Here is a 144,179-nt window from a genome sequence, read left to right as displayed (position 1 = left end):
AGCCCAGATTTGAACATAAATACTTCCCTTATAGTCACTATCTATTACCCCGGCATGGGAACGAGGGAGGATTAGCCCCATAGTGCCCGGGGGCAGGGGTCCAGAAAGTTGGGTAAGAATCGCCACCACCTCCCCGGGGAAAGTGAGCTCCCTATCTTCCTGCAACAACAAATCAATTCCCGCACTTCCTAGGGTGGCCGCCGGGGTATCATAGGCGCTGCCTCCTCCCACCTTTGGGCCGGGGCTGGGGGATCGCCCGTGGCCCAGTTTCCCGGAGGTTGGGCATTGAGCGGGGGATTGCTACGGCATTGATTTGCCCAGTGGTAACCTTTCTTACATCGGGGACAAATAGATCTTGGCTTATTGGACTGCTGTCGCGTCCCGGTATTGGCTCCCCCCCCAGGGGCCCGACACTCCCTCTTAAAATGGCCGGGTTTCCCACAATTAAAACACTTTCCCTGGGGTTTGGATCCCTTCTGCATGGCTGCTGCCAGCAAATTCATCTGATGCACTTGAGTGCCCACATCTGTGCACGCTTTTAGCATTTCTGCCAGAGTGTACTCCGGTTTGGTCACAATGGACTGTAACACCTTGCGGCAGTCCGCATTAGCATTCTCATAAGCGAGTTTCCTCATTAATTCCCACTGGGCTTCAGGATTATCTACCTGCCTCTGAATAGCCTCCTGTAATCTGTTAATAAATTCCACATACGACTCTTGAGGGCCCTGACGGGTGACGGTAAAGGACCGGGAGGGTTTCCCCGTCACCGGTACTTTAAACAGGGATCTTAAAACACAACGCCCCACAACTTGGAGCGTTACGAGAGGGATATTCGCAGCCTGCTCCCGTATGCTGGCAAACGGTCCTGCTCCATACAGCTGCTCGGGAGTATAGGCCCCCCCCGATGCCCGCCCCTGTTGTAATGCTTCCTGTTGAAATTCACTATCCCAAATAACATACTGCGCGGGGCTTAAAAGCATCCTACAAAGATCCTTCCAATCTTGGGGGAGCATGCTATATCCATTTGCAATCCCTTCTAACATGCCTCGGGTAAAGGTGGATTTCAATCCAGACTCAGTAACCGCTCGTCTCGCCTCTCGGAGAACGGAATAGGGGAGGGCTGTAATCTCCACTTCAGCCTCTCCCTCTGCGTTGCCAGGGCGATGTGTCACTGGGAATGCAGCCAATAGCTCCCCCATCTCCTCCCCGCCTAATTCTCCCTTCTCCTTTTCCCTCTGTATCATTGCCTGAAAAGGGGACAGCCGAAAATTCGGCCGTGAAGAGCCATCCGCACCCGGACATGCATCATGGCATTCAGGTACCGCCTCAGGCGGCTTGGGGGGCAAGATCCGAGGGTAAGGAGGGGGGGCCGAAGGCGCGGGGGCGAGAAGGATAGCCCTGGAGGACGCTCCAATCCCGGTTGTCTCCAGAGCCTCCTTACATCGCTGCCAAAGCAGGAGCCACTGCACCGCGGCTCGAGGCTCCGCGTGCAGTGTCGCCCCTATCTTTATCCAATCATCTACCGACAGTGACCCGTGATCCGGGTACCAAGGACATTGGCAACTGATTTCAGCAAGTAGCTGTTCTAACTGACCCAGGGAGACTGGCCTGCCAGCCTGTTGCATGATAGCCTGCAGCTCTTTCGCATGAACTTTCTGCTGAGCTGACAGTTTCCCCCCCATACTCACGGAATGAAGCTTTTCCAGCGAGATTCGGTGCACCGAGGGCTATTCCAGCCGGTGAGCAGGGGGAATCACGTCAGGGTCACCAGATGTTGCAATAAATAAAGCCAAGTCCGTCAGTCTGTTCCAGTGGAGCGCCCCAAGCGGGGGTTTTCCATATCCTTTTATTGTAAATGGTTACATAAATCATCCTATTATGCGCATGTACTAACTCAATCCAATCTCTCGCCCCCTCTCCCGATTGGTGCTTTATGCACTGCGTGTTCCAGTGGTAAACACCTAGTCGGCGCTTAATCAGTGTGTCTCCTGACCGAGTGTGGGGGGGTGGGAACCACTTCAGCCGCTCTAAATCCGGGGGCGGTCTTCCTACCCCCTTAGTGCTTAAGAAGTGTAAAGTTCCTACATGGGGGCAGCATGTGGAGCCCTCTGGCTGCTCCTATGCATAGGAGCCAGAGAGGGGACATGCTGCTGCTTCTGGGAGCCATGCGGAGTGGGGCAAGCCCCAGACCCCACTTCCTGGCGGGAGCTCAAGAGCCGGATTAAAACATCTGGAGGGCTGGATGTGGCCCCCGGGCCATAGTTAATTTGCCCACCAGTCCCCTGAGATCTGCACGCATCTCAGGAAATCTATGAAATTGGAACCCCTGAAATCTTCCATGGCCCCATCCCTAGTGGAAAAAAATCCAGGTAAGTGTGATTTGAAACTCAAGTAGTTCCCATTTCTTGATGTGGAAAGTGTAAGTTACTGCCTTATATGGGTTAGTTTCACATAGCGGAGCACAAAGCTCCTTGTTTGTAATGCCCTTTGAAAAGTTTTTAGATGAAGAGCACTTTATCACTGTCTCAGTAATAATAATTATTATGGATTGTTATATAAACACAATGGTTAGTTCTTGTTATACGGTTTATGCATGGAGTCACTGAGTGTCTGCAGTGACATTTGGGGTTGGCCAACATTGTCCTTGTAAATTTTAATCATTCTCCAAATGGCATTTCAATATATTCGTTCCCATTTGTACTTAAAGTTCTGTGCTCTTTAAAGGACATTTGATTGTGTATCATTGAAATAGTTTTCACTACACACTATGATGCAGCAAAATCACATATGCATGTATTGTGCTTCTCCTGTATATTTGCATTTTTCAGTATTTTTCTTTCCCAATGAAAAAGCTAACTAATGAGGTCATTAAAGTTATCATTTATAAGGGGGAAGATAGTAACTCAGTTAATGTGCTTGTAGGTACTTAGTTTAAATTACCTCTTAACCTTTAGAAGGATATTATCACTTCAGTAATTAATTGCTTTTTGCCATTTAATTTGCAGTTTATTATTTTCAAGGAAAATTATCCATTGAACCTGAGGGCTTTCTTTTCAAAATATCCACTTATGACCTTTAAAATAAGTTAGATATCGGCTAAACCATTTTTGTTTGCTTGTTTGTTTGAAGAGAGAAAACTCCATTGGCATCTTTATATTAAGAAACCATGTCATGAATAATGTATGCATCCCATGTGCATTTCAAATCTGGAGTTTACATAGGCGAATGGGGGTGGGAAGCTGAGCCCCTCTGCTTCTTCTTTTCTCTCTAGCTTGGGTAAGCAGTGTTCTCCGAATCCTTTCACTCCTCTTTGGTTGGTGCTGTGAGAGCTCCCCATTCTGCTTCAGTCCCCTTTAACCACTGCTTCAAATGTAACTTAGACGGGAACATCAAGCTATGAACACTTCTGTGTAACTTTAGTGGGTAAAAAATAAGAGATTGCAGCCTCAGTTCTGTAAAGTGCTCAGCACTCTGGCTCTGATCCAGCAAAACACTAAAGCACACACTTAACTTTAAGCATGTGAGTAGTCCAGTTGAGTTCACATGCTTTACTGGATTGGGACCATACAGCTCAGCATTTTTCAGGACTGAGTTCTATGGACCTATTTCATTGAAGTCAACAACCATTAATTCAATGGATCAGACTCAAGCTCTATAGTCTTATACTGTTGTGCTGATACTCATATATATTGTTGTGAATTGGGTTAAACCTCGTTGGAGCTGTTGGGTTTGATCACCCCCCTCTCTCATTAAGATAGTTGGCTGGAAAGGCAATGAAAGGGAAAGCATTTTAGATAGCTAGCTGGAAAGGTATGTTTGGATCAGTGAGCAAAGGAACTGTCTCCCTGCTGTTTGATTCTTCCTGTTTTCAGGAAGAAACCAAATGTTATATATAATAATTGTAAATAAACAAGATTGCATCACAGAAATACCTGACTCTTTCATCCATTTCTCCTCCTAAGTGAAACAACCCACTCCAAATTTGGCTAACCACTCAGGTCAAAAAGAGAGGTAACATTATTCTTCTCAGTATCTCTAATAAGAATTGTGCCTAAATCCCATCATACAGAAGAAGAATGTATGCAAATATTGTTATTCAGCAGCATGGGTTACCTGACACAAAGTGAGATGTCTCTCTCTGATATGTGGATTTGAATGGGAAGAAGGAGATGGGAAGACTTGGAGGCACAAGTTAAAAAAGGAGATGGTGAAGAAGAAAAAAATGGGAAAGCAGTTGTGAAGTAGGCAGCGCCACTGATTTTTGAATGAAAAACTGGAAAGGTGTTTTGAAGTCAGGTGCACAAGTTCAATTAGCCTTTAGGCAGTTCTAACCTGTATAACTTGCAAGTGTATGACATTATTACCCAAACTGATATGCATTTGGGTGATGGTGTCATGTATCTACTGGCACTGCTGGGGTAATATTTTACCTAGTTATGAATACTTTCCCTTATGTCATTGCAGAAACACAACATCCAGCTTTACTTTTTATGAACAATGCAAGGAAACACCAGAGTGGATTTGAATATGGAAACATCCATAACTGGATTTGAATTCCAATATTTCCTGCCTACAGCTTCCCACAGCAATGAGGCAGGGCAGTGAAGGAGTGGGACAGATGCTCTTTGCTCCATCCTTCACCCACCATATTTTCTAATACGGGTAGAGGAAGTACAGGCTCTTTCCCCCAATACCAAGGGCTGCTGATAATTGAAGCAGCTGCTACCTCGGTTGTTGTGACTGGTTTTGCTCCTTGATGATGTTGCTTACACTTACCTTATTAGAGGACACAGCTTCTTCATGTAAAGGGTCATGGGAAAGGGACAAGCAGGGCACTCTAAACATCTAAAATTAACATTGAAATAGTAAAAAATCAAAGACTGCCAATTTGTTCACCGTGACCTTCACTTTTTCCAAGACACATATTATGTATGCACAACTGAACTTCAAAAATGTCATTGTTTAAGCAAAGCTGACAGTGATGTGTGTTGTATAAACAGAACTATGACATTTTGGGACAATGCAAACTGAACTGAACAATATGGAGTTTGCTGTTTTGCAATACATAGGAAAGTTTCAGATCCATCTTTTGGGGCTAGAAATTCTCATTATTAATTTTGTATCTGGAGATGCTGTGAGAGTTTCTTTAATCACTGAGAACATACAGTTGTTCTCAAATCAGCTGATGTTGCATAATACACCAACGTAAGCAACTAACTAAATTACTACAGATCCTTGCACAGAACTGTCATGCTAGCTGATACCTCACCCCAATGAAATGTGCAACACTAAGGCAGACTCTCACCAAACACAGAATCAGTGACCACAAACTAAAGATGGAAACTGGGAGGCACCAAGTGCAGTCTAAATACAGAGAGGAGCCACTGTGCAGCCCAGTGGGACAGAGGAAAGATTGAGACAAAGGGGCACTTTCTCTCCAGTATCCCAGATGAGAGACAGGACAAGAAACATATTTCCTCAAATTATCAGGAATCATAAAATATCCAAAAAGACCAACAGAAAAACAGTGTCTGAGAGAAATGAGGGAGATGGCATTGCACCCATACATAGCATCCTGCCATCAGATCAAGAATGGACAGTAATGACCAATGGACACAGGGAATCAAATCCCATAACTAGGTAGTCCCATCCTGGGTGGGTTGTATCCACCCCGACAGATGTCTGAGGGGTCTGAGTTTTTCTTGGTCTTCGGCAATATGTGTATGACTTGTTATGCCAACATGGTCTCAATGAATTAAAGTAATCTGAGTTGCATTCATAGCTTTTAGTGTATTTGACATAGTTGGGACCATCTATATGAACAGTTATTTTGAAACAGTTTTCCCATTGTAGGATACCAACATGCTGTTTTACACTAACAGGAGCTGTTGGTTAGTGAATGTCTTCAAAGTTTGTTAAAACATGTACTGTTAACTTATACCCTGAAAAGGAATTTTTCCATTCATATTTCAAATTCAAGCTTAAGTGGTTTGTCAGACCCCACACCAGATCTCAGTATGTTATAAAATATATTTGATTTACTTTTGATCTCTTATTGCCTGACATATATAATCCTATACAGATCAGATGAGAAAAAGAAACTGCATAGCAATTTAAATAGTATTGTTGTTTTTGTTGCTACTAGGAACCCTAAGTGAGATCAGGACCTCATTATGCTAGGCACTGTGCAAACATAGATTAGAATTTCAAGTCTAAGATATATCCATTAATAGTATGTCATATATTATTAGTGTCCTAAATCTATTCTTTCTGCAAAAATTCTTAAATGTTACACTGTCACAATAATAATAAATAGTAATAATAATCTCTTATATAGCATTTTTAGCTATATACCTAGTGAGCTTTACAAAGGCTGAGCATTATAATCTCCATTTACTGATGGAGAAACTGAGGTACAAGGATGTAAAGTGTCATTCCCAAGGTCATACAGGCTGTCAGTGAAAAGGCCAGGAACAGAATCTAGTTATCTTGACTCCAACATCTGGACCCTGTCCACTGAACCAAAATGCATCCTCCTTTTTAAGCTAACAGGGTGAATTCCCATTGACTTTGATGGGGTTGGGATTTCACCAATATAGTGTGCATTACAACATTGGTAGTTAACTCAACTGTCACTGTTTGCTAGAAATCTAATGCCAAATATACTTTAGAGAGAATCCTGTTCACTTTGCTGGCACTGTATGTCCCTGATGTCAAGGGCATATTGCTAGAATGAGGCAAACAGGATCTGGCCCTTCATGGGTTTGGTATGAACTGGATTATGTACTGTCTTGTTATCTGTTATGTTTTCAGTCAGCCATAACATACAGATGCTTTCCAGTTCGTGGGCCAGGTGGTTGGCTCAGCATTATATATTTGATCTTTCATGTTGCTGATTCCGAGGCATGACCATAAATCTTCAAGTGACAGAGCACAAGCTTAACTACAAGCCCCAGAGAACTTGGCATTCTTCATAAACTGGATTGTGAAACATGATGCTTTGTCACATGACTAATGGTGAGCACAAGCTCTTGTGTCCTGTTCCCAAAACTGCAACAGATTGATGCTGTGACCTTTAGCAAGCCATTTAACCTCTGTGCCTCACTTTGTCGATTTGTAAAATGGAGACAATACTTACCAGAACTTGAAAAATTGACCTGTTAGCTGAAGGACTATGACGACTCATGCAGGTGAAGAATTTCTATGCCACCAGGCCCTCAAAAAACCCCAGTGCCCTGAAGTTTAAAGAAATAAAAGAGTTAACTATGGGCCAGATTTTCCCAACTGCTCATGAAACAAAGTAGCCTTAAAATGCTGGAGACAGCTGGTAGAAAATTCCCCTTGTGCAGGGGGACCCTCTGTTGGCAGAAGGCTTGTGAGGAAAGGAAGGGGCACATCAGGTTCATTTTGGGGGAAGGCTGTGGTGAGGGGGCACCATATGATCCTCCTCTGCCATAAGGTTGACTACGCAGTCTGCTGCCCTAACTTCCCCAGGGGCTGTGTAGCTGAGGGGCAGGAAGCCATAACTAGGTCTCTGCAGATACCACTCTTCCCTACATGTGAGAGCAAGAGGGCCTGTGGATTGTATGCAACCGTAGCACTGTCAACCAACTTTCTAAGTAATAAACTTTAAAGAAAAAGTGACTTATTCTGTGCCTTGTGCTTTTGTTGTTCAACCTTTCCCCTCCCTGGCTTCACTCCCTGTTTTCTGTGAGAGATCATGTAGTAACTTCTCTGCATTGTTCGGAGAGTGCTGTTCCCTTCTTTTCGTCTCTCTCCCTCCATCCCTTTGTATCTTTTTCTCTTTCTTTCCCTATGTTGTGTTCTTTTTCTCTACTTCCTCTCCTTTATCCTCTGTCTCTACATCTATCTCTTACAAGGGTGACCAGACAGCAAATGTGAAAAATCGGGACGGGGTGGGGGATAATAGAAGCCTATATAAGAAAAAGACCCAAAAATCGGGACTGTCCCTATAAAATTGGAACATCTGGTCACCCTATCTCTTACCCTCCTCCCCAAAAGATCTCTCTCTCCCTCTTGTATTCCTCCTTTTAAAATTGATCCCCTCAAGCTCTTCTCCCTAGTCGCCCACTCAACAGATTCCCTTTTCCTCACCGTCATGCACCCGCCTGCATGCACCTCCATCAGACTCCTGCTCCTCACCACCTAAGAGGTCAGCCTCTGGGCTGTTCTGATCTCTGGCTTGCCCAGAGGAGTGAGGAGTGATTGGCTCCAGTCACTCTGTTCCTGGTCCAGTGCAAATTTCTACTTGTCTGCGCACCCAGGCTTTGGAAGCATCTGACAGATATCTACTTCACAGGAATGTTGAAGTACTTGACAAGCACAGATTGAGCCTCACAAGCTGCTAGTATTGCAAAATACTATTATCTTATTTGCTGGGTCTGGTCATTTGAACGGGTGTAATCCATAAACCACATGCCCATTTTCTGCATGTCAGATCAGATTCCTATTTGTAGTATACGGATTTAGGATTGCCTATGTTGTCTTTCAAAAATACAGGACATGCATGACGGAAGGGTGGCACGGCCATATTTGAGTGGTGGCATGACCCCATGCACCAGGTTGCAACACCGCTCAGATTTGCCCCTCTGTCAGCACTCTAAATCAGTACGGGATGCCTGGATTTCAGAGCCCTCTGGCAGCACTATGCCCCTGGTTGAAACGAGAGATAAAATATGTTCAGTACTAATTGAGTAGAGGAGAGGTGATTTTTTATTTTAAAAAGTGACATCCGTTATAATATGGGACTGTTGGCAACCCTATGCAGAGTGCTTGTGTGATTTTTATACCCTTTCATCTGCTCAGTGCTGATTTAAGAGTTATTTTTCTATCTGCTTCTGCCAAAATAAGGAAGTGGGATGAGAAAATCAATAGAAAATTCTACTTGCTAGACACCACTTTACTGCCATCTATAGCTTTGCTAAAGGAATTTGGTGCTCAGACAAATTGCACAATGTCAACTAACTGCGTTCCATTCATACCAGATGATTGATTTGTGAAATCAACCCCGCCCCTGACATCTTCAGACCATGAGCTCCCAACTGCTGTTCCCCATAATCTACTTCCAAACTAGCTGAGTGGGGAAAACACTTTTCAGCGAAGAAGCAAACACACAAGAATTTTATTCAAAGGCTGACTCTGACTTTTGTTTCAGTGGTAGCCATGTTAGTCTGTACCACCAAAAAAAAAAAAAAAAAAAAAAAAAGGGGAGTCCTTGTGGCACCTTAGAGACTAACACATTTATTTGGGTCTAAGGTTTTGTGGGCTAGAACCCATTTCATCAGATGTATGAAGTAAAAGACACAGGAGCAGGTATAAATACATGAAAGGATGTGAGTTGCCTTACCAAATGTGAGGTCAGTCTAACGAGATAAATCAATTAACAGCAGGATACCAGGGGAAGAGAAATAACTTTTGAAGTGGTAAGAGAGTGGCCCGTTACAGACAGTTGACAAGAAGGTGTGAATAACAGTAGGGAGAAATTAGTATTGGGGAAATTAAGTTTAGGTTTTGTAATGCCCCAACCACTCCCAGTCTTTATTCAGGCCTAATCAGATGGTATCTAGTTTGCAAATTCCAGTTCTGCAGCTTCACGTTGGAGTCTGTTTTTGAAGTTTTTTTGTTGAAGAATTGCCACGTTGAGGTCTGTTATTGAGTGACCAGAGAGATTGACGTGTTCTCCTATTGGTTTTTGAATGTTATGATTCCTGATGTCAGATTTGTGTCTATTTATTCTTTTGTGTAGAGACTGTCCGGTTTGGCCAATGTACATAGCAAAGGGGCACTGCTGGCACATGATGGCATATATCACATTGGTAGATGTTTGGGTGAACAAGCCATCATAGGACCTAACCACATCAGCCACACCATCCAGGGCTCAGGGTACAGGGAGCAGGGCTGGGGAAAGGCAAGAGGAGCTGGGGAGCTCCAGCCTGGTAAATCCCCAGGCTGTGGGCCTTGCTAAAAGGCCAAAACAGGTATTGGGGTTGCAGAGGCTGCAGCCCAGGCTTAGGCAGAGGCAGCTGGTCTGACCCCCTTGCCAATGATGAGAGGCCTTTACAGACTGCAGTTTGCCCCAGGGAGCGGGGGCTAGATGATGACTGACAGTAGCCACTGAGGCACGGTAGGTGAGAGGGTTGGAGGTTCCCTTGGGAGGGGAGACCCAGACAGTGGGTTACTGCGCAGGGGCACCCCGCGGGGCCCGGGAGGGACACTGGGGCCCTAAGGCAGGTGAGACACCAGCCAGCAGAGGGTGATCTGGGCTGGACAAAAGCCAATCCCCAGGATAACCAGCAGGAGGCGCTGCACCAGTGAGTCTCACTTTGCTACAGATGCCTAAAAGAAGGCTGTAAAACAAGCCAAGGCGCCTCATACAAACAGCCTGTTCAGTTGCAGGAGATTGGAATATGCTTTCTTGACAATCCTTGCTCAATTCTCTAGTGGAAGACAAAAACAAAAAAACCTTCCAAGTTTCCTGCCAGTGTATAGTATTTAATTGCCTTTTGTCTGATGGATAAAACTATTTAACAAATCCACCCATGGAAGGCATCTGAAAGCAAAAGCGGATGCCTTAAAAAACAATGAGTGATGGAACCTATTGAGACCATCACAGTGGTTTCTTAGATGTTCGTAGGTGAACCTGCATGAATCAGACTTGGCAAGGACTTAGACTTATCTCACAGTTGTGGTTCAGATGTTCATTCCTTCTGACTTCTAGGTGTGTCTTGATTCTGTCAACTCATCCATCAATTTAACAATACTTTTAAACTTTGTTTATCTTGGCTGCTCTCACCATCCATTTTAATTTTGGGATGTTGGCTGTGGTTGTTGCATATTGTTTTTAAATAAGATCTTTTTGCTCATAGACCTACATCTGTGTCTGTATGTGGTTTAAATGCCTTCATTCTGAAGCTGAAACAGAATTTTGACTGGGAAGTGGGAATTGTGAAATGAGTGGTTCCTAGAGGTTTGTGAAGTAGTTTGGATGCAGAGGATGTCTGGATGTTAGGGGAACACAGAGCAGTCAAGGGTTCAGTAGAAGAGGAAGGGGGAAGAGCCAGAGTTTAGGAGGGATGCAAAGGGTCCTAGAATGGCTGCAGACCAACTGGCAGGCTTGAAGTTGGGGAGTGAGAAGTTGTAGAGGCAGCTCAGGGAAGCTGGCTCTATATAGAGAGGGGATTGCAGTACAGGTCAGATGTACTGAAGCCATTTGAAGAAGCAATCAAAAAGTAAAGATGAAATTTGAAAATGTTCAATGCACTTGCTTGATTGTACTAACTTTAAATGGCTGCTACTGAGTCCTCATGGACAAGATGGGCTCTGAGCTTGCAGTTTTTCTTGACGTGAGTAGTTCACATGAAAAAAAATACGGTGAACTAAAAATGTTTTAGAGGTTCAATAGCATCTCTTAACCTTAAAGCCAAGATTCACCTGATTACTTGCAGTTCCAGTTCAAGAATAACATTCAAAACAATAGCCTAAAAATGCCCCAAGACCACTAAGGAGATGAGCTGCTGTTCGAGCCTTCACTATTTGATCCATATACTATCATTCAAATGAAAATAAACTTTCAATAACATACACGCTTTGTGAGGCTTTGATGCCTTCAGAGCTCACGCCTTCCATAGCATGGATAGGCTTTGCCTTCCCTTGCAACCATGTGTCAGTATGGAGGCATGTAGTACAACAAACGGGGAAAATACAAACAAAACACCAACCCTCATAACCTTGGTCACAGCCTGCAGAAAATTAGACAATTAAGTGTCATCATGAAATCATGCATGAATATTCAGTATTGAATATGGCTCCATCCAATGCCCATTAAAGTCAGTGGAAGGATTCCCACTGAATTGAATAGACATTGGATTAAGTTTTGTAATTTGTAGGAAATCAGTTTTTAAAACAGTTTGCAACTTGTCAGCAAAAAAGACTCAAGCACAACTTTGCTGGACTCTAGCAGTCCAGTATTATCCATTGTCACAGGTCAAACTTTCTAGGTTTGTTTGAATGCACTTCCCCTCTAAATTTAAAAACAAACCAACCCCTCCTCCCCCATATTGAGGGATATATTTCCTGTCCCCAATGCTTGAGATGAGATTTATATACAGAATCCTCTACACATGAATGTGAGAAAATATCTTTAGCTCTTTGTAGGGAAGATTCATGTGGGATTGTTGTGCATGAGAGTGTGAGAAACTGACATGCAAGTTTCAAGGATGAAGCTAGTTCTTATCTGCTGGGAGACAATAACAGGATAATAAATTAAAGGGTTGGCCAGGATGTTAAATAGCCAATGAAGTTACAGCTGTGCCTGTTTGCACCTTATTAACCAATTAGCAATTGCTTGATTGCCTGCATTAATTGTATAAATGAAATATGCTGGAGAGAAATAAAATGACTCTGCTTTTAATCATATTGGTGGTCGAGCTCTGTCCACGCACGCCTGCGGTGCAACAAATGGTGACCCCGACGTGATTCGTATCGAATGAAAGTGTCGGTGGCCTGACCCAGGCGGAGAAGCCCAGAGGCGAACGGCCAGGAGCCTGAGCCCAGAGGCAGGGAGTGCTTATCCGACGTGACTCGTATCGAGTGATGATAGTGTCGGGAGCCTGAGCCCAGAGGCGAACGGCCAGGAGCCTGAGCCCAGAGGCGGGCGGCTGGGAGCCGCAGGGGAGAGTGCCGGAGAAGCCCCCGGGCGTCCAACAGAGATGCGGTGAGCGGCTGGGAGCCGCAGGGGAGAGTGCCGGAGACGCCCCCGGGCGTCCAACAGAGACGCGGTGAGCGGCTGGGAGCCGCAGCGGGGAGTGCCGGAGAAGCCCGCGAGCGTCCGAAAAGAGAGACGCACCTGAGCCCTGAGGAGAGCGGCTATAAGCCGCGGAGGAGAGGGGCGGCTATAAGTCGCGGAGATAAGCGGCGGCTACAAGCCGCGGAGGAGAAGGGCGGCTATAAGCCGCGGTAGATAAGGGCAGAGCAGCTAACGTGAGTACCGCTGTATCAGCTGAAGAAAAGATAACACAGAAGCCTTTGTTGTACATTATGAACCGACAAAGGGAAAAGATCTTCCCTGCTGCACTGATTCACTTATTAAGAAGAGAGGGGGAGTTGTGGAGGCTCCTCCTGACCGGCCTTCGGGCACAGGACGAGGAGATGCTCCGCTGGAAGCGAGCCCTGGACGGGAAGACGTTGGAGTGCACGGCGCAAGTAGAGGCTTGTGCCGGGGCCCCGGAGGTTGTTCGGACCTACAGAAGCCCGGAGAAGGCGTCCTACACTGGCTGGTTTGAGCCTGGGACAGTGCTGGGAAAATCATTATGCTTCTCCGGTATGAGCAGCGATAGCTGACACAGGATTTACAGATTAAAAGAAGCCAAGCAGGGAAGGAAAAGGAACAGCATGAGTTAACAAGGCAAGAAAGCTCATTCCTTTTTTTTGGCCCAGCCAAGGACATTGCTTGCAACTGAGACTTGGCGAACGGCCAAGAGAAAGGCGGGGGCTTGACTGTGCCCAGGCCGCTGGAATAGCTGTAAAACTCGGCCTGGCATTACCGGAATGTGTCAGATTTCTTTTCTTATGGGTAAAGAAACGCTACAAAAAGGACTGACTGCTTGGACCCATGATTTTTATTGCAAAAGACCCCTTTATATCAGGAGAATTTTTTTTACTGATGATTGGCCTATGTAATTTTTTAGTCCTATTGTGTTTTTGGACAGCATGAAAAAGGGACAAGGTGTCCCTTGGCAGCCCAACCAAAGTCCAGAAATTCCTGATTAAAAAGACATTGAGAACTGACCCTGGTGAAGAAACACAGAATTACACACTGGCAGGAAGAAATTTGGGACTCCTGCTGAGAAATGTGATATTAATTGAATTTTGGGGTTTATTCTACAGGCTGCGCCCTGTGTTTTGGATAAATTCTTTAGTATGTATAGCCCACCCTAATTGGATTGTAAATGATATGTTCTTTTTTTTATTGAGGCTGAGAAAGCATTGCCGTGGGAGCTGGTATGTTTGACGTTTTGAATGGCCAGCTGATGGCCATTCGGAGTGATTTTGAGCACCAGGATAGCCCACTGCCCTTACAAATATATTAGGAGTGCCATTTGATTTGGAATTGTAAAAATATATTTTGACACTGTTTGAGTAAAAGTGTAAATGTTTGCAGTGCCCCTCCCCAGCATGTAAACCGGTTGAGTTGGGGGGTGAGGGCTTTTACATATCGAACCCTGCCGGGTTCATGGGGAGGATGGATGTGAAATTATTTACCCCAGCTTTTTAGAGTTTAATTGTTTGTTGTTTTTTAAGTTTGAGAAAACTCAGCCAACGGGTTTGTTGAGTATTCTCAAAGGGGGGAATTGTGGATTGTTTAGGCATAAATTTAGGTAATTTGGGAGAATGGCTTTGAATTTATGTGACCCTAAGAATTTTTATGTAAAGTGCCTTTGTTAGTTTATTTAGACTTTTTGTTGATTTTGTGTTATGTGTTGATTATTGGCCGTTGTAGACTGTTTGATAGATGTGGCCTATATTATAATAGACAGCGTATTTGGAGAGGAAATATGGATCGGGCCCAGGCAGGCACGCAATAGATAGAGAACTTGAAGGGAAAACAGGATCGGGCCCAAGCGGACAGGCAACAGATAAGGCTTGGAAAGCTGGCTGAAAAACTCTTGAGGGCGTAGCGAGACTAAAAGTTTAACTCTATGGTTGCCAGAGGGAATAAAGGTTGAATTTTGTAAAGATGCTAAAGAGAAAAGTTTTTGGTGTTTTGAAATGTTTGTAAATAAATTTAGGCAAGATATTAGTTTGCAATTGTTTGGCCATGAATATTTTGTTGTATTAGTTGAAGATTGTATATTGTGCTATGTAATTTTAATTGTATTAGGCTAAGGGCATATAAGTGGTGATGTTTTTTTTTTTTTTTTTTAGTGTTTAAAGTTAGAAGCTAATAGTAAGAAATTTTAAGCTGTGATTAGTTTTGGATTTTAGGAGTAAGCTAGGAAGCAATTGTATTAATGTAAATGATTTATTTGATGAAGTAATTTTTTTGTTTTGCCTGTTAGCTATATAGAGTTTAAATTTATGTTTCATGTTTTATGTTTGTTTGTGATATGTGTTTCTGGCCAGAAAGAATTGTGATTTTGTTAAAATGTTTATGTGGTTTATGTTGTGTTTTTCCTGCTAGGACCCCCCCCCCCTCAGTGTCAGTTTGATCACCTGGCACATGGGGGATGGATTGGTAATAGAAATTTGTCACGATTTGGTGTGCAATAGAGTTTGGGGGAACCCTGCAGAATTTACACCATTTAAGTGTTTGATTTTGTGTATTTATGTTTGTTTTGTTTGATGTTGTTGGTGTTGTATGTTATGAATTGCATGGTTATGGATAAGCCTTATATATTGAGGAAGCATTATTTGGCTTTTAGTTTTGTTTTGCTTAATTGGTTATTGTTAATTTTTTATGTGTTTAGGAATAGAGGGGAGAATTTCCCTATGCTGCCTTGGTGGAAAATTACAGCTGCGTGATTACGAGAACAGAGGGATGAGATAATGTTGTTATGAGAAAGTAGGGAACTGCCAGAGCGAGGCAAAGGCCAGGTGGCCTAATTGGATCAGATACGGTGCATGGGAAATGGGAAGACAGTAAGCCAGGTGGATTCCGGCGAAGTGGGTCCGGCCTTGACTGATTTTGGCGCAGAGTGCCATAAATACTACGGCCTTCTGCCTGCTGCCCCATGTTGCTGCAGTGGAAGCCCTTATTGGAAATCTGCTTTGTGGGTGTTTGCACATTGGCAGAACCCTCCTGGCCCCTTGGGCCACTTGCATTACCTGGAGGGGGGATGTGATAGGTGAGAGCAGGGTACTGCGGAAGATATTGTTACGGTTTAGTTAGACAGCTGGTGTTTTTATTTGCCCTTTGTTTTGGCTTGTGTGTATGTAGTATTGATATTGTGAGTTGGGATTGTTTTGCTGTGCCTTCCTTTTTTTTATTATGAGAAGAGGGGGGAAGTGTGGGATTGTTGTGCATGAGAGTGTGAGAAACTGACATGCAAGTTTCAAGGATGAAGCTAGTTCTTATCTGCTGGGAGACAATAACAGGATAATAAATTAAAGGGTTGGCCAGGATGTTAAATAGCCAATGAAGTTACAGCTGTGCCTGTTTGCACCTTATTAACCAATTAGCAATTGCTTGATTGCCTGCATTAATTGTATAAATGAAATATGCTGGAGAGAAATAAAATGACTCTGCTTTTAATCATATTGGTGGTCGAGCTCTGTCCACGCACGCCTGCGCTGCAACAGATTCATTTACATTATATAACTATATGGTAAGACAACAAGACTGTAATGTACACACATGCTGTATATATTGAGGACCCCCCCACACTCACCTTATGTACTTAGGGGCATGCACAAGGGGGCAAGCAGGGGCACAGAACTGGGCTGGCGCATGGGGGGAGGAAGGGAGAGCCAGCTCCACCAGCCGCAGTAGGTGGGGAGGAGCTCCTCTGGTCATGGGCGAAGGGGGGCAGAACCAGCTCCTTCTGCTACGGGGGCCACAGAAAGTGCCCCTCCAAAAGCGGCCAAATTTTTATTCCTGTGCACACCCCATAATGCAATCCCTTAGTTCAAGGAAGCACAAAATCTGCTCTCTCTATGCTCAGCTGGGGGCAGAAATCTGTCAAAGGGGACAGATGCAGAGCAATAACCCCATCACCTGCTGCAGTGAGCTGGCCCAGCATGCCTGGGGAAGCAGGCTGCATTATCCCCAGGGTGGTGCATCTTTCTCATTCCCCCTATATACTAGGATTGTGAGGTGAGGGTGGACTGAGTGAGGGGATTGAACCTCCTCGGGCACAATCCCTCTCCAGCACCCTTTGGGGGTGAGTGGTTTTGCACACACATACACAGAAGTCCTGCTCCAATTCAATGCTTTTCATAAATGGAACAATTGAGCCTTGTATATAGGAATAAGTAAGACTTTGCAGGACATGCACGCTTTATTCTGTATAAAACATCCACACAGTGTTGGCTGTATTTGCTTATGATGGAAACTGGGCACAATGGCCCCTTCCATTTCAATATACAGAAGGGAGCCACAAAAGGCACAACTTGTGTAGCACTCTTGGAAGAAGCAAACAGCAATTCTAGAGCACATGTTCTTCCTCCAGGGAAACTCAGAGAAGCCCCTTGGCCAGAACTCCATCTGGGCAAGGGTTGATATGGGGCAAGGCTGGAGACGTGGAGCATTTGTGCTCTGCAGTATACTCCCTTTCTGAGGAAACAGCTATCCAAGCATCTATCTATGTTTATTCTAGCAGAGCCAGAAGCAGCATTATCTTAGGTCTGGTCTATACTACAGACCTATAGCAGTGTGAAAATCCACCCCCCTGAGTGACATAGTTATGTTGACATAACCACACTCCCTCGCACCCATGTAGACAATGCTATGTCAATGAGAGAGCTTCTCCCATTGACATGTTACTGCCTCTGGAGAGGTGGATTAACTATGCCGATAGGAGAGCACTCTTCCATTGGCATACAAACATCTTCACTTAAGCTCTACAGAGGTATCTGTAGGGTAGACCTGCCCCTAGACTCCACATCTGCTGTCCTTTCAGAAAAGGCTTTGTGCAGGCATAGGATAGGTGGCCAATAGGAGCACATATGCAAAGGCTATGTTACCATGGATGAAGAGGTACAGATCTCAGGACATCTACTGGCTCAGGAGACACACCTCTGGGCTGTTCTATGGTGACAAAGAGGTGCAACCGTCTCACCCCTCATGGAATGAGTAGAAGAGACTGCTTCAACTCATGGAGTTTCAGGCAGACCCCTTCCATGGGTTGTTCCTACACTGGTTGAATTTTTCCTAGTGTGATGTATGTCTGTACCTTTCGTTCATATTAACATAAACAACTACCACTCAATTTATATTACTTTTATTGTATAAACTGGCTCATTTATGCACCAGGCATCAAATAAAAGTGAATAACTGTCCTCAGGGTAAAGAACTCTCTTGCTTATCATTAGACCTAAATCTTTTGTTCATACAACTTATAATATTTGCTGACTATCAAACATTTATGTTTAATAACTCACCATAACAGTTATGCCCCACCCCAGTTTCCTGGCAAATACAATATGACTGAAGAATTATGAACAAATTCTTCAAGAATGTGATATGTGTATATAGTTTCAATATATACAAAGCTCAAAGGGGAATTACTAAAGCATTAAACTGATAGTGCTGCAGTGTAGTTCTAAGCTGTGTGTGGCATGAAGCACAGACAGTGAAAACAACATTGCTAATTATAGGCGTGATTTGGAAAGCTTTTCTCAAGTTGCATAATACTGGCTCACACTATCAATCCCTGTGTGATCAACAGGCTTGATTTTCCTCCCATCCACAGCTGTATTATAGTGGTGCAGGTCCTCTGACTTCATTAGAACTACTCAGGGTTACATGATTGTGAGAGGAGAATCAGGCCCAATGGTGCCACTTGCATGAGCAGATATCACACAGCATAAGAGGGGCCAAATTAGATCCTAGCAGGAAGGGACATGCATCTTGCTTTTGTTTCTCTATGTGATGGACCAGTACAAGACAGGCTGATCAAGGAAGGATTCTCATGCCTGGATACAGTTCAAACACCTGCAATATTTATAAGGTCAAAGAAAGGCAATACAGGGCACACGGCACAATCCACATGCCCCTAGCCCCTCATAAACTCATCCTTGTGCCTGCCCCTTCTTGGGACAGCAGAGGGTTTCAGAGTTGAGACAAATGGCCTGGGGCATTTCACATCCCTTAGAGCTATTGATTCAGGCTGTCTGCTGATTCAGACAGGCATTGGTTATACTCAGGCCACAATTTCAAAGTTTCTTTGCAGCCATGAGGAAGAGGAACACAATTTTTTTAATGAAAGATGAGATTCTGATCTCATCACGTGACTGAGGGAGCCTTGCTCCAGTCCCATAGTGCACATCTTAATCTAGCATTGCTTTATGATGAGAAAACAAAACAAGACCCTGTGCCTTTAAGGTTAGTCCCAAACATATCAAGCATGTTGAGCAAGTCCTCTCCACACAGCTCCTTTTTTCCGTCCCTCCCAGACACCCTTCCTTCTTAGTGTGTTAATTAACTCCCCAGAGCTGGCCTACCCTTAGTGAGGTTCCCATCTGTGGGCCTTCATCTAAGTAGGCTAGCCCTCCCCTGGCAATCACAGCATGGAATGCATACTCATCACACTGGCCCTGCCTCACTGTTTCTTCTATCTTTATTACTTTTAAATTACAACTAGGAAAGAACAAAATGTGCAGCCCCTTTATGCAGTTCATTTCTGAAAATGGGACGGTTAACTTGTGGTGTTTCCTTGTTAATCTCCCTTCGAGAGGGTTGGGGCTTGCCATGGAAAGGGGCAAAAATCCCTGAGAAATCCACAGAAATCCAGTAGAGGTCAGGAATATCTACATGGAGGCCATGTGCCTCCACTTGCTCATCAATCCTTCACTCCCATGGGAACATAGCTATTCCCATGTCCTCCCCTGGGGGACTGCAATCACTGGGTGTGAGTGGGGATCAGACAGAATTAATTTACATTGGGTTGCCTGTAGGAACTCCCACAGAGGAGCTTTACTGGCATCAGAGGGAGAGGAGGAGCAGGCAACAGAGTCTGCACTACATCAGACTGGAAATAGGGCACAAATGTTTAACAGTGAGGATAATTAACCATTGGAACAACTTATCAAGGGTTGTGGGGATTCTCCATGTATGGCAATTTTTAAATCAAGAATGGATGGGTTTTTTTAAAAGCTCTGCTCTAGTTCAAACAGTAATTAATTCAGGAAAGTCCTATAGCCTCTGTTATACTGGAGGTCAGACTAGATGATCACAGTGGTCCCTTCTGGACTTATTATCTATGAGTCTATGAATTCCAGCAGGCTTCCATTATTTTGTACTCTTCTCCACTGTTGGAGGCAGAGGGAAGCATTGGTCAAAGTTAATAAGCATTTGAAGGTTGTACTAAACACTAAGGAGGAAGGAGAATTGTTTGTAGGGGGTTGTGTACATTAAAGTAATGTAACTGACTAAGAAAAGGAAAGATATTTTGGCTGCATATTAGGAAACATTTCCTGGTGGTGAGTACTAAGGAATTACAGACTAAAATTCCAAGTGAAAGACTAGAGGTCACATCTTTAGAGATATGTAATCCGCATTATTTCCCACTGTGACACCATGGAGAGGGGGCATCCCCTTGGCCTTGCCCACTTTCTGCTTTGCTGCATGTTACCCTACAACAGGCCTGCACAACTCGTAAAGCGGCGAGGGCCACATTCCTCCAAAGAAAACAGCCGAGGTCCGAAACCTCCTGGCCCCGCAGAAACACCCCGCCCCAGGGCCGTCCAGCCCTGCAGAAACAAACCCTCCTTCCCCAGTGCCGCCCCACCAAAACAGCTGTGGGCCAAAAAGGAAGGTTGGGGGTGGGGAGGTGATACTTTATTTTAAATCAACCGAGGACTCCCAGCTGAAGAGGTGGCTGGGAGCCCTCAGGGTCAAATTAAAGGGCTCGGGGCTCCGGCGGCTGGGGGAACCCGGCAGGGTCGGCTCTAGGTTTTTTGCTGCCCCAAGCAAAAAAAAATTTGGCTGCCCCCTGTCCCAGCCCTGGGCTCCCCCCTGTACCCCTCTGCTGCCCCAATCCTGGGCTCCCCCCCACCAGTGCCTCGCCCCCACACACACCTCCTGCCTCCCCAGCCCTGGGTCACTGGTAATGCTCCCAGGGCAGGTCATTCAGCAGGAATTTTGGATGTGCACAAAACACAGACAGGATTGGTTCCCATATGGTTACAGAGCTGCAGTAAAGTGGAACAATTTTCAGCTTGTGTGATTGGAAGATATCTGGATGCATATTATAAGACTGTCCTCCATAAATGAGGAAAAGTTGAGGTGCCTTTATTATTCTTTTGTTCCACTCTTTCTTTCTATGGGGAATTTGCCAGTGCAATATCACTGTCTTCCTTAAACAAACAAAAAGGCAATGGCTGTTGAAAATAGCAATTCCAGTCCTAATAAGCATTTCTTGTTCAATTTTATCCTGCTTTTTCTACAGCAAGTTACAGTGGATCAGTATATTTGATTTGGGAGAAATGAACTAACAGCTGCCCAAACTGAGCTTGAGCACTCCTGAATTTTGAGGTGTTCAAATCTGGAAGGCAGGTGCTGGGGGGGCGGGCTGTGGGCTCCACGGGGGAGCATGGCAGCAATGTGTCTGGAGCTGCATGGAGCCAGACACGCTGGTCTGAGTGGCACAGTAAGGGGACTGGGGGTTGGAGAAGGGGTAGGGAGTTCCAGGGGGCAGTCAAGGGACAGGGAGCAGGGGTGGTTGGATGGGGCAGAGGTTCAGGGGGGCAGTCAGGGGACAGGCAGCAGTAGGATAGGCATGGGAGTCCCAGGGGTTTATCAGGGGACAGGTAGGGGGTGGGGTCCTGGGGGAAAGTTGGGGGGGTCTCAGGAGGGGGCAGTTGGGGACGAGAAGGGAAGCTTAGATAGGGGCTGGGGTCCCAAGGGGCAGTTGGAGCTGGGGTCTTGGGAGGGAGAAATCGGGGGACATTTAGATAGGGGGTGGGGTCCTGGGGGGCAGTTGGGGCAGAGGTCTGGGGAGGGGGCAAACAGTGGCCGCATGCCGGGATTCAAACGGCTCTGGGCTGCCCGCAGCTGCGGGGAGCCCTGAGCCCTTTAAATCCCAGCCGCTGCTGGGAATCTCTGCGGGCAGCCCAGAGCCCTCTGACTCCCAGCTGCGGCTGAGATTTAAAGGGCTCTGGGCTCGCCGCAGCTGGGATTTAAAGGGCTCTGGGCTCCCCGCCGCTACGGACAGCCCAGAGCCCTTTGATTCCTGGCCGCGGCTGGGATTTAAAGGGCTCTGGGCTCCCCGCGGCTGCGGGCAACCCAGAGCCCTCTGACTCCCGGCCGCAGCTGAGATTTAAAGGGCTCTGGACTCCCCACCGCTGCGGGCAACCCAGAGCCTTTTGATTCCCAGCCGCTGCTGAGATTTAAAGGGCTCTGGGCTCCCTGCGGCTGCGGGCAACCCAGAGCCCTTTGATTCCCGGCCGCGGCTGGGATTTATAGGGCTCTACGCTCCCCGCAGCTGCGGGCAACCTAGAGCCTTTTGATTCCTGGCTGCGGCTGGGATTTAAAGGGCTCTGGGCTCCCCGCCGCTGCGGGCAACCCAGAGCCCTCTGACTTCCCGCCGCAGCTGAGATTTAAATGGCTCTGGGCTCCCCGCGGCTGTGGGCAACCCAGAGACTTTTGATTCCCGGCCACGGCTGGGATTTAAAGGGCTCTGACTCCCAGCCGCGGCTGAGATTCAAAGGGCTCTGGGCTCCCTGCGGTTGCTGGCAGCCCAGAGCTCTTTGCTTCCTGGCTGCGGCAGAGATTCAAAGGGTTCTGGGCTGCCCGCAGAGCGCTGTGTGTGGGGGATTTAGAATCCCCTCGCGGGCTGCACAGTGAGGGTCCGCAGGCCGCATGTTGTGCAGGCCTGCCCTACAACAACAGAGCTTCAGACATTTGGAAAGGGCTTCCTTGGAGTTAGAGGTGTAGGGAATGATGTTTCCTGTGCTCATTCTGACAAAAATTGGCCCCCTCTAGGAGAGATTGTGCAATTCCCTCTCATCCCCCACATGAGGTTACTTAGGTTATCATCTGGCCCTAAGTATTTTGTCTCTTATTTTTCATATCAAGTTACTGTGAAGAACGTGGGAATTATCTGTATTATTTTTATGAATATTATGTATACCTCTTTTTTTTATTGTGACTATGCTGTTTGCTACATGGATTCAAAGGGTTAATTCTTGCTGGAGCTCACCTCATCTCCAGAGCTTCTCCCATCGGTGTAGTTAATCCAGCTCCCCAAGAAGTGTCAGTTCTTCTGCCAACATAGCGCTGTCTGCATGGGGCAGTTAGGTCAGTATAACTACATTGCTGGGCAACATGGTTGTACCAGTGATGAGCTGCCAAAATCTTAACAACCGGTTCCCTATAAAAAGTTCTGATTTAAGGGGGGGGAGCGGGGGAGAGATCCTCGTGGGGCCGGGGGCCCCTGCAGGGCCTGGGCCAATTGCCCCACTTGCCCCCTCCCCTCTGGCCAGCCCTGGAGCTTGCAGCACCCCCACCCCTGCCACACACACACACCTTGCTGGGCCATTCAAAAAGTGGCAGCAGGATGACTCCAGAGCTCAGCTGAGCTGCCCAGATGGTGCCGGTGGCTGGCCACGCTGCAGCTGGGGGGAAGCGGGGGAAGGGCCGGGGGAGCCTCAGCCTCCCTAGCTGGGAATCCTGGGAGCAACAGGATGGTCCGGCCCATGGACCAGAGTTCTTTGCCCACCCCCTGGCCCTTTAACAACCGGTTCTCCATGGAGGTCTAATTTTAGCAACCGGTTCTTGAGAACCTGTGGGAACCTGCTCCAGCTCACCACTGGGTTGTACCAATATAGGCCTGTAGTGTAGACTTGGCCTTAGAGACTGACTACCTTTGTCTGTCTTTCTTATTCTGATTACCCCTCTCTCGGGGGAAGGAGAGGGGAAAGGACCTTTTTGTATGCAGTTTTGAGAATCCTTTGTATGCCACAGACAGGGGGAGGACTCTGTAACTAACACAAATCATGGTCAGGTAGGAGGTTGGGGAACCCACCTGGGAGGGGGGCCCCCACCCATAACAGCTACATTCCTATAGATAAATAAATAATACTTTGTTTGGAAGAAGCTGTTCTGAGTCACTGCATTTACCAAATGGTCACAAGCAATGGAAGTCACTTGCAGGTTCTAAACCTGGGGTGGGCAAACTTTTTGGCCTGAGGTCCACATCTGGGTATGGAAATTGTATGGCAGGCCATGAATGCTCACAAAATTGGGGGTGTGGGAGGGGGTGCAGGCTCTGGAGTGGAGCCAGAAATGAGTTCAGGATGCAAGAGGGGGCTCTGGGCTGGGGCAGGGGGTTGGGATGTGGGAGAGGGTGACGGCTCCAGCTAGGGGTGCAGACGGGGATGAGGGGTTTGAGGTGCAGGAGGGTGCTCTGGGCTGGGACAGAGGGGTTCAGAGGGTGGTAGGGGGATCAGGGGCAGGGGGTTGGAATGTGGGAGGAGGTTAGGGGTGCAGGCTCCGAGTGGCGCTTACCTCAAGTAGCTCCCAGAAGCAGTGGCATGTGCCCCCAGCTCCTATGCGGAGGCACAGCGCCAGCCAGGCAGCTCTGCACGCTGCCCCGTCCACAAGTGCCACCCCTGCAGCTCCCATTGGCCATGGATCCTGACCAATTGGAGCTGCAGAGCTGGCTCTGGAGGCAGCATGCAGAGCCCCTTGGCTGCCCCTACACATAGGAGCCAGAGGGGGGACATGACATTGCTTCTGGGAGTCGCACGGAGCCACGGCACAAGCAGAGCGGCACAAGCCCCCAATCCCACTCCCTGGCTGGAGTGCCAGAGGTGCTGACTGAGGAGATATCTGAGCCACTAGCGATTATCTTTGAAAAATCATGGAAGACTGGAGAGATTCCAGAAGACTGGAAAAGGGCAAATATAGGGCCCATCTATAAAAAGGGAAATAAAGACAATCTGGGGAATTACAGACCAGTCAGTTTAACTTCTGTACCTAGAAAGATAATGGAGCAAATAATTAAGCAATCAGTCTGCAAACATCTAGAAGATAATAAGGTGATAAGTGACAGTCAGCATGGATTTGTCAAAAACATATTGTGTCAAACCAACCTGAGAGCTTTCTTTGATGGGGTAACAAGCCTTGTAGATGGGGGGGAAGCAGTAGATGTGGTATATCTTGACTTTAGTAAAGCGTTTGATACTGTCTTGTATGACCTTCTCGTAAACAAACTAGAGAAATGCAACTTAGATGGAGGTACTATATGTGGGTGCAAAACTGGTTGGAAAACCGTTCCCAGAGAGTAGTTATCAGTGATTCACAGTCATGCTGGAAGAACATAACGAATAGGATCCCACAGGGATCAGTTCTGGGTTCTGTTCTGTTCAATATCTTCCCCAATGATTTAGATAATGGCATAGCGAGTACACTTATAAAGTTTGTGGACAATATGAAGCTGGGAGGGGTTGCAAGTCCTTTGTAGGACAGGATTAAACTTCAAAATGATCTGGACAAACTGGAGAAATGGTCTGAAGTAAATAGGATAAAATTCAATAAGGACAAATGCAAAATACTCCACTTAGGAAGGAACCATCAGTTGTACACATACAAAATGGGAAATGACTGCCTAGGAAGGACTACTGTGGAAAGGGATCTGGGGCTCATAGTAGACCACAAGCTAAATATGAGTCAACAGTATAACGCTGTTGCAAAATAAGCAAACATGATTCTGGGATGCATTAGCAGGGGTGTTCTAAGCAAGACATGAGAAGTAATTCTTCCGCTCTACTCTGTGCTGATTAGGCCTCAACTGGAGTATTTTGTCCAGTTCTGGGCATCACATTTCCGGAAGGATGTGGACAAATTGAAGAGAATCAAGAGAAGAGCGACAAAAATGATTAAAGGTCTAGAAAACATGATCTGTGAGCAGGGCCAGCCCACATTTTGGCACCTGAGGCGGGGAGCTCAAATGATGCCCCCATGTCCCCTTGCTTGGGCCAAAACTTTGAAAGGTCTCAATTCTGCCTTCTTCCTGTTCTACTCCTCTCATGGTACTGCTCTGTTACCTACCCCAATAAAGAAGAACTAACAACTTAAAATGACTTGTTCAAAAATTTTAAGTAACAATTTTCAAATGCCTGAACAGCAAATGTAACTTTTCTTGCCTGAATAGTAAACACTGGCATTTTTATCTGTTTGAATAATCAAAGTGGTGCTTTCCATGCCTTCTTGGTTGCAAAGATTGGAACTGCTTCCTGAAGGTCCATGGTATGGGCCAGCTCATGCTTTATTGAGATGGTTGCAAGGCCGACCAGCCTCTCCTGTGTCATTGTGGAGCGCAGATGTTTTTATTAACTTCAGCTTGGAGAAGCTGCGTTCTCCACTGGCAACTGTTACAGGAAGTGTTAGAAGTATGTTAGTTAATAAACCTTTAGATCAGGGGTCAGTAACCTTTCAGAAATGGTGTGCCTAGTCTTCATTTATTCACTCTAATTTAAGGTTTCACATGCCAGTAATACATATTGTTTTTAGAAGGTCTCTTTCTATAAATCTATAATATATAATTAAACTATTGTTGTATGTAAAGTAAATAAGACTTTCAAAATGTTTAAGAAGCTTCATTTAAAATTAAATTAAAATGCAGAGCCCCCTGGACTAGTGGCCAGGACCCGGGCAGTGAGAGTGCCACTGAAAATCAGCTCGCGTGCCGCCTTCGGCACCTGTGCCGTAGGTTGCCTACCCCTGCCTTAGATATTTTATTACAGGATTGACTACAGGTTATGTCTTTGGTGTAAGACCTAGGGTACTAACTGATCTGGGATAAGTGATTGGTCTCTTGGGACTGGAAGCAACCTGAATATTTGATGATTTTTGATGCAAGTAACCATTTATCACTAAGTCCAGCTTGCCTGCACGACAAGATAGACTGGAGAGCCATCTGTGACTCTGTGGTGAGACTGATACACGAATCCTGGAGTTCACACTTCTTATCGGTTGATAAAATCTAATTATACCACACACTGCCAATTTGGGGTGTCCGTCCTATTTTTGATTGCACACCTCAGGGCAGACTCTCACAGTTGTGAGCCACTGGAGACATGACAGCACCTATTTCTGATTAATGATCCATGACTGGCCCAATGACAATTTAATGATATATCAACAGGGCAACAATCATTAGGCAAGAGAAACTGCAGTCCAGTAGTTAGGGTACCCACTGAGAGATGGGATACCCAGGGTTCAATCCCCTTACTCCACTCTTTTATTATTTTTCACAACGGAACAGGTTCAACAGCCTGAGGGAGCACCATCCTATAGCTTAATGCATTCTCCTGAATGGGAAACCTCAGTTCAAGTCCTTTCTTTGCCAGAGAGGGGGGATTGAATCTAGTTCTCGCATATCCCAGCTCAATGCTCTAACTAAAGTGGCACCACCACTCCTCCTCAGGCCACCAGATTTTGACCTGATCCACTAAGTGTGTTCAGAGGATACCAACAGGATCAGGCCCCCCATGCAAGATAAGCACCCAAATGCCTCTCTGCCCTGATTTGGGTTGCTGCGGGGCTGAGAGAGGAGACAGGCGTCTTGACATCTAGGAGGCAGCACTGTACATGCCCAGAGACAGAAAAATGTGTACCCTGAAAACTCTGGTGCTAAGTGAATTTAGGTACCTACAGGGGTCAGCAGGAGTTCTATGGTTCACAGTGAAGCCAAAATTGGGATTTAGGTGCCTAAACCTGAGACTTGAGCACCTACCTCTGTTGAGCCCCTAGAAGAGGTAGGCACCTGGGTAAAATCCTGTTAGGGGCCTAGAAGCTTTGTTGGGCACCGAAATATGTTTGCAAAGGCGGCCCAAACCCCCCTCTGCAGCATCACAGAGCGCGAGCTGCCATCCCGGGCTCACTACGTCCGAACAGCATCCTCAGGCTCCCGAGTGCCACCCGCCGGGCGAGGGGCTTCATGCGCCGTCGCCAAAGGCAACGTCCCACTGTGCTCAGCCTCTCTAGGCCAGTGGTCACCAGGTAGGCTCCCTGCCTGCCCCAGCCCACATCACTCCCAGAAGCGGCCAGTGGGGGGGCAAGGGGTCTTCCTCAATGCACTGCCCCTCTCCGCAAGCACTGCCTCCCCAGCTCCCATTAGCCAGGAACGGGGAGCAGTGGTCAATGGGAGCTGTGGGGGCATGCTTGCAGAGAGGCACAAATGCAGAGACACCTGCTGCCCCCCACCCCAGGGGCCACAGAGGCGCTTTGGCCCCTTCCGGGAGCAGCGTGGGCCCAGGGTAGGCAGGGAGCTTGCCTTAGCGACAGCCATGCTGCGCCACCAACTGGGAGCCGCTGTTGGTAAGTGCTACCTGGCAGGAGGCCACACCCCAAGCCCCCTCCCAGAGCCAGCACCCCATACCCTCTCTTGTACCCCAAATCCCCTCTGGCATACCAAACCCCAGCCCTGAGCCCCCTCCTAGAGTTAGCACCCCAAACCAGCCCTGAGCCCCCACCATCCTGCCCCAGCCCTGAGCCCCATCCCAGAGCCAGCTCCCTGTACCCCCTCCTGCACCCCAACACACTGACCCAGCCCAGAGCCCCCTCCTGCACCCAAACTCCCTCCATCTTGCACCCCTCACCCCCTCCTGCACCCCAACCCCCCACCCCAGAGCCCACAGCCCCTCCTGAACCCCAGCCTGGTGAAAGTGAATGAGGGTGGAGGAGACCAAGCGATGGAGGGAGGGGGAATGGAGTGGGGTGGAGTAAATCCTGGGCTGTCCTTAAATTCAAGAAGTGATCTTGGGCCTAAAAGCGTTAGAGTCCCCTGTGCTAGGCCCTGCGTGACCTGGGCAAACCCCAGAGCCCCCGACCCAGGCGCACTCCCGGGGCGAGCGACGCCAGCTGGGGGGGGGGTCTCAACAGAGCTCCCACTGCTGCCGGGCGCCCCGCCTGGCGCCCCACCCCCACCGCTCCCCCACGGAGCCCCGGCCCCAACCCCCCGTGCCCCGCCGCCATGGAGCCCCGGCCCCACCCCCCGTGCGCCGCCGCCATGGAGCCCCGCCGCCAGTCGCGGCTGGTGCCCCAGCACATACTGCCCCCCACGGCTCTAGACAGCGGAATCAAGTTGCTGGGAGTCGGTTCCGGGGGGAGTATTTTCGGTCGCCCCCCGGCAGGTGGGTGAGGTGGCTGGAGGGGCGCGGCTAGGCCGGCTCCGCCGGGGGAGGGGAAGATGGCGGAGAGCCGGGGTGAGGTGGAGGCTCCGCCGTCGGGCTCCGCTCAGGGGCTGCCCGGCAGCACCGGGACCGCGCCCCCCACTACCAACCCGCTGTCCCGGAAGCTCCACAAGGTGCTGGAGACGCGGCTGGACAACGACAAGGTGAGAGCGGGGCGGGCGGGGGGTAGGTACTGAGGGCAGCGGGCTGCCCAGGCCGGAGGGGGCGAGTATGGGGGGGGGGTGGAGGCTGCCCGGGCCGGGGGGAGCCGGCTGCCCAGGCGAGTTGCGGGGATTACTAGAGCCGGGGGTGGGGAGATGCCCTGGCCGGGGTGGTGGCGAGCAGGAGACAGTGCGGGGGGCTATAGGGCCTGGGGTCGATGCTCTACAGCGTGTGGCCCCTGAGCCTCCCAGGGGAGAGGTGTGAACCCTCTTGACTGATCTCCAGCGCGGTCGGTGATGCAGCCCCAAAGCAGGTGTTCACAGTTGTCCATGCCCTGAGCCACCACACTGGGCCTGGCGGGTTACCGAGCCAGCCTGCCGGTAGGGGTGGCTTCATGTTGGAGTGAATGGGTGATACTGGCCGCCCCAGCACACCCTTACGCTCTTCTCTTATCCTTCACCATCTTCCCATTGGAGTGTAAAAACCCAAGTGTGGCTCAGGCCTGCAACCCATGGGTAGGTGTCTGGTCGTCTGGGGGTGAAACCTGCAATATTGATGGTAAAGTATGTTCAGTAGGCTATATAAAAGCACCTAGCTTATTTACAAGCATCCTATCTAGTTGTGGTGGGAAAGGTGCTTGTCCAAGAGTCCTCCAACAAACTTCAGCTATGGAAGCAAACTTTTCAAAGTATACATTTACACTTTTAATTGGAATAGTATGTTATGGGATATTGGCCAGAGTAGTTTTAATGAGGAATTGGAATATGGTCAGCGGTTTGCAACAGAAAATATTCAGCAGGCAGTTGTAATATCCCATAACTGCAATCAGAATAACAATAAATACTAACTACATTATGTGTTTCTGTCTCTACCTTATTTTCTAAGACTTTATTACTTGGACATTCAAATTCATGTATTTTGTGTTTCAATTAACATCAGGTATCACCCACTCTTTTCTGATGATAAGGAAATTCACACTGAAGAACACCTTACAGTTAATTATTTGTGTTAATCTAAATTTTGATTGTGCATGGAACATTCATATCAGTTATTAATATATTGGTTGAAAGTGATTGTGCACCATGTCACATATGAAAATTTGAAAAAAAATTAAAATAGAGATAATTGAACTGCTTGAGGAGTTTGTTCTAATTTTTTTTAAAATGTGTTAACTTTAGATGGTTAAAGAATACTCAACATCAATGTCTTGTATCATGGAGACAGGGAGAGATCACTTGATCATTATCTGTTAGGTTCACTCCCTCTGGGGCACCTGGCATTGGCCACTGTCGGCAGACAGGATACTGGGCTAGATGGACCTTTGGTCTGACCCAGTACAGCCGTTCTTATGTATTTCAGAACAGAAGTTTTTAGTTAATTTTCTTATATTATACAGGAAATGCTGGAAGCTCTCAAGGCTCTTTCAACCTTTTTTGTCGAAAACAGTTTGCGCACTAGAAGAAACTTACGTGGAGACATTGAGCGCCGTAGCTTAGCCATAAATGAAGAATTTGTCTGCATTTTCAAGCAAGTTAAGGAGGTAACATTTTTGTTAACAAATCATCTGAAAACATTGGTGAGTCTTGCCCACATGCTCAGGGTTTAACTGATCGCCATATTTGGGGTCGGGAAGGAATTTTCCTCCAGGGCAGTTTGGCAGAGGCCCTGGAGGTTTTTCGCCTTCCTCTGCAGCATGGGGCACGGGTCACTTGCTGGAGGATTCTCTGCAGCTTGAGGTCTTCAAACCGCAATTTGGGGACTTCAATAACTCAGACATAGGCTAGGGGGTTGTTATAGAAGTGGATGGGTGAGATTCTGTGGCCTGCATTGTGCAGGAGGTCAAACTAGATGATCATAATGGTCCCTTCTGACCTTAAAGTCTATGAGTCTATGATCTGAGAAAAACCTCTGTAAGCTTGAAAACTCATCTCTTTCACCATAGAAGTTGGTCCAGTAAAAGATGTTACCACCTTGTCTCTCTAGTATTGATTACATGAAAACCAAGCCTCAAAGAATTTTTCCTTTTCTGAAGCAAATTTACGATCATAATAGAATTGTTTCAGCCTCTTCTAAAATTCGACCATTTTTCTCATGTGTAAGGTGTTCATCACTTTGACTTATGAACATAAATACACTGGAGCTAAAGCCTTCCTGGAAATGACTTGACTCAGTACATGTAAATATGTGGTTGAATAGAGCCCTCAGTAACTGGATGTGATCATAAAGTGATTTCACTAAAATCAAGCAAAACAGATGCTCTTTACTGAATTGTCTCAGTACTACAATTTGAAATTTGTTTGGTTATAATGTCAGACTAACAAAAACCAAAGAGATGCTAAACTTCCAAAGCTAACTGTTTTTCCCTTATAAATAAACCAACTAAGTGTTCTGTGGTATCCAGATTTAGTTTTTATTGATATGATAGACTGGCACTGAAGAACCAAAGCAGTGGCAAGTTTTCTTCTGTAGTAATAAAAGGTTCTTCATATTTTTCTCAGCAGTACAGAATGGTAGTATACTGAACACTCTGTACAGATGCTGATGCTTCATGGAAGATAGAGTGTGCACTGCTTCTTGGCAGATAAAATGGCAATATTATCTGCTGTCCTTTAATCCTAAGAAGCTCACTGGTATTATCACTGAATGAAATTAAACAAATTTAGGAAAAGTGCACCCAAGAAGAAAACTGGACTAGATAACTTCTACTTCTGAGAGGGTGGGGAAGGGGAACTGTTGCTGAAACATAGATAAATTATGCATGCCAACATTTTGAAAACTTCTGTAGATTGATTCAAATTGTAGACTTGATGTAGCACAGGGGTCGTCAACCTCTGGCACGCCGCTCGTCAGGGTAAGCACCCTGGCGGGCCGGGCCAGGCCAGTTTGTTTACCTGCCGCGTCGTCAGGTTTGGCTGATCGTGGCTCCCACTGGCCGCGGTTCACTGTCCCAGGCCAGTGGGGGCTGCGGGAAGCGGTGTGGGCGAGGGATGTGGTGGCTGCGGCTTCCTGCCGCCCCCATTGACCTGGGACAGTGAATGGAGGCCAGTGGGAGCCACGATCAGCTGAACCTGCCGACGCAGCAGGTAAACAAACTGGCCCAGCCCGCCAGGGTGCTTACCCTGGTGAGCCATGTGCCAGAGGTTGCCGACTCCGATGTAGCATAACCATTACAAAAAAATACACCACAATACAAATAAACTACCAGTCTTATTCTGTTCTTAGGAGCTTGAAAGTATAAATGAAGATGTTCAGGCAATGAGCAACTGCTGTCAGGACATGACCATTCGTTTGCAGGTACTGTAGGAATAGATGTCTGTTTTTTCCCTATCTTTCCCTGCTGCATCTTGGCAGATTACTTAACGGAAAAAACTTCTTTGGTTACTGTGTTAACAGAAAGCAGTTAATAGCTCTATTAAGGCTACTCTACAATATTAATGCTGCTATGTAACTGTTATCTTAGTATAGTAATCAGTGTGTTTCTAGCTCTAAAGAAAAGGTGTTCAGCTACTTCGGGGGAGTTACATATCACTACTTCCATTTCAGTTATGGGAATATGTTTCTTTCAGAGTATCAAGGTATCCATCAGTTTTTTAATATGGTGAAAAACTGATTATATGAAGAATGCTGTACTTTAATTTTGAATCTAAAAGTGTATTATACAGTATAATAAAACTACCTGTTCCTTCTTAATGTGTGTATGGAACTATTATGAAGATTGTTGCTCATGAACTTATTAATGTTCTACCCAGCTCTAGATCACTTTCATCAAACACAGACAGTGCTGTCAGATGCTTTGGCCACTGTACAGTAGATCACAGGGGACAGATAAAAGCTAGCTGGAGCTCAAGCTGGATAATATGGGAGGGATGCTGATAGAGTGAGCAATGCAAATAGAAGATATGGCAAGGAATATATTTTCCCTTTTAATTGAATGTGTCTTCCATTTTTACTCAAGTTGGGAATAACTGGATACTGTTGGATCCCCAGCTGTTTAGGCCATCTTACAACAGGAGTGACCAGGATTGCCTTTTTCCCCCTGGCCAGAAGTGTGACCCTTTTTCATATATTGACTTTGCTGCCATTATCTGGGCCAGGGATTCGATGCAGCTAGTAGCTGAATTGAAAGGGAGGCTGCAAGCCTGGGAGTGGGCAATGCGGGAAGAGGTTGAAGGGTAAATGGGAATTTGAATTAGTAGGGGAAGATGGGGAGGAACTAAAATCAGCAAATGACAAACAACAACTTGTTAATTTTTTGCATGTTTGAATCCCTTCTAGCTCTTTTTGGTCCTCTGTTATATGAAACCAGTGCCTGTCATTTTGACCAATATTGTCTCATTGGTTCCTTGTACTTTCCCATTGGTCTATGTCCATCTGTTGTGTCTAAGGCCTTGTCTACACTACAGAGTTTTGTCAGCAAAGCTGACAATATGTGCAACATCTAGCCCACTTTTGGATGCTAAGTAAATAAGACATTCCTACAGGTGTATATAGCCAGCTCTGAACCAAGATCTTTCTAATTTTTCTCTCCAATTTTGGTGTTGGTATTTCTTTTAGCACTTTGTATTTCAATTCAGAAAGGAAACTAGGAGCTTGAGTTCTCCAAAAGAGGTGTTCTTCAGAAAGGAAACTGATACCTTCCTCTGTGTTTTGTGGCTTTTTTTTTTTAATTAAAATGTAACTTTGGAGAAAAGATCTGGATACAATACACTTCTTTACAAAATGGTTTAGACTCAAGTCCTTAATCCTGGGCACCTGAATTTAATTTTAATGACTATTTAAAGCTGCATTTCTTTATTACTGACCTATTCTCATTTTTCACATTTGTTTGATAATGTTCAGTTCTAAAAGGTCCTAAAGACATTAAACTTCATAATCCAGCCACACAGTATTATACCTCTTGTTAACATCCTAACATTTTGTAGATACTAATGAATTCAGGAAAAAAGTAAATGCATTTTAAAGTGCTTTCTGGAATAAAACCTGGAAAAAAATTGCTGTGCACATTTTAAAAATGTTTCCTTTAGTTTATTATTTCCTTTTTTGCTTTAAAGTTAATGATGCTTTCTTTACATTAAGGAGGGTGTGATACTGAAAAGCAATTCACAACGTGCATACTCTACTATCTTTTTGACAATGGCTAATAGTATATTTAACTAATCATTTACAATGGAAGAAAAGCTAACTGGGCATAGTGGAAAAAAGATTCAACCTTACACATTAGTATGAAATATGCCTGGGCAAAGTCCCATCCCAATGCAACTTCATTAATAACTGAGATGTTTCTTACCTGTCCTCTTCTCCCCTCCCCACACTGCTCCTCTGATAAAAGTACCCATTTAGAGAGAGGTAAAGCAAAGGTAGTTCGATAATGGGAAGTTAGTACCCAAACTGTGTTATTTGGAGGTTGAATGAGACCTCTGAAGAATATTATCAGAGTACATTTATACATGCTGTTAAACTTTTCTCTCTCTCTCTCTCTCTCTCTCTCTCTCTCGAATTTTAAAAAACCAATCCTCTTCTCTGTAGAGTCACCCTTTCCCCCCTACCCCCAACAAAAACCTGTTGCTGAGCCTTACAGTATACACCTCTATCTCGATATAACGTGACCCGATGTAACGCAGGTTTGCATACAACGCGGTAAAGCAGCGCTCCGGTAGATCGGTGCATCAGCTCCCAGCCGTGGCGCTCCGCTTCCCGCCGCAGGTGAGTGTGGGGAGGTTGGGGAAACGACCCTCCCCCCCCCCCACTCACCTTTGGCGGGAAGCGGAGCGCCGTGCCTGGGAGCTGGCGGAGTGGAGCGGGCTGGGGCTGGGCTGCTGTGCTTCCACTGCTGCCGGTTAGTGCAGGACGACCTCCTCCACCCCCCTACTCCCCCCATCCCAGCGACACGGCTGGGGGCTGGGTAAGGAAAGTGGAGCGAGCTGGGGCTGCGGCACTCCACTTCCCGCCGCAGGTGAGTACAGGGAGCGTCCTTTCCCCAACCTCCCCACACTCACCGGCAGTGGGAAGCGGAGCGCTGCGGCTGGGAGCTGGTGGAGTGGAGCGGGCTGCCAGTGAGTGCCTGTCAGGGAGCTGGGTGATGGTGGATAGGGTTCAGGGTATGATTATAAAATTTGCAGATGAGACACCTTCCTGGGAGGGGTTGCATACATTTTGGAGGGACAGGATTAGAATTCAAAATGATGTTTACAAATTGGAGAATTGGTCTGAATTCAACAAGGTGAAATTCAATAAAGACAAATGTAAAGTACTGCATTTAGGAATTAAAAATCTAATGCATAGTTACAAAATAGGGAATAACTGGCTAGAGTGTAGTAATGCTGAAAGGGTTCTGTGGGTTATAGTGGATCACAGTGTGATGCAGTTGAGAAGAGAAGACTGAGGGGGAAACTTTATAACTGTCTTCAGATATGCAAATGGCTGTTAAAAGGAAGACAGTGATCATTTGTTCCCCATGTCCACTGAAAGTCTGACAAGAAGGCTTAATCTGCTGCAAGGGCAATTTAGGTTAGATTTTAGGATATAGGAGTTTTTTAACTATAAGGATAGCTAACCTTTGGAATAGGCTTCCAAGGGAAGTTATGGAATCCCTGACATTGGATGTTTGTAAGAACAGGTTAGACAAAACTTATCAAGGATGGTTTAAGTTTACTTGGTCCTGCCTCAGAGCAGGGGACTGGACTAGATGACCTCTTGAGATCCCTTTCAGCTTCACATTTCTATGATTCTGTGATTACATGATTGTTTCCTATCATATATCTTTCTAGTTCTTTTTCCACTACTTCTATTGGGAGACTGTTCCACAGCTGAATACATCTTGCTATTAGGAAGTTATTCTTGATATTCAGCCTAAATCTTGCTTTCAGGATTCCTCTGTCCCTGGAATGATATCTATAGTTTCTAGAGGGAGCACAGATAGACCAACAGTAATAAAATAGAGCTCATTCCCTTATGGCTCAAAGTCACATTCCTGTGCTGTTTCGTTTTGACACGAGCCACAGCTCTGGTGCAGTTGGCTGTCACCTGGGGAGCTAGCCCTAATGGAGCCGCTGGCTTGTCACTGCCCATCATCCAGAGCCTATGCTGGATGTACTATGCTTAAAGGCTGCCCAGAGAACAGGGCTAAATAGATATCTGAGCCCTTTTGCATGCAGATGAGCATGTCCAACTCATTTGTAGCACAAACTATTTGCAGCCTGAAGGACCAAATAAAATAATTGAAACTAATTATAATATGTGTTGAAATGGTTCTGTAGCACAGGTCAAGAATTTTAAATGGAATTCCTTTTTTATGCCTAAATATTGAAAACTAGGAAATAATCGATTAATGGTTATTATAACATGGTGGTTCTCCTTCAAAGAGTACTTTGTTTAAATGGCTTGTAATTAGAGGGCTTTTAAAAGTATATTTAAATACAGTAGAAATGGAATTAGTTTGGTACTGTATGTTAACTTCATATAGCTACAGTGATTCAAATTATATTCTAGGCAGCAAAGGAACAGACTCAGGATTTGATGGTGAAGACGACAAAGCTACAAGCAGAAAAGTATGTACACTACCTTATTTATACTTTATATAATGTTGTGGATTGTTTTTAAACTGGATTCTGCCATCCTTGTTTTAAGAAGTACTTTTTTTTGTAAGTGGTCTCAATTGAAACTGGGCTTAAAGAAAGGCAGCAGAATTGGGTCCTAGTTATGATAAGATGACATGAAGCGCTTTAACACACTGCTGCTTGTTGTTATTAAAAGTCAATGTTTTCAGTAGAAAAGAACTACTTACTGTGGTATAGTATGATGAACAATAATGCACTTTATCTGATGCTTAGCTGGTATATAACATTTACTACAATAATACATTATATATCTGTTCATGGTACATAGTTAATGTTACGTTTTAGTCACAGGTATTTTTAGTAAGTCACAGACAGGTCACAGGCAGTAAACAAAAATTCATGGTCCGTTACCTGTCCATGATTTTTACTAAAAATACCGGTGATTAAAATTTCGGGGGCTGCCCAGGGGCCCCACGGGTGCTGGCGGAGGGCGGCTTGGATGCTGGGGGGGGCAGGCGGGTGGTGGTGCATGGCCTGGAACCCCTGCTGGTGCTGGAGGGTGGGATCGGCGGAGCCGGCAGGGTTCCTACCTGCACCCCAGGTAAATACCACCCAGAACCCCCCTGTCCTGTGCCCCAACCCCTTCCCACACCCAATCTCTTCTGCTGGGGGGAGGTTTTGGGGGGGGGGGGGGCGGCAGCGCAAGGGTCCTAGACTGCCCCAGCAGTAGCCAGTGTGCCTGGCACAGGGGCTGCCTGAGCTGCCCCTGAGCCAGGTGCATTAGCCACTGCAAAAGTCTCAGAGGTCGTGGAAAGTTACAGAATCCGTGACCTCCATGACAAACTTGTAGGCTTGTACATAGTACATGGTACATCAGTTCAATAAAGTAAAACTTCTAAAAACATGTTGACATTTTAACTTATTTATTGTACTTGTATATTTGTGAACACTTAGAATGCTTGACTTCTAATTTCTGATATTTGACTTAACACTGATTGTGATAAAGCTTTTTTAACATTGGTGTGGATGTCTTATAGTTCTATATGGACTTTTGTTTCAGAGTGGTCGTGCTGTAATTTAAAACTAATGAGTGATTACTCTTCTGTCTACACTTGTTCCTATAGAACTAGGATTCTTGCACTGTTTTGATAGGAAGTGGCATGATTTGATTCCGCTTCAATTGTTGTTAAATGAGACCTCTCCACCTTGCAAAGAAATACTTGGTTGGTATATAACGGAAAGAGGATTCACAAATTCAAAATGCAGAGTATCTGTGTCTGTCAAGCAAGTTCTTCAAATTTATAAATGTAAAGTTAGAAAAATCTGGGAACATTAATAAAGTAGGGGGATGGGTCAGGAGACTTCAGTTCTATTCCATCTCTGCCACTGACTTACTGTGTGACGTTGGACAAATCAGGCCCAAATTTTCAAAAGTACTTGCAACTCCTATTAGCTGTACTGGAAGCAATTGTCACTCACAGAACCAGGCTATAAAATTTGTTCTCCATCTTAAATAGATCCTCCCATCCCCCCAAAATCTGTTTCCATTTACAAATTCTAGACAAATAACTTCTTAACCAAACATCACCTAGATCTCAGTGCTCAGTCTCCCATTGTAGGTTGTTTTTTTTGTTGTTGAAAACCACTCATCCAGTGGGTTAGTATTGTGCTGTGTTAAGTCTGCAGAGGAGAAAAAAAGTATGTTGGTACAAAAAAAAAATCACAGTACAGGTCTATTTTGCCATATTTTCCATTCTGAAATACAAAACTGCTCTTTAGTATGAATTAAAATGAATAATTTCCCCTTAAACTCCATTAGATACTCAGTACCAGTGAAAAGGAAGATTTGTATTCTGATCTTTTCATTGCTTTTACTCCTGGGACTCATCATGGCCCACGATAGCTTTATGTACTCTTTACGTTTTGTGGTTAGGACATATCTTGTTAAAGCTTTAGTCTTTATTGTCATCTTAAGGAGAATGAAACTGTTTGCTCTTGTGTCTTCTTCCTCTGAAAAATATATATAGATCACTGGAGATTACTTTATCATGGGGAAATAATTACTTAGAACATAAATTATGAACTAGAGTGGACCTGATTCTGCTTCCAAATAAGTCAATGGGAGTGTATCATGGATTTTACTGGGAGCTGGATTGTGCCCTATGACAGTGTGAATGTGGGGCTGTACTGTAATTTAAACATAGATTTAAAGTAAGATGTAGGATGTTGTGTAGATTAAAGCTTTGCTAAAACCTTGATACAAATTTCACCATTTGAATAAGTAATTGAGTAAAAGGTAGGTAATGTGGATAATTCATTAGTTTGAAAGATGAATATGTGAATTGGTTAGAACCGAGATGGGTTATCTTTTTGGTGGATATAAAAATATATTTTAATAACAAATGGCTGCTTGTAGTTGAATGTAGTTCTGCAGGAATTTCCGATATACGGGAATTAATTGCAAATCTGAAGGTAGAAGGCAGTTGGGTGAAAGTGATCATGAAATGATAGATTTCATGATTCTAAGGAAAGGGAGTGAGAGCAGCAGAATAAAGGCAATGGACGTCAAAAATACAGATTTTTAACAAACTCTGGGAATTGGGAGGTAAAATTGTGATGCTTTCTTGGGGTGTTCAGAACTGGAAATCACCTTGTTACCCCTCTGTCTCAACAAGAGAGGTTTGCTGCTGTTAAACTCTGTGTCAGCTCCCTGATACTCCAGATTGTTAGCTAGCCCAACAAACACCTCAGGACCCTTTCAGCCCTTACTTCAGCTCGCAGGTAACACTTGGTGCACTTTAGTTCCTGAACGCCTTTGGAGATCATTCCCCTGCCATAACTAGCCCCTGTCATTGGACACTCACAGAAATTACCTATTCCACTGTCTCCAAAGAGACAGTATACACCAGCCTGTTGGCTCAGCTGAGGATGCACACCTGAGATAAATTTATAAGAAAACAAAATAAGTTTATTAAAAAGAGTAGAGATCCAAGTGATATTAAGCAAGGATAAGAGAAACAGAATATGGTTACAAATAAAACCAGAGTATAACACACTTTTTAATGACAAAAAGTCAACAGTCTATAATCCTTTGGCTAAAACAGTTTCTCACCCTCATAGCCCTTTTGCAAAGTTTGCTGATTTTTAGTGTGTGTAGGTTTTTTTATCATTTTTAATACATTTCCTCTGTTATGCTTTTACCTTAAGAATAAATGTGCTTGCTTAGAAAAATCTTTGTGGTAACTTATGGCGGTGTGCCATTACACTGTTGATAGCCTTCAAAGAGGAAGCAAAATACAGGCACCGGCCTGTGCTGGCAGTCTGGCTTGCTGGGAATAATGCAGTGTCGCCAGGGAACTGTGCAGCTTGGAGAAACCTCAATTAGGAGGGAGAGGAACACAGGTCTCTGCCCAAGAGAGGTAACTGCTGAGGAGCCAGAAGCCTAAAGTGGGTGCCCTCCATGGACCACAAAGGGAGAATACAGGAGCCATTGCATTGAACTGTGACATTTAACTTTGATACCTAGAAAAATGCTGGAAGAAATTATCAAACAATGAATTTGTAAGCACTGAGCAGCTAATAGGGTGATAAGGGTTAGCTAACTGGGATTTGTCAAGAACAAATCATGCCAAACCAACCTAATTGCCTTTTTTGCTGGTGTTATTGGCCTGGTGAATAGGAGGAAGCAGTCGATATCCTACATATTAATATTTAGTTTGGAGAATTTGTCTGAAATCAACAAGATTGAAATTCAGTAAAGACAAGTGTGAAGTACTGCACTTAGGAAGAAAAAAATCAAATGCAGAGCTACAAAATGGGGAATATTGGGTAGGGTATAGTACTGGTGAAAAGAATCTGGGGGATATAGTGGATCACAAATTGAATATGAGCCAACAATGTGGGACAGTTGAGAAGAGAAGACTGAGGCGGAGAACCTGATAACTGTCTTCGAATATGCACAGATTTGTTATAAATAGGACAATGATCAATTGTTCTCCATGTCCACTGAAGGTATGGCAAGAAGGCTTCATCTGCAGCAAGAACAATTTAGGTTAGATATTTGGAAAAGATATTCTGAAAGATAATAGGAAAGTTTTCTAATTATAAGGATAGGTAACCGCTGGAATAGGCTTCCAAGGGAGGTTGTGGAATCGCTACCATTGAAGGTTTTTAAGAACAGGTTAGATAAATACTGATCAGGGATGGTCTAAGTATACATAATCCTGCTTCACTGTGGTAGGCTGGACTAGATGATCTCCTGTGGTTCCTTCCAGCCCTCCATTTCTGTGATTATATGAATTTAAGTGAGTTTTGAATGATTTCGTTGAGACTTAGTGACTGAGTGAACTTGGCTTGTGCAGCACTCTAAGCATAGGGGATAGTGTGACAAGAAGAATACAAAAATGCTTGTGGGAGAGGCTGACGTTATTGGGAAACAGGAAACTGTGATAAGGGACTAAAGAAGATATGCAGGCAGGGCGAAGTGTGAGGCAGTTGAAGGCCTGAAGTTTAATCTTGATGTGTTAGAGAACAGGAAGCTAGTGGAATGAATATGAAGGGCCTAGTTTTCAAAGGTACCCTCAACCTGGTATCTTTAGGTACACCCAATAATCAATAATGCATGCTCATTTTTTGTGAACGATATCATTTGTACCAAAAAATAAGTGATGGATATAGGGAAAATCCATTTGCCCTCAACTTCTGGACCTAAATAGTGTTTGCGTATAATCACTGTCACTTGTGCTTGTAAATGATGTTGCAAGTTATTTTCCTACATAATTTTTCCTCTTATATTTCCCTCTTACATGAGTGGTAAGATTCTTAAATGGATTAGCATTGACTCTGAACAATGATGTATTTTTATTACATTCTTAAGAATGTTTTCAGTAAATGACAGGTAAGAACTCAATAAGGCTTACCTCATGCCTGTTCAGCTCTCACTTAAAAGAACATTTTGTTAATAGGTGTTGTAATTAGTATTGAGTTTGAAATTGTCTTGCAGTTAGGTTCACTTTAAAAGTAAAACAAATAAAAATACTCAGACTCTGGAATGGGGGATGGAGACTTTTTTCAATTGGGTCTCACAAATACAAACAAAACACTTGTTTGAAGCATTGAAATAATGCCAAGACCTTCTCCCCGCACCCTTTATTTTACATTTTAATTACCTCACAGTTATATAGACCTCTCTCCATTTGTCTCCTCTCACACAAATCACAGGTCTTAATGCTCTTCTTTAAAGGTAGCTGCTCATGTTTTGCAGAAATCACACTATCCTAGAAAGGGTAGGCCATTTCCCCAGGGTAGCCAGTGGGCAAGAAAAATAGAGTGTCAGAGGAGTCTTTAAGTCCTCTGAGACTTCATTTAGTGCTTCCATCTTTGCAAATTATTCCCATTGATCTCTTCCAAGGTAGCTGCCAAAGATAGTGGCCCAGTGCAGGGACCCTGCAGGGTTATTCAGTTATGTTCTGTAGGTTGGTTGTTGATCCTTTCTTTTTACTTGAAGTATAACTTAGGGTGATGAAGATTTAGGAGCATATTTATACCTTACGTCAGCATGGCACTGCCTGGGGCCTGGGTTCTATGGAGGCTTTCCTAGATCTGCTATTGTGGGCCAATGTAAACCTGCTACTCTAGTAATTCTCTTCAGGTACTTGTTTAGCTATGTATCCTTTTCATTTTGTTTAAATATTTTCTAGCATTTGAAGCTCAGATGGTTTTCTTGGGGGCCTCAGAACAGTGGTGAATCATGAACATGAAATGAGTTGTAATGCCTAGATAAACCAGGTAGGCAAGGAATAAAATAGCAATATAGAAAGAAATTTCTTACTTGTTTTATATGCTTAAGAAGCCTTTGGACATTATTTTAATGTAGAATATTTTTTTAAAGATAGTAAGCACTTGCATACATATATAATAGCTTGTTTCTTCATGAAGGGCTCTGTATTTGTTTTAATAGTAAAATTCTGAAATTTGATGCATCTGTGGGTTAAGATTAACCGTAGCTGTCTTACATTGTCTGTTAATCAACAGAAATACATTTTTGTGTCTGAGATTGTAAAATGATTATTTCAGTAGTTAAAATAACTGGGCTCAATTCTTCCCGCTGTTATATAGATACAGAAAATTTTTTGGTCAGATAAAATAAATTACCAATTATGATGATTTTGTGACATAGGATCTTTCAGTGCAGTATTACACAGCATTGTGTATTATTCTTACCCTACAAATCACTTTGAAATAAGTGGGCTACAGGTATACTACCTTTTTCTTTTTTCACAGAACTTTTATAATTCGTTAGATAAGTATTATGAAAAGCTTATATTCCGTGTAAGTGTTCACTGTAGCATGGTTTGAATATGAGTCATGTATCTGAAACAAGTTGGTAAGTTTTTTGGTTTTTCTTTTTTCTTTTTGGAGGTAATGCTGTTTCTGGTCTGTGCTGTATCAAAATTTTATCCCACAAAATGAATTACTGGAAAGGTGGACAGACTGTAGTACCTAGTGAGCACCATCAGAATAAGATAAGGAAAAAGAATGTGTGATGCTATAATTATGAAAATAGTTTAAACGTATAAAATGAGTGTTTAAATACTACATTTAATTCTTTGTCAGCCCAAATACACATTTTATTACACTGGAGATAAAAATTCAAGTGCTCTGCTAAGCAAAGTAATATACATATGGAAATGCCTATTGGGCAAGATTGTTCAGGCTGAGCTGCTGAGATCAGTTAGGAAACAATTGAATGCTTTCTTGGGAGAAACAAAATATTGAAAGTAATGAGCCATAATGAGCTGATTGACTTTTTCTTGTCTCAGGGCTTTATGTTGCTTTTGTCTAGAATTTCTATCTACAGATTTGTTATGAATCATTGAACATTTAATTCTTGTTTTAGAATGGCTAGAATCAGTGACAGCTTAAATTTATTTTCACTACCAAGGTGGATGTATATTTTGAAATAATTATCTTAAAATTATTTGTGACTCATACAAATATTAAATGTTTCTATAAGACAGCCACATTTACCATGTAGATACGCCTTGTAAATCTTGCCGATCTGATTTTTTACCTTGAAACAAATAAAAGATGAACAAAGCATGTGCTGTAGTTTGGTTTTTAAAAAAGCACATCTTATCAATGCGTACCTGGGTACAGAATGCAATTGTGTTCAGAAAAGCTACTATGTAAAATTCTTACTGAACAATCTGGTAATTAGTTGTTTTAGTGATTTTAAAATAAGATTTCACAGCTTTTTCCTCTTTTTAGTACTGCAAAGCCATGGTAGAGTGAGCAGGATTCTTTTCTGGTCCATGTATCATTAACAAAATTATTAAGTTCCAACTGCAGAATCTCTTATTACTGATGGTAGTGTGCAACCTGAAAGTACCCAGCTTGACTTTCATATTGCTCATTGATTTGGCAGGGCTAACAGTTTCTTAGGTAGTGAAGTAATTGAAAAAATAAAATGGAATCCCACAATGCCAGTTTTACAGCCACTTTTCAAGAGAGTCATGATTTAAGAAAGACCGCAAAAAGAGTAGTGCTTGGAAATAAAAATGAATGGATGACAGTGAAAGTCTACTGAAAAGATATTTAAATTTCCATTAATAATAATTGAATGTTGGCAGTTTTCATTGTAAAAAAAGACCTTAAAAAGCGTAATAATGGAGACTGTTCCATCCTCCTTTACTGTACACTGACCTAACCTCCTCTAGATGTGGTTGCTCTTAGATCCTTCTGGAATGCAGTGGTGGAACTTTGTGGTGACAAACTGTTCTTTACCTATCTCATTTTTGTTTTAAGATTCTGTGTATCTCAGTTCAGTCTCAATTGTGATGTGTATTGGGATTTATTACATGTTCCATCTATAGCTAATCTTGACATTAATTCACAGCAGGACTTTCCTAATAAGCGTGTTGGATATAAACAGTATAACAGAATCCAAGATACACAGCCATCATGGGAGAGAGCAAGTCCTATGCAGTAGCAGAAAATGGACAAATGTTTATGTATCTTGCTTAGTTCTACTGTGGGTTATGATTTGATTTCACTTGCAGTGAATTTGTAATTCTGATGTATATGCCAGTCATCCTGATGGCAAATTGCCAAACATCTTGAGCGTGACAAGCATATCCACGCCACTGACTTCTCTCATATATTATAAAGCATTATACATAGGATGAAAAAAGAGTAGCAAGTTGTTTTTCACCAAAATCAAGAATTAGCAAGAACTGAGCTACTATAGGCTGAAGAGCTATTTAAACAGTTTGTATGATGGGTCTCAGGAAGTGACATAACTCCTTTGAAACTACAGTTTCCCTTTCTTCCATTCTCCATACCTTCGGGACAATTCTACTGCTCTGTCATCTTTTCCACTTAGAATACACAGGAAAATACCTGCTGCAACATGCCCTTCACACTCAATATTGAGGATAGCATTGGAGGATTGCCTTGAGCTTGTTTCTTTTCTTGCTTTGTTGTTATAATTTGAATTGCACTTTGTTTTATGCTAGGGAAATATCTATGTCAGGACAAACTTGTAATCTACAGGTTTTCATACATAGAACAAATGGATATAAACTGGACACTAGGAAGTTTAGACTTGAAATTAGATGAAGGTTTCTAACCATTAGAGGAGTGAAGTTCTGGAACAGCCTTCCAAGGGGAGTAGTGGGGGCAAAAGACATATCTGGCTTTAAGACTAAGCTTGATAAATTTATGGAGGGGATGGTATGATGGGATAGCCTAATTTTGGCAATTAATTTGGCAATTGATCTTTGATTATCAGCAGGTAAGTATGCCCAGTGGTCTGTGATGGGATGTTAGATGGGATGGGATCTGAGTTACTACAGAGAATTCTTTCCTGGGTGCTGGCTGGTGAGTCTTGCCCACATGCTCAGGGTTTAACTGATCGCCATATTTGGGGTCGGGAAGGAATTTTCCTCCAGGGCAGATTGGCAGAGGCCCTGGAGGTTTTTCGCCTTCCTCTGCAGCACGGGGCATGGGTCACTTTCTGGAGGATTCTCTGCAGCTTGAGGTCTTCAAACCGCAATTTGGGGACTTCGATAACTCAGACATAGGTTAGGGGTTTGTTATAGAAGTGGATGGGTGAGATTCTGTGGCCTTCATTGTGCAGGAGCTCAGACTAGATGATCATATAATGGTCCCTTCTGACCTTAAAGTCTATGAGTCTTTATTGGTGCTAATCTTTGCTGTAGGATACAAAACCTTGACTAATGTGTAATGCTACTAGAAATTATCTTTGCCATCTGTTTTCTGAAACATACTGTAGCTCTACAGGATCCTTCACAAGCAAACCAAAAACTATTCTTCATTTATATATTAGACAACAGTGATGAACTAGGGCCCAGTTCTGCTTGGACGTACTCCATGCACAACTCAGATTGTTACCAAAAATTGAGCAATTCAGCTTTCCTTTTTAATTTATATCATATGAAGGTATTTTACTAATTAACTTATTCCACCTATTAGAATCATAGAATATCAGGGTTGGAAGGGACTTCAGGAGGTCACCTAGTCCAACCCCCTGCTCAAAGCAGGACCAATCCCCAGACAGATTTTTGACCCAGATCCCTAAATGGCCCCCTCAAGGATTGAACTCACAACCCTGAGTTTAACAGGCCAATGCTCAAACCGCTGGGCTATCCTGTTAAAATACACTGGTAATGCGTGATGAGGGTAAGGAACTGAGGAGAGACAACGTGTGATAAAACTAAATTATGAGCAATTCCCACCAATTTACTAAAATAGATAAGACTCAAGCAGGCTCTCAACCAAGTAAGGGGCACCTGCATGATGACAGCTTCACAACAATCTTGGCACCAAAGCATTTGTATGTGTCAAAGAAGTAGCTCAGATTCAAAGTAGCTTGTGATCTGAAATCTCCTAGTAAGAAGCTAAAAAAGGTACTACTGATGATTCCTTTGTGTTTCAATATTGTGCTTTATTGTGCTCCTTAACACTGTAAAAACACTTCATAGGTATTTACTGTATTTTTGAAGCAAGCTGGTTCAGAAAAGCAGCACTAATTTTTGCACAATTAAAATGTTACCATTTATTACGTAAGTATAATTAAGTGACTTGAATATTTGATTGTGTTCTTCTCCCCATCTCTTCTCCCCCCGCACTCCCCCTTCCCTCCGCTCATATGTTGCTTGTGTTCTTAGATTATCTCTTCTCGGGACTCTTTTTTTTTGGGGGGGAGGAGCGGGGGGAGGGAGGGAAGGAAGTGAGGAAAAGTTGTCTGCATTTGTAAAGTGCCTAAGATTATGGTGACCTGAAACTGATTGGGATCTCTGGATGAAACAGTACATAGTTTGTTATAAGAGGAACTGACAGCACTGCCTCTAAATGTTTGCCCATTACCTTCTATCATAAGACCTAGTTTTCAGTTGCTTATAAGTTTTGCCAAACTTTTACCATTTGGGATGAAAATTGTCATGCTAAGTCTGCCTTAAGCTGATTTTTGTAAAGTTTCAGCTAAAAGGTGGCAGTTTTCAAGAATGAGGTTAGTTCAAAATATGTTGTTTTCCCACGTGGAAAAAATTGTAAGTGATCGTTTAAAGACTGTATCGTAACACATTCACTAAGGGGGACAATTTTAGGTTGCCTAGTCATGCTTAAGTCTGGCATTTCCTAACCTTTGAGTGCTTGACTTTGTTACTGTAACATTCTTTTAATGTAGTTTTTATTTAAAAATTTATATATATAGAGAGAGAGAGAGAGAGAAAATAGGGTTACATAACTTGAGTAACGGGGCATTTAATGTGCTGGATGAGGTACACCACATGTTGTGATAGGCCTCAATAGCAATGATGTGGGTGAAACCAGACAATCACCACCTTTTAAAATGAACTCACACATAAAAATAAGACAAAAACACCACATCACCTATGGGCGTATACTTTTCTCAAAATGAGCACGCCATATCTGACCTCTCAGTGCTCATCTTCAAAGGAAACCTTCACAACACCTTCAGAAGTTGAGCCTGGGAGCTTAGATTCATAACTTTGCCAGACACTAAAAATCATGGTCTTAATAAAGACACTGGATTTATCACTTATTACAGTCATATCTCCCTTTTTGTACTGTGATGACTCCAGAGGTATTAACTAGGCACTTCACCGTGAATGGTCTCATATAGTATGTATGAGCACTACCTTCTGCTACACTATAAACTTACAGACTGTAACTACATCACTGAAGGATGTAAAAAATCCACACCCCTGTGTGATGCAGTTATACCGACCTATCCAACAGTGTAGACAGCGCTATGTTGACAGGAGGACTTCTCGCCTCTCATGGAGGTGGATTAACTATGCTAACAGGATAAGCTCTCCCATCAGCATAGTAGAATTTTCACTGAAGCGCTGCAGTGGCGCAGCTGCTCTGCTGTAGCATTTTAAGTGTAGACGTGCCCTTAGTACTTTTCCCAGACCTGAAGAAGAGCGCTGTGTAGCTCAAAAGCTTGTCTCTTCCAGGAGCTGGTCCAATAAAAGATATTACCTCATCCTTCTTGTCTCGTTAAGGGATTTAGGAACTTTCAATGAGACCTGTGCTCCTAAATACCTTAGACTTTTTTAAAAATCTCCCTCTCGGTTTTCATGCTGTTATAAGAGGTGTATTGTCTGCTGTGGGTCATTATTTTTAAAATGCATTTTGTTATTTTAAAACTGAAAGTGTTTGTATGAGCATGCCAGTAAAACTAGATAAATTGAGAACAATAAATTTATCTCTTTGTAGCAAGCTTTCATTTGCATTTTTTTCCTGTACCGATAAATAAATTAAACAAGATGAAACATTAATAAGCATTAAATATATAACCTTTAACTATATTTTATAAATTATTTTTATGGTTGTCTTAAATGCATTACTAGTGTTTACACTATTTATAAAGGAAAAAAGTGAGCATGGAGAGAGCACCCACAGTTCTCAGAAAAACAGGCTTGAAAGCCTTTCACTGGGAACAACGTTTTCAATAAACCTTCATTCTGCTACAGTAATCTTGCACATTCTGTAGTACTCCCTTAGCTGAGAATCTTATTGATGTGTTAGAAATTTTTTGTATAGATTACTTTCCCATTAGTAATTGATTTAGAAGGACTTCAGGAAGTTCAGCAATGTTTGTGGCAGGTTTGAGAAATATGCTTTCATCAGTATCCACGGAGAAAAGAAAGTGATGATTTGTACTAATGAGATGTACTTTGTGTCCTGACCTTTTCAGTCTTGCTGGAATTACACTTGGTTTCCGTGAAGAACATTTCATGTGGAAGATCGACTGATTGCCTAAACTTCAATATAAATTAATTTTGGGAGGGAAAAGTTAAGACCTGGAGCCTGATTCTCCTCTCACTTATACCAATATATAAAGTATAAGTAATGAGGCATTAAGCAGGAATAATTCCACTGAGGTCAGTGGAGTTTTGCCATTATAAAAAATGGTATAACAGATGCAATTTGAGCCATCGATCTACATTAGGAAATTCATCTATTCCAGACAATGCTAGCTATGGGCCACCTGCACTGCAATTGAACATTATCCGTCTATCGGGAATTTTTGTGTGTGTAAAGTATAATACTGTATTAGAACTGAGCTGAGTCTGAATCAGTCTGTAAGAATCATTCTCTAAGAATAGGTTATACATACAAACACCTGTGAAGGAAGGTCTAGGTATACTTGGTCCTGCCCCACCATTCAGGGACCTCTCAAGGTCCCTTCCAGCCCCACATTTCTATGATTCTTGAAGATGAACAGGTGAGTTCTTAAGAGAATTAGTGCAGGTTAATGCTGGTTGGAACATTAACCTTTCCTCATAAGAGAAATCATGAATGCATTAAAAACTATGGTCATGATCCTTATTTTACATCACCGTAAGAGTATAAAAGGGCATTACAGCGAACATATATGCCCATTTTAAGTTCCTTGACACTACCCAAACATTGCCTTACTATAAACAAGAATCAGGCTCAGAGTTGTATTTAATAATGTGGCCTACAAAAAGAGGTTCATCCTGACAAGGAATGAAAGTTATTTGATGTAAAACAACTTTCTCAGTTGTCTGTATCAACCTTCTTTTGGAGACCACATTGTGAAATACTGAAAAACTGATTTTTGTGAACTTTCTTTTGAATTCTGGATGGCTGTTTGGTTGGTTCATGGCCATTTAATTCAATAATACCGTATTGTCCTGAGTATAGGCCGCACTTTTTTCCCCTAATTTAAGTCTTTAAATTAGGGGTGCGGCCTATAATCAGGAACTTGAAAAAAAAAACAATAAAAATACTTCAAATCCCAGCCGCGGCCGGGAATCAGACCGCTCTGGGCTGCCCGCCGCGGCGGGGAGACCAGAGCGCTTTCAATCCCAGCCGCGGCGGGGAGCCCAGAGCGCTTTCAATCCCAGCCGCGGCGGGGAATCAGAGCGCTCTGGGCTGCCCGCCGCGGCGGGGAATCAGAGCGCTCTGGGCTGCCCGCCGCGGCGGGGAATCAGAGCGCTCTGGGCTGCCAGCCGCGGCGGGGAGCCAGGGCGCTCTGGGCTGCCCGCCGCGGCGGGGAGCCAGAGCGCTCTGGGCTGCCCGCCGCGGCGGGGAGCCCAGAGCGCTTTCAATCCCAGCCGCGGCGGGGAGCCCAGAGCGCTTTCAATCCCAGCCGCGGCGGGGAGCCCAGAGCGCTTTCAATCCCAGCCGCGGCGGGGAGCCCAGAGCGCTTTCAATCCCAGCCGCGGCGGGGAGCCCAGAGCGCTTTCAATCCCAGCCGCGGCGGGGAGCCCAGAGCGCTTTCAATCCCAGCCGCGGCGGGGAGCCCAGAGCGCTTTCAATCCCAGCCGCGGCGGGGAGCCCAGAGCGCTTTCAATCCCAGCCGCGGCGGGGAGCCCAGAGCGCTTTCAATCCCAGCCGCGGCCGGGAATCAGAGCGCTTTCAATCCCAGCCGCGGCCGGGAATCAGAGCGCTTTCAATCCCAGCCGCGGCCGGGAATCAGAGCGCTCTGGGCTGCCCGCCGCGGCGGAGAGCCCAGAACCCTTCAAATCCCAGCTGCGGCGGGGAATCAGAGGGCTCTGGGCTGCCCGCCGCGGCGGGGAATCAGAGGGCTCTGGGCTGCCCCAGCTGTGTCCCCGCCTCGCCCGGCCCCGGCCCCGCGTACCCGCCTCCGCCGGCCCTGGCCTCACGCCGCCCGGCTCCAGCCCCGGCCACGTCCCCGCCGCCCGGCTCCGGCCCCAGGCCTGCCTACCTGCCTCCGCCGGCCACGTCCCCGCCTCTGCCACCCGGCTCCACCCCGGCCGCGTCCCCGCCTCCCCCGCCGCCTGGCTCCAGCCCCGTGTACCCGCCTCCGCCGGCCCCAGCCTCAGGGTCGCCCAGAGGGGGGGGCAAAGGGGGCAATTTGCCCCCAGGCCCAGCAGGGGCCCCCACGAGAGTTTTTCGGTGCCCCCGGAACGGTCTCCTTCACTCGCTCCGGGGGGCCCGGAAAACTCTTGCGGGGCCGGGCGCAGGAGCTTCTTCTGCTCCTGGTCTTCGCCTGCGGGGGGGGGGGTCCTTCCGCTCCGGGGCGGAAGGACCCCCCACTGACGAGTTACTGCCGAAGCGGGACCCGCTGCCGAAGTACAGCCCGGTCTTCGGCGGTAATTCGGCGGCGGGGGGCCCTTCCGTTCCAGGACCTGCCGCCGAAGTGCCCCGAAGACCCGCGGCGGGGCTTCTCGCCGCCGAAGACCGGGCTGCACTTCAGCGGCGGGTCCCGCTTCGGCGGTAATTCAGCGGCAGGGGCGCCCCGCGGCGGGTCTTCGGGACACTTCGGCGGCAGGTCCCAGAATGGAAGGGGACCCGCCCCCCGCCGAAGACCCCGGGCCCCTGGAATTCTCTGGCCGGCCCTGCCTGGCCTCGCGTCGCCCGGCGCTGGCCCCAGCCACGCGTCCCCTGCCGCCGGCCCCGGCCGCGCGTCCCCCGCCGCCCGGCCCTGGCCCCGCATCCCTTCCCGGCCGCCCTACTCTGGCTGGCCAGCTACCTGGCTCTGGCCATCCGGCTCCCGCCACATCCTCCAGCTCCGGGCTCCGGCCGCGTGACTCCTGCCCCGGCCCAGCATCCCGGGGCTCCTGGCTCCAGCCGTGGCCGGACTGTAGTGCCGCCAGCCACATCCAGGCAGCGCAGTAAGGGGGCAGGGAGGGGGTGTTGGAGAGAGGGCAGGGGAGTTCGGGGTGGGGGGTGGATAGGGGTTGGGGGGGTCAGAGGGCAGGGAACAGGGGGATTGAATAGGGGCAAAGGTCCTGGTGGGGCAGTTAGAAAGGATCAGGGGATGGATGGGGCGGTGGGAGGCAGTCAGGGGCAAGGGTTCCAGGGGCTGTCAGGGGACAGAGAGAAGGGGTGGTTGGATGGGGCAGGGGTCCCTGGGGTGGGGGGAGGTGTCAAGGAACGCGGGGGGTTGGATGGGGCAGGAGTTCGGGGGGGGGGCCATGATTCCTAACCCTAAGAACATTTGCTAATGTTGTTGATTGTTGTGCAGGGGAGAGGGTGAGAACTGTTCCCATCAGTCTCCTTGTTGTCCATTCCTTTTCCCTTCTTTATTTACAGTATAACTACAAAATAGTTTTCAATATTTCTGAGTATATAACATATGCCGTCAAAAGCAGGACTACCAAAAGTGTTAAAAGTGTTAAAAATACTGGTACATGTCTTCCTATTCATTAAATAAAATACTGTTTTACTGTTCTACTAATGTGTATATTTTCTTTAAGTTAAAAAAAGTTAAAAATTTAATTTTTTTAAAATAGCACCAAACTTTAAGGGTGCGGCTTATAATCAGGAGCGGCCTATACTCGGAACAATACGGGTAGTAGTTGAAATCCCATGTTGCATGGGTGTAATTCATAAATTTCCATGTGTAAGAAAGTAGCAGATGGCTTAGAACTTAAAATTGAATTGTAGCAGACCACAGATTCCACTGATGATTGAACCTGGTAGTATTCTAAACAAACAGAGCTCTCAACCGTGCTTGTAGTTATTTTCATTTCTTCACATTGACTCAACAGAGATTCTAGGCTTTAGAGCAGGGGAGGGCAAACTACGGCCCATGGGCTGGAAAGCCTGTCAGGGCTTTCAATCTGGCCTGCAGGGTTGCCAGCTCTGGCGCAGCGGGGCTAAGGCAGGCTCCCTGCCTGCCCTAGCCCCGCGCTGCTCCTGGAAGCGGCCGGCACCATGTCCGTGGGGGAGGAGGAGACAGAGGGCTTCATGCGCTGCTCTTGCCTGCAGGCACCACTCCCCGCAGCTCCCATTGGCCAGGAATGGGGAACCGTGGCCAATGGGAGCTTCGGGGGTGGTACCTGCAGGCCAGGGCAGCATGTGGCGGAGCGGCCTGCCCCCACCCCACCCCCAGGAGCCATTGCTGGACATGCTGGCCACTTCCAGGAGTGGTGCGAGGCCAGAGCAGGCAGAGAGCCTGCCTTAGCCCCGCTGCATGCCGCTGCCATCCCAGAGCTGCTCGAGGTAAGCAGGGCCAGAGCCCACTCCCTGAACTCTTCCGCACCCCAGCTCTCTGCCCTGGGCCCCCTAACCACTTGCCTTGAGCCCCCTGCCGCATGCCTCCTGCACCCCAACTGCCTGCTCTGCACCCCCTCCTGCACCCCACTGCCTGCTCTTCACCCCCTCCTGAGTCCCTCCCACACTCCCTCCCACACTCCAACCCCCTGCCCCAGCCCTACATTCATGGCCCTGCATACAATTTCCCCATCCAGATGTGGCCCTTGGGCCAAAAAGTTTGCCCTCCCCTGCTTTAGAGTGATGATGTGGGTTGTGTTGAGTTGTTGGTGGGTTATGTTGTGCTGGGAGAATTCTGTGGACTTCTGCAGGTGGCGAATGAGGAACGTGTGCTGTGTTGAGAGGCTGTGTGTATTTGGGTTTAATATGTATGCTTGTGTTGTGTGTTACTGGGTGTATCATTTGGGCCAGGTAATGCACCATCTGTGCCATTTCCCTCATTCAACCAATGAAATTGTTTCATGCAAATTAGCTTTAGAGTAAACCTGGTGTTTGGTTGAGTTACGTGAATGCTTGCAAAAGAGAACTTATTCACTGAAATCAAGATTGGCTCATGAACAGAAAAATAGATTAAATTTAGTGAATTTCTTCGCAATGAATAACTTGCTTAGTTGTAATATTTAGTAATCCTAGAATTTGTGAACCATAGTACATAAAGGAAAAAGTTTTTTGTACCATTTCAGGGCTGTTAATATCATCTGGCACCTAAAGTATTGCTTGTGATTTTAGCTTGCTTCATTTCCCCTAAAAGATTTTATGGTGGAAAGTTAGTCTCTTTATGCCAGTGCTTGTATAGCTCTTTAATATTGTAAGGTAGGCCTGACCATTTTGTATTAAGGTATGTAGTAATCGCTTCTCGGCTCTCAGAGCTAAGAGGTGAAAACATTATCTAAAAGTTGTAGTCGTGATGGTCCCAGATATTAGACACACTAGGTGGGTGAGGTAACATTTTATTGGATCAACTTCTTTCAGTGATAGAGACAAGCTTTTGAGTTTACACAGAGCTCTGTGTAAATTCAAAAGCGTGTGGCTCACCAACAGAAGTTGGCCCAATAAAAGATATTACTTCAACCACCTTGTCTGTCATCTTGCATTAGGGTTGCCAGATGTCCAGTTTTCGACCTGAACGCCTGGTGGAAAAGGGACCCTGGGGCAAAGATGTTCGGTTTTGTGCAAATTAGAAAGTTGGTAACCCTAGCTTGCATTGAGGATATTTAGTATGATTTTAAAATTTTTACTGTTATAAAGAAAAACTATACTATATCCTATGACTTACTACGTGAAGACATTCAGCAACTAGTGGTTCTAACCTCTTGTATTAAAATGTGTGCTTAATTAGGTAAAATATATAAAACACAAACATTAATGGTACATTACCACTCTGCATTTACATTTGTTTTCCTATTTGCTGCTGAAGTGCATGTTTGCGGATGGTTTCCTTGCACTTACCAGTGTCTTCAGAAGAAGTCATCCTATGTTTTATTTTGTATATATTCCTTCCTAGTATACGTTCGCTGAAAAAGCAGAATAGAAAAATATTTTTCTAACAGCTGGGTGTGGGGAGGGGAAGTAGGGAGGGAGGGTTAAAAATGATGGTGTCGGAGAAAAACTCAGTTCTCGCTTTTTGTTTGGGTGCAGCAAAATCAAATACTTTATTATTTCTCCAGTAATTACAATGGAGGGAGAGAGTGCCATAGGACACAGGGTCACCCCAGTCCCGGACAGGTCTCTCAACTGGTAAACAATTACAGCAAGCTTTATACCTTTGTTACAGACAATTTCTAGCAATAATACAGACGGTAAAAAGCAACAAATACATTTTGTTTATACATAAGCCTTTCTGCTATCTTATTTGTCTCACTCCTAAGAAAAGCAAGCCTGCATATTTGGTTAGACTGTTGCAAGGTCGTAATAACTTTGTACACAGTTCTTGTCCTCTCGCCTCGCACTATCCTTGCTTCTACAAGTCTCACGTCATTAGGGTTACAGTATGGCCTGACTCTTGCTAACTGACTGACATGCATTAAAATCCCCTTCAAATCCTTATTAATTCTTTCCCTGCTTCCACACTCCCCCCTTTTGTACTTCTAGTACAACAAATAATTTCAAATCTCTATTTGCATTAAACCATGGATTTCAGATTCTACAGCAGATATGTCAACCTTAGGGGTTTTCATGGGATGTAATGACAATGCATGATTAGCATGAACATGAAAGGTATTGCTGCTATTACGTTTTTTCCAACAACAACAATAACATAATCCTAAGCTAACTAACAACACTACAGACAATAACATTCCCATAGGAATAATATAATGGGGCTGTTGTACAATTTTGGTTACAAAGCACAAGACATCATACTTAGTACATAAAGTAGACACTCTATAAGCTGTATGAAAGGCATTCTTTTCAGCTTGATATATATTCTGAAGCATGTGAATTTGCCCTTGCAATTCAGAGATTCTTTGAACCTTTGGTAACAATGAAAGCAAATTTTGAAACCGATCAGGCACTACTCCAGTCCAATTAAAATATACCTGAAATCTAAGAGCTACTTGCAACATTCTATCTGCAGGCCAGGAAATGATATGATTGCCTGCAGCAGTGGTAAGATTAATATGTATATCTTGCAATGTGGTGGCTTTAACGTACACACAGCTAGCATTAGCTTGAAAAAGTGGGTGTCCCGTCAGGGTAGTTCCTTGACCTCCACCCTCTCAGCAAATATTGTCATAAACAGTGACAACTTCCCCTGGCTTCAGTTTATAGATACACTGAGCTGTGGTGGTTCTAACGGCCAAAATGTCCATTGACTCTCTATTCTTATCCAAAATGTCAGGTGTTATTCTAAGGGTACTGTCTATAAATCAGTTAGGTATACCAGGTGGTCTAATTTCCCAGATGTCTCGGTAAATAATTACAGTCCTACATGCATCCTCCCCATGGACCCAGCAGGATTCGGTATGTGGGAGCCCACACCCCCCTAACCGGTCCAAATGCTTGGAAGGAGCACTGTAAATGTTCACACTGCCATCCAGAAAGTGTCCAAGTATGTTTCCATGACCATAGATCAGATTGTACTCCTGATGCGTCTGTAAGGGCAGTGGGCCAAGTCTGGTCTAGATCCCACTGCAATGCCTTCCCAGCCTCAGTGATATTCAATACCATCTCTGTCAGTCTGGGTCATAGAACTAAGGGTGGAAATGACATGTAACTCACCAACTCCAGCCTGTACTTAAGATAGCTGAGCTTCAAAAATAAGGCTAGTGGCCTTTTCTAGTTGGCCCAATTTCTTATCATGTTCTTGGCCTTTAAGAATAGTCCAAATGGCTACTACACTATTGGCCCCAGCCCACAGGGATCTGGTCAATTCCCTTTTTGTCCAGAGGAAATAACCCAGGCCTTTTTGTTGTGCTAATCTAATGGCAGCCCCTTGTGAGCAATCTGGGTATGTAGAAGTGATTTGAAAACTGGATAAGGGCAATGTCATTTAAAATCCAATTAGGGAGGGCAATACATACTGAAGGACTTATCCAGAACACAGGGCGCAGCCTGTAGAATAAACCCCAAAATCCAATTAATACCACATTCCCAAGCATGGGTCCCACAAATTCCTTCCTGCCAGTGTGTAATTCTTTGTTTCTTCACCAGGGTCAGGTCTTAATGTTCTTTTCAGTCAGGAATTCCTGGACTTTGGCAATTTCAGTGGAGTGAGTGTTTCTTCTTCTTTCCCGAAGCAGTCGTGGTTCAGCATCCTACTGGGGAGATTACCAGGACATCATCCTGTAATGATTTTGCTTCTTCTAGAAAAGTTTAAAGGCACAGTAGGTCTGTCAGTGGACAAGGGAGAGGTTGCTAGTACGTCACCTTGTCCTCTTCTTCCGCTGTCCAGCAGGTACAGCAGGGCTAGAAGAAGGAGTACGCTGATCATCAGTAGGAGTGTCCTCCCGAGGTGGAGGGGTCTTTTTGCAGTGCGATGCATGGGTCCAGGCAGGTAGTCCTTGACACTTCACAGCAGTGTTGGTGGTTAACAGGACTTGGAAAGGGCCTTTCCAGCGTGGAGCCAAGGCAGTCTTTCGTTGATGGACCTTTATGTAGACCCAGTCTCCTGGTTCCAACGAGTGGCAAGGTTGCACAGGATCCTTCGGTAGTGCTTCCATCACCTGTGTATAAAAAGACTTAACACATTTCATTAGTGCCTGACAATACTTAAGCATTATGTCATCCATCAAATGAATGTCCATCTGAGCTCAGGTTAGTGGGGGTGCAGCTGGGCGTCCTGTCAAAATTTCATGAGGGCTGAGTCCAGTCTTTTGATTGGGAATGGCTCTCATACTCATCAGTGCCAAAGGAAGGGCATCTGGCCACCTTAAGTTTGTTTCAGCACAAATCTTGGCCAGTTTATTTTTTAAAATCTCGTTCTGGCGGTCCACTGTCCCAGCAGACTGTGGGTGGTGAGGGCAGTGAGCTGCACATAACTCCTTTACAATCTGTCCAGTAAAATGAGTTCCACGATCACTGTTGATACTCACAGGGATGCCAAAACATGGTACAAAATCTTTAAGCAAAATTTCACAACAGTCCTGACATCTGCTTTCCTGCAGGGAAAAGCGTCAACCCAATTGGTAAATACATCAACTAAAACTAATACATATCCATAACCACATTTAGACATTGAAATAAAATCAATCTGAATATTTACAAAAGGTCCCCAAGGAGGAGGGTGGGCTGCCCGCTGCACACCAATCTCGTTTAACTGCAGCAACCATCCCCCCGTTTCCTTGGTAGTCAGCCAAGTCTTAGCTGTGAGCGGTGTCCTTGACTGGGGCCAGCGACTGAGCATGTTAGCTATTCTCTTTTTCTCCCTTCATGGCTTTTTTTTTTTTTTTGTAACCTACAAAGGAAACTTTTACTCTTTACTTATACACCTTCTTTTATACCATGAACACATAAACATTACTGTTATACAGTACATTAGTCTTATTATTCAATGTATGCCACATATACCCTTTCACTAAAATAACCTTATTACAGAACTTTGGAACAACAAGCCAGGACAAGCACACCCACTTTGAGAAGTTCACTTAATATAACCTCTAGTCCAATAGCTTTCCACCATCCCCAGCCCTCTGGCTAAAAGTCTGAGGTAGCCAGAAGGATCCCTTGTACAATATGGGGAGTGGGTTAACTTTTCATGTCCTTGCTTCCAAAGACTGTCAGTATGCAAATTTTAACAACAATTCTCAATTAAAAGATTTGGTCAATGTAGTTTCTTTCTCTTACTTAAGAAAATGTATTAGACTTTAGTATATCACATTTTTCTGATGTAACCAAACACTTTTTGTATTCTAAGTTGAACAAAACAAGTATCTGCATTTCAATCCAACACTTCCGCTTGATTTCAAATCAGACCATCTCATGAAAATATTAAACACAACAATTCTGGCCACGAGACAAACACCACAAGACAGAACATAGAACACACAACATAATTTTGACTGTGCCAGTAAATCATGGTACGTTGAATGCTGTGCAGCTGGCATTAGTTTTCTTTGATTATCTGAAAGACAAAAACAGGTCTACCCCTTCTGGGCAGTCAATCATTACTTAAAATATACAAATACTCTTGTTGATTTCAGGCAAAATAGAGGAATTACCCCATATGTCTCATATGTGTTTCTTAGACAGCCCTGGTTTCAGCGGCCTCTACCTTATCAGTTCGTTAATTTGCATTAACACAGATGCTTTCTGGCTTGCTTTTTTTACTTTTAACTCCTGCTTTTAAACACTGAAAGAAAACATCACCACTTATAGTGCCTTTAGAGCCTAATAAAATTTTCATTACATAGCACTGTATACATTCTTCAACTGATTGAACAATTTTGTAAATAGCCAAATGATTGCAATCTAATAATTTCTTTGCCTGAATTTATTTACAAACATTTCAAAGACACCAAAAACTTTTCTTTAGCATTTTTACAAAGTTCAACTGCTGTTCCCTTCAGCAACTACAGAGTCAACGTTTCACTTTCCTTAAAAATCACTTGCTTGTCTCCCAACAGTCACTTTTATCAACTCAAATCACCATTCCAAATATCCTCCTGAGTATTTGAAATCCTCATGCTTATATTCACTTACTCCTTCCTTCCACTACACCCTCAAAAGTTTCCAACCTGTTTTCCAATCTCTTTGTCTGTTGCCTGCCCGCCTGGGTCCGATCCTTTTTTTTCTCGCTGAGCCGTCCCTTCCATTGGCACCAATTTGCTCCACTACCAGTTTAGCTAGGATGGTGAGCTTCTCAACTAGCCCCACCCTTCTGGTCTTTTCCCCAAAACATTTCTACTCACAAGACTACCCGAGTCCTCCCTTGTAAGGCTTGCCACCTGGGCAAAAATACATGGCCAGTGGGTAAAGGCCATTTACTTAACACATAATCCAAACCACTATAGGGGGTCTACCCAGAGACCCACCCACTTGTCTGCTGACAGTTAAACAGGAAAGAAAATTACACAGAAAGCAGAGAAAATTACAGTCTAAGCCAGATTTTTCTACTTCTATTACATTTGTCCGTTACAGGGGGCGGGACAGAAAGATCTCAATACAACCTCAGAGCTTCATCGCACACATGGCTTCCACTCTGAGGAATTACGAACGAGAAGTTCAGTTCCGCCCACACACCCAACGCCCAAATGAACAGAGCAGAAAAACAACAGTAACCGGTTAAACAGAACCGAACCAAAACTAGATAGTGCACCAAAACCAAATAGTGTTTCCTTATTCTATTAGGGCTCACCTTTAATCATACAATCCTTATCATATAACACCAACAATACCAAACAAAGCAAACATAAAATAACAAGGGTAAAACAGATAGATGGTGTAAATTCTGCAGGGCTCCCCCATTATTAGTTGCTCACCAAACTGTGACAAATTCCTGTTACCAATTTATCCCTCATGTCAGGTGATCAGACTGACACTGCAGGAGGTTGAGGGAAGAAAACACACCATATAACCAAATTTTAAAACTTCATTAAAAATAATAAAACAACAATTGAGAGTGTTGGGAATGCTCCCACCTCACTCAGGAAAAATATGAATGCTCCAAGCCTTAAGCCACTTTAATACTCACACATGTCTCACTGGAAAGTTAAGCTTTGCAAATATAATTCCAATTCTGTAACTTGTACTGCCTTTGGTTTGCCTCTGTCTCTATTTTTCCACATCAGCTGAGGCTGAAAGCAGTTTTTCTTTGCACTTAGCATAGTCCGTGCTGATTCTTGACCTTGAACACAAAACAACTTCTCCTTTATCTCTGGGCTAAGCTGAATTTCAAATTAACCCGTTCCTAGACAAATTGCTCACACTGTGTCAGAGGCTTTTCTTTGGTGATTAAAGGCTCCTCTGAGATATATGATCTTATCTAGATTGAAGGTACCTTCTAATGGGCATTGTTTAGATGGATTTTCACGCGTGTGAAGATTCCAATTCTCTAAATACCTGCAGGTTTTAGGACCATAATGTATGTACATGTAATATGCTGGGGTACCCTTAGGGGGTAAGGTGGAATGTTTAGACTGTCCCTTACCCATTTTCCACTTACACACACAGAGAGGGTGCCCTGTCCGCGCTAGCGGCTCAGAAACTAAGGATCTTTCCCTACAGGGCACTCACACAGGAGAGACTCACAAGGAAGACTACGACTCTCCTACACCTCTCTTCAGCAAAGAGCGTCGGCTAGTCTCTGGGAGACGGCGCCGCTTACTCTAATTGCATCCAGTGAGATGATCAGACTGTCAGTAGACCACACGGAAGGGAAAGGGGAGGGAAGATGGGTTCACACACGCCTAGACCCAGCAGTTTCCTTGCCGGACTATGCCAGGCCGAGTCAGCCCACCGTGGATCGGATCTCCTAAAGATCCACTAGTTACCGGGCTTGCGTTAGAGCAGTCCTGATCATGAGCTTCCGCTTCACAGGGTACTCTGGGCGTCTTCCGATAACGATCACTCACACTGGTGTATACACACACACACACACACACCAAGGCCTCTTTTTTTCCTTTTTAACCCTTTTTAACCTTTTTATCTCTTTTAAATTTTTTTTTTTTTTTTAACCTCGATGCATCTTTACCTGGTCCGGACCAATACCATGAGGCGGTATGACAACCCCTCTTGAGGCGGTAAAAACCCCTCAGCACCAGTGCATTCTAATGCATTTACCTATGCATTACCTTGTTGGCCAACTCAGCAGTTCCCAATACTGCTATAAACTAACCTTGTTGGGGCCTTTCCCCAATACCACTCTGCATCTGATCTTGCTGCACAGTCAATAAGTTCAGATGGCGTGAGCCCAACAGAGACAGACGTCCCCACGGACAGTCCTCCTCCGATACCCCAATAGAGATTTCAAAAGGTCTCATACCTCTCATGTGGCGCCATGGGGTTCGAAGGGGAATGATCCATAGTAGCCGTCTGTGGGTCCGTGGGCGTTGCCATCCCGGACGAGCCCCCAAATTGTCGGAGAAAAACTCAGTTCTCACTTTTTGTTTGGGTGCAGCAAAATCAAATACTTTATTATTTCTCCAGTAATTACAATGGAGGGAGAGAGTGCCATAGGACACAGGGTCACCCCAGTCCCGGACAGGTCTCTCAACTGGTAAACAATTACAGCAAGCTTTATACCTTTGTTACAGACAATTTCTAGCAATAATACAGACGGTAAAAAGCAACAAATACATTTTGTTTATACATAAGCCTTTCTGCTATCTTATTTGTCTCACTCCTAAGAAAAGCAAGCCTGCATATTTGGTTAGACTGTTGCAAGGTCGTAATAACTTTGTACACAGTTCTTGTCCTCTCGCCTCGCACTATCCTTGCTTCTACAAGTCTCACGTCATTAGGGTTACAGTATGGCCTGACTCTTGCTAACTGACTGACATGCATTAAAATCCCCTTCAAATCCTTATTAATTCTTTCCCTGCTTCCACACTGGCTATGGTCTCTTTTTTATGCTTTTGTTTGTTTAAAATATTTTGATCTTGAAACTTGTAAATTTCAAAACTTTAAAATATGATGAATCCTTAGTGCACTACTAAACTGAAATTAATTTCTCAAGGGGTCAGAATGTGCTGTGACTCTTCATATGAAGGAGACTAACAGACTGCCAGGAAATGTTCAGTAGCAATATAAAACTGAACCTCAGAAAAGGCACTCTCTCCCCACCTCATTCATTGAGGAGTCAAGGTGATAATCCTAACAAACAGAGCACTTTTGTGTTTGGTTCAAGGGAAAAGTGGATGAAGTGCATAATTTTCCCAGCAGTTTGAGTGCTCTCACAGAAGTATTCTGTTTCCATGGTAACTATTAACTGGGAAATGGCTCTTCACTAGTTTCCCCCTGAGAGCTTAAAGTGCAACAGTGTTTGGTACTTCCCCCTTTTGCATTGGTGGTATGTTCCCATGATATGTTAGTTTTGTTCTTTTATGCAGAGTTGACTTTTGAAAGGAACCACTGTATTTTGCATAGCAGTACAGTATCAGCACACCTTCTGCTATAATGTACATGCTCAGCACATAATTTTAAAATGATCTCCACTATGTCAGATAAAATAATAGGGCCTGAAAAACTCTGCCAGGTACTAGACAAATCTCTTTATTATGTTGTATATGTAAGAGATGCTCCTCTCTTTAATTTTTTTGTTGTACATACTCTGTAAATTGCACAGCACTTTCGCCTCGTGTGTGTTAGCAATGCACTAACACATGCATTAGCAGTATCTTCGATTGTGCTTGCTTTCTGCTGAATTGATGGCTCTTGGAACTATTATATTAAATTCCGCAATTTATTTTAACTACAAAGTTCACATGCATGCTGTTCAAGAAAATACACTACATTAAAAAAATTTCAAGTGTAAGTGGCTTTATATTAATGCTGTATACTGCCATGTGGAAGATGTTGGTTGATTTTTCCAGTCTCCTGCTGCGTAGGAGTCAGATTCTGTCACCCTTTTTCATGTTGAAATCAGTGAGGCTACTTTCATAATAAAGTACTGGTCAACATAAATAGGTTTGGAGGGATTAATTTTTTATTGATAAATGTCGGTAAACACCAATTTCACAGTACACCACAACCCAACACAAATATTTCCATCTATAATTGCATTTTACAAATAGACAAAGCAAGAAAAATGATGCTTTAGAATTCATTAGTCAAAATCCAGTGATTTAGGCTTTTTGAATTAGGCTTGTTACAAATGGACTAAAGAACGAATAGTAAAAACAGGTATGATATGTGGCTAGGACTATAGCAGCGTTTAAAAGAGAACTGGATAAATTCATGGTGGTTAAGTCCATTAATGGCTATTAGCCAAGGTGGGGTAAGGAATGATGTCCCTAGCCTCTGTTTGTCAGAGGGTGGAGATGGATGGCAGGAGAGAGATCACTTGATCATTACCTGTTAGGTTCACTCCCTCTGGGGCACCTGGCATTGGCCAGTGTTGGTAGACAGGATACTGAGCTAGATGGACCTTTGGTCTAACTGTGAGGTGGGAAAAGGATGTGTAATGTAGAAAGAGGGGTTTTTAACTACTTTAAAAACACGTTATCAGTTGAATGTCTATTTGGTTAACATAACAATGAGTAAGCAACAGGGTTTTAATTAACACACAAAATGATAGGATTCTTGTTTTAATCATTTTCCTCTTTATAATCAAATTAAAGTGTATAAGATATAGATAAAACATTGCTGCCACCTAGAGGCTCTTGCATATTTTCCTGCATGCAAGGTATAACACTGATATCTGACAAGTTCAACCCAAATCCTCAGGGTTTTACTGAATTAGGCTGTGTTTTACTGAAATTATTTGATTATTGTGAGAATTCAAAGTGGGTCAGTTTGTTGTTCTGGCAGTCACCAAGGACATATTGGGGTTAGAGTGGATTTAAAGCACTGTTTTGGGAGGAGCATCACTCCTGATCCTGGTGACCACCGTGGAGAGATGGGAAAGGGTGGAGAGATGATCATACGAAATGAGGACATTTGGAAGGAGTGAAGTTTCAGTGGGTGGATGGTTGCAGATTGATTGGGGGATATGAATAAAAATATTATTAATGTGGCTAGTGAACCCTGAGAGGAGAGGACTGTTGCTTTTTTCCATTTCTTTGGTAACTAATGGTGGCTGCTTTCACACAGTGATTTTTGTATTTTCTTTTGAAAGGTAATTCTCTCCAGAGCAACTACATTACCATATTGTAGTATGACTGTTCCTTTCAAATGTCCAAGCCTTTAAGATTGTAATAATAATACTGGCCTAAAAATTCAAAAGTGACTTGATTTTGAGTGCTTCAGTTTTTAAGTGGTCAGCCTGAGACAACTTTAAATGGACTTTATTTTCTGAGAGTGTGGGCCTCAGTACTTCTGTAAATCAGGCCACATAAGGAGAGCACCTCAAAATTGAGTTTCCAGAATCATCGGTCATTTATGAAAATGTAAGCCAGTATAAGTAAACAGGGTACAGTTAAGAACATTTATAAAAATAACTTAAAAATCTTAGTAAAAGATAGATTTAGGCTGAATTGTCTTATTTGTGGCTATCAACTTTTAACCAGAAAGTAACCAAACATTTCTTCAGAGCTAGAGGAACTCAGATCAGCCATTAAGTGAAGGCAGCTTAGTTAAGCAGTGAAGGCAGCTAACTGAATATTTTAGTAACTTGTTCCTACTTTCAAATATCTGGGCTCACATTGCTGAGTAAAATCTATGAAGATGTGTGTGAGCTTAGTAAGTAATTATATCAGGTATATGGTGATGCAATTTAAGTATCTGAGGGCAAGATTGCACTATTAGAAATAAAGAGAGCATTGATTTTTAAAATACTAATATTTTAAAAAATCAGTAGATACAATATAAGTTGGAGATAATATAAAAAACTAATGTCCTTGGCACTTTTATTACAGTCAAAGACTAGAAATGAAAGCACAAGTTGCCGGTGCTTTCATAGGAAAATTCCAACTGACTCCAGATGAAATGAACCTTCTTCGAGGCACAAGAGATGGCCCAATTACTGAGGTAACTCAAAATACATTATAAGTTTTGTACTGAGTTAAAACATAACAGTACTATTATAGCAGCATACATAGACCTTCCTATCACATCATTACTTTCCTTTTATATCGACTGAATTCATCTCTTAATAGACTGATGTCTGTAAGTGTCCGGATATCATAATGAGTAAAAATAATCACAGTAAAAATTCTGTTCTGATTAATGACTGGTGAGTGGCGATAAAACTGATATTTTAATATTGTATTTCTCCTCCACCGTGAAAAGATATTTTTTTTAAAGCCTCAAATTCTATATTTTTAGTTTGTTAAAACTCTGTCTTGACCAAGTAAAGAAACTTAACAGTTCATGTATCAGAGGGGTAGCCGTGTTAGTCTGGATCTGTAAAAGCAGCAAAGAATCCTGTGGCACCTTATAGACTAACAGACGTTTTGCAGCATGAGTTTTCGTGGGTGAATACCCACTTCTTCAGACTTGCATCTGAAGAAGTGGGTATTCACCCACGAAAGCTCATGCTGCAAAACGTCTGTTAGTCTATAAGGTGCCACAGGATTCTTTGCTGCTTTAACAGTTCATGGTACTTTCAGATTGTGTAGCACCACTATTGTGTGTGTGTGTGTGTGTATATATATATATATTTTGCTTGGCTACGGCAATATATAAATTGTTTAAGTTGATTTAAAGTAGGACTTTCCCTCATTGTTTCATTTGTTGTTGTTTGAAATATTAGGTGCTGACTCACTTATTTTTAGTCACCTTCTAAACTAAGTTTTTAAACATTGATATGTTTTTGCTTAAGAAAGCACATTGTTCTATGGTGAAAGCAATTAAAATATGCAGAGAATTAAGTATATTTAATAGCCTTTATTATTTTAGTTACATGGAAACTTTCATTGAAATACAGAATACCTGCTGAGACTCAGTATCTCATTTCCACAGACATCCTGTTAGCAGGGAGAGCATTATTAAAGACATGGAGCAGATAGCCATAAACAATACTAACAAAAGCACAAATGTAAGCATGTTAAATGATTATGCACTTGAGTAATTGCCATGTACTTAATAAAGCACCAAATGTTACCTTGAAAGAAACATTTCAGTTGTGATAGAAAACAGTAAGTTCAAAATACAGACATTTTCATAAAACAGTTTTCTCAAACGTTTACTTCTCAAGGGCCTAATCCAAAACTCCTTGAGGTGTGTTTTTTTTTTTTAATTGACTTCAGTGGATTTTGGATTAGGCCCTAACCTTTATTTCTGCAGTTATCTCTATGCTCCTTCTCCTCCTTGAATGTAGGAGGCAACCTTGCAAGGTGCTGCATGCCTTCTAATCCAATTGCAGTTGAGGGAGTGCAGTAACTCACAAGATCAAGTCCTAAAAGATTCTCTCACCCATTCCTGAGTGAAGTTGTTGAAGTTCAGACTCTGACAGAAACTAAACTAAATCCACATCCTAACCCTTCTCACTACACCACACCTGTGAAAAAGGGGGTTCTCTGCTGTCTTCCTCCTTGCCTTCCTGGGAGAAAATGTATATTTCCTCCTGTGAGCTCTCCAGCAATAGCTATAAGATCATTTCTCCCTACCGTCTAAATGGAGTATGGGCTATGAATCCATGAAACTCCTTTCACGTTTTTCTCTTCTCTTTGTGTAGGTAGGGATCGATAAGAGTAGGGGACATGAGCACCCACATAATTGAGTAAATTTACTCAACGTTTGGCTCAGGGCAGAGCAGGGAACATTCTTTTGTTGGAGTTGCAGTTGGGGTACTGAAGCAGCTACAATCAGCTAGCTACAAGTCTAGTATGGGCCTGGACTGTAGATAATTCTAGTGTGTTAAAAAAAATATTATTGTAGGACTTGAGAATACATTCCTCAGAATTGAAAAACACAGTTGGTAAAACTGTATCAGAAGATAGTTTTATTTGATTCTTACCTTTAACACAGGTGATAAGAAAATACTGTAGCTGATTATACAATCAATGATTGCTTCAAGTAAACAAAATAATTTTTAAAATTAGATTTCCTGTGTAAAAATATAGTGGATGCCTAGTGGACCATAATGACCTCATGTATGACCTCCAATAATTAAGCACAATAGGGTTCATTCAGAAAGCTACCAGACAACTATTGTGCTATGCTAGCAGAGAATTTTTGGTGCATGTTAGCCTTGATTTCTTTGCTTTTGTTATTTTCTGTCAGAAATTTACTATTTTTGTTATGTAGCTTACAGTGTGTGAATTTGTAAAGCTGTTCTCAAATCCCTACTCCCACACTCATGCATTAAAAACTTTAAAATACCAGCTTCTTTAATCTGAAAGTATCTGTAGAGTAATTTTTAAACTGTTGTCTAAACTCATTTTGGCCAAAGTTTACTGTGCAGGCTGACATGCATGCACTGCAAAGTATTATGAACTTCTTAGGAAATAAAAAGTTGACACATGCCCAATGATTCTGTACTTTTTCAGAATTAGAGACAGTGACATTTTTAAACTATAAAAAAACACTTCTGAAGTTGTTTCAAATTTCAGGTATTTTCTCTGGGGAGACCTTGTATGTCAGAATTAATCAAAGACTAACTTTGCCTTTTAATTTTTTTTTAAATGAAAGAAAACCTATATTTTTCTACCATGTTAGTTATAAATCCTCCAAATCAGGGACAGTAGTGGAAATATGGTGCATCCTTAATGATAACATCAAATACAACAAAGTGACTATTGTGGGAGTCTTTTTAACTGCTGATAGTTTATTGTATATTTTTGGCTTTTATTTTTATATGCAGAATGATTTATAATTAAAAACTCCTCTGGAGTTTATTTTGTCCACTGCAAATACTTAGTTTCCTTGGTGGATTATTATTCCATTCATATTTGAACAATAATTAATAGAGAAAAAAGAGGGATAGGGAGGAATGATAAGTTCAGTTTTTCACATTTGATTTGTGATGGCAGTGGAGGGGGGACGGATAGCTCAGTGGTTTGAGCATTGGCCTGCTAAACCCCAGGGTTGTGAGTTCAATCTTCAAGGGGGCCATTTAGGGATCTGGGTCACAAATCTGTCTGGGGATTGGTCCTGCTTTGAGCAGGGGGTTGGACTAGATGACCTCCTAAAGTCCATTCCAACCCTGATATTCTATGATTCTATTCTATGATTCACCAAACAGAGAAGCAAGTGAGACTGCTGGAGATGTGAAATTGAACCCAATGTGGGAGAGGTCAGACAGTAGATGTAAGAAATGTTTGCCGAAACTCTAGATATGGCAGAGGTCACAAAGTGGAATGTGTGTAGAGCAGAGGTTTCCTAATTGTGATCCATGGAACATTTGCTGGTGTTCCAAATGTGCTGCTGGCTGTTGCCATTTTTACCACTGGAGAAAATCCGAACAGAAGAGCAAAAGCAGGCAGTCTGATTGCTCTGTTTCAAAAGGGACACAATGTTCATTGCACAAAAGTAATTCCAATGTTACTTTTCCATGTATGTAGTTTCTGTGGTTGCCACAAGGCTGCTGTGAGCATGTGCGTGCTGTGCAAGAGACGTTCTGCCCAGTTGCATATGCCATTTCATCCAAAAATGCTGAGGTTGTACTGACAACTATTTGATATTAGAAGTCAAGTATAGCATTATAGTATTGTTAAGTTCATTTTTCTTCATTTAAAAACTGGAAATGCTTTAAATCATGAAATCAATTTTTTTAAAGGATTTTTTCAAGGCATTAGGAAGAGTAAAGCAAATTCATAATGATGTCAAGATTCTTCTCCGTACAAACCAACAGAGAACAGGGTGAGTTTAATCCGAATAACTGCAAAGTAGTCATTTAATAGTTAAAACAGTAATTGTATGGAGATGCCTTATTCTTTCAAATGATGACAAAAGGCGCTGCAAATATGAACAAAATGTACACAAAATATAACAGTAATTCATTTTGAAATTTCCATTTCTTTATAATGCTATCTTTTACATTAAATTTTAGATGCTTCTATAAACATCTAATAAAATATTTTTATTTTGTAGCCTAGAAATTATGGAACAGATGGCTTTGCTCCAAGAGACTTCTTATGAGCGACTTTACAGATGGGCTCAAAGTAGGATTACACCTTTATTTTTGTTTTTAGAAGATTTAGATTTATTGAATATTAGGGTGATCTACTTTTTAGTTCTTTTAAAATGGGGGTAAGCTTAGCTAGAACCCTTTCTTTGACTAAATCAGAAGGAAATCTAAGACACTACACTGTAGAGCAATGGTTTTCAAAGAATGTAAGGCACTGGGTCGCGACCGCTCTGGTCAGCACCACCAACTGGGCCGTTAAAAGTCCTGTTGGCAGTGCTACCTGGCTAAGGCAGGCTAGTCCCTACCTGTTCTGACACCGCACTGCGCCCCGGAAGAAGCCAGCAGCAGGTCTGGCTCCGATTCCTCACCAGTGGGAGCTGTGGGGAGGAGGGGCAGTGCCTGCCGGTGAGAGCACTCAGAATCAATAGCCAGTGTGAGAATTTTGCCTGTAGGTGGCTTTATTCTATTTTGAGCTAGCTTGTTTCTTGCAGTATAGGAGTGTCTGGTTATCTCTTTGTAGGCACTGCTTCATTTAAAATCGAGGTAAAATGTGCAGTCTTTTAAAACCATGTAATGCTCTTAATTTAAATTTTTATACAGTAATACTACTCATTTAAAAATACGAACTTGATGGCATGCACAAATCTGTATTCAATAAGTCTCATTTTACACTGATTTTAAAAATTTTGTTAAGAAGTGAGACCCACATCACTCATATACAAAAACATTGCTCATGAAGAAATTATAGTGATACAGACATGGGCAACCTGTTACATATTCTGAAAGTTATATTGTAAAATGAAGAGACTCTACTTGTAGCCTAATATCTTTCTTGGACATAAGAGATGTTACACCATCTTTACTGTCTAAATAGCATAGGTTTACCTGATCTTGTATTGCTATTTTATAGGTGAGTGCAGGACTTTGACACAAGAATCATGTGACATTTCTCCAGTTCTCACCCAGGCCATGGAAGCCCTGCAAGATAGACCTGTTCTGTATAAGTAAGTAAACGTTCATGATGATTTCTAACACATGTAAAGGCTTCTTTTTTTTCTCTTAGCAAATAGATCCATTCCGAGTCTGTAATGTCTAAACAATGATATTGAACATGATGATTAGTCTGGGGGGAGGAGCTCGGTGGTTTGAGCATTGGCCTGCTAAACCCAGGGTTGTGAGTTCAGTCCTTGAGGGGGCCACTTAAGGATCTGGGCAAAATCAGTACTTGGTCCTGCTAGTGAAGGCAGGGGGCTGGACTCAATGCCCCTTCAGGGTCCCTTCCAGTTCTATGAGATAGGTATATCTCCATATATTTGTGGGGGATAGCTCAGTGGTTTGAGCATTGGCCTGCTAAACCCCAGGGTTGTGAGTTCAATCTTCAAGGGGGCCATTTAGGGATCTGGGGCAAAAATCTGTCTGGGGATTGGTCCTGCTTTGAGCAGAGGGTTGGACTAGATGACCTCCTGAAGTCCCTTCCAACCCTGATATCCTATAATTCTATGAAAACTTTAAGAAAGGCATGTTTCAGTGTCTCTAAACTTTCAGTATATTCTTTGTGCAATCACTGTACAAGAAGTCTCACTTCTGGTCTTCTGAAAACATATTTGGGTTTTATTTCAAATAAAATGTTACACTAGCTATCCTTTCATCCAATTTAAATGTGAATGTGTGTGCTCTCTTAAGGTTTTTTTGGTTTTGTTTTAGTGGGGCTAGTCTAGGTTTCCTTTGTCAGAATGCAAGGCATCTAATTAGTCCATTTACTTGTGGAAAGTAAAAGTTTGTCAAAACCTACTTAATTTTTATCTAATTTCTACCAATATTGAGAGTATTTCCTATTATGTAAATTATAGTAGTCTGTTAAAAGCAATGTATTTATATATATGCCCTACATGCTTTCTTTTCATATAAAGAAGGCACATGAAGATATTAGGTCTTCCAGTTCAGTGCATTGCTTAAAAAGTTAATGTTGAAGTACAAACTACTGTATGTGGTTTAAAATGGAGATCATCTGACAACCTCATTTCCTGCATTGTTGGAGGCCTCAGTCAGGATTTGAAGGACTTGTTCCAAAATACACAAGTACATCTCTTCACTAGTACTAATGGGGGGGTCAGGGTGAATTGTGTATTCTCCAGGTTTCTATCTTGCCCATATCCCCTCCTCTACTGGTCTATGTTTAGCCTTTCCTGCCAACATGAATAAAGTTAATTCTGTTTTTTTTCTGTCTTTTGAATGCTTTATCTTTCTACTTTAATAACATAACTTTTAAAATATGAATTTCTGTGTCTTATAAAGAAAGAATATTGTATGTGTAACTGTTCTATTGACATCAAGAAAACTTTATTTATTTGTTAATTTCCTGCACAACAGTAAATGGACTGCACAAGCTAAAGAGTAACTAGTTATCTTCTATAGTGAATGCTTAATTCTTGATCAGAATTTTCTAACAAGACTTTTAAACCTAAATCCAGTTTGCAGATAACAAAGGCAAATTAACCACAAGGTGGCGCTATCAGAACTGTCTTTGTTTTTGCTTTGGCTGCTCATGTTAGTCCAAGGGTCCACAACCTTTCAGAAGTGCTGTACCGAATCTTCATTTATTCACTCTCATTTAAGGTTTCGCGTGCCAGTAATACATTTTAACGTTTTTAGAAAGTCTCTTTCTCTAAGTCTATAATATATAACTAAACTATTGTTGTATGTAAAGTAAATAAGGTTTTTTTAAATGTTTAAGAAGCTTCATTTAAAAGTAAATTAAAATGCAGAACCCCCCGGACCGGTGGCCAGGACCCAGGCAGTGTGAGTGCCACTGAAAATCAGCTCACGTGCCGCCTTCGGCACACGTGCCATAGGTTGCCTACCTCTGTGTTAGTCTGTTATGCATTGTACTGCATTTAGCCTGGATAGAGCAAAATACTTAAGTGTGTCAAATTTTTAGCACACGATTACTCACTTTGACTTCAATATGACTACTTAAGTGCTTAAAGTTAGGTAGGGGCTTATGTGCTTTGCTGAATTAGGGCCTTATGAGCGATATTATGTGTGGCAGTATTGAAAGAAAATAATTATGCTGAAAATCAAACTAGTGTGTTGTGACTTGAATGCAGAGTTAATTTTCAGTAATTATATGTAGAAGTAATTTGAAACTAAAGGATTTTTATTTCTATTTAAAATTAATTTTCATCTCCTTCTGGGGATGAAACAGAGATTCCTTAAATCTCTCCCCAATGCCCTTTTCAGACGAGTTTAGGGTAAGCCACAATATTGCTCACTATATTTTATTATGGTCATACTATACAATACAATACTTCTACAATAAATACTTCAAAACCTTGGAAAGTGCAGTGATGTGTTAACCTTTACAGAAAGTTTCTGATTTTTGGTAGTGCCAGTACTACTGTCTGTGGGAAAGAGATTTCAGATATCTTTTGAAGGTTCTTTGTGGTCAAGTCAGATTTCTGTTCTTGCTGCAAAACTAGGAGTGCGAAAGAAATTGTTTCCCATAAATGAAAAGATAAACACTAATGAAACACCCTGTTGGTGCTTTATAAAATCTCAGAGATTAACTGCTAATGCCTGCTTCAATTAAAGGTCTCTAAGGGCTTGTCTACACTGGCACTTTACAGTGCTGTTGTGCAAACTGAAAGCCAGCTGTCTTCCCAAAAAATTTGCTCTTACATTTAATTCAGAGTCTTCCTCAGACAAGCAAAAGTTAGGAAAATAGGGAACAGGCAACAGTAGAAAAATCTGCAGTTTTTCTTTTTATATTTTGGGTTTTGTCTTGTCAAACTTAGTTAACAAAACTTAACAGCACTACTGACATACTTCCTGGAACTGCAGTCAGTCCAGAGCAACTGAAATAAATGCTTCATCTGGGTCTTCACTTCCTCTTCCCAACTAGAATAAAGACACATTTGAAAACTGGGGCTTTTGTAGATGACCACATGAGCAGCCACAGCAAGAAGGGACATTTCCCTGCTGATTTCTCAAGGTTTTCTCCACCCTCTTCCCTCCCCCATCTGCAATTATAGCTCCACTGGGAATTTGGTCTATTGTTGGAAGAGAAGTTAAAAGAATCCAAATACTATTTTCCTTCTCTATAATGAATACTTATTATAAAGCTGTAGTAAATACACCATTTCAAGAGCAGATAATAATTAGTTTTTGCTGAATTTTTATACAATGCAGAATTATGTCATAATTATATTGTATTCTATTGTGGGTAAAAAGAAAAATATAATTTTCTATTTTCTCTTGCAAACATAATTATCAGTGTTATGTTACAGTTCTCAAAACTGATGAGAACAAAATTACAACATCGTCATTTGCCAAATCTCTGATACTCTATAATATCATTGCTTGTTTGGAAAAAAGAATCAATTTGGTTTGTGCAAAACACCTATGGTCTTGTGCTATTTTTTGGGGTGGGGAGAAGGGAGGGAGGGGCACTGGCACTGCTGTCCCTGTGTTATGGGTAATGAGTTGATGTTAGCTCTCTAGTGCTTTAATCAGATACTCTTCCTAAATACCAAAATTCATTTAAAAATATACCTTTCACCACATTCATCAAGCAGTAGCATTTGTTTTGTTTAATTTTTTTTACCAGTGGGTGGCAAGCAGACTTAATTTTGGGGTAAAATATAATGAATTATGCAGACATTTAAGTACCTATCAATGTGCTTATTGTTCGCAAAAAAGTAACTAGCAATTTATTGTCAAGATAAGTAAAAGTTTTCTTATTGATCCCTTCAGCACAGTAACCTCACCACTGATGCAAAAGAACAATACATTGTGAATGAACTGTGTGCAAAAAGAAAATTATTTAAAAAGCAAATACCCTTGCAATCTCAGTGTATATATTTTGTAAAAGTATTTATTGGTACATGACTACCACAAATCCTTCTTTACCTTATGTCATAAAGAATGTGCTTCTGTCCAGTGATCCTTTAAAACATTCACAAAATTTATTGAAAATGCAGTAGAGCTTTCCTCAGCCTTTGGAAGATGGGGGCAGTAATGCTCCTATTTAGAACATTCTAATAATATATGATTACTTTTTCCTCTTTGCAGAGAGAGAAGATTGCATTTGCTTTCAGTGTTCACAAGCTTAGAGAGGAAGTAAAAGTAGATATACAAAATAAAATTAATAAAATGAATAAAGAGGAAATATGTAGTAATCAGTATAAACCAGAAGCTAGGAATTGTAAAAAATTGATATGAGAAAGAAAAGAATACAAGGAAAAATCTATATCCAGTAGAGATAAGGACCCATAAGGAGGAATTTATGTATACAAAAAGAATTATAACAATGATATTGGTTTGTTACTAGTTGAAAATGGTAGAATTGTCAATAATAATGCAGCAAAGGCAGAAATGTTCTGTATTTGGGAAAAAGCTAGATAAAATAGCCATACCATGTCATACCAAGTAGTAAGTAACTAAGGAGGATGTTAAACAGCAGCTACTACAGTAAAATGTTTTAAAATCATCAGGTCTGGATAGTTAGCATCCACAAATTTTAAAGAGCTGGTTGAGGAGCCCTCTGGATCATGAATGTTGGTTTTCAATAAGTATTGGAACACTGGGGAGGTCCCCGGAGACTGGAAGGAAAATATTTGAAAAGAGTAAATGGGATAATATGGTAATTATATGCCAGTCAGCCTGACATCAATTCTGGGCAAAATAATGGAATGATTCATTTGGGACTCTATTAATAAAGTATTTAAAGGGGTGTGTGTAATGGGGTGTTCCCCCACACTAACCTGGAAAGAGTTAATGTGGCCACATCTGAGGAAGAATCAGGCTTGATAAGCAAGCACAGATTGAGAATGAAGCCCAGCTGAAGGCAGGCTAGTATAAAGCCAGGAAATATGTAGCAGAAAAAGGGCTGCAACATGAAGGCCTATTGTAACTCTCTGGGTTTAGAGAGGGAAAGGAGGAAACACGGGGAGAATTGAAGCCCTGGGGTGCTGGCCCTGAGGGAAAGGTTTACATAGAGGAGAGTGGACAAGGAAGCCTGATAGAGGTGGAATAGGGAAAGGCCCAGGAAAAGGGCAGTAAGGTTTTGGATGGTGCAGACCATGGCTGCTGGTTCAAGGGTCCCTGGGCTGGAACCCAGAGTATAGGGTGGGCCGGGGTTCCCTTACTAGCTACTGGGAAAGTGAGTTGGAGGACTGTTGGGAACGATACCATCAGCTAGTCCTGTGAGACTTTAATAACTTATTGTGATCTGGCCAGAGGTCCAAGCCTTGGAGAAGGTTTTAGTTTTCTTAAAAAGAAAAAAAAATGCAGAGAGAGGGTCACAGTGAATCAGATTTTTACAGCTAAATCACAAACCTCAAAATTTGGACTTTGTATATTGGAAACATTGACGCAACCTTATATATAGCCAAATGAATGGGCACTAGTACAGTGCTCTTAAATTAGGCTAATGTAAATTGTCAGGGATAAAATGTTTTTTCTGAGGATCTTCATGTTTCAATTACAGGTACACCCTGGATGAGTTTGGAACAGCTAGAAGAAGTGCAGTAGTCCGTGGTTTTATTGATGCTCTTACCAGAGGAGGTCCAGGCGGTACTCCCCGACCTATAGAAATGCACTCCCATGATCCTTTGAGGTAGGATAGTAGTGAAACTGTGCATTACATAATCTTTTTGTCATTCATACAATAAATCCTTTATGTAGCAATTCTTGTTTTTATTTAGATATGTAGGAGACATGTTGGCATGGCTGCATCAAGCTACTGCTTCTGAAAAAGAACATCTGGAAGCTATGTTAAAGCTTGTAACTACTCAAGGTATTATTAGATTTTAATGCATATTTTGCAAATCTGTAGAAACTGAAGTTAGTGGTGAGCAATATACCAGAAAACTACAACAAAACTCCTAGAGTGGACTTCAGTTGCTCCACTGAGGGTAAATGGTATTGTAAATGACTTCAGAAAATGTAATAGTTCAGTTTGCTACGAAGAAAACCATTAATCAAAGAGGATATTTCAAAGTTCGCTAATGTGTGCATTTTCCTGCCCTTTCATGCTAGACTTCAGAACTCAAGAGCATTTCTGAAAAGGAACTTTGTAAAAATGCCATTGTAGTGTGTGTACCCTGCTTGTATCTTGGAGATTTTGGTATCAGATTTACTTTTTCTAGTAAACAAATATTTTTCTAACAGCCTGTACTGCATGCTCCTGCTCAGCCTATGAGGCAAGTGTGGCTTCCTTCCATCTTGTACCATATCACCATTAAAATGTTCCAAATGCCAAATAGGACCCCTGGTTACACCTATGCAACTCCATCATTTTCAAATTCTTCTGCATCAACTAGTCCACAGAGCATGCATTGAGTCTTCAGCCTGCTTGCAGCTTTTGAGGCAGATTTGGACCTGTTGTCAGTAGTACAGTGGTAATCCCTCTAGAAGATGCCAGTGTGATCTACCTCTGTAGCTACAACCAGGGGCTTGTAACAGTTGAGCGTACATGCCTCACCTATAACAGGCATTGAGAGTTACCAGTGAAAGCCAAGTTCTTGTCATACTGAGATATGAACATCTACTTGGACCTTAACTGGTTCACAGGGCCCTGCCCTGGGATTTAAATTTAATCTGACTTGTTTAACGCACCCTTGTTTTCCTGTACTTTTGGGAGTAGAAAGTGGCATTCCTAATAGATGTCACATCAACAAGAAGGGTGTTGGAAGAGCTCCCAGTTTCCATCAAACCACAATAAGGCCAAAGATTGAGAAGTGTGGAAATTTTGTCCTATTTTGTGGTTATGTATATTTTGTCCTCTGAAAATGTTTAAACATTTTCTGCTATCCCCAACTCTCACCACATTATCAGTTGTTCTGCTCCAGTTATAGGCACACTATAAAAGTTGAATAGTTTTTTGTATCGTGTTTAATATATTTATTTACTGACAATCTGATGGGGTGTCCCATTACAAACTCCAGACACTAACGAAGGGGGAGCAAGAAGCCCAGACACTGCTGTGGGGTGTGGAAGAGGAAAAGACATGTCAATTCCATTAGTTTTACATGTGCCACAGGAGCATTATGCTTCCACTTCTTTTGGCAGGAGACACTCTCTTAGGAAGAGGTCTCTGAAAGCTGGAATCTGAGTCCATCTCCATGCTCTGCTTTTGCTGCAGGCTGTGCCTTACAGTCACTACTCTCCCCACAGCCTCACTTCCCACTCTGAAATCACTATATACTGGGAGTGTAAGGCTCTCTACTTAAATGCTCCCCTCTGAGGTTATATAATAGGAATTGGGGGTTAGATGCTTTACCATACGCACTGCTAGTATCTATAGCCATAACCACCCTTAACCATAGACTGGACCAACGTATCCAAGGATATGAAGACTAGGAGTTTGAGTAGCAGCTGTGTTTAGTCTGTATCAGCAAAAAGAACAGGAGTACTTGTGGCACCATAGAGACTAACAAATTTATTTGAGCATAAGCTTTCGTGGGCTACAGCCCACTTCATCGGATGCATAGAATGGAACATACAGTAAGAAGATATTTCTACATACAGAGAATATGAAAAGGTGGAAGTACCCATATCAACTGTAAGAGGCTAGGAGTGTGCATGGGAAGAGTGTCTGACCACAATTCCTGTTTAGTTTTCTTGGAGAATCAGGTACCTAACTGAGAACCCATGACAAGCTATCCAAAACTGGAGTCTCCTGGGGAAAGCTGCACTCCAACAATGTAGTCTTAAGGCAAACCCAGCATTCAAGCTCAAAGTAAAATTTCATTTCCCACAAAAATAGGTCACTTGTCATTCTCTCCAAATTCCAAGCATTCTGGAGAGAACGTCGTGCACAGAGATGTTAAAGACTGATATCCTGCTTGAAAATTCTCCTGCAGTTTATGAGGAAAGGATTCCAAATCATCCATAAGCCTGTTAGGTGAGACTACTCACTAAGGGCCTATTCCAACTCCTATTGAAATCAACTGGAAGGCTTAAGTGGGAACTGGATCAGGCCATGAGCAGCAGCTACATCCTGAGTGAAGAGATTATACGCCTTGTATAAATAAATATGGAAAGCTGCTACTTGGTCACCAATGAGTATGTCAACTAAGGTAATACAAGATCATTATGTAACCCTCAACTGATGTAGCCTTCAGGTGACTGGTGTTGCACAGTGAGGTAGCTTAGTAAGATGCCACAACAAAATTCTATCATAAATAATTTTTTGTAGTTAAATAGTTGTTAACTTCAATATCTGCCTCCCGAAGTTCACACTTCTTAGTAAGCCCCATGTAGGGTCTATGAATCCATCAGCAATGAAGAAAAGGAAAATGTATGAATCACCTGAAAACTTCCTTTAGTCTGCAAACACAATAGGTCCAGCCCTCTCTACAGAATGGGGGGGAGGGGGAGTGAGGAAGATGGAGGTTTGGTGTTGATGGAGGAAAAACTGTTCAAGGCTTAAGTGACACATTTGAAGAAAAATGTGAAAAGTCCAAGCTCACGTTTTAAGAAAACTGCCTTTTGTTTTTGAAGAAAAATAGTCAAATAGCACATAATCACATGGTTAAAAATAGTTTAAAACCATTTAAAAGCTTTGCATTTCAAGCTCTAACTTTTAATTTAGTCGAACAACTGTGCTGTTTTAAATTTGAAAGGGCTAATAGCAAGTGCAAAGAAATTTTACCCGTCACATTGTAGAGCCAGAAAAGAGGCAGATTATCTCTCCTTCTGTGGAGCTTAGTTGCTCCAGCAGAGAGAAATAGCAAAGACTTTCCTCTCTTGCAGAGTTCCTGAGCTCCACAGGAAGGGAGAATCTCAAGAATTCTGCTAAAGGGAAGCAACAGAGACTCCCCATCCTGTGAAGTTAAAGGGACTCCACTGTAAAGCATCCTAAACTGAGCGGGAGAAAGATACTTGATATGTTCCTGCCTGTTACTCACATCTGCTTTCTGCCACTGTGCAGGTGCCTTCTAAAGCTCTGTGACTTCAGGGGAAAAAAGGCAAACTGTTGTGCAATTAACAGAGCTGGCAGGTTTATTTTTATTAAATGAAAATTACCAAATTAAATGCAAAAACAATCTACATTAATGTGTGTATGTGCATGCAGTATCAGGGATTTGGAGCAATCAAATTTTTTAATTGCTCCACTCCAGCTCTGCTCTGGCATCAATAATGACTGTTCCAGCTCCGCTCCGACTCCACGCTCCGATTCAGATTAATTTTTTACTAAATAAAAAAGTGCATACTGTAATTTTGAAAAAACATTGTTTTAAAAGTCGTCTGAATAAAAATAATTTAAATGTCCATCAACAAAGATACAAACTAGAATCATTCATAATTCATTCTGTAAAAATATATTGCAGGAATCAAGTAGTCTTTCATAGCCTGCCACAAATCATTGAAAATTAATTTTAAAGCCGAAAACAGTCGCTCTCCACTAGCTTGAATTGTTGGCATGCTCGAAGCAATTATATAGGCAGCCTCAATGCGGCATGGGTAGCTGTGAATGGCCTCAAAAACTTAACTTTTAGCCTACCAATAGACTCCCATCGCCTCACAATCTTCCAGAAAGTGTCTTTCGAATAATACTTCATTACAATTATGAATCGCAGAAACTCGCCGGCGTCTTTCTTGTTAATCCAATTCCTTTTTGAAGTCGTCATCTTCTGAAGAATTGATGCTTGAATTATCTCCATTTCCCCGTGATGGTTGAATACATCTCAGGGATGGACACTCGAACGAGTTTAGAGTGGAGACTGAAGTTTGAGAACAGCCTGCTATTTCTGAAGGATGTGAACTTTCCGAAACCGCAAATTCAATTGTTGATGACTCCTTTTGTTGTGTTTCGTTTTCTTCAACCTCTTTCGCCAAGTTCAAATGTAGCGATAGATTTTGTTTTTCGAGTCGTCGAGCAATATCAAGGAACCCTTCCTTTGCCTTTGGTATTTCTCTTGAGGTAAGAAGAATCCGGTACCATGGGTCAAAATAACTCTAGCAAGGAAATGAATATTGTCAAAAAGCTTCTCTTCACGTTTCTGCATGGAGGATAGAATTCCTTCTGCAATTTGTCCACCATTTTCTTGCAAGAATTTTGACAATTTTCGCCATTCCTTCATTAAAACTCCCGGGGTTACATCGACAGTTTGAAGATTCATGGTTGTTTGGTTTGGCTTTGCCAAGAGGTCTCGCAGGTTCTTCACTTCGTCCCATTCAGCTTTTGTTAACTTGAGTTCTCTTGTTCCAGCAGTAGCCACTTGTTCACAGTAAAATTGAAAAACAAGCAGCCGATCAATCATCGCAAATGTTGAACCCCAGCGAGTCACAATAGCCAATGATTGAGTTACCCCATGTAGATCAAGCAGAACGCTTTGAATACTTGGGGTTCATAGATTGACAACGACTTGTCGAATTTTTGCCAGTAATTTCTTGGCATGTTCTTTGATTAGTCCATCCCAGATTGCCAACTGAAGAGTGTGAATACCACACCTCATCAGTTGGACTTTTGAGTCGTCCTCATGAAGCCATGTTGGAAGTATGAGGCTAGGGTCATTAACCCATTGCGCAGCAGCATCCATGTTGAATTCAATTTCATCCATTCCTTTAGTTCCTTCAGGCAAAATAGCTTCAGTTCTGTCCACATCCCTGTTCTCAGAGGTAGAAATGTTTTCATTGTCGTCGCTGAAATTTTTGATAGCACACGTCATGTTTGCTGCATTGTCAATGCAGATGCTCAGCACTTGCATTTCACTGATCCCAAATTTTTATAAAATAGCTTTTACTTGACTTTTCATGTATGAAGAATTGTGACGCCCTTCAGTGTCGAGTATATCCAAGGTTTTTACCACAGCTTTATCTTTTCCTTCTTCGTAGTACTGAGCATTGATTGCAAGGAAATTTCTGTTTCCGTGGGTTGCCGCATCCATTTTCAGGTAGCACAATTTTTAATCTAAAGCTTACTTGGGCTCTTTGCGACCAGACTCAGATGTGCTGACAACTAAAAGTGAACTGCATCATGCCCCATCGAAACACCAAGCTGCTAACCCATTTCACCTGCAGGTTTTTTGGAATCCTTTGTTCTTTAGCCTGAAGGTAGTGAGCAGTGTTGAACTCGAGCAAACCATTTCCATCAGCCCTTCACAGAAAGTATTGGCATCCATGGTGACTGTAACCTTTGAGGACTTCAAATATGAGTCAAGCTTTGTTTGCTCAATTTTGAGTCTTTTCAGATGAAGCTCAGCAAAATATCTTTTCTCCAGGAGTTTTCAAAGAGCCAGATGAAAGTCCTTTTAGCCATGTCAGCTTTCTGTTTTGCCTCATCTTCCTGGTCCTTTTTTGTAACCAGAGCCACATAGTTTTCAGGATGGTTATGTTTTACATGCCGCCAAAGGTTGAAACTTTTCACGGCACTTGCTTCACTTTTCTTGAAGCTACATGGTTTGAGCTCGCCATTCTCTTCCTTTTCCACCTTGCACAGTGCCGATTTCTTCTTTGCTTTTCCCCAAAACCCAAATTTAGGCTTTTCAAATTCAAAAGTAAAGAGGTCGTTGAGATCCTTTTCCATAAATTGGCTATCAGTCATAGAGGGCAGATTTGATTTTTTTGTTGAAGCCATGGCCAGATCTTCTTGTGCTGCTACCGCATCCAAATGTTTCTTATGATCTTTGAAAAACAATGAACAAAAGCATTACGTTTTTTTATAATGTACCTGCTTGTGATATCCTAACTACTTAAGGTACTTCGAATTTATTTTGGATTTTCTGGACAAAAATGATCGCATTTTCTTTTTACACAAAATTATTATTAAAGTATATTTTAATATTTTAACATGTTTCTTGCAGTTTTAATGAAGTAAGAAGTATTTAATATACATAATATAAATTTTTATTTATAAATTGCAAGTAGTTTTTCTTACGAAATTTTGCAGTAAAAATATTTGAAATATTTTCCAAGTTTTTAATTAATATCTCAAAAGCGCTTTAATATAGATATATCAATGAAATTTGGTACGTGCCATAGCGTTAGTACGTACTATCACTGTTCTACAGCATTAATTGTTGGGAAGTAACGAGGCTACACGTTACAAGGTTGAAAATAAACTTTAACAGGAAAGCAGATTCAAACTGCAAACACAGTCCTTTTAATAAAAAGAGCAAATTTTCGGAAATATGTTTTTGCTTCATCAGCCTGAATAGATTATACACGATAGAGCCTGTTATTTGCTCTATCTTGTATAATGTTTCCAGCCTGATAAAGGAAAAACATATTTCTGAAAATTTGCTCTCTTTATTAAAAGGACTGTGCTTGCAGTTTGAATCCGCTTTCCCGTTACAGTTTATTTCCAATGTTCTATCATACAACATCTTTCAAATAAAATCATTTAAACTACAGGCGTCATGAACTGGGGGGTCTGGTCCAATTTTATTTAATATTTTTTTAAATCTTTGACTATTTAACAGATACGACCCTTGAATATGATTTAATGCTAAAACATGCATTAAAATGGTACTCAATTTATTTTGTATAATTAACCATTTCCGAGAAAACTTTAAAAATTTTAATCTGCTTAGATGGTTAGAATGATACAAACAATTTTACTTATTACTTATTTTTCAACTTTGGAACCATAAATTTTAAACATAATAATAAATAACCAAAAATTATTAACTTATTATGGAACATAATATTACCGCTTGTAGCCAGGGGCAGTCGTCGACAAGCCTTTCTTGAAATATGAAATAAAAATGACCAACTGCCAGTTCGGGACACCTATGGTTTAAATAATTTTGGATAATGTAATATGGTAGCACATACTAACGCTAAGACACAGACATAATTTCATTACTTTTATATTAAAGCATTTTTGAGATATTAATCAGAAATTAACTTTTCATCACCTCCTTCAAGTGACTGTAGCTCCCTGAGGAAGAATTTTAGGACACGTGTTCATAGAAACGTTTTTTCTTAAAATGACCTAAGGATTCACCCCCAAAGTTGTGTTGGACATTTTCCAATCACTCTGGATATAACACAAAAATCACTCCTAATTTATGCCAAAATGTTTACTGTATATTCATATGCCTGCTGCACACAACTTTTTTTCAGTAAATTTTAAAATTACAAACAACACTACCAAAAGACCGTTGAACAGATGACATATAAAATAAGTCCGCCAGAGTGATACGGGAGCATGTACAAATGAACAAATGTACCGGTAACAGGAGCCTGTATGAGAAATGAGCTTAAGTGATTAATATCTCTTGTGTATCTTAATATAGCAATAAACAAAAACTTTATTTTTTTTGCAATATACCTGTTTGTGATATCTTAAATGTTGCGTCTTGCGTCACACTTTTCCGTAATCGCAGCACTCAGCGCGTCTCGTTGTTCAACCCTTACAAAAGAAGTATCAACACATACTAATCTAACTAATCTACGCGAGTACATGCTCGCTTAACCTTGGCACAAGGATGGGAGCAGTCTGCAGTGTTGCCGGATGTCTGATAATTATCTGATTCTTTAATAAAACATATCTCCAAAAAACTTTGTAATTTTGTATCTGTACATTAAATCTTGATTTCGGCCGAAGTGAGAATAACTGTGACATATTACGTAAAGTGGTAAAGTATATGTTAATATTAGTTGTTATACAATCTGAAACTTTTTGACACCTTTAGGACTTTCTTGCTAAATATCATTCATTTTGGATTGAAAATGAAAAAAAAACTGGAGCAGTGGAGCAGTCAAGATTTTCTGTGCTCGTGCTCCAGCTCCACTCCAGCTCCGGGCAAAAACCTACTGCTCCGTGCTACTGCTCCGCGCTCCAGCTCCGCTCCAAAGCCCTGTGCAGTATGAACAAATCATTGTTGCTGTGTGTAAAGTATTACTACCTGAATTTTTACTTTTCTGCAACTTAAAATGCAACCTATATGCATTAAGATATAGATTTTTCATTTTTAACCTGTTTTTAATCTTCTATTGTGTATGTGGGCAAGGATTTATTGTTTTGATGAGCACTAAAATGATAGCCTTACAGGTAAACTCTATTAAAAGGGATAATGCAGAATCAGGAACGTCTCTTGTAGATAATAGTAGTTACAAAATAGGTGCATCATGCTCTCTTATGTTAACTGATTTTCCTTATTGTCAATGTTTTATACATGTTAAATTTCTGAGTGACTATTGATTACCAATTTATGGCATTAAAACTCTTAATTCAGTGTAGTTGCCTTGTTTTAGTTGCTTCTGCATAAACAACCTCTTTCACGTTAATATAAAATGACGTGGCTTGTCTCTATAGGCTAGGGGTTTGTTATAGAAGTGGATGGGTGAGATTCTGTGGCCTGCATTGTGCAGGAGGTCAGACTAGATGATCATAATGGTCCCTTCTGACCTTAAAGTCTATGAGTCTATGATCTTGCTTCCCAAGGATTACTGTGTTCACAATTCGTGTCTTCATTTTGTGGCTGAAAGATAATCTGTTTTGGTGTGAAATAGGGAAGTAACGTGGTCTAGTGTCACCTGATTTTATCACGTGGCTTAACCACACAGTTTACCTCATGGGCTTCATCTGAGGTTGAACTCATGTTGATAGGTTTTAAATTACAATTAGAGATTTACTGTGTCTGATAATATATTTTGAGACAGTATTATATTGAGACCTGTAGGGCAGGTATTTCCAGTTGGAAAAATTTATGACAGTACTGCTTTTTTGTTTCATGACAAGAAGACAGGACAATAGTTTGTTGGTTTATTTTGTGGGGAAGGATGTGTTTGCACTATAATCACTTGAACTAGCTATGGTCCCAATGAACAGGTATGTGTTTATGGTATGCTATGGCAGGGAAGTAAGTGTGGTTAAAACATAGTGCATATGTATCTTATGAACCAGTTTTTTCAGGGTGCATGTAAATTGCTTTTAGTGAAGAGGTATGACATAAGATAAAACAAAATTAGCAAATGTGTAGAAGAAAAGAAACTAAAATAAATTTGTATAATGCTTACTGTATGTTTCCTTTTAACTGTAGGTGTGGAAGAAAATGTACAAGAAGTAGTTGGTCACATCACAGAAGGTGTCTGCAGACCTCTGAAGGTGGAATATTTTGTTTGTGTGTGTTTTGTGTGTGCCTACTGCTCATTAAAGCTGTATTATGTTTTTATTGCAAAATGCATTTTGTCATATCTCAGCTGAAGACAATAACTGTATTACCAAGAGTGGTACATACATAACTTGAATATTGAGGGATTTTATTAGGGCCCTATCAAATTCACGGCCATGAAAAACGCGTCATGGACCATGAAATCTGGTCTTCCCCCCCATGAAATCTGGTCTTTTGTGTGTTTACCCCATACTATACACATTTCACAGGGGAGACCAGTGTTTCTTATATTGAGGATCCTGACCTAAAAGGGAGTTATGGGCGGGGTCACAAGGTTATTTTAGTTGGGGCATGGTATTCCCATGCTCACTTCTGCATGGGTTTCAGAGCTGGACGGCCAAAGCACAGTAGCTGCTGGCTGGGCACCCAGCTCTGAAGGCAGTGCCCCACCAGCAGCAGTGCAAAAGTAAGGATGGCAATACCATACCATGCCACCCTTACTTCTGCACTGCTGCCTTCAGAGCTGGATGGCCAGAGAGTGGTGGCTGCTGACGGAGAGCCCAGCTCTGAAGGCAGTAGCGCAGAAGTAAGGGTGGCAATATCATACCATACCATCCTTCCTTCTGCGCTGCTGCTGCTGGTGGTGGCTCTGCCTTCAGAACTGGGCAGAACTGCTGCCGCTCTCAGACCACCCAACTCTGACAGCAGCACTACCGCCAGCAGCAGCACAGAAGTAAGGGTAGCAGTACCGCAACACCCACTACAATAACCTTGTCAGCCTCCCCCCCTCCACCCACCCACACACACACACACACACTCACTCACTCCTTTTTTGGGTCAGGACCCCTACAATTACAACACCGTGAAATTTCAGATGGTAATATCTGAAATCATGAAATTTATGATTTTTTAAATCCTATGACCGTGAAATTGACTAAAATGGACCGTGAATTTGGTAGGGCCCTAGATTTTATTAAATTTAAGTTTTTATAGCACATCCGTATTAAAAAGAGATCTTCCCATTTATTTTAATTTAAAAATTTAATTTTAATTTAAAAATGTATGGTTCTAAGGCATTCTGATCCATATCGGATGTCTTCCAAAGTTCAAGGGTGCTCAGATCCAGTGTTTAGATTTGGGACTAGTCATAAAAGCCTCCTTTTTCTTTCCAGAAAGGCAAAGAAAGGAAACTTCTGAATTTAGAATTAAATTGATTTACAATACTGCGTCTTTAGCTTTGAGTGCAAAATACTTTTGGGTGAAGCACTGGATTAAGAACACATTTAATTGAGATTCCTAATAAACATGTAATTGTGCAACAAATGAGAGATTAGAGGATTCCATCATTTTTCAAATCATCATTCTACCTCATTTCATATAATAGAAATGAACTCTGTTCATTAAGTGTAATGAAAAACCTACAAATCAGATACATGACATTGCCATACTTATAATTTAGACTCAGCACAAATAAAAAATAAATTCAGGATAATTAATTTAAAATTAGTAATCTACTAATAAGGCATACTTCCATATAATCTATAAATCAGTTTTTTAAAGTAGAAAAATTAGAATAAAATTCCTTAAAATATCCTATCTGACTAGTTGACTAATACTGTAAAATGTCTGGTAATCTACATATCAAAAAGCAGGTTGTGGCTGAATTATCCCCGTGTCCTTGACTGGAAAGGTGAAAAATTGAAAGGAGGATCAGAAAGTGAAATAGAGTGTATGTAAGAAAAGACAAAGGAGAAAGCACCATTAATCATGTAACCACCATAACATTTCACAACTTCAAAACTTGCTTCTCACAATATAGTGCAGCACCCTCCTTTCCCTAAGCATTTGAAAGTTAGGTGTTAATGTAACACTTCTTTTAAGATAGACTTGCTTTTCTTCTCTGATTACATCTGAATATATACAGGATTGTATATGACTTTTTTTGATGGTTTAGACGTGTTTATAAAGATGTCTCTTTCCTTGTAATTTCCTAACATTTGAAGAAATAGTTTGGTTATATGGAATAGAATTTGTCCCCATTTCTTAATGATATTTTACTTGTGCTTATAGATCTTAAAGGTCACAATTTTCAAGCGTAGGTCCCTAAAATAAGTGAGTTAAAATAAAAAGTAGGGCTGTCAATTAATCGCAGTTAACTCAAGCGATTAACGCAAAACAAATTAACTAGATTTTTTAAAAGTTGCAATTAATCACAGATTTAATTGCACTGTTAAACTATAGAATATCAATTTAAATTTATTATAAATATTTTGGATGTTTTCTACATTTTTAAATATATTGATTTCAATTACAACACAAAGTGTAAAGTGCTCACTTTATATTATATTTTATTACAAATATTTCAGTGTAAAAAAGATAAACAAAAGATAGTATTTTTCAATTCACCTAATACAAGTACTGTAGTGCAATCTCTTTAGCAATTTCTAGTGCAATCGCTTAGCAATTGGCTGAACAAGAAGTAGGACTGAATGGACCTGTAGGTTCTAAAGTTTGAGAGGGCAGGTTTTTTTTTTTTAATTCTACATTTATAAGTTGCGATTTCACGATAAAGAGATTGCACTACAGTACTTGTATGAGGTGAATTGAAAAATGCTATTTCTTTTGTTTTTACAGTGCAAATATTTGTAATAAAAATAAATATAAAGTGAGCACTGTACACTTTGTATTCTGTGTTGCAATTGAAATCAATATATTTGAAAATGTAGGAAAACATAAAAAAAGATAAATTTAAATTCTATTATTGAACAGTACAATTAAAACTGATTAATCGTGATTATTTTGTTTAATCTCACGATTAATTCTGATGATTTTTTTAAATTGTTTGACAACCCTAATAAAAAGCAGCCTAATTTTCAGAAAGGTTGAAAATCTGCAATTCTCTTTGCTTCAGTGGGACTGGAAAAATAAGGCCACTTTTATTTAGGCACCTGGATAGGAATTAAGGTTAACATTTTATTATAATAATAATAGGAGATATATGTATCTCCTGGAACTGGAAGAGACCTTGAAAGGTCATTGAGTCCAGCCCCCTGCCTTCACTAGCAGGACCAAGTACTGATTTTTGCCCCAAATCCCTAAGTGGCCCCCTCAAGGATTGAACTCACAACCCTGGGTTTAGCAGGCCAATGCTCAAACCACTGAGCTATTCCTCCCCCCAGCCTTACCAAAGGCCTTCCAAAATGTGCTCCCAGTACCTGTGGACAAAAATTGGTCAAATGCAAACATTAGAGATGCTTTTTAGGAGAAGCATGCCTACAAATTCACTCAACTCTGTTAAGGTGAACTTCAGAAGACAACAACACACAAAAGAAAGTACATAAAGGTATTGTATGGTGTATGAATTCCTCAAGCTGAAAGCAGAATAAGTCTCTGGTATTGCAGAATTAGAAACAATTCTGTTTCCCCAGATTGGGTCTAAAGCTTCCAAATGACAGGGATCTACTACATGCTGCCTATGCTAATAAACAAACCTGAATACCTTTCTAGCAAAAACATCTATCATTTAACAAGGTTTTATGCACCCAGACACTAAGGGTGCAACCCACAAAGGTATTTAGGCACTTAAGTCCCAGTTTTGGCTCCACTACAATCCACAAAACTCACACTGAACCTCATAGGCACCTAAACTGATTCAATGTCAAAGATTACAGGGTAAAAGTTCCCTCAATGGCTAACTTTTTGCCTCTGAGCATGTACAATGCTGCCTTGCTCTAGGCATCTGGACACTTATCTCCCACTGAAGTCCCAGAACAAATCATGAACCAAAAGACGACGGGTGTCTCGCTGCCTAACCTGCACATAGGGCCCGATCTGATAGACAACCTCTAAGCACGCCTAACAGATTGGGTCCCATTCAAAAGCTGCCCAGAGGAAATGATAATAGTGGTAGAAGTTGCTCACATTAATACTTTCAGCTCAGTTCTTACAGCACCTGTCTAGGTCACCCAGGTTTAATTCCCTCCTTCTATGCCAGAGGGAAAGAGAAACCCCTGTTCAAATCACTTCTTCCCCTCTGGCAGAGGCGGGAATAATTGAATTTGGGTCTCCCACATCCCAGGCATGTACTCTAACCACTGGGGTAAAAGTTATATAGTTGGCACCACCAGCTCCCTCCCCATGTGTGGAGAAAGGCAAATGCTTAACTCATTCCTGCAAGAAAAGCATTATGCACCTAACCTACTTGACTCCACGTGGCAAGTTCCTTCCCATTCATGGATCAGCAAGAATAGCTAGGTGCCTCCCTGCAACCTGGCCTTAGGCACTTATTTCTGAGGGACGGATAAGGCTTAGCGCACACCCTGCTCCTTGGCACCTCCAACTGGCTAGCTCAGGTGGCTCCGTGCCTAGCATAATAGTTTTTATGGATTGTGTTCTTGGACACCTAGCTCCTTCCATAAATTGTACAGAATGCCTAAGAGCCTAACTCAGCTTTGTGGATCATGGAATTGTTCCTGTGATTTTCTAGGGACCTCAATGCTCAGTATTGCAATGCCTAAATCCATAGACCCCTCCCCCCATCCTAGCAGATAATCAGAAACCTCCCATTTCTAAATTAATTTCTCACAAATATTGCAGTTGTAGATTTTACCGGTACCTTATTAGCCAAACTCCTTCACCAAATGAGATGACTAAACCATTGGAATCACTCCTATATTCAGCCACCCCATCCCACTGTGGTCAGACTCCTCACACCTACGAACATGTATGTACAGAGTGAGTGGGGAACTTCAATGCAAGTGTCTTAAGTCAATGCCATGTGGGTACACAATACACTATTTTCAAGTGGCCAGATTGTATTTCAAAGTTAAGATGTTAAGTGACATTTAAGGCTACGTATGATCTTTGGAAAACAGTAGCAGCAATATCAGCAAAGAGTCCTGATCTGAGTTAGTGATTAACTCTTCCATTTCATCGTAGAGGAGACTGTGGTTAAAAATCACAAAATATTATTTTCCTTGTGATTTTAAAAGGTTTTGATATTCTACTAAAAACAATTAAATATAGAATTCCTAGCATCCTATCTGTCCTCCCAAAACACACAACCGAAAAAAAAAATCTGAAAGTGTGATGGTGATAGATGTCAGCCTGGAAAACTTGCCTATATGGGGAGGAGGAGCTCCCTTATAACTTTTAGCCCAGTAGTTAGGGTATCACCTGAGATGTGGGAGACCCAAAATCCATTCCCCCGGTCCAGTGATTTGACCTAGGGACTCCAGCATCCCTTGTGAGTGCCCTGACCTCTGGACATTAAGTTACGAGGGAGGGCCTCCCCTCGGCTTCTTGCTAAAATGCATAGCTACCTAATGCCAAGAGAGGTTTTGCAGCTGAGAATCCCAAGCAGAGGAAAATGCCTCTTTGCAGCCCAACTTGAGGCGCCTATCCCCAAGAGGGGTGAAGTTTAATATATGCCCTTCGCTTTGCACCTCAGATTGACTAGCTTAGGTGAGGAGCTGCCTAGGGTGCTGGCTTTTGTATATCCCATTCTGATGCACCTATCTTTCCCCATTCAGTGAATAGGGAGCCTAAGTGCCAAACTCAGACTTTGTGAATCTCAGTGCATGGCAATGCTCAGTGTCACCATGACTAATTTTCTTTGTGAATCTGACCCTGGGACGCTACACTGAGCAGCAGACAAATAATTTGGAAGGATGATGAATGGTTAGCAATATGTAGATGGACTTGTCACACATAAGCACTTGAGGAATAGTGCTATAATAGTCACTGACCATGCTTGCTTCATAAATGCCTAAAAACTGATCCTAGGGCAGCCCTCTTATGATTGTGTGGAGGCTGCATGTGCCACGGAGGCGAAAGAAGTCAGGCCTGTTTTGCTCTGTAATTCAGCATTTCTTGGCCCAGTCAGCGTGTCAATAGCTTCGAATATATTGATTTACCTACCATTAGCATTAAAGTACTGGCTAGAGGTCATGACTCGGAAGTGAGATTAAATCAGGTAAAATAAACCTAAATAAACCCCCTGATATATCAGTTCTGATTATTCTGCATCTCTGCTGAGTGCTGCCATTGATGATCTGTTGTAATTTAAGGATTTTGCAGCTGTTCTTGCTATTCAGGGCTGGGTGTAATTCCAGTATGTACTGGTGCCAATCCACAAAATGATCTCATTATATAGAAATTTCCAGCAACAAGTTGCATACAAAACTCTATGGGAAACAGAGCCATTCTTAAGGAGTGGCATACACCTGCTTGTTTTCTGCCCTTCAGCTTGCTGCAAAAAAATGCCCTGTTCAAGAGGAATCCTGCAATATAAGCAGACAATGTGATGTTCTTATGCTGCTTGCAAAGTTTATTTGTCCGTGAATATCCCTAATGCATGTAAAAGCGTAGAGGCTGATTTTCAGAATAGGCCTATAAATAAAAATGATTATTTTTTGTTCCACAGGTCAGAATTGAGCAGGTGATTGTTGCTGAACCAGGAGCAGTTTTATTATACAAAATATCTAATCTTCTCAAGTTCTATCACCATACAATCAGGTATACAGAATTACTAAACATGTTAAGTAACTCTCCTGTTTGAACATGCACCAATTCTGGTACAGTAAAAAACACTTCCTCTGTTTTGCTTTGTTTTGTTTTTGTTTTTGGAGGGGGTTTGTTTGAGTTCTGACTGTGCTCAGCTGTGTACGGAACAAAGAGGAAGACACAGCCCTGACCTGAAGTAGTAATCAATTATTTTAATAGAAATCTGTCTGTAAATGGAAAAAAAATTCAACACATAGACATACTTTATCACTCTGTAGAATTGTAGATATTAAAGTGCACACAAAAAACTACATTAAAAGAATATTAAGGTTTCAAAATTAAATACTCCAAAGTTAGGAAATGCCAGAATTAAAGTTACCTGTTGAAACCTTAGCTTCAGTTTAAACGCTTTATAAATCTCTGAATATGTACATGGGAACAGTAAAAGGCACATCCCTAACATAAAGTCAATCTGTCTGCCAAATTTCAAATCCCTACTCTAAAGCATGAGGCAGTACAGTTTCTCAGTAAAACAGTTGTAAGAATTTTTTAAATAAATTAAACAGCATATTTTCCTCTAATCTTGTTCTCAAATTGGCAGAACCATTTTTGCTAAAACTTTCCAAAAGTGGGTGAGGAAGACAACAAGAATTCTCTTTTTTTTTTTTTTTAAGCCCAAACAGTTAAAATTTAGTAGTTGCAAGCAACTGAAAACAATCTTATAATGGGGAGTGTTTGGCAGCCTTAACTATAGGCATTGTTTAAAGGTCAAAGATTATAGTACTGATCCTACTAGCCAAATGTTTTTTTTGAAAAATAGAGGGAAACTGATCTAATTACTATAGCAAGGTCTAATTTGAGACTTTGGTGACTTTACTGGGGCTGATAGTGCTTTGAAAACCAAGCTGCTATTTTTTTTAAGGGTGTCACATTAGTCTCATTCAGATATGATAGTTTTTACCCAAGGTAGTCTGTAACTTAGAATCACTTTTAATTTAGACGACAAACTCATATGCAAGAAGCGTGTAGAAAAGTGTCATGGCATAATGGGTATAACACAGTTGAAGTAAAACTAATAAACTAATTTTACACTTCCAGTAGCCAATTTTTAAAGTGTTAAAGAGTACAATTTTGTATGTGAAGAGACATATTTATCTGAAAGTAGTGGAGATGGAATGACGTTATCAACACATCTTTCTCATTTGGATTTTATTCTCTATAGCAGAAACAAAGTTGAGTATTTTTTCCCCACTTATTTAAAAAGACAGTAGCGTATTGGATAGGTAAATATTTTTAGCCTATCTTGAAAAAATAAAATATTAGTTTCATTATGTACTATGTTTTGCTGTATAACTGAAAATTTAGCATTTTCTCTTCCTTGTTGGCTTTAAATATTCAAACAAAAACCCACTAAAACAAAACCTGAATTGGATGCTTAGATAGTTTCCTTTTCAACAAAGCTGTAATTCCAATATTTTTTTTTAGTGGAATATATTACTTAGTTTAAGTTATGCATGTTATAGCTGAGATAGTATCTAATTGTTTATTATCTTGGCTGAAGGTGCTTGTTCTCACTAATCATCCTATCTTACAAATTATTATTAGAATTAGTTAATAGGGGAAGCTGTTTCCTATGACAGTTCACTCTGCATTTCCCACTTCTAGACTTGGTGTCATATTCTTGAACATTGACTAAAATATGTGGATCTGTTTTATATTTTTTTCTTGGATTTAACAAAATATTTTCTTTTTTTGTTCAGTGGTATTTTGGGAAACAGTGCAGCTACGTTGTTAACCACAATTGAAGAAATGCATTTATTAAGCAAAAAGATATTCTTCAATAGTCTGAGCCTACATGCAAGTAAACTAATGGAAAAGGTTTGTTTCAGAAATATAAGCTTTTCATATTTTAAAACAAATTCTCCAGTTTTTTCTTAATATAAGGAGACTATTGGAGTAAAAATTGTTGTTTACATTTTGATTAATTATCTTAAAATTGACATTTCATGTTTCCATGTGCTCTATAACACATACAGTAAATTATTCACGTTATTGTCCCTACCAGTTGCCCAATTATAAATGTGTGCGCATTTCCGATCAGACTTTTCGTTAGCAGCTTCTGCAGGTCCACACCTGCGCACTGTACACCCTCATGCTCCAGACCGAGGGTATGTAGGTAGGGACAGACGCACCACCACTCCAGTTCCTTCTCAGCCACCTGTGTAGCTTGAGACACAGTGTTGCGGTGTCTGCTACCTAGAATAATAGAATATTAGGGTTGGAAGAGACCTCAGAAGGTCATCTAGTCCAATCCCCTGCTCAAAGCAGGACCAACAAGCTAGCTCCTTAGCTTGCCTATTTTCTTCTTTACTTTTTTAGTATTTTGTCCTTTTTTTACTTAGCTTGCAGTTTACTTCTCTATTTTATAGCATAGGTTTGTACTTTCATGAGGATTCCCCCCCCCCACATTCGTAGTCATGGCCTTCTCCCCCACAGCCTCTCTTTTGTTTGCAGCCTATCTTACATGGGTTATGCCCAAAACTATGAGCTTCAAACCATGCCAGATCTGTCCCTGGTCCTTTCCCCTCAGCAAGGATCATTCCAGCTGCCTCAGAGTCCAGCATCCCATTGAATGTAAAGTCTGCTTCAGATTCAAAAGTAGATCCAAAAAGATGAGGGAGGACAGATTGAAGCTACTCCTTATGAATTGCTCCTTGAGACCTGAGGAATATACAGTCCGTATCATCTCTGATACTGCTCGACACATCCCATCCTGTGGAGCAGTGCCCAGGATCACCAGTACTGACGATGTTTCTCTTCCGTGAGGTTCTCCAGGTGTTGGAAAGACCTGAATCCCCTCTACTACAAGTATCAGAGAGGCATCTCCTGCCAGTATCAACATAAATGCATGCACTGACATATCCTCCAGTACTTCTGCACCTTCACATACAAAGTCAGCCACCGATATTGATGCAGATGCTAGTACTTACTCATTTGGCCTCCAATACCGACACGGCCACTAGTACCAACACCCCTAGCTCTTCCCTTGGATACAGGGGATGGCACTTCCTCTGACTTGGAAATTTCTGTCGAGGTGGTGGAATTCTTCCCATTCCAGCCTCCGTTCATGGCATACCAAGATGAGACTCTAAGGACTAGTCATTGTCCAATCCACGCTCCCTGGCAGCAATACCTTGGGATTCCTTCCCCTTTGCCTATGCTCCTCCACAGTGTGTTTTTTGGAACCTGGGGCTCCCTACAGTGACCAGTTCTATAGGATGTCCCCACATAAGAACCACCATCAAGATGAGTAGGCACCAGTAGATGGGACTCTCTTCCCTAGGGAGACTCTTTGGAAGAACAGGAGCTAAGGGCAGAGGACGGGACACACCCTTCAAACAAATCATCTTCCTCCCCAGATGAGGTTGTTATGCCTCCTCCTGAATCCTATGCTGATGATTGCAACATCTTTCAGGAACTGATAAAGAGACTGGTTGAGACTTTGCAGATCCCTCAGAGGAGATGCAGGAATCTCAGCAATCGTTGGTAGATATCTTGCATACCTCTCCTCAAGGCAAGATAGCCCTGCTGCTAATGATGCCTTCTTGTTACCTGCCCATACTATTTTGCAAACACCAACTACCCTCCTACCTACATACAAGAGGGCTGACAAGCAGTGCTGTGTGGTAGCCAAGCACTTGGAGTACCTTTTTTCTCACCGTACTCCATACTTCCCGGATATTTACCTAATATCTGGAACAGTATTGAGTAATTAACAGCAGGTTCGCAGTGGCCAGTTGCTCACCAACCAGGGAGAAAAGGTGTCAGGAAAAATGTCTCTCAAGATGGCTTCAGAGGACTGCTTCCAAGTATACTCTATTAGTTAATCTTTTATAACTAACTTCTGCAAAACACATAGGTCATAATGACACCTACTGGATCATCACTTTTCTAACTTTCAATAAACTTTTAATATCAGATTCAAGTTTTCCAACCACCAAGGTTTTTGGTCTCAGTTGTTTAACTGTCTGCCCCCTCCTCCACTCTGAGTAACAGAAACTGCCAGCTAGATTTAACCTGGCTTCTGAAAGCCTGTCTCCAAATTAACCCTTAACTATGTGGTGTTCTATTTCATTAATTTAGAGTGGCTGAATGCACATTATATGGTTGCAGTTAACTTGATCACATTCTGGGTATACACACCCCTCAAATCCATGGCAACAACTTGTTCAATTTAAAAACTGTAGGTTTGTCTTCGAGGTGTGTTTAAAGTCCACCTGGTGGCCATTCACCTACCAGCTGAATATTTTTGTCTTTGTGACTCTGTGTCCCCATCCTAACTTCATCTCTCAATTCTCTTGAGACTTCCATATCAATCAGGGCAGTCAATTACCTGGTTTTTACCACAATTTCAGACTTCACAGGAAAAAAAGCAGTCTCCATACCCTGGATGTGAGAGGAGATCTGGCATTCTGTATTGACAGTACTAATCCATTTAGAGCCTCCCTTAGACTCTTTATCTCCTTCTCAGAAAGGATGAAGGGAGCTCACATCTCCATTCAAGACTCTCTCTGAATGGGTATCAAGATGTATCAGTTGATTTACTTTTGAGTTTCACCTTTATTTAGTGGATAACAAGCAAGCCCCATGGAAAGGAGCCTTAAAAGCACTGATATTTGGGACTTTATTTTCATTCCTTGACAGATGAAACTGCCCACCATCTTACTGGCTAGTATTTGATAAGTACTTTCTTCCCCATAGCCCTTATCTTCTCTTTGAGTGATTCTGTAAAGAAGTAATAATTTTGTGGTATAAAGTGCTTATATCACAAATTCAGAATTGTTTTACTACAAGATCAAGTCAGATAATTTATGTCTATATTCTATCAGTTTTCAGCAAGGCAAAATGTTGAGTGGGTATCCCAAAGATAGGTTCTAGGATCGGTGGTATTTAATATACTTATCAATGATGGGAAAATGAGTAAGGTGGCAAAACTTGCAAATGAAAAGATTGTTTCATTTAGTTAAGACTAGAGAAGGTTATCAGGAATTTGAGAAGAACTTAACAAAGCTAGGTGAATGGGCAGTAGGATGTTGATTGAAAATCAATATTGACATATGCAAGATAATGCACATTAGAAGGAATAGCTTGTGCTATTCATACATCTTATGGGTTCTATAATAACTGTAAACTCAGTTTAAAGACCTGGGCATCATTGTGACCAGCTGAATGAAGATCTCTGCTCAGTGGGCGGTGGTAGTAGTCCAAAAAGCAAACAAAATGTTAGTATGTGTAAACAGTGGGGTAGAAAATAATACTGAAAATATTATAATTCCAATTATAATAATTCCATTGGTGTTCCCTTAACTAAAATTTAACACAGTATTCTGTGTATCTCATCTCAAAAAGTGATATAGCAGAAATAGAGGGGCATTGTGAGAGGCAAAGAAAATGCCAAGAAATATGAAAACACTTTCAAATGCAAGAGGACTGGCACTATTTACAGAGGAAATATGGATGTTATAACAGGTATACAAAATAATGAATGGCATAGGAAGTTCTGTTGAGAATATAGTATAAAAACTCCACTCTCTCATGATACTACAATAAGACATTCAATAAACGTAAGTCTAAAAACTGATAAAATATTCATATGGTAATATATACAAATAAAATATTTTTAAGGGTTAAAGGAATTAAAAGTGTTAAAAATGGTTAATGGGGTTAAACCAACTGCTAACAGCCTCATGTGAGGAAGAAGACTCCCTTTATTGGCAGGTTATTCCATAATTGTCCCTACAGGGTGTTTTTCATATTCCTCTGAGGCATCTGGTTTGGTTTCCTGTTGTGATAATTGGTCACCGTAATTTACCCTAATTGTGGGCTCAACTGTACGTAAAAGTCATAAGATATTTAGGAGAAAAGACAAAGGGAGATAGACTATTAGTCCAAACAAAAAGGCCTACTGATATAACTTAAGAACTGTGTTAAGACCATGCTTGGTAAACAAGGAAAGTGTGGACCAGAAATCAGTGAACCAAAATTGGCGTGTCAAAGTAGGCCTAATTGGTGGACAAAATGTTGAGGGGGTGGAATATATTTCTCACCATTCCCTTTGTGGGTCCTGAAAGAAAGAGACTTCAGGAGAGAAATTGGCTATTGGCGGGAGCGTCGCCACCATGGCTGTCACTCCCACCATCTCCTGGGACTCTGGGCCTTCGTCACCCTGATCCTGAGAGATGTCCTGACCAAACTGGGCCAGAAAGAGGGACCCAGATGATATCACCATCTCTATGCTCCAGCTGAATCCCAAACACCATCTGGAATTAAATGAGATCAGACTTTAACAACAGCAGCAGATCCAATCCATCTCAGCTAGCTGCTGCTTCTCTTTTCACCAGAAGGACAGATATTACCATCTTTGTTACCACGTGAGACTGTCAACGAGTAGGGGTTTCTTTCTAAAAATTCCAGCTCAAGGATAAGGGATGTTGTTAAATGAAAGCCTGACCTAATTATTTAAATTTAAAATGCTTTAACTGGTTTTCCTCCCCCCCCCTTTTTTTTTTAATACAAAGTTAAAAGGTTTTTTTAAGGGAGTGTTTGCCATGGCATTAAGAGAGCTGAGGCCTCTGTATACCAAACCCTGGACCTTGTTTAACAATTTAATGTTGGACAGCGACTGGATAATGTTGGAATTTTCCAGGGGCAGGTATATATATGCAAGCAAGAAGCAAGCTAGAGATAATGAGGTTAGATCAATCAGGGAGGATGAGGCCCTGTTCCAGCAGCTGAGGTGTGAAAACCAAGGGAGGAGAAACTGGTTCTGTAATTGGCAAGCCATTCACAGTCTTTGTTAAGTCCTGAGCTGATGGTGTTAAATTTGCAGATGAACTGGAGCTCAGCAGTTTCTCTTTGAAGTCTGGTCCTAAAGTTTTTTTGCTGTAGGATGGCCACCTTAAAATCTGCTATTGTGTGGCCAGGGAGGTTGAAGTGTTCTCCTACAGGTGAACAAGAAGTGGGTATTCACCCACGAAAGCTCATGCTGCAAAACGTCTGTTAGTCTATAAGGTGCCACAGGATTCTTTGCTGCTTCTACAGAACCAGACTAACACGGCTACCCCTCTGATACTGGATAATGTTAACACCTTTGGCCCGTATATACCATTTAAATTAATACAACATGCATCTCATAAATGGACCACTGGTCTGATCCAGTGTAGCATTTCCTGTGATTCAAATCAATTCTACATTGATTTAAAAAAATGCACAATTGATGACACAACTATATACTCAAAATAATTTCCATAAAATAAAGTGCTTTGTTTAGTTGTAACTAATTTTCATTACCTCTGCAAAAGTTTAAAAATGCAGACAATCAGCTAAACATTTATACTGGAGCCTTTTGTTGATTTTAAGTTAGTGGTGAATATTTTTTTTTAAATTAGGATTTTTTAAATCACAGGATTGTTTTTAATCATCCAGTCTTTTATCAATGTACTTCAAAACCAAAGTGTGTGTGGGAGCATCCCTACCTTTTTACCAGTTCATTGGATTGTGCTTATGTGCATGTATCAGCACACTGAAACTGTTTCTGAAAACATTATGGTTTTCAGGGAAGATTATAGCACTAGAAAGCAGTCTGTTGATCTTACAGTATGCCATTTGCTAAGGATTCAGTGCACAGCACCTGGCATGCCCACTTGAGAATATTTGTTTGTAAAAGTAAAATGTGCTTATTGTTTCTAGATTGTTTAACAATTTCCTCTATTTCTTCATTATTTCTTGAATTAATTATTTTAAAGTAGCTACTATAAGATGTTAAGTCTCTTTATTGGTATGCCTGTTTCAGAGGGTATTGAATATCCATCAAGTATATAAATGAAATTAATTTATAGAGCAATTAAAAATCACTTTTAAAATGTTTTAGGAATACCAGTAAGTAATTAGTAAACTTATTTTTTGTAATCCAAATGAACCCTTTTTTTATTTAGACTATTTTTGTGTGAGAACTAGAAATAAATCTGATGTGGTTAAAATATAATTTTGATTATAATAGTCGCTTGATAGCTTAATTTATATGTGGTTGTCTGGACGTCTTAAACTATTTATCTGGAGATTTTAAATAAATTGCTGTTTAGATTCCTGGAACGGTTTTCTTTCTAAAGGACCTTTCAGTTTTTGTTAGTTACTGTTTACATGCTGAATTCCAGATGATTAGACCATTTATTCCCGCCTATGCTCTATAAATTTGACTTAGCGCTCTTTTACACCACTTGCTAATGCTGAATTGGAAACGTATTTTTGCTATAGTGAGGGAAATAATGCAGAATGACTGTCTAGATTAAACTGAAATGTCGAGTCTCACAATATGGATGCAGTGCTGCCTGCTTTGATAGATCTACATTCTATGTTTAGTAGTCTGTGGAGAGAGGAGAATCACATTTGAGCAATTCTTTATCTTGAGTACTGATGTGCCCCACATATTAGTAAGTAAAAAGTGTCACTAGTACATAGAGCTACCAAAGTGTGTTTTTTCTCAAGATACCATGAGTTCAGGATTCTCACTCTTTGGTCCTCATGAATTCAGTATAAGTTATGATAGAAAAGCCCTAGCTCTAAAGATTTTTGATCCTATGTGGCTGTAGACGGGCCCTTTGTCACTCGGGGTACAAATTAGCTGGAGACCAGTCTTTATCACACTAGTGCCCTTTTATTTCCCTATCTTTTCCTGCCACCACCTATATACAGTTCAGTATCAATCAGGTAGCCCCTTGGAACAGCTTGCTCTTTTTCAGCTGGCTGGGAGCAATAGGCCCTCACTCCTCCCTTTCCTGTTCCTCCTCTTCTGCTTCCTTCCTGCTAGCTTTATAGGCCTCCCCCCATCAAGCTCACAGGTGATTCTCTTTTAGCACTTTAATCAGCCACGCCCTGTCAGCTCCAATCACTTCCCCTTACTGGGAGCTGAGCTAGCAGGCTCTGAGCTAACAGGGGCTGGGTCAGTGCCTTTGGCCAGCACCCTGTTACGGTGACACATGGTGGGCTTGTTCAAGAGCACTGCACTAGTGAGCATACTTCCAGTGTCTCCGAGGCTCCAGTTCTGTGGTCAGCCAATAAAAGTTCTCAGCAGGTTCAACCAACACAGTTGCAGTTCTTGCTGGAATCTTTTTTCTGTTTCTTTCCTGCTTCTGATTTGGCTTCTCAGGAGCTGTAATATTGTACATCGGTAACACATTTAAAATAATAATGGAGCTATACCTATCTCCTAGAACTGGAAGGGACCCCAAAGGGTCATTGAGTCCAGCCCCCTGCCTTCACTAGCAGGACCAAATACTGATTTTGCCCCAGATCCCTAAGTGACCCCCTCAAGGATTGAACTCACAACCCTGGGTTTAGCAGGCTAGTGCTCAAACCACTGAGCTATCCCTTTCCTCCACATGTAGATCCTCAGCTTGGTGCCTGAAGATAAGTAAATCTTGACCTGTGGCGAGTATAGGCACTGGGAAGTTGTCTTGGTTCCCCAGACTAGGCTTGAAGCATTGACACCTATGGCAAAGTTTAGTAGCAAGAGATCTTCCCCACAGTGCATCAGTAGAGTGGGTCTTTCTGTCCCCACTCAATACCAAAGAATGCCTCCTAAGGACAAGAGTCTATACAGGAGCTCAGTGTCAGGGAGTCATTCCCATGCCGCCTTGGCTTTTGTATGTCAGAGTCAACAGACTGGTTGAGCAACAAGGACTTTCCCAGCACCTCCTGGGTTCAGCGCATCAGCACTGTCAGAATAATGTGTTGCCAGGGGGCCTTTCTTGCACTTCCACAGGGTTCCTATCCTGAAGTAACTGTTCAGCATCTGTCTTCTCCATGCCTTCTTAAATTCAGTGTATCAGTGCTGGTGGAGCAATTTAGAACCATAGTCAGAGTTATTCAGTCCCTATGTATCCTCCTTTATGCCTCTGTTTGCTCTGTGCTGGCAGATCAAAAGTCTAGGATTCTTTCTCTGCTATTCTTGTGGTTTAGTACCAGAATAACATGACTGCTCAGAGCCCTCAGGATATCAGCATTAGAATATCATGTGGCTGGTGGTATTTGCACTGTTGAAATGAAGTAAGCTAGCTCCTTGGGAGTATTGGCATATCCTTGCCTCATTGGCTTTCTGGGCTGTTGTCATTAGAATTTGGGCACCTTTAGTAGTTTGAGCCCTCATGTTGTGTGGTTTGTGGTGTTCCCTGCACATTCATTGTTTGGTTTTAAATGCCTGAAGTCCTACAACTGTGATGCTTTTGCACTGTAAAAACTTTGACACATTCTCTCCAACTCTGCACCTGCCAGTGTGTGTTCCCTTGACCCACGGTAGTGGGAAGATTCTGTGGCACTAGTTCATACAGGCACTCCCACCTCCCAGCAAGGATGTTGACACTTGCATCACCCAACATATTTTGCTGACCTTTGTGAATGACTTTCTCATGCCCTGAACAGAGTTGTGATTACTAAGACCAGGCACAGGCTGCTTCTGTCAGTGCAGTTAGCATCCTTGCCTTCTGGTTATCTGAGAAAGGATTGTTAGTACTGGGGTCTTCTAGTGTGGATTTCATGCCATACTGATGCCTTCAGTCAATGTTCTGTCTCTTCCTAAGATTACTACATCAGTGTGTGTATGACCTAGGCTCCAAGATTGTAGGTAGGTAAGTGGTGTGGGTCAAGCACCATTTCATTAGCAGCTAGTTGGGATGTTTCTTGATGTCTCAAGACAGCATCAATATTTCTGGCCTGGTTGGCTCATGAGAGGTGCTTTGACTCTTCATTGCTCCCATATCTACAAGCCCTGTGGTAGACAATGCAGCCTTGTACTGGAGCACCTGTCTGGGACCTATTGGTGGAAACGTGCTTGAATTTCTGTTTGGACACATTGCCCCTTGAATTTCAGATAACACTATTATACTTTTTAGTACAGTATATGTCTTCCCTTATCTATTAGGTCACTATCAGGATGCTGGAATTACTGAGTTCAAATAAATGACTCTAAAGTTCCAACATTACAGAGCAGACGTTTGGAATAAGTAAGAGCTCTGTATGTATGGCTCATCCCCAAACTCATTTTCCAGATTAGAGATTGAAATCTCTCCACTCAAACAGTGGGAAGCTCCAGAGCTAGCTGCCAACATTGAGATGGAATTTGAATACTGAATTCCATTACCTCAATGGGTCTTGTAGTTTCCATGGCACACATCTAGTATAGAGGTCCTTAGACGTGATATCTATGAGTAGATGGCCCATGTCCTCTCCTGGTCTTTCCAAAGCCATCTACCAGAAAGGCTTGCATTTTTAAATGGAATAGCTTTGTGATGTGGTCTGAACTAGTCCACATTAATACCATTACTGGTGGTGGTCCCTTATCACCAGAAAAGTATTCTGTTTAAAGCTGTCAGAAAATCAAGATTCAATTGAAAGATGGATGAGTCCCCTGAAGGTAGTTTAGGTTTCCATTGGTAAGTTCATAGAATCCCCATACATTTCATTATAATTTCAGTTGGAAAGCTAAAGTGGAAGAACATTTGGGCTATACTCTATCAAGAAGAATGTGATCTAAATTTTCTATTTGTTCAGTCTGTTACAAATAGCAGGTAGATATTCACAGTGCCTTAAGTGTTTCCTAAATGTACAAATTATGAAAGCTTATGTGCAAGATCCAAGGGAGAGGAAAATTGTCCTTTCTTAACCAGAATACTCCCCCTTTTTGGTTCTGATTTTATTCAAGAAAGTTATGTTGTCTCAGCTTCTGTGGGGGATTTGTAGCGCTCTTATTGCAGAATTTTGTCCACTTGATAGCCTCTGTTCCTCTGATTACTTTTCTTCCCTGGAAACTGTACAAGGTGTCTAAATTATTTGTCCATTATGAAGAGCTGTATAAATAGCATGATGGGCTATTGACTCACTTCCAGCACGCCAAACTTCAATAAAAGGACTTAAGAAGTTTATATTACTTTTCCTCTCCATTTTACAAGCCACTACAGATTTTAATTTTGCCAATTTCTGAAGCACTCATGAAGCACGTTGCTGAATACTAAGTTTAATGCTAGATATGACTGAGATGTTAGGGGAAGGTTGGTTTTGTTTATTGTCAGTATGTAATAAGTGATATTGTAACGCTGGGAGTCATAGGCAAGTATATTTTAGAACAAGTTATAGATCTGTCCAGTGTCAAAATATTGAACTCCATCTCTGCTTGACTGTGTGTGACATTACCAGTAGCTGATTGGTACCTAGTAACATGGATACATACTGCTTATTATTTCCTGTGAATATAACACAAGTAGGGAATAAACTATCTGTTGTCTAGGTTGAACTCCCACCACCGGATCTTGGCCCAAGCTCTGCACTGAATCAAACACTTGCATTGCTACGTGAGGTTCTGGCATCCCATGACTCATCTGTTGTGCCATTGGATGCTCGTCAAGCTGACTTTGTACAGGTATAGTTTGTAGAGTTCATTTGAACACAGAGAAATATGCACTTAATTTGGTCTCAATATAAAAAAATACTGAAGAGGCATGAATTTGGTTTGCCAGAAGCTGGGAATGGGTGACAGGGGATGGATCACTTGATGATTCCCTGTTCTGTTCATTCCCTCTGGGGAAACTGGCATTTGCCACTGATGGAAGACAGGATACAGCACTAGATGGATCTTTGGTCTGACCCGGTATGGCTATTCTTACGTTCTTATGGTTTTTGTCTGCAATTGTTTATAGGCTTCCTCCCCCCCCCCCCCCGATTTTAATACTGATAAGACTGTGGCTAATAAAATGGATAGTTATGACAGCATGGAATGTCCTATTACAATATCCACATTCTATTATTCTATTGATAGTTATTTTTTTTAAATTACATATATATACTATGCACATATGCTTGGTCCTGCCCCAGTGTGGCGGATGGACTAGATGACCTCTTGAGGCCCCTCTCACCCATACATTTTTATGATTCTATGAACCACCAATCTTCTCTTCTGAGTTGCTCCATCTCCTGCGAGGGTAAAATCTGTTCCTTTCAGGTTCTTATACCACACCACTAGTCTGGTAGCTGATCACCAGCTGGTCAAGAGCTATTTTTCACTAGATCTCAATAGGGGACCTCTTATTTTTTTTAAATTTTGTTTTGGGAAATAAATAGATGATAAAGGCAAAATGGTCACTACCCCACAAGTCTAAAGTCTCATGAAACATTTTTCCCTCTTGTTCATATTTCCCTTTTAGGTTCTGTCTTGTGTGCTAGATCCATTATTACAGCTATGTACTGTGTCTGCTAGTAATCTAGGCACAGCTGACATGGCAACCTTCATGGTAAATTCACTTTATATGATGAAGACTACCTTGGCTCTCTTTGAATTCACTGACAAACGTCTGGAAATGTTACAATTTCAGGTAAGTGTCAACAATAAGTAGAAAGGTTATCACATATTGTTTTATAGCTGTGAATAGCAGACATAACCAACATTTTCAAACATAGGTGCCTAAAGTTAGGCTTCTAAATCCAGATGTGGGCACCTAAATGAGGCATTATTTTCATAGGTGCTGAGCAGCCCCACTTCCACTGAGATCAGTGACATCTGAAAGTACATAGTATCTTTGAAAATTACACCTCTTTTATTTAGGCACCTAAATATTGATTTTTAGGAGCCACATTTCAGGCACCCAGGTTGGAAAATTTTGACCTATGTTTTTTTTATCTGAAAGTAAACCAATATAAGTGAAAGTATTTTTTTTATTCTAGTCACTCATTTTTTAAGACAAATGATCTGAGATAGTTAAAACAAATGGAAGTGTAAACACCAATATGCAACATCCCTAATGTTCTACTCCTGGGGGAATTCTGCGCCACTGCGTGCATGCATAATGCACCATGCATATTTTTAATTTTTTTGCAGGAAATAGCTTTGCCAGAAAGTTGCTGCAGTTCCACCTTTTGCCCACTTCCAGCCAGCTAGGGAAGAAAGAGAGCCTGCAGTGCTTTCTTCATAGCACCTGTCAAGCCAAGTCAGGAGACAGGGAATATGGGGAGACAGAGAGCGTGGGGCAGCTGGGGGGGTCAGACAGGCTCATAAGGGCTAGTGGGGCAGGGCAGAGACTGAATGGGAGTGGAGGCTCAGGGCTACAGGGGAAAGGGAGGAGTGCAGGGCCACATGGGAGAAGGGGGTGGCTGAGTGGGGACACAGAGACACATGGGGACGGGTGGAGGAGGCTGGCTGAGGGGATGCAGGGACACATGGGAGAAGGGAGGCGACTGAATGGGGGCACAAAGATATATGGGACAGGGAGGGGATGGAAGCTCCCTAGCAATCCCTCTCTGCCCTCCCTCCCCCCAATATCCGTTCCTTACTTCTCCCACCCATACCCAATAACCTTCCAAGTTCACACCCAGGCTTCTTCCCAGCAGTTTGCTTCCCTCTCCTTCAGCTTTTCAGTTGCCTCTGACTCCCCCAAGCCTTTCCACTGCTTCTGAGGGGTGCGGGTAATACGGTTCTGTATTGTAGTTTAAATGAATTATTACTAAGGCCTGGTCTACACTTGGGGCTGGGGGGGGAGGATTGATATAATTTACGCAATTTCAGCTACGTGAATAACACAGCTGAAATCGATGTACTTAGATCTACTTACTGTGGTGTCTTCGCTGTGGTAAGTCAACAGCTGACGCTCCCCCTTGACTCCGCCTGCGCCTCTCGCTCCGTAGGAGTACCAGAGTCAACGGGAGACCCCTTGGCAGTCGATTTATCGTGGCTAGACTAGATGCGATAAATCGACCCCCGGCAGATCAATTGCTGCCTGTCAATCCAGTTGGTAATGTAATCAAGCCGTAAGAGTTCTGTATTAATATGCCTACTAAGGAATCTGTTTGTCAAAAAAAAAAAAAAAATCCTGAATCTTTTTTGTTGTCTGTATTTAGACATATTTGCTGACAGGTATTTTGAAATAAATTACCAAAATTATTGAAACCGGTGTGATTATATTGTGATATTTTGACAAATAAAATATGCAGAATTTTAAAATATTATTGTGCACAGAATTTTTAATCTTTTGATGCAGAATTTTTAACTTTTTGGCATACAGTTCCCCCAGGAGTAATGATCATAGTATGATCATCAGGCAGTGAAATGTTTTGTATCTCCGTACTCTGAAGCATCAGGGATGACCATGGCTGGAGACTGGACATTGGACAGGGAGAGCCAGGGCTCTGAGCTGGCACCAGGCGTTCTCTCTTTCAGGTGCTTGGCTGGCTGATTCTTGCTCACATGCTCAGGATTTAACTGGTTGCCATATGTAGGGTCAGGGAGCAGTTTTTCCCCAGGTCAGATTGGCTGTGACTTGAAGGGTTTTCATCATCTTCTGCAGCATATGGATGTGGATCATTTGCCAGGACTATGTGGGTATAGCTCACTTAATCATTTCCCTGTGGGGGAAATTGGGCACTGGTGCACCTCAGTCCCTCTTACTCTCTGTCTGTGGTGTATAATAGTCTAGTCTTCTATGGGCTGTAATATTTTGATCTAATTTTGATTTTTTAGTTTAGTGAGCAGATGCTGGTGGCCTGTGATATACAGGCAGTCAGACTAGACAATCTGGTGATCCTTCCTGGCCTTAAACTATGATTATGAATAATCAAATTCTCTTTCCCTGAACATGGGGATATATCCATGGGAGGATTAGATGTTAAGTTTTTTCCCCTAGTGCTTGTTTTTACTTAACATGCCAAAACAATATTTTACATATTGTAATATTTTAAAGTTAACAAGTAATGTTAACACTATCCACAGTTCACTAAGACATTAAAATATATGCTTTTTGGATTGTTAATTTTGGGGCACATTTGGCACAATCCATCTTCAGATGTATAGATTACTTATGCCCGCAACTTTGCACTGCATCCCATGTGCTGATTTTGTTCTTTAAAATGTTTCCCAACAGGAAACACAAGTACAAGGGGTTTCTCTGAACATGTTTTTAATTAGTGACCCTCCTGTAATATTTCAGAGGAATATTGTGGAGGTTCTCTCTTACCCCTCTTTATTATCACCACTATGTCATTAGCAATAGAACCTCTGGCACTTGAAGCTGGCCATTTAACGAATACAAAAAATTCAGATTGTCTAAAACCAAACTACTAATGTGGTGTTTTTAAGATACTTCTGGAATCCGTTTATTCTGCGATTCAAAATCTAGAGACTAGGTGGGAAACGTTTGCTACTAACCCAGATTCACTTTCTGTAAACATTTCACAGTTAGAACTAAATTGGAAGGGATGTCTTGAGGTCATGCAAAAGAAGGTTACTGATTTTGAGATAGACTAGTGTAGAACAGAAACATTTATTGGGGATATTCATCAAGAATAATTTACTGAATAGGAAAATCGAGACCTTTGAAAATTATTGAAATCGCCATATTGAAATACTAGGCTTTCCTTAGAGATCAGGAGGGAAAGATGTATTTTATTATATTCTAGTTTCCATACATTCATTAGAAAATGATGATTCTTCTCTTGAGATATCAAAGTTTTGCAGGATAACTAATAAAGGTTCTGTATCTGCTATATCTATTAAATTAAATTGGACTTTGTGCTGTAGTAGAAGTTCTTGTTTCTTGTGTAGACCAGGAGAGCAATAAAGCAAATGAAGGATTATGTATTAAAAAAAGTATATTTCTTCACATCTTTGTAAGGCCACTCAAACCTGAAGAAGAAAATTGCTGCTCCTTTGGGTTGAATTGACTGGATTTGGGTTCTTTGTTTTTAATCTCTAGCAAAGTTGCAATTGTACAAAAATTGTTAAATGATTTTATGAATATATGGCATTTTTGATGTCTCAGAGGTAATAAGGAAGCTTTTTCTGAAGATGATAAAAGCAGAGCTGACAGTTGTACAGCTCTTCATTGCCTAATTTTTGAATAGGTGCTTGTAGCTAACTTTCTCTTTCTTTAAAATAAATTAAATTATGCCTTTTGAATCCTGTACTGATTGCCTAACATGGTTTAGGTTTCAGTTTTATTCTCTTCATGAAATCTTAATGGTTTCATTTTATTTTTTGTTTGATCTTGTCTTGCACTCTTCAGCATTTTCAACAAGAATTTGATTATTTCTTTCATGTAGTTGCAATGCATTATATCATTCTAGTTTTGATATTTTACTATAACTTTTTGAAGTTTTAATTTTAAAGCATTAGTATTTGTCTTTTATGGCTATGGATTTTTCAGATTTGAGCATTTAGGCCACAGTATTACAACGTGGGCAGACTCATGTGTCCAAGTCAAGCCCCGCTGAAGTTAGTGGGGTTTCATCTGTGCACAGGGTGTGCCTGTGTGGAGCTCACTGCAGGATTGGGACCTCAGCTTTTGTCAAAACATCTTGCTTCACTGAGTTCCCTGGTAATGCAAAATAATCGAGATCCAAATTGGCTTTGCAAATTAAATCTTTTAAAAGGTATAAACCACATTGTCACTTTTTATTCTTGGTTTTCTGTAGTGCATGTGATTTGAATTCGTAGGTGCTCATTCTCCTTTTATTCTGAGTTGATTTTCTGGATGACTACTAAACTGTCACTTTGTAATTTAAGAACAACTTTTATTTAATGTTTCTTTTAAGTATTTCTTCCCCTTCAAATTTCAGATTGAAGCACACTTGGATACGCTAATAAATGAACAAGCTTCCTGTGTGTTAACTAGAGCCGGTCTAAGTTGCATATACAAATCTGTGCAGCAGCACAAACCAGAGCAAGTAAGAATTTTACTTTTTCAGCAGCCAATGGAGTACTTTGTTTTGCCTGAAACTGTTGAAAAGCTATCTGTTTTCTGTTATAGCTATCCTAACTTCAAGATGATCAGAACTAGTGTGACAAAAATAAGTTTTTACTATCTCTTGAAAACATGCAATTTTAGCTCCTGTCCACTCATCTTTTTATGTAGATTATTTGTTATATCACAGGTATTATTAAGTTCCTTTTTCTCTTCAGCTAGATTTTTGTCCTTTGTCTTTTAACTTCAGTGAATTCAAAATTCTCCGAATAGGTTCCCATGATTAAAGATGATAAATTAAGCATGTGTTTGGAGAGAGGGTAGTGTATTGTTCTGTAGAGGAGGATACCTAGATTTAGGGTTCTTGTTTCCTAAACCAGTAGAGAGATTGATTGTGTGTGTGTGTGAATGCCCCAACATAATGGGGAAATAATGTTAAACAAGCATTTTAAACGTGGCAATCCCCATTAAGATGCTAAATTTGATTGTTTGGTCAACAGAGGCCAATTCCTATTCTAAGCCTATTTTCAAACTCTGTTCTAGATTATACAGATTCCATGAAACAATTTATAATACAGCAAAACGGTGGAGACTGTAGTGATGTCTGTGGTAATGAAAAGGGAGGAGGAGGTGGTTGGGAGGACAGATGAGCTCAGTTTTAGTTATTTTTAATTTAAAGAAGTTTTAGGAAATGATAAATGGCCTGTTTTAGTGAATGTATTACTTAATATTATTACTGTTTTCCTGTACCTACAGGTGTAGTTGTTGACAGTCATAACAGGTAGTCAGACATGGTCCCTGCCCCAAAAAGTTTACAATCTAGCGTTAGATTACAATAAAATCTTAATCTAGGATTATTTTCACATTTTATCCACTTGTTTAAAAGGCTGCTTTATTTGATTACCTATTTTTAGGGGCCCCTGGCAAACTTGCCTAGCTTGGATTCAGTGTCACTGAAGGCTGCAATGGTGAGTTTTTTGCAATTTCATGTTGAGCTGTGGTGTTGCTATGACTTTTAAAGGAATACTGTCCAAGTTATAAGACAAAAATATTTATCTAAAATCTGTTTTGTTTTTGGAGTTTAATATCTGTAATTCTTCTTTAAACATTTTTCAATCCATTCAGCAAACTATAAGAGGTAAAAAAAGTTTTAAAAACCATGCACAATATACTGAATTAAAGTTGTAGATATGTACTATGACAGAAGGAACTTCTAATAGAATTAAGCCAAATTATGCATTTGATTTTCATCCTGTGACCCTTTAACTATGTTTTCATCTAGCTGTAGGTCTTAACAAATCAATTATACTGTTTGGAAAAGAAAAATGAACATTTATCTTATTCAGAAATTATTCAAGAATAAAATAGGGTATTTTGATACAGAGGTAATGTGTGTTATTACAAAACTAATTCAAAGACTTTAAGAATTCAAAATATTTTTCAGCTGTTTCCCATAGCAATCATATCACAAAGAAATTTTGTAATGTTGTGTTGGGTCATAACTAGGGCTATCAATTAATCGCAGTTAACTCACATGATTAACTCAAAAAAATTAATCGCAATTAATCACATTTTATTCGGAGTGTTAAACAATAGAATACCAATTGCAATGTATTAAATATTTTTAGATGTTTTTCTACATTTTCAAATAAATTGATTTCAATTACAACACAGAATACAAAGTATACAGTGCTCACTTTATATTATTTTTATTACAAATATTTGCAATGTAAAAGTGATAAAAAATAGTATTTTTCAATTCACCTCATACAAGTACTGTAGTGCAATCTCTTTATCGTGAAAGTGCAATTTACAAATGTAGATTTTTTTGTTACATAACTGCACTCAAAAACAAAAGATTGTAAAACTTTAGAGCCTCCAAGTCCACTCAGTCCTACTTCTTGTTCAGCCAATCACTCAGAAAAACAAGTTTGTTTACATTTACAGGAGGTAATGCTGCCCACTTCTTATTTACTGTGTCACCAGAAAGTGAGAACAAGCTTTCATATGACATGTTTGTAGCCAGTATTGCAAGGTATTTATGTGCCACATATGCTAAACATTTGTATGCCCTTTCATGCTTCGGACATCATTCCAGAGGACATGCTTCCATGCTGATGGCCCTCGTTTTAAAAAAAAATGTTAATTAAATTTGTGACTGAACTGCTTGGGAGAGAATTTCATGTCTCCTGCTGTTTTACCCGCATTCTGCCATAATACTTGATGTTATAGCAGTCTTGGATGATTACCCAGCACATGTTGTTCATTTTAAGAATGCTTTCACTGCAGATTTGACAAAACACAAAGAAGGTACCAATGTGAGATTTCTAAAGATGGACACAGCACTCGACCCAAGATTTAAGAATCTGAAGCCTCTTCCAAAATCTGAGAGGAAAGAGGTGTGGAACATGCTTTCAGAAGAGTCAAGAGCAATAGTCTGATGCGGTAATGTCAGAACCCGAACCACCAAAAAAGAAAATCAACCTTCTGCTTGTGGCATCTGGTTCAGATAATGAAAATAAACATGCATTGGTCCACACCACTTTGGATCATTATCGAGCAGAACCTGTCATCGGCATGGACGCATGTCTTCTGGAATGGCGTTTTGAAGCCTGAAGGGACATATGAATCTTTAGTGCATTTGGCACATAAATGTCTTATAATGCTAATTACAACAATGCCATGTGAACACCTATTCTTACTTTCAGGTGACATTGTAAACAAGAAGCGGGCAGCATTATCTCCTGCAAATGTAAACAAACTTGTTTGAGCAATTGGCTGAACAAGAAGTAGGACTGAATGAACTTGTAGGTTCTGAAGTTTTTAAATTGTTTTATTTTTGAGTGCAGTTTTTTTTTGTACATACTTCTACATTTTTAAGTTCAACTTTCATGATAAAGATTGCACTACAGTACTTTATTAGGTGAATTGAAAAATACTAATTCTTTTGTTTTTTACAGTGCAAATATTTGTAATAAAAATAATATAAAGTGAGCATTGTACACTTTATATTCTGTGTTGTAATTAAAATCAGTATATTTGAAAATGTAGAAAATATCCAAAAATATTTAAATAAATGGTGTTCTATTATTGTTTAACAGTGCGATTAATTGTGATTAATTTTTTTTAATCACTTGACAGCCCTAGTCGTAACTTGTTGAACTACAGTATTCTTGCATCACATAATAGAAGCCATCACACTCTTTTTGAAACACTCATATTGAAATTTAAAAATCCAATAAATTGTGTTTTGGAATATTTTCATTGTTTCTAATAGTGGGCCTTTGATCTACTGAAGTAGTTCAAATATAAAATTATTTGTGAACTGGTAGTAAGACTATCAAGTTTCTAAGTCTCGAGAAACAAAATTTTGCTTACAATAATGTTGCACTGTGAAACATTTTGAATTGCTGAGAGCAAATATTAATTCTAATGAGTTCTAATCACTGAGATTTCTTTTGCCTGAGTGCTTTGAAATACAGGAATTATAGTTATAAATGATAGGGAAAAGTAAAGCTTTCATTTTATGCAAGTAGTTCAGTGAAGCTCAAAAGTTAGGTACTGAGCGTATGTTGCAGTTGATTTTTGGTTTTGGGTGGTGTTAAGTTTCATTACACTGTAGATTTAAAAACAAATGATCAGTTAATGCTTTTCATCTTAAACAACATGCAAAAGTTAAATGACACAGATGCAATCTCACAGTTCAACAGCTAGCTATAAATAAACTGTCAATCTTCTCAGTAAACCTTTAAAGTACAGTTCGCTGAAAAGGTGACTATCTGTGCAAATGGCATTTTAGAGTTCCACAGCTACTTGGTTTCAGTGATTTCCATAAGAAACTTGCTGAGTTCATAAGTGAAAAAAGAATTTTTTTCCCCTGAGTTCTAGCCTTAAAAAACTCAAATGGGGTTGTGTAGGACATGCTGTATGTTTTGATTCATGCATTGTCGCTATTAATAAAGATTCTGCAGACTAAAATCCGCCCTCAGTTATGTCTGCATAGCCCTTTTTTTCCTCAAATTGTGCTGTTAACACCAGTGCAACTCAGTTGTGTTCAGTGGGATTGCAAAAGTGTTTCTGCAAACACACCATAGTTAATAATGTTGTTGGCTAATTAGCGAGAAAAAAAATCAGTTCATTCTCTCATAGCTATGTTGTATCTGTAGGGCTAATACAACTAACGTGTGTGTGTGTATGTGTGTGTGTGTATGTGTGTGTGTAGGAGCTAATTGGCTGAGTAAGAAGGTGCCGTTTTAATATAGTCACTTTTCAGAGGAGGACTGTATTTTTAGAGGAAATTTGCATGTAGAGGTCTGTATAATGTTCTTGGTGCTTTGGTGTGGTGTATGTTGCCAAGCTCTTACTTTTTGTTACTTCTTCTAGGTTCAGTTTGATCGTTACCTGTCTGCTCCTGATAATCTGTTAATGCCACAACTCAATTTCCTTCTAAGTCCTACTGTGAAGTAAGTATTTTGAGTGAATTTCTTTGTTCTGTACTTTTGCACATTAAAAAGGTACAGACTTGAGTGGACTATAGCAGAGTATGTTAGAAGTGGAATTATTCAATTGTAAATGCTATTCAGATATGCGTTTAGATTCTACTTTAATTTGTTTTGATTGCACTTTCTTGAGCAAGTAGTTAGTAAGGGGTAATTTTATAACTTTATAAAGTATCTACTCCGGAGTCCATGAATACACCAACATAACAAATACAGATTGGAAATAAGGCATACATTTTTTAATGGTGAGAGTAGTTAACCATTGGAACAATTTGTCAAGAGTTATGATGGATTCTCCATCATTGACAATTTTTAAATCAAGATTGGATGATTTTGTAAAAGATATGCTCTAGGAATTATTTTGGGGAAGTTCTATGGCCTCTGTTATAGTGGAGGGCAGACTGGATTATCACAATGATCCCTTCTGGCCTTGGCGAGCCTATGAATCACAGTAATCTATTTAGAACATATTCCCCGTATCATTATCGGTTTCTCATCTCTGTTGGAAATTGTTTTAGTTATTTTATAAGCCTTCAAAAGACATATGAAATATGTAATTCCCCATAGAACATTTTTCTTTTATTCCAATTTCTATATCTACTTTATAGAATCCTACAGCTTTGTTGCACTGTACTGTAGAATATTGATATTCTTGTCCCATTTAATGTGGTGCTGCAATTATTTTTTGCAGAATTTTGTGACTTCTACTTTGAAGTATTAAAGTGAGGATTTTATTTTGTGTATCTCCTCTTGTTTTCATGAATATATTTTAAAATATGACAAATACGGGAATACTCAACCTTAAGGCTAGAATATGCCAAGAATTTCTTTCCAATTAAATGTGAAGCTCATGAAGACATTGTATAACTTGCATTCAAAAAATTAGATATGCTACAGTGATCAAAAAGTCTCTTGCCACTATTTTTGGCACTTTGTGAAAATACACTGATTATATAGTATCATATGAAAAACTGTTAATATGACATTAAATTTATTATTTTAATACTACAGAAGTCAGCAGTATCAGCAACGTTAACTGTCCATTTGTATGTATTCATTACACAGGATACTGTCTTGTCACTAAAATGGTTGTATATATGACTGAAAAATTATTTTTGCCACCATAAAATTTAAGAACCATTAGCATTTCCCTCCCCTGCTTTCTTGCTGCCAGCAATGTTGGTGAAGCCTGCTGATTAGTGCTCTCTCTTCCTTGTTTGGTATCACAGGAGTTCTGCCTGCCTGATCTTTTTTTTTAAGAGACCTGGCATGTGGCAATGCAAGCTTCTGCAAGCTAAGGTGCCTCCGTTTTACAGAGTGACCACCTCTAAGGGTGGTAAAGTATTTCAGTCTCTATGCCCATCAGCTCAATGGCCTTTTTATTAGACGCTAAGTAACAAAAATAATAGGATGCTTTAGTACAGACTAATTGTGTGTGCAGTTCCCAATCAGTCAGCAGCAGTTTTCACTACTCACCACCTGCTTGGCCTGTATTTGGAGAGGGCCAAAAAGGAGGCAGGTTGAGGTCACACAGACCTATAAATATAGGTGCCCTCTCATGGGATCCCAGTTGGGAGCTGGAATCTCCTGGAGAAACAAGGAGACTTAGGGGAAGTGCAGCGAGAAGTTCTATCCACAGACATTCCTAGTCTCTATAGTCTCAGCTAGATTGCTCCTGCCATAACTGTCACCCTCAGTTCCTGGAGAAAATTGTGTATGTTGGGTAGAGTGCCTTACTTCTGCTCTGTGCAACAGAGGAATTTCACGATGGGAGCTGTGACCGGAGTCAGAGGAACAGCACCATAGCAATGGCAGACAGGGTCAGGAGACAACCTCAGTGATCTCAGATTTCATATAGGCTGCCAAGCAGACATCACTAGACATACATGTGGCACTCTTTTAAATAATAATAATAATAATAATAATTAATTGGAGCTATACCTATCTCCTAGAACTGGAAGGGACCTCAAAAGGTCATCGAGTCCAGCCCCCTGCCTTCACTAGCAGAAGATTTCTCTTGAGAGAAAAGAGAGGATTGTGGAGCACAGCTAGCATAGCTGGACAGACCTGATGATGTCAGGGCATCAGGAAGACTGTACAGATAATAGCTAATGTGGAAACTGGGTACAAAATATGCCTATTTTTTTAAAATTTATTGTTAATACAACAAATTATAGGGTAGTATACGAGACTCCGGATGTGTCTGTGCAAACACTAAGTTGATGGCAAGCTGGGGTATAAATCTGCCCCACACCAGCCTGCTGAACGCTTGTTCTGTCCTGTTGGGAGCTGAGAGCTCATTGTTTGTCTCTATAAAGCACAACATATGCTTGTAGCAAGAGATTAGCCATATTACTGATTCATTCTCATCATTGATTTGTAACATTTAAATGCTATAACCAGGAAAAATATTTATAGTGTATCCTGTTGTACTTGTTTCCAAATAAAGAAAATTCCTTTAATTGTTTGAAAGCTAGGTATTAATATTTTAGTTATGGCTATAATAAAGCTCCATTTTAGTTTGAGTAGGAAAACAGAAACTGAAAATTGAAATAAGATGCTATTTTTAGAAAATGCAGTTGTTTGTATTGATAAATTGTATTATGTTATGACATCTGAAATCCAAATGACACATGCACAACTGACACCAGTTGTTGAAAAGGCTCTGGTGTTGATGCAGTTCATTACTTAATAAAAATATTTTTGATAAACTGGTTTTCCATCAAATTATTTTAACTGAATATTATCTTATGTAATTCAGTTTGCTAGCTCCAGATGAGTAGCTGCATAAAATATTTGCTTTAAGTTTTTCACACGTCAGCAGTTGAACATCTTTAGGATGTGCTGAGAAGAGAGTTGGTATCTATTTACCCAGAAAATGTGAATGTATTCCTGTACTTGCAGGATTTCTGGATTTGCTGCTATTTGTCTGATCCATTTTCATGTATTGTAATAGTCAAGAAATTTAGGAAATCCAAAGGCCTGATTCTTAAACTGTATTTTCTTTTGATACACTACTAATAATAATTTATTTCTGCTAATCCTATTTGCTATAAATCCTGTTGCTTAGTGTTCAAATATTTAAAAGCAGGACATTTTGTTGAAAAATAGTTGGAGACTTACAAACATACGTCTTGAGATTCTGTTAACTTCTCAAATCCCACTAGTCCAGCTGACCTGGTGCCAAAATGAGACATGGCGTTAGTGGGTATAACTCTGCTGTCTTCTCTGGAGTTACTGCATGTTTCACCAGATGTGAATATGACCCATGATCATCCTGATATCATTGAGACCTCCCCCCCGGTGTTTGTGAACCTACGTAGCAGAAGTTACAATTACTGTACAGTTGATCTACATCTAGCTATGTATTGTAGATATGCATAACTATAGACAAGTTGCTATGGTAACTAAAGCAAACTGAGCGTACAGGTAGAATGAAAAAAAACACGAATTCATTGTTTAAAATGCTAAAATATTTTTTGGAAATCAGAATGTTATGATTTTAGCCTCCAACGCTCCTACTTCCAGTAACATTCATTTCTAGCCCTGACAATTAACAAGATGACAGAATTTTAATACTGTTTTTGGTCCAAAGTAAAATATAACACACTGGACAGAACTGGGAAACTTTCAATGCCTGCTCATATTTGAGCCATGTTGTGAGATAGGATATCACCAGGGGAGGAACACATTTTGTTAGTAGATTCTTTTTATTTAAAAAAAATAGTAGCTGAGGAAAAACCGCTTGATAGGATTAACATTCTATTAGTCGTCCCAGCAATTTGCAGGTAAAAAGATCATGTATGCAAATTAAATACAGTTTATTCCATTCTTTGCAATTTTTCATGTTGCAGAAATAAAGAGGCTTATTCCACGCTTATCAAAATCACATATGTGGTCTTATGTGTGTATAGTACACAGACGCAAAAAAAGTTTTTGTCGTAAACTCTAGGCTGATTATTTTCACTGTTGAAACAAAGGACTTGTGATGCATCCAGAAATCTTGGATAGTGGAAGATCTTCCACATATATTGTGTTATAGATTTAATATCTTGATTGTAACTTTACTGTACTCTGTGTTCACATAACTTTTTTGTTTTTTAGAGAGCAGATAATAAAACAGTCCACAGAACTGGTCTGCAGAGCCTACAGTGATATATATACAGCTGTGATGAATCCAGCCAATGAATATAAGGATCCGGAAACCATACTACACAGATCTCCTCATCAAGTTCAGTCACTTCTCTCATAAACTTATTTTCCAAATTATGTTGCAGAGCACTTGCTGTAATGTTACTTAACATTACATTCCCTCAATATTAAAGCCTTCAATATTTGCAGTCTGTTTTTATATTTTTGAATTTTGATTATAACTGTACAGTTACCTTGAACAGCAGTGATGGAGTTTTGTTTAATATGTCTAACAGAAGTCTGGCCATTTCTATACACTTTGTGTTGAGTTCTTGCTATAGACAAGAACAAGAAAATGGAATATAGATTATTATTTTTAACTTATTCTTGGAAAGGAAATGAAGGATCATGACAACTTTTCTGATCAGAAATGAAAAATTATAGTCTGCTACTTACTACACCTAATCCTTTGAATAAGATGTTGAAACACTCTGTCTTCTGACATCATTAGTGAACTAGCCAATACTCTCTTAATTGCTGTTTCTCCCTGGTTTTTTTCCAATCTATTACTAGGTGCTTTATTCAATAGCCTATTGCAAGTACGCATATTGTTTTGTATTGTCATAGCATCTAAGAGCGCTAGTCATGGACCAAGACCCCATTGTGCTAGGTGCCGTACAAACACAGAACAAAAGAGTTTCCCTCCTAATAGTACATAATTGGGATATAGCTGATATACTTCTGAATATCTAGAAGTAAATCTGCTTTACATTCTGTATGTCATTTCAAAATATTTGGCACTGTGGCATACTAAGATTCTTTAAAGCCCACTGATTTCATGTCTCTGGAACAAGGTAAAAAAAAAATCCGTTTTGTTTGTTGTTGGTTCTGGTGCTTTTCTTAATGCCACTGGGGCCCATACCAAAAAAAATCTAAATTCAGAGAACAAATCATTGCCTTGCAAACGTAAAGGGGAGTTTAGAAGGTTAGTAACTGTGAATTATATTCCATTGTTAACGGGAAATAATTCAGACCATTGAGCAGTTAAAAATGTGCAACATATTTCCAATAAGAACAGGAAATACAGTAGGTTCCACTTACTAGCACCCTCTCAGTTGCCAGCAAATAGTTGCTATTATCTAGCAGTTGCTAATAAGCAGAAGGCAGGTTCGCTAGGCAACAGCCAGGACAAGAAGTGCTGGGATGTACCTTCCCTGGCTGCAGCCCTGCAAAACTGCCTGTAGGCAAGCAGCAGCAGGGAGATGGGCTGCAGCCTGGATGCTAGGGCTTTCTACATGGTGCTGTGGGGCTGTACCATACCTCTCCCAGCTCTCTCCGGGGTTGGAGATCAGCGCGTCCCAGCACTTCCTTCCCCACATGCAGTCCCCCAGCAGGATGCAGCACAGGCAGCGGTACCATGCAACTGCAGCATTCATGCTGTAGTCCCCTTCCCCGCTACTGCCCTGTTCACAGCCTCCACTGCCAGACCACAGTCCTTTACCTGCTGTGCAGTCCTGTGCACAGGCAGGTTACCAGGGCTGCAGCCCCAGATGGAAGTGCTGGAATGGTCTGATCAATGGCCCCGAGCATGTTTCTGGGACTTCAACCTGGGCAAGCACATTCAGCACTTCCTTCTCTGGCTGGAGCCTTGCAAACCTGCTTGCAGGTGGTGCTTTTCTTCTGAAAAACATTGGCAAGGGCACGCTGCTTAATAATCTGAATCCCATCAACATTAAAGTCAATAAGACGGGATTGGCTCCTGGCAAAATGATGCTGTTAACCAGGAGTTGTTAATATCCTGGTTGCTATTAAACTTAATCTACTGTATTTCAATTACAATACTTTTCTTGTACATGCACACATGGTGCACACAGTCTGCACACTCATGCAGTCTGTGGTGTCATTCACAATGTGGACTGGATGTAAGATTCTGTAGAAACCCTGTGGATATCCCAACAACTCTTACATGATTCTGTAAAACCTACTGGGGATATAGTTTTTAGTTGGCCATAATGCATTTTTCTCTTGTTCTGGAAGCTGAAGTGATGAGCCATTTGTGTTTGATTAAATGATTTTTCTTTAAACAATAGAAATCATTAAACAAAACAAAACAAAAAAGTCATTTTTAATCCTTAGTTGAAACTGTACTGTTATGGCCCGAGTGTCAGCAGTGGCTTTGGGTACTACTGGAAAATGAACTATTTTGTATGGTAGTCACCATTACATTTTGTCTTTGCAAGCAGATGGTATCACTGGGTATTTCCTGTATTTAGCACGGAGAGTACTTGCAGAACAAATTGATATGAACTACTTACCTTTGTTAAATAAGTTACTGGTGACCAGTGTAGGATTTTTACAGAAGATCTGTGCTTCCAGAAGGAGAGTAAAATATATAATAGAAATTTTACTGGATTTCCAACTGACCTGTTAAGAGACAGTGAAAACATTATTATAAATTGAGATTATTTGCTTCATTCAAGAAATCCTGCCCAGAAAATCAGAGGTTACCAATAAGGGATCTTTATACTATGGAAGAAGGAGGCATAGGTGGGAAACCTTCCTTTGGGAGACCTCAGTTTCCATGTTTTCTTTTCCTCCAAGATTTTGTGTAGAAGGTGGACAGCGGGTTGTTTCAAGTGCTTCTGTTTAAGCTGGTGCATGCTTAGATGGGATGAGCTACCATTCACATAGAATTTTGTATTATGTATTTTAAATTTATGGGATGTGCATTGTGACGAGTTGGGGACTCTGTACAACTTATGAATTCTGGATGATATGACGTATCATGACCATTACTATGTTGTAAGCCTGTACGCGTATGGATTCACTGTCGCTGACAAGACATACTGCAAGTGCACACTGCAGACTGAGTACAGTGCGGAATACTTAACATTTAGGATGCAGTCAGTTTTTAGCATAACCTTTGTGTGGTCAAAGCACTATTATTAAAGAACACCAGTCTTCTCTGAGGGATGTTTTTGGAGCTGTGGAAAGTTACCAAACACAGAACAAAGAAAGCAAGGATTTAAATGGGGAAACACACCAGAACAGAGAGGGTGCAGTTGAGGGATGCTGAGGGAGAGACTGGGGAGGAAGACTCCATGAGGGAGAAGCCACTCAGCATGTAACAGCCTGCATGAGGCGGGGAAACCCTACCTGCCTTCCTGAGCCCAGGTAGCCTCCCAGGGGCAGGGTGAACTAGCGAGGGGCATTGTAGCTAGGATGTTTGTATTCTAACTGATGCATACTCTCTTGTGCCTGATTAAGTACAAGAGAATTGTGTTAGACTCTGGGCAACACATCTGTGTTATATGCTTCACAATTACACGTACCTCCTGAGAGAATTATACTGTAAACTAGAAGGCTCACATTTTTCCATGAGATTCTGGGACAGGGTGTGTTTAAGAAACTGGAGTATCTTGGGGGTCAGGGCTGGTCCTGGGGGCCTACGACACATGGGCTGAGAGAAACTGTGTAGGGGTAGCAGACAGTCATTGCCCAGGAAATGTGCCAGAAAGGCCAAGGGAGGACAAAATGCTGGGCAGAATTGCTGAGACTCAAGGAAGGCTTAAACCATGGAGGGACCAAGGCATCTAGAGGCTTGGAGTCCCGTCATAGCAGTGCAGTAGATGGCCTGCAGGGGCCACCTGACCGAATCTGTGACAGGCACCTGTACAGATTTGTATAAATAATATACCTCCATACCAGTTATGTGCTAATCAGCAGCCGCATCGACAGCCGGTGTATGTCTGTAAAAGAACCAGTGGCAGAGAAGAACAGCAACTCAGAATGTAATCCTAGAAAAATAGTCCAGTCCAACTATATGTTAGGAATCAACTGCAGTGGTAATGTCACAGGACAGTGATCATCTTCCTTTTCTAATGTATAGTATACTGGCATAATAGAAAAGAACTAGAAAATATAAGTGTCCTAGATCTCTTAGAATAATGACTCTGATCTGTTATGAATGTTATGGGTGTTTTGGGTCTTTAAATTATTTAAAGGAAGAGTTTAAAAAGTATGGTATCATTTTGAACTCTTAATATCATGCAAGGAAAGAAATCCAGCAAGCCTGGAAAAAGCTTCATATGGGGAACCCAGCCCCAATTCATAAAACATATTTGAATTGACATGCTCCCAAGGAAAACAATTCTTCAGTACTTCTCATTCCTCTATTACCAGGTGAGACATCTTAAATTGTTTGATCTTTACATTACCATGATTTGTATGGAAACAGTTTTGTTGAAGTTGTGTAATGTGCTGTATACTATTGTTTAATTAACATGTTAAATTATGGGAATTGCATAACAAGTAGTAAGAGGACAATAAACTTGGGCTTGTGATAACACACATGAAACTGAACAATTTTTCGGCTTTGAAGTTTAGGAAAGACTAAACGAATATTTTCTCCAGTCACAGAAACTGACCACAAACTTCAATAAGCAGTCAATAGCTTGCGAAAGGATTTGTGAGAAGTTATTTCCTATACTTGAGTCCATGCTGAGACTTCTCCATGATGTGCCTCAACTAACCCTTTCATCCTTTCCTGTTAGTAATGTAATGGTCATAAAGTTGTTACTTTAAAAAATAAAAATCAATTGCTAATTTTGGTTTGATCAATAGAGATGAACAACAAAGGATCATAGTTGAGAAAAATTAGTCAATAAAAGCTTAAGAGTAACTGATTGTCTTCCTTGGTGGTGATGCCTTATTTTTCCTCTTATTCTCTGAAAGGAAAAAAAGACTAGATGAGCTTTTTATTTGCAGTTTCCGATTTGTAAAATAAAAGTCAATAAGGAAGAAACTGCCCATGTTGATCCTGTAACACATGCATCAGAAAATGTGAAGCAGTGTTGTCCTTGCAAAGAGCCAAAACCTGCAGACACCTACTACTCAACATTAGCGCTTACTCCTGTAAGCAGTCCCATAAGTATTGTAACAAATAGGATTACTGGTGGGGAAAAGGACTAACTTTCACTTATCATTGTGTGCAGTGTTGTAGCCATGTTGGTCCCACGATATTAGAAAGACAAGGTGGCTGAGGTAAAATCTTTTATTGGATCAACTTGTGTTGGTGTGAGAGACAAGCTTTTAAGCTTACACGGAGCTTTTCTTCAGGTGTCCTGACGCTTTCACATAGGTTTTGCTTTCGTGTGTGTGTGTGTGTGCACGCACGCGCATAGCTATAATATGTAACCACTGAGAAAAGTAAAATAAAAACTGCTTTCATAATAGTGTCTAATAGTAGCAGGAGCCATGTTTATATTTCTTATAGAGTTAAATATATGGTCCAGATGTTATTAATAAGCAGGTTTACATATTGCTACTTGTAGGCTATAATGGTGCATTTCCTATATACCATGTTGTGCTGAAATTACATAGGGTACTGTGTTAAAGTGTTGGGTTTTTTTAGAAGCAGCTTACTTTTAGCCATAGAGATTTAGGGCTAGATTTTCAGAATTTGCATGCCTATGCTTTAGGCCTTGGGTTTCAAATACTGTACCTGATACATAATGTCGATGTTTCACAAACAAACTTTTTGGCATCTGTGCATATTGAAATCTGTTCTTTAAATACAGCCTTCAGTTTTCAAAGCTCCCATTGTACAACTGCTTTCAATTTGAACAGGTGTGGATGCACTCATATTATTAATGGACTATCAAAATCAACTTGGGGAAGCCAGTGAATTTAAAAAAAAAGTAATTACTTCAAGATGATTCGGTGGACAAAACAGAACCAATATAAAAGCAAATACAACAATTGAGCTGAATTCAGAAGAAAAAAATGTATTTTCAACGCCAGATTGTGCACATGTAGGGATAGGTTGGTGGCATGTTAGCAGGAAATAAGTGTTTACTCATCTTTGTGTGTGTGTGTGTGTGTGTGTGTGTGTGTGTGCATGATGGCACGTTACACCTTTCTTGATGTTTTTACAATAGTGTATTCTTCCTCCACATGGGGGTCTAGGATACTTCATCTCTCTAACCTGGAGAGCCACCAATTTGCCAACAAGAAAATAAATCCTGCTATTGTAACCTAACACCCTCAGTCCTGAAAAAGTGGATAAGCACCATGTTTAGAACTGAACCAAATATACCACTCTGCAAATTGGCCCATAAGAAGTGAAAATGTAGAAACTAGCCATCTGTTCACCCACACTGGCTTCTGAATCCAGCTCTCCTGTACTGCGCAACTGTTACCTCACGGAACATAAGGCCAGCTCAAGCTGCCTTGATATGTACGTTTAGGTTGGACATTAGGAAAAACTTCCTAACTGTCAGAGTGGTTAAGCACTGGAATAAATTGCAGAGGGAGATTGTGGAATCTCCATCATTGGAGATTTTTAAGAGCAGGTTAGACAAACAACTGTTTGGGATGGTCTAGGTAATAATTAGTCCTGCCATGAGTGCAGGGGACTGGACTAGATGACCTCTTGAGGTCCCTTCCAGTCCTATGATTCTATGATATTTTATCCCACATGCCTGAAAATAATGCACCACATCCGGCCTGTGGGCCCGTCCTGCCCAGCCCCTGAGCTCCCAGCCAGGAAGCCTAGTCTCCGGCCCCTCCCCTGCAGCTACGCTGCTGTGCAGGCTGCGCTCTGGCCCACCGCTCCCACTGGGCAGCGTGGGGAGCGCAGCTGGCTCTGGCTGGGTGTTGCAGCTGCGAGCTCCTGCTGCTGGTAAGAGGGTGGGGAGTGGGGGGGAGGGTTGGGTAAGGGAGCGGGAGGTCCTGGGGGCAGTCAGGGAGGAGGGGGCAGTCAGGGGTTGGGGAACAGGGAGGGTTGGGAGTGGGAGTCCCGGGGGGGGCCTGTCAGGGGGTGGGGATGTGGATAGGGGTCAGGAGGGCAGTCAGGGAGCAGGGGGCGTTGGATGGGGGAGGTCAGGGGACAAGGAGCAGCGGGGGTTGGATGGGTTGAGAGTTCTGAGGGTGGGAAGTGGGAGGGGGCGGGGGCCAGGCTGTTTGTTTGGGGAGGCACAGCCTTCCCTACCCGGCCCTCCATACAGTTGTGGCAACCCCAATGTAGCCCTCAGGCCAAAAAGTTTGCCCACCCCTGTTCTAGGTCTAGATTAATCAGAGACTGAAAAATCTGTGACATGCCATATTGACTCTTGTGGCAGTGCCAAAATAACACTAGATTGGGGAACTAGTAAGAGTTTTACAGGCCAATGTCTCATGAAATAACTGAACAAGAAATAAATATTGTATGCTCTTAGAAAGCTGGCAATCCCAGCTGCTTAGTGATGTTACACATCTCAGTTTGTTTTGGCAAGTTATTTCAAAAGCTCGTTATATCATCTGGATTGCCATCTTGCTTAGTTTTACCTCACTTCAGTTGCAATGTGAATTTAGCAGCTGTTTTCTCCAAGTGACAGTGGTAGAAACAGTTGCTTTATACTTTCTGAATGCTTGGAATGTCAACTTTCAAATGTTATAAAGTATTAATCCTGAATTTTAGAAGTCTGAGATTTGCTGCTAAAATCATGTTACAGTTTACGTGGGGGAAGGAAAACAAGATGTTCAGGATGTGATTTTTAAGGTCTACGATGATGTGATATCGGACCTAGCACTTCAGTGCTACACTAAGTGGTAAATAGTAGAGTCCTTTATAGAAAATCTTGTCTTAAGATCTTATCTTTATATATGGGCCCAGACACTATGTTGATTGGTGCGGTATATGGTGCTATGTAGACAGGAGAACAAAATAAAATAGCAATGTGATTTTAATTTCTGATTTCCCACCAAGATTTTTTTTTTAATTTAAATTATCTACCACAACCTCACGACTATCTCAAACTCTGGGAGCCCTGGACAATCTATTTAAAAGTACACTCAGAAATGAGCAGACTCATTTTGTTTACTCCCACATCACAGTACCCCAGCAACAACAAAACTATAACGTAAGCTTAATGGAATCCTCACCACAGTGTTTCACCCCGTGCCACCCAGCTGTGCCAGCCATTCCTCACCTTCGGAATCAGGGAAAAAAGACTAGAGAAAAACATGGAAGTTCAGTAGAAATGCTTTCAGTGCTTCAGGTTTAGGCAATTTCTATCATGTCCTGCTTTAGCTGGCTGTTGTCACCTCTTTTTTTTTTCCCCCCCCTACAAAGGACAGAAGAGAAGTGGGCTTCTCTCCCCTTATGTCCCTCCTTCTCAATTTTTAAAGTTCTGTTTTTCCTGTTGTATTATGGCAGTCCCCTGCAGTAGAACTTCTGAATCAGTTCTTCACATTCAAGGGGTTGACATTTCTGATGTAGCTTTGATCCTCTGATTCTTTGACATCTTTTATGTCTTGTGATGGTTTTTTTCCTACATCTTTCTAAGATTTTTTGTATGATGCCAAAAATATGTAAAATACGCTCCTTTTATTTATAAACGCTAGCTAAAAGAGATCTATCCCCCCCCCTTTCACACACACACACTGCATGTTTTTGTGGACTTTTCAAGCAGTAGCTAATTTTTTAAAATGTTCTGTTCTGTGTAGGACTGGTCAGAAAACAAAAATTCCATTTCATTAAAAATGTCATGGTCTTGATGGTTGTTTCAGTTCCAGAACTAAATCAGGAGCTTTCGATCTTGTTGGGGAGGGGGAATGGGAAAGGAAGAGGCGCACTCACTCACTTGGGAAGTGAGAGACTCAGGTTCAAGTCCCAGCACTCGACCATGATAGAATTTTGGATCAAAATGAGAGAGAGAAACCCACCCCAGAATAGGCAATAACTCAGTGATTAGAATACTCACCTGGGATGCAGGAGAGACAGGTTGAAGTCACTGGTTTGAATCAGGCAGAGCAGGGACTTGAACCTGACTCTCTCACATCACAGCTGTGTGATCTAACCAGTGGGCTGCTGGGAGGAGTGGGGCTCTCTGATTAGAAATTCCATCCATTTCTTCCTGAAGAAAGTTTTGTTGAATCTGATACTTTCAATAAAAAGTTTCTGTTTTGATAAATTGACATTTTCCAGTGAAAAAGCCTTTGGTTAAAAATTTCCTGACCAGCTCTACTTCTGTGCAATTTGTGATTCTATCCCTGCATTTTCTCTCAAAAGAATGCTTAATTGTTATTTCAAAAGCTTAATTTTTAAAAAATGAAAAAAGGCTTTCAGGACCACTCATCTTTTCCAATTTAAAAATTACTGCCTTATTTAACCTCTCTGCTTGCCTTGCTGAGTCATTTTCCAGTGAGAAAAAAGGTAGAATATTTTTAGAATAAATGAAGGGGTAAAACTTACTTTTATGACTAAAAGATAGTGCAGACATGGGTGTGGAGCTGTTTGAAAGCTACTGTCCCCCACTTGTAACGAGGGAAATCGCTGCCCAAGAAGCATTTGTTTTAATATATGGAGGTATACCTATCTCAGGGCTGGTCCACACTAGCACTTTAAATCGAATTTAGCAGCGTTAAATCGAATTAAGCGTGCACCCGTCCACACCAGGAAGCCATTTAATTCGACATAGAGGGCTCTTTAGTTCGACTTCGGTACTCCACCTCGACAAGGGGAGTAGCGCTAAATTCGACATGGCTATGTCGAATTAGGCTAGGTGTGGATGCGAATCGATCTTAGTAGCTCCGGGAGCTATCCCAGAGTGCAACACTCTGCTGACGCTCTGGACGCCAGTCCGAGCTTGGATGCTCTGACCAGCCACACAGTCAATGCCCCTGGAAAATTTGAATTCCTTTTCCTGTCTGGACAGTTTGAATCCCATGTCCTGGTTGCTCATCGGGGCGAGCTCAGCAGCACCGGCAACGATGCAGAGTTCTCCACCAGAGGAGTCCAGGCAATCTCACACTACAAAGAGGTCCCCAGCATGGACTGACCGGGAAGTCTCGGATCTGATTGCTGTGTGGGGCGATGAGTCTGTGCTTTTGGAGCTGCGCTCCAGCAAACGGAATGCAAAGACCTTCGAGAAGGTCTCCAAAGCCATGAGAGACAGAGGATACAGCCGGGATACAATGCAGTGCCACGTGAAAGTCAAGGAGCTGAGAGAAGGCTACCAGAAACTCAGAGCGGCAAACGGACGCTCCGGAGCCCAGCCCCAGACATGCCGCTTCTACGAGGCACTGCATGCCATTCTCGGTGGGTCTGCCACCACTGCCCCACCAGTGACCGTGGACTGAGAGGATGGGATACTGTCGACGGACTGTTCCTCGGAGATGTTCGCGTACGGGAAAGTTTAAGAGGACGAGGCAGTCGACAGCGCTTACAACACAGATTTCCCCGACACCCAGGATCTCTTCGTCACCGTCAATGAGATCCCCTACCAACACTCCCCACCCGTTACCATGGACCCTGAATCAGGAGAAGGATCAATCGGTAACTGCTTCAAACATGTTAACATTTATTTTTTAAATAAACTGGGAAAACAACTAGGCGAACACAAGGTCTACGTACAGGTGGATGGAACTGTCATCTTCCTCTGACATCTCCAGGAAGCTCTCCAGGAGGTAATCGCCAAGCCTCTGCATGAGGTTCCTGGGCAGGGCTTGCTTATTGGGTGCCCCGAGGAAGCACACTTTTCCACGCAACGCTCTCAGCTGGAACTCGGGGACCAGCGCCTTCACGAGCATGGCAGCATAGGCCCCAGGGTTGTGTTGGCTTTCCTCCAGCATGCGCGCTCTCTCTCTCCGTGACACTCTCCTCAGTGTGATGTCGCGCGCAGACTCCTGCATGTAATTAGAGTAATTTGTGTACCATTAGTAATGGTTGTGCTTAACTGTTCCTTTGCATAACAAGAAGCGTCACTGTACAGCCACGTGTAGGAGGCTGCAGAGTGGGAGAATACAGGGATCTCTAACAGGGAACGGCTGCGAGGGGCTGCAACAGGGGCACCGATTCTGCTTTCATGTTTGCCTGCAGCAGGAGGACAGTGCTGTAGATGCAACTTAAAGCTGCAAAAAAAAATTGGCTTACCATGCCTGGCCGCTCCATGGATTCTTCTTTCCTGCCCCGCTTCTCTGGTCTGCAGTGCAATACCACAGGCAATGAAAGCGAACCCAGAGAAATCAAACTTTCCCCGAGTGAGTGCTCATGAGAGAGCTGCTGTGCTTGCTCTTGTTCACACACACTGAGTAGACTTTGTTTCTTTTTTGACCAAAAATATCTCTCTATGGAATTCACTCACTTTTTCCCGTCACACAGGTGCAACTGTATCCCTACCTGATCCAGGCGCCTTGTCGATGTTCTGCAGCACCGCAGGAAGGAGGACGGAGCTCCCCTTCACTGCATCTGCGACCGCCGCCCCCCGCCGCAAAGTCCAATCCCACCATCACCCAAAATGACAAGAGGAAGGGGCACCAGGGGCCGTGAAAAATGTTAATGCACCACAGCAGAGTGCTAAACTTACAAAACGCTCTCAGTACCTTACTTTTGAGAAGTCCTTCCCTTAATGTGCTGTTCATTATAAAAAGTTTTTATTTTATTTTTTATTTTTATTTCTTTTCCCGTCAGGTTTCTTTGCAGAATACTTTCCATGAAGGGGGGAGAATGGTTTGGGAATTGCATAGGACTTTCACCGTTAATAGTGGTACAGATATGGGGGCAAGATCAACAGCTGGTCACTCACAGAGTGCAGCCTCTAGTCACGCTGGTCAGTCTGTGGGGTGATTTTCATGTTCTGCTCATAGGCGGAAAGTGTCCTGCGCCAGGTATATTTGCAGGTGGGTCTCTCCACCGGCCATGCCTGGATTGTGCCCTGTCCCACGCGGGTCTCCCCCAGCCCCGTCAATTCCCTGCCTGGAGCAGGTACCAGCCCCCACCTGCCACCCCTCCCCCGGCATGTCATCTCACACACCCCCCGCCGCGCCGCGTCCCTGTCTCACAGTAGAGAGGCTACCCGCAGAAATGCTGTCTGCTGCCCCAGGGTCATTGAGCATGCCATCCACAAGTGGCAAGGCAGGTTGCCCTCACCCTGCCCTTCTATCGTAGCCCTGAGCCTCTACAATGCATCAAACCATCAGTCCCCAGCCCGCAACCCCCTACACGGGTGTCTGGCTGAGCGTAATCAGCAGCCAGACGATGTGCCTCAAGCTCCCATCCCGCCATAAACGTCTCCCCCTTGCTCTCACACAGATTGTGGAGCACACAGCAAGCTGCAATGACAATGGGGATATTGTTTTCGCTGAGATCCGAGCGAGTCAGTAAGCTCCTCCATCTCCCCTTCAGATGTCCGAAAGCACACTCCACCACCATTCTGCACTTGCTCAGCCGGTAGTTGAAGAGTTCCTTGTCAGTGTCCAAGGCGCCTGTATAGGGCTTCATGAGCCAGGGCATTAGTGGGTAGGCTGGGTCCCCGAGGATCACTGTAGGCATCTGCACATCCCCAACATTTATTTTGTAGTCTGGGAAGAAACTACCTTCCTGCAGGCGTCTAAACAGACCAGAGTTCTTGAACACACGCGCGTCATGAACCTTGCCCGGCCACCCGACGTAGATGTTGGTAAAACGTCCCCTATGGTCCACCAGTGCTTGCAGCACCATAGAAAAGTAGCCCTTTCGGTTAATATACTGGCTGGCCTGGTGGGCCGGTCCCAGGATAGGGATGTGAGTCCCATCTATAGCCCCACCGCAGTTTGGGAATCCCATCGTGGCGAAGCCATCTATGACGACCTGGACGTTTCCCAGGGTCACCACCTTCGAGAGCAGGAGATCAACGATTGCGTTGGCTACTTGCATCACAGCAAGCCCCACGGTAGATTTGCCCACACCAAAGTGGTTCGCTACTGAGCGGTAGCTGTCTGGCGTTGCAAGTTTCCAGAGGGCTATGGCCACTCGCTTCTGCACACTCAGGGCTGCTCGCATCCGGGTGTCCTTGCGCGTCAGAGCAGGGGCCAGCAAGTCACACAGTTCAAGGAAAGTGCCCTTACGCATCCTGAAGTTTCGCAGCCACTGTGATTCATCCCAGACCTGCAGCACTATGCGGTCCCACCAGTCCGTGCTTGTTTCCCGGGCCCAGAATCGACGTCCCATAGCATGAACATGACCCATTGCCACCATGATCTCCACGGCGCGGCGTACCATGCTTTCTGAGAGGTCTGTGCCACTCTGAGACTTCATGTCCTCACCACGCTGCCGTTGCCTTCTCAACCGAGTTCTCAACATCTCACTGTGGAAGAGGTGTTCGATAAGGTGCGAGGAGTTGACAACGGCCATAAGTGCAGCGATGATCGCAGCGGGCTCCATGGTCGCAGTGGAGTGCTGTGGCGTCCGTGCTGTCACTTATAACAGGAAAAGTGCGCGAACTGATTTCCCGCCGGCGGGAGTGACGGTTGAATGATGACAGTTACCCAAAACCACCCTCGACACAGTTTCCCCCCCCCCCATCATGCATTGGTGGGAAATCCCAGCATTCCGATGGGCGGCGGGTAGTGCGGGAACTGTGGGATAGCTTCCCACAATGCACCGCTTCAAAAGTCGACGCTTCGCCCGTTACTGTGGACTCACACAGTCGAATTACTGTATTTATTGTGGATACACAACTTCGACTACATTAGGTCGATTCCAGAAATTCGAATTAAGATGAATCGAAATAGTCTTGTAGTGTAGATGTACCCTCATAGAACTGGAAGGGACCTTGAAAGGTCATCAAGTCCAGCCCCCTGCCTTCATGGAATACAGCAATTCTAACTAGTGATGACAGTGGGCTGAATACCATCACAGATACACTGTGTTTAGCTCATCAAAAGGATTTTCAGAGCCCAGATTATAAAACACTAATATAAAAGAATATCCAGTTGCACTGTATAACTGTACTTCTTCGAGTGTTGCTTTTACAGGTTAACAAATGACCAAAACCCAACATTCCTAGCTTTGTCATACAGCGATATAAAGGCAAGTCATAAATAAACTTCAGAGCAGGTCATACCCTTTCTGTGTATGGGTAAGTAAAGTATAGAAAGGTTAAATGATTTGCACAAGCTCACACAGTAAGTCAGTGGCAGAGCTGGCAATGGGACCCCTTTGATTCTTGAGATACTTAGAAAACTTTCTTTGTTGTAATTAATGAATGAATCTTGAGCAGGATGTTTGAACTGGATGCTTGTACTGATGGATTACAGCTGGGTGGAGAAAGGTAATTGCATTTCACAAAGGATTTTGATACTTTGAAATTTGGTTTCATTCAAATTAAATTCATTCAAATTTAGCTGAGTTGTGTCAGCACTTCATCAAAATCAGTCTCTGCAAAAAATTTAGATTTCAATGAATCAGCAAATGTCAATGCAAAAAAAAGTTTTGGAATTTCTCCAACCAGATCTACGTTGGATCCTTTATGGCAATCAAATTTCTCCTTTTATGTGCCCCATTCAAGATAGAACTTCAGCATGTGCGTAAATCCCATTGAAATCAGTGGGACTGAAGAATATATTTTAATATGAAGCACAGGCTTAAATGCTTTTCTCAGTTGGACCTCAGTGTCCACTTTGTAATTAGAATTTTCACCTCATTGCTGTATTTATCATGCAGGAGCAGATTGGTGCTAAACCAATACATTGGGTCAGGTACTCAGCCTAGGTACAGCAGTTTAGTGCAGCTCTAGCATGAAAATCTTCCCTTCAGTTGATTTGTCCAGCTATTTGAAGATTACCGTTGCATCCCTGCAGGGATGGAGCCAGTTTAGTGGCCCCTCACACCGGAGGTTTGGCTGGGGTAGTATGGCCAGGGCCTCCCCTATACTTGGTGATCCTCAGATAGTGGAACAGCCCCGGCGGGGCCAGCAGCAAAGGTGCAGTTTTCCAGGACTAGAGGAGCAGACTGGTGCCGAGCCTCCCAAAGGTAGGTAAGGTACACAAAGGGCACCTTTACACATGCTCGTGCATACACACTCTCTGAGCTGCAGGAAGTGTTCCTTGGCCACAGCTCAGGGTCTGACCCATGAACGATACAGACCCCATACAGGAATTTGATGTGCATTTGAGAGGTGAACCTCACTCTCTCAAATACATTTTATTTTTGGCTGCTTTGTTCAAGTTTTAAAGGAAACTTAAATGATCAAGCAAGATATGGTTGGAAGACGTGAGGTGTCATTAATGTAAAGTGGTTGAGTAAAATCACCATTAATCTGTTGAGTGTTTAACGTACAGTCAGTAAAGTTTTCATTGCTAGCTAGATCACAGATGTGGTATTGTCAAATTAGAGGAAAATGCCTGCCAGGCAGGATCACTGACTATATTTAGGGAGAAGACATTCAGAACACGCTATTTATAGAACCCACACAGATATGCACAAAGTTCTTAATCTGCCAAAGATAACATTAGTCGTGATTTATCAAAGTAATCTTTATCCATTTTCAGTAAAATAGTGTAATTTAATCCTTTATGACTGTAATGTGCATTTCACAGGATTCTTTTTGTCGATAGAAAGCCATTTGTTGCACTTGTTAAGCCAATTAGCCTGTTTCTGGGGTTTAGAATAGAATAAAAGATGCTCATGAATGGAAAATACGGGGGGTTTAAAGTTTGTGAAAGATATTCACTGTGCTTTGCAAATCAGTATTCAGCTCCAAACATTTTCTGCACTTAAATGCAGCCCTGTGTCAATTTAAATCATACAGACAAGGCGGATCTATTTTCATTTCCTTAGTTCCTCGCTGTATTATTTTAAAACTGCACCTTTTCTCTGGTTTGATCAGCAACTAGGTGGACCCTGGTTTCTCCTCCCTAGCTGTGCTGTAGGCAGAATGACAACCAATTTAACGATAGGATTTTCACACTCTATTACTTTTACTTACACACACACACACACCAACTAACTCCCAAGATGACTTCCATGACCACACCTGGCTGCTATTTGATTTTTTGGCCCCACCACATGCAGACAAATTCCAAGAGTCATGGAGAAGGCAAAAGGAGGAAAAAACAGCGCAGTCTCGGTGCTTCCTCAGTCCTTTGCTGCCAGCACATTCAGCCCTCAACAGGAGCAGGTCCTGCTCACAATGGGAGGTGGAGCAACTTCTCCTGCTGAAGTCCTTGACTCTGCAGAGGTACAATCAACTGGTGGGATAAGTAGGAAATGAGCTCACTTTCTGGGATCAGAGGAGTCAAAGTGAGAAAAGAATCAGAAGAGGATATAAGTGGTTTGGGGGTTTTTTTGTTTTATTTTGTTTTTTTGTTTGATTTTTAGTCCCTGTTCTGGCTAAGATCTCCCCTCCCGTTTCTTCTTTTGTGGCTCCTAGAGATTTATTTCCCTCAGACCCTAGTTTTAAGACCAGGAAATCACTCTCCAAGGCATTGGTACTCCAGACATACCTTGCCCCTTTTCTTATACATTTCTACGCTCTGTTTCAAGTGGCTGTTACACGTTCTCACTCCAGGAAGGCACTGGCAGTGCAGCTCTGATGGTGGAACTGTTTGAGTGGTGTCATTCCCCTTCCTATCCCTCCTCATGGGGCAGGGTGCTCCGGCTGCCTCAGCACTTTCCAAACAGGGTAGCAGACATTCTGGGGTCAATCTAAGCTCTTCAAAACCTCAGTACTTTCCATTACTTAGCATTATTTTAGATTTCTTCATTTTGTGTAAAATAAGTGATTTATTTTATTAGTTCCCTCATCTTGATGTGGGCTGGTGGATCCTGTGATGCAGGAAAAAGCCAGGATTTAAGAGGTGTGGCTCTTCTTCTGTGTTCCCCACTTAAGATGATCCTAGGCAGCGGCTGACTTTTTGGGGGAAGCGGGCACTCCTTATGGTGAATGATCTGCAGCATCTTTTCCCAAAGAGCTTGTAACAAGTGTCAAAACCTGCCCCCAAGCCTTAGTACCGCAGGAGTCTCTAGCAGCCAAACCCCACCAGCTCTGTATGTACTGGGAGGCCAGCGTCAGCCCCTGTTCCCACAGGAAACCGAACGCAGCCTCTCTCAAGCCTCTTCCCTGTTGTCTGCTAGTCGTAGTGGCTTCTCCCCTCTCCTTGCATGGGTTGAGTCCTGATTCCTTTTCCTGTCATGTGGTGCTCCTTGTACAATGACTCCTCACTCTGCCTGAGACACGGGGGTGCTGCCCCTGGGGAACGTTAATGCCACTGCTATTGACAAGGCATATAAAGCCCAGTACAATAGGGCACAATATAGTACATGAAACAAACCCACCAAAGGAATACCACACCCAACATAACAGTACAAGGACGACTTTATTGGGAGCAGGAAAATAGGATCTAGGGAAGGAAAAGGTTAGGGTTAACTAATAAGTACTAAACATTAACAAATTTACCAGTTACACACCTCCCAACATTCTCACAAAACTTTGCAACTCCCAGCTCCCTCCCTGGCACCTTCCCAGGCAGGCAGATGGTACGCTGAGGTTGAGTGCTTCAGTGAACATTGGCCAGCTTAAACAAAAAGGGTCCCCTGAGTATGTCTTTGCTCTTGGGTGAGGTAGGATCCTCTCCTGGATTCCTGGTCTAGAGTCCTGGAGTCTCGGCTGGCTCTCAGTCACTGGCATGGTGTTGGATCTCTGCCCCTCTTGACCCTGGTCTCTGCAGGGCTGGAACAAACTGGCCCAGGCACTAGATCCTACAACAGTTCCAAGATGTCCTCTTGGAGAGGTAGGGGGAATTAATCAGAGACTCCTTGAGCTGTTCTGCTTTTCTCAGCTCCAAATTCAAAGATTAAATTTGAGACTAAAACTAGTCTCCTGTCTCTGAGTCAGCCTGTCCCCTCCCACTAAGGGGCTGAGCAGTTCATCATTGGCCCAGCAATTGTTTTTCCATATCACCCCATGCAGAAGCCTTCCTATTGGCCGTAGCAGGAATTTCTAATAGTCAATTCTGTCCCCACCCCTGACTCCAACCATGCAGGGAAGTGGGAAATGGTGTCAGAGGGCTCTGGTACCAATTATAGTTATAGTTCCTTAGTGGGAACCCCTACAGGCACTGCAGAACTGGTAAACTTGAAATGGGGGTTTGCAGAAGGTAGTGTCATCCACTCCTGGAGTGAAAACAAAACCTTCAGTAGCGAGAGATTCTAAGCCATTGGATCCTAGTTCCAGAGACAATGGAACCACACAGGTGTCTGTCTCTGTTAGCAGAACTAATCCTAATGGCAAGTGCCCCTTTGGATCAGACTCCTCCAGCTCTGGATAAGGGTATGACATGAGCTACAAGTTCTGTTAGCAGGGCCAAGCATTATTCTGTCCCCCTCTTGGATCCTTTAGGGTTGGTTCTGAAAATGTCCTCCAAACCTAGGCCAAAGGTTAAGGCCACAGCACAGGACAAATCCTTAAAGAAGGATCATGTGACACTCGGGGTGTCCAGGACTGTGCATTACTGTGTTACTCTCCTGCCTCCAGTGAGAGGGAGCCTTGCTTTTGGTAGATGGGGGTCAGCTCCCTGACACTGCCACCCCTTCAGCCACTCAATTACTCTCCTCAGGGCTCTGTCAGTCCCTACTTTGCCTTTCAGCTTAACACTTGGTGTCCCCCTGTCCCTGAACTCCTCAGAAGCATCCCTCTGTAGTATCCAGCCCCTGGACACTCAGTAATTACCAAGTAAGCTATTAGACAAAGAGACAGTGAACCCACAGCTTGACTGGTACAACTGGTACAACTCAGGACCAGATCCTTTATAGCAACACAGCACTGGAATCTACTTACAGAGAAAACAAATATAAGTTTATTTGCAAAGATTAAGATTTAAGTGTTCTTTTTTGAGTAGATGCAGCCATGTATTCCACTTAAGTGTGTGTGCGCCAGAGCCAGAAAATTTTGTCTAGCATGATCCGTAGGGGGATGGTGTTTGCTATCTTGTGGTTGTAGCCCCTCCCCTGGCTATATCAGGCAGCACATCCCCACCCCCTTAGTTCCTTCCCACTGCCCATGGCTAGCGTCACAGCTTTGTGTGGTTTTCACCTCAAAATCCCTTCTCAGTTACTGAGCGTTTTCTCTGTATATCATTTTCACTGTTGTATACCCTGTTTAGTGTTAGTGTTAGTATAGTTAGTTGCCCTAGGTGATGTCCTCACTGGGGTTCAAACACTGTCCATTGTGTGAAGGGGCAATCCCCATCAGTGATTTTTATGAAGTGTTTGCTCAGTTTGGGTGAGGGCCATGCCAAGGCATGGTGTTCGATCTGTAAATTGTTCACTAAAATGACTCAGGTGGCTAGAGACCTTTGCCTAAAGTAGCCCCTCCTCAAGTAGGCCACGAGGCCTGTTTCAGCACCGCAGCTCATGTTGGATCAGTGGTCGCCCTTGGGCTCAGTGAATGACACCACTCTGCATTCCAGGGCTGGCATCTCTCCTGAGAGATGGCGAAACCATTCTCCTTCCTGGAGTGCACCAAGGAAAAGGTCTCAAAAAAGCCAATTGGGACTGCCACAGGTCTCCTGGAGACCCTTCTTCTTTGTCTCAGAGGAGTACCGACCAGCGCTACACTACTGCTGGTACATGGGGTGGTGCAGATCCTTCAAACCACTCTCTGGTATGGCACAGAGCAGGAGTTGGCAACCTTTCAGAAGTGGTGTGCCAAGTCTTCATTTATTAACTCTAATTTAAGGTTTCACGCATCAGTAATACATTTTAACGATTTTAGAAGGTCTCTTTCTATAAGTCTATAATATATAACTAAACTATTGTATGTAAAGTAAATAAGGATTTTTTTTAATGTTTAAGAAGCTTCATTTAAAATTAAATTCAAATGCAATGGTGCCAAGACCCAGGCAGCATGAGTGCCACTGAAAATCAGGTCGCGTGCTGCAGGTTGCCTACGCCTGGAATAGAGACATTCAGGAGCCCGTACTGTTGGCTCCGGTTCCGGCCTTGGAGTGTCTGTTGAATCCGGTACTGACAACATTGATGCTGGCACCAGCTGTCTCCATGCCAGCAGCATACCAGGCAGCAGCAGATCTACTCCGCCCATCGGTTCTGGACTCCCCATTCATCCAGGACTTTGCTGGGGTTACGGCATCCATGACCTCGCTGGCACTGTCTGGGTGTGTAGCAGAATCTCAGGATCCATTGGCAACACAGCCTGGTTTCTCCCTGCCACAGACTGCAGAGTTGAGAGCGCTGCCAGGCCCAGCACTGAGGACCTCCTTGGCACCAGAACACTCCTGGGCACTGATGTTGTCGTGGTGGCAGATCCCGTCTTCTACCTCAGCACCATCTGCTGCAGTGGCACCACCGCTGACCTTGGTACCAGCCCCACTCCTGGCACCAGATGCAACTCTGGTGTATTTGGCACTGGAGGTGCAAGTTCCATCGTTGGCACCAGTACCTCTGTCCTACCGGGTAGCAGGTGAGTCAGACCAGCTCGTTGTGCCATTGGATCTAACTCCACCACTGCCCCCAGAGACCTGAGGCTCCTTGGGATACAGGTTGGGGTCCTCCTCCTGCTCTCCATTGCCCAATTGGTGCCAAGAACCATTCTTGAAGCATCCGTGGTACCAAGATCAGCACTCTCCACAAGGTCAGGACAGGGGCCCCTAGCCCGGGGCCTAGTGGCCATCAATGTCCTCCTTGTATCCCCAGTGGCCTCCTGGAATCAGTGGCATGCTCCTCCATCTCATTCCTCATCCCGTTCCAGATCAAGATCACCAGGCACATCAGTGGCTGTGGTTGTTGATCCATCACAAGTTCAGGAGCTTCCCCTCTTCGGACTTCTGGAGTTGTCCCATCCAGGTCTAACCGTTCAGGGCCAGGACCCATCGCTAGTGCAGTTGATCACTTCATTGTCATCCCCTGATGATTCAGCAGTACCAGGCTCCTCTTCACTCCCGGTGCCAGGGGACTTCAAGGCCTACCAGAACCTTTTGTGGCACATGGCTGTTACCTTAGGCATCCAGGAAGAGCTCCTGCAGGAGAATATTCACAGACTACTGGATATTCTCCAGCTGTCTGTCATGGGAACAGTAGCTCTTCTTATTAACTATGCATTTTTGGAGCCTGTAAAGGTTCTTTGGAGTACTCCAGCTTCAGTGCCACCCACAGCAAAGCACTCAGATAGGTTTTGTACCTATGCATGCATATTATGTACCTTTTGATGGTTTCTATTCCCACTGAGGCTAAGGAATTTATTCCCAGTGCTTTCAGTTTCCCAAATCTACATGAGGGGTGAGACCTCTTCTTGATCTCTGAAACCGCAAAAATATCAAATATGTTAAATCAGAATGACTGGTATGCTGCTCTGGACCTTCTGGACACTTATTTTCATGTGACGATTCTCCAAAGCCACAGACTGTTTCTCCACTTTATCATAGTACACTGATATTATCAGTATCTGTTCTCTGCTCTCTGGGTTTTTACCAAATGTGTGGTTGTATTGACAGCGTACCTCAGAAAGAGGGGAATTCATATCTTCCCAGACCTGCACAATTGGTTACTGAGGGGCAAGTCCAGCCGTTACCGTGGCATCCAGAGAAGATGCGAACTTTGGTAGAGCAGTCCTGCAATTCTTGTTGAAGTAGACTCCAGGCCCCTCCTCCTGCGGGTACTGCTTGTGAATCACCTATGTGGAATACACGGCTGCATCTACTCAAAGAAGACACGGTTCCTTACTGTAACTGTAGACTTTTTGATGTGATGCAGACGTGTATTCCACCACCCACCCTCCGTCCCCTCTGCGTTGGAGTCTTCACTCTTTGACATTTGGTACAAAAGTACTGGGGGGGTCGGGGCACCGCCTCATATAGCCAGTGGAGGGGCTATGGCCATGAGGTTTGAGCACTGTTCTCATGGGTCCTGATAGGCAAAATTCTCCGGCTCCAGTGCACTGGGTGTATGCACACCAAAGTGGAATACAAGTCTGCATCACATCTTGAAGAACCACCATTCCAGTAAGTAACCATTTCATAATGTGCAAAGATAAGAAGACCAACAGGTTACATGTAAAACAAAAGGTATAACGTGATTCTTAGAGTCTAACCTTAACAGACTAAAATCCTGGTCTAAAGCAACTGCTCACCTCAAGCAACCTCTCAGCATCATTATCTCACAAGGCCAGGATCCAACTTTCATTAATGCAAAAAACTTGCTTTCTCAGTGAAGGATGGAAAAATGTCTTTTTGCTTCTCCTCATATTTCCAAAATGAATTGTTTTCTCTCTTAAAGATATGATGACCACTGTGGTTCCCCTTCTGGGCTCAAAGGTGTCATCCCATACTGTTTGTTTCAAATCCCCCTATCGATCTGTTTTTCATGTTGAGTTTCACATGTAAATAGGGCTTTCACTGTGTTGGCTTTACAATGTTTAATCTACATATGACCCTAGGCAGGCATCTGAAAATACATCCTTCTGTCTGGCAATACCAGTTTTTTTACCTCTGTTGGGAGTAACACCTTCATACAAACTATAAGGACATATTTTCAGTTTAAAGACCTAATGTTTTAAATATAATCAATGCATACATTTCATAATGGTATTAATGACCAGCATGATCCTAGCTATCATTTAACATCTCACACAACATTCTTAATAGATAAATACTATGACTGAGAGGTGAGTTTGTCAGGCATGGTAAGAGTTGCTGTCACAGAACAGTGAACCCTTTTCCAGTTGGCATCAGTGGGTTCTTGGCATCACAGGTCATACTGTAACAAGTCTACTAATTCCAGATGTCAGTTCCAGTTCCTTGGTGCTGCCAACTTTGTTATGACAGTAGATGCCCTTTCATGTTGTAGAGTGGTGTTTTGTTGTCCATAACTACTTAGAGTACCTTGCTTTTCAAGTGAGGAAGGAAAGATCTGAGAACCCAGTGAGTGGTCTGCTATGTTGCTTATGTGGCTTCTTTGCCCTGTGATTCCAGTGACCGTGAATTGTTAGGTCACTGAAGTGGGCCTTGTTCCATGTTGGAAGTGTTAGAGGTGGTAGTTGCTGATGGAGATGTGGGGGGTTGAATATTACTTCTTTCAGGATGTTTAGACACCATGTCCACCATGAAGGGACAGGAGCACTTCTCTTGGGAGAGTCACTTTCAAGACCATGCTGTCTGAATGTGGCTGATAGTGTTTGGCTAGCCAGTGTTGCTGAGTCCTTACTCTGAGTCAAGTATAGGGGCTTAGGTATGCAGCTGAGGCCAAGAGGCCCATTGGTCTGAGGAAGAACATGACTGTCTGGTTGGAGTTCTTCTGAAGCCTGAGCACAGCTGACTGAATATTCACGAATCTTTCTGGTGGAAGGAAGGTTCTGCCAACATGAGAGTCCAGAGTCACCCCACTGAAGGGGCAGATTTTTCTGTAGAAAGCAAGATGTGAGGATTTTTTTTTCACCATTTTATTCTGAATCTTGATTCTAATCTCGGAATGGAGGCAATCCAAGCACCACACTTCCTGTATAGCCTCATCCTCAGAACATGCAGGCACAGGGAGAAGAGGGGTAGGAGAAGGGGACACAAGAGCACTCCAATGAACTCTGCTACAAACTGTTTCACCCTCATAGCTGTGCTGCTGGTACATCCCAGGAGTGTGAAAATGCAGAGTCCACCTCAAAGAACTCCAGGTACAGGCGAGTAACCTTCATTTCCTGTCATCACCCCTTTGGTAGCCCCACACCCTCAACCTCTCTTTATGTTCTGTACCCAGCTGCTATGTCTTTGTCCTTGTTCAGACTTCACTCTTTGAAGACGGACAGGTGTATTTTGCCTCTCTTTGTATGCTGCCCCTCACAATGGGCCTCTGAGCTCAATTAGGGCATCAACATAAGAATAAAGTTGGGAAAGGGGAGTCAGCAGCAATGAGGCTGCTGAGTGGCAGGCAGTAGGTTTGTGTGTTGACAGCAAGAGAGAATGAGGCAATCAGCAAACAACACTGCTTGTATAGACCTGTGGAGACTGGGCTGGTGAGGGAGAACGATCGTTTCTGCAGTCTCCATCATGATGAGGAATTGGGATGACAGGCTGCTCACCATTACCACAGCCTTTTGCTTGTCTTCCTTGGTTCTGTCTTCCACTGTGGCCAATCATGTACTTCTGCATTTACTGTCAGTGCAAGCAGAGGGCAAAAAGCTCAGCTCCTGTGTGGGTAACTACCTGCTGATTAGAAAATCAAAATCTAGGAAATGAAATTTTCATCCCAAATGTGAGAGCAGAATTTTGCTCGTACAATTCATGGAAAAAATTAGCTGTTTTGCTTGTATTAATTTTTTATTTAAACACCAAATGACATGGCTCTTAGTTAAGGGAACAAATGTGGATTGGCAAAATAGCAGAAGTCAGATGCAGTATTTTGCCTACCAGTAAGTGCACCCAAGAAATGCCATGGGTAAAGTAAACAGGTGGGATTTCTGTGGTGCAGAACATGTTCTTTTTCTTCTTGGAAAATCACACTCAATTAGTCTGGAACATTGAATAAGCTGATGCTAATGAAGTAAAAGGGTTCATTAGGTTCCACAATAATATATGCTATGGATAAGGGAACAAAATTAAATATTTGCTCTGATTCACTATAGAGTCAAAACAGCAGGAAAATCACAAATAAAAAGGTTTGAAATTTTCAAAAAAGTCCTACAGCCTAAACTATAAGCAATGGTGGAGACTACAGAATAAAATGGAGTAGAGTTGCATAGACCATAACTTAAATAGATTCTTTCTGACCCTCCACTACAAATCTGCTTCTTTGTAATAGTTGCCACTCGAGCTCACCACCCCATGGCATGTGGCCTATGTGGCTATGTCTACACTGCAGCTGGAAGTGTGCCTCTCAGCTCCAGCTAGTGCACTAAAACTAGTTATGTGTCTGTGGTGGCTCAGGGGGCAACATGGGTTCTCAAGCCTACCCAATCCACTGGCTCCGAGCTTGGGTGGCTCACCCAAGTCTCCGTAAGAACTGCAACATCCACATGGCTATTCTTAGTGCCCCGGCTCCAGCCGAGCTAGCGCAAGTCTGTCTACTGAGGCTGGGAGACTCAGTCCCAGCTGCAGAGTAGACATGCCCCATAGGGCCAATTCATCAAAGCGTCCCTAATTCAGCAGAGCACTAAAACTTGTGCTTAAGTCCCATTGATTTTACTGAGATTTAAGCGTGTGCTTAAATGTAAGGTGTGGGGGAGAAAATCTATTTAAGCGAAAGGCCAATGTTGGCACAAGAACAAATGGGCATAAAGTGGCCATGAGTAAATTTAGGCTAGAAATGAGAAGAAAGTTTCTGACAACCAGAGAGTGAGGTTCTGGAACAGCTTCCCAATAGGAGTAGTGGGGGCAACCCCCCTAACTAGTATAAGATGGAGCTTGATACGTTTATGAGCAGAATTATATGTTGGAATTGCCTGTGATAGCGGGGGACTGGATTCAGTGACCAAGGGGGTCACTTCCAATCCTATGTGCTTAAGTGTTGTCATGAATCAGGGCCTATGGCCCTGAGCCAGATTCTATTGAAATCAATGGCATCGCTGTTAGTGACTGAGGCCTGGTCTACACTAGGACTTTAAATCGAATTTAGCAGCGTTAATTCGAATTAACCGCTCAACCGTCCACACCAGGAAGCCGTTTAATTCGACCTAGAGGGCTCTTTAGTTCGAATTCGGTACTCCACCCTGACGAGGGGAGTAGCGCTAAATTCGACATGGCTATCTCGAATTAGGCTATGTGTGGATGCAAATCGAACTTAGTAGCTCCGGGAGCTATCCCACAGTGCACCACTCTGTTGACGCTCTGGACAGCAGTCCAAGCTTGGATTCTCTGACCAGCCACACAGGAAACGACCTGGGAAAATTTGAATTCCTTTTCCTGTCTGGGCACTTTGAATCTGATGTCCTGGTTGGACATCGGGGCGAGCTCAGCAGCACCTTCAACGATGCAGAGCTCTCCAGCAGAGGAGTCCATGCAATCCCAGAATAGAAAGAGGTCCCCAGCATGGACAGACCGGGAAGTCCTGGATCTGATCGCTGTGTGGGGCGATGAGTCTGTGCTTTCGGAGCTGCGCTCCAACAAACGGAATGCAAAGACCTACGAGAAGGTCTCCAAAGCCATGGCACTCAGAGGATACAACCGGGATACAACGCAGTGCCGCGTGAAAATCAAGGACCTGAGACAAGGCTACCAAAAAGTCAGAGCGGCAAACGGACGCTCCG

At 42.2% G+C, this 144,179-nt stretch overlaps 1 protein-coding gene across 1 annotated transcript; it reads left to right on the top strand.

Moving 5' to 3' along the window:
• Positions 1–28,741: 28,741 nt before the first annotated feature.
• On the top strand, positions 28,742–118,403 carry COG6 (component of oligomeric golgi complex 6). Its single transcript, XM_045014957.1, has 19 exons — positions 28,742–29,018; positions 30,413–30,556; positions 32,239–32,310; positions 36,505–36,563; positions 65,066–65,177; positions 68,869–68,951; positions 69,183–69,253; positions 70,130–70,223; positions 75,707–75,835; positions 75,924–76,015; positions 85,215–85,279; positions 91,711–91,802; positions 93,551–93,668; positions 104,128–104,259; positions 105,041–105,208; positions 109,440–109,547; positions 110,479–110,532; positions 113,948–114,027; positions 118,168–118,403. Exons 1-19 carry the CDS (start codon positions 28,872–28,874, stop codon positions 118,313–118,315), a joined length of 1,968 nt encoding a protein of 655 aa, XP_044870892.1. The 5' UTR covers positions 28,742–28,871; the 3' UTR covers positions 118,316–118,403.
• Positions 118,404–144,179: the final 25,776 nt, after the last annotated feature.

This window comes from Mauremys mutica, chromosome 1 (genome assembly GCF_020497125.1).
Source record: "Mauremys mutica isolate MM-2020 ecotype Southern chromosome 1, ASM2049712v1, whole genome shotgun sequence".
Taxonomy (NCBI): domain Eukaryota; kingdom Metazoa; phylum Chordata; order Testudines; family Geoemydidae; genus Mauremys; species Mauremys mutica.
This window is presented reverse-complemented; position numbering and strand designations above follow the sequence as displayed.

Excerpts from the sequence above, each read along its gene's own strand:
- COG6 (XM_045014957.1), top strand. The coding sequence starts at position 28,872 with ATGGCGGAGAGCCGGGGTGAGGTGGAGGCTCCGCCGTCGGGCTCCGCT. Across the intron at positions 75,836-75,923 it reads CACTCCCATGATCCTTTGAG|ATATGTAGGAGACATGTTGG; the intron begins GTAGGATAGTAG and ends GTTTTTATTTAG. Across the intron at positions 114,028-118,167 it reads CTTCTAAGTCCTACTGTGAA|AGAGCAGATAATAAAACAGT; the intron begins GTAAGTATTTTG and ends TTTGTTTTTTAG.